Here is a 143,479-nt window from a genome sequence, read left to right as displayed (position 1 = left end):
GGCCATCCACACTGGTCAGCTACATGCCAGTCTGATTCCCAGGTCTATCTCCCTCTGACCAGGGCTGTGCCCCTCCCATTATGTCCATCCCCTACTTTCTTGCTACCCAAATGCCAACCATTCTTCTCCTTTCTAGGCTCTCCTCATGCTCTGCTTCCTCCAGGAAGCCTTCTCTGATCACCAGCTCAGCCTGAATTACCTTTTCTCTGAGCACTTGCAGTGTTTGGCTCTCTCTGTCCATGTTACGTCATTGGGTGCGATAGAGTAAACCCTCCACGTACGCTCCCCAGACTGCTGACTGGTCTCATGCTTGTGCTTGCAGAGGTTTGCCTACAAGGAATAGTGCTGTGATCGGCTTCATAACTGTGTGATCTTGGGTAACATCTTAACTCAACATCTCTGAGTCTCAACTTAGTCATCAAGAAAAACGGAAATAACATGAACTTCTGGGGATGCTATGGAGATTAAATGAGAAAACATGTCAAATACCCAGCAGGGTTTCTAGAATCTCATAGGCAATCACCATGGTAAGGGGCTTCTTCCCTTTGTCACAAAAACCTACCATGTCCGAACATGTCCAAGCATGTTCACTAGACTGCACTGATTCCTTAGACAAATCCTAAGATATCTAGTGTCCACAAAACTGCCTCCTTTTACAGAAAGTCTAACTTTCAGAAATGTCAGTGGGGACATGAGTTCTGCCACCACCACAGCCCTCCATAAGAGACACTCTTCTCTGCCGAGGCTGAATCCGGCCTCAGAATCTCACCTAACACATTCCTCAAAGTAGCCACTACTGACTAATAAGAGTTGGCAAAAGAGAACAGAAGTGTTTGTCCTCTGTGAGTTAACACTTTCATCTGAAAAGCAGTTACTGCAGGCCTGGTGTGGGCCAGTCTGTGTGCCAGACCATGAACTATGGTGGAGACAAGAGGAAGGAGAGGGAAGACCTGTGATCCTGTCCACAGGTGCTCAGGTGTGGTAACAACCCAGGATGAGGAAGCTCCAAGTGCTGAGCGGGCACTCCAGGTCTCCGCCAGGTGGAGGAGGCTCTGAGACCTAAGGAATGAGCAGGAGCAGCTGTGAGTCTGTGCACCTTCCCCAAGTCCTTGATGCCTCCTGGGGCCCACCCCAAACAGTGGTGGATGCCACCTGGTAGAAGGCACCTTGCCTTTCAGGGAACAATCCTTGGAAGTGTCCCCATTGCCCACAGTGGTGACCTTGAAGTCCTACCTTATATTGTTCTTGCCTCCTTTCCTGTTGCCTACTGCCCCGTTTCCTCTCTCCCACTTCCTTTGGGATCACCTCCCAAGTAAAACCCCTCCACCCAAGTGGGCACAGCAGCACTGTGCTCCATGGCATGGCCGGAATGGTCTGGGACTCTCCTGGGCCTCCATGTGTGGGCATCTGGGGGGAGGAATAAGAGTGAGTGGTCTGTGGGGTGGCCCTCCCGGGACAAGGGGATCCTGGGTGAGGGGAGGTAAGCATGGGCTCCTCTGCGCCAACAAAGGGGTTCTGAAGACCCTCCAGGGCAGAGTGTTGGGTAGGGCCACAAACATGACAGGGGCTGCCTGAGCCCCCTTCAGCACAGAGCGGGGCTGGACAACAGGGCCCCGCAGGGGCAGCCTTAGGGAACAGGCTTAGGTGGGAGGCAGAGGGAGGGGTACAAGGAGAGCAGGCCCCAGTGGAAACCACAGCAGCTGCTTGGTCCTGAGAACTCTGACCCCTCTACCCCAGAGGGCTCCAGAGGGAAAGGCCTGGGAGAAGAGACCCTAGTCTCAGCCCTGCGGACGTGCCCGCGCAGGGTTTAGTTGCTGAGGGCGCGGGTGCGGGTGCTAGAGGATAGCTCTGGTCTCTACCCCCAGAGGGGGCTACGGTTGTGTCTCCCCAGGCCCACGCTCCCCAACGGTAGGCTCCTTCTGGGCCGTGGCTCTCTAGATGCCCGGAGCCACAGGGGGCTTGGCAGGTACTTCGGAAGGGGCCACGACCGGAGCGCCCGGAGACCACCACTGTCCACGTGCGCAAAGGGACGCCCCAGTATCTTCACGCGTGGGCTGCAGCCTCTCGTCCCACGCGGCCCTGAACGAGTCCCGGGGACCCCACGCGGGCGTCCAGCAGCGCTCCCGCCTGGAAGAGGGGCCGTGCCCACCCTCCTGTCTGGCCCTCATCCTCAGGGTCAGCCTTCTCCCCTCCGCGGCCCCATGGGAATTCCATCTGGGCCGCCTCTACCCCTGCACCTTGTAGCTTGCAATGGATGGGTCTTTCTTGGGCCCAGCCCTTTTGTGGAAGCACATCGTACCCTTGTGGGATGGCAGTTCCTACGGAGGCTCAGCTCTACAGCGCCCTTGTGGCGGATTTAATTCCCCCAAAATGCCATGATAAACAAAATATCAAAATCCTAAGTGAAAACAGAATTGATATTACAGATTTTTCCTTTTCCTTCAGGTTGCAATATCACTGGCACTGATCCTGTCCTTATTTAAATTTTTGATATTTTGCTCACCATGGAAATATCTCATTAACTATTTTTTTCATGTCGCGTTAAAATATTGACCACTGACTATTTTTGGTGCCTTTAAAATGTTTGTCCCCAAGAGAGTGCCTCACTCAACTCACTCTATGCAGCCTGGTCACAGAGCCACGGTGGTGAATGGTTCACCCTCAGATGGAGGGGGGGTCCCACCAAGTCGTTTCCTGCTGTCCCACTGCAGGAGGCATGACAAACCGCCCTGCACCTGAAGTTATTAAGACAGAAGATGAGACCAGGGAAAGAGACAAAGACAAGAAAAGAAACCGAGGAAAACTGAAGGACAAAGGCAGAAAGAAGTGGAGAGCAAACACCGCATGTTCTCACTCATAGGTGGGAACTGAACAATGAGATCACTTGGACTCGGGAAGGGGAACATCACACACCGGGGCCTATCATGGGGAGGGGGGAGGGGGGAGGGATTGCATTGGGAGTTATACCTGATGTAAATGACGAGTTGATGGGTGCAGCACAGCAACATGGCACAAGTATACATATGTAACAAACCTGCACATTATGCACATGTACCCTAGAACTTAAAGTCTAATAATAATAATAAATAAAAATTAAAAAATTAAAAAATTTTAAAAAAGAACTCTTTTAGAACTTGTGTAGCAGGTTTTCTGGTTTCTACTGGAAGTTTCTTACCCCATCTCGCCCCCTTTCAAGGCTTCCCTTCAAAGAACTAATATTTCTAATCTGCCAGACACAGTGGCAGTGTTATAGAACCAAACTGGGGGTCACTCTCTCTGCACAATAAAACCAGATACCCATCCCAAGCTTTCTGCCGTGGTAGCAAGGAGGGTGCTTACCGCGAAGAGATACCAGGCAGCTAACTGCTCAAGACCGGCCTCCCGGATGGCTCGCAGGCCAGGGTTTTTAAAGGCAGGGGTAAGTTTCAGGAAAACAGAAGCTACAGGCAAGATCCTAAACGAATACACAGAGGTTACACATTGGTGCCAGCTTAAAAGGATGGGACATCTTGAATGGGGGCTCACAGGTCATGGGTGGATTCAAAGATCTGATTTGCAATTAGTTAAGTAAGAGAAGCTTTGTTTAAAAATTAGCGGGTCAGCAGCAATACCCAAAGGATTATAAATCGTTCTACTATAAAGACCCGTGCTACTATAAAAACAAGGTGAACATCACACACACCGGGGCCTGTTGGGGGCAAGTGGAGGGAGAGCATTAGGACAAATACCTAATGCATGTGGGGCTTAAAACCTAGATGATGGGTTGATGGGTGCAGCAAACCACCATGACACATGTATACCTGTGTAACAAACCTGCACACTCTGCACATGTATCCCAGAACTTAAAGTAAATTTAAAAAAAAAAAAAAAAAAAAAAAAAAAACTAGGGAGTCAGTAGAAAAATGTTAACTTGCTAGGGAGAGTGACTTTCTCGAAGACCCTCACGAAGAAACTTAGAACAAAGGACAATAGTTGAACCGTAGTTTATTTCTCCCTCATCTGCAGTCTCTATGCCAGCTGGTCCATTCAGTGGGAGTCCTCAGGGGGGTCCAAGGTTCTGAAAGGCAACTCTGGGACATATGTTAAGACATTATCTTTAGTTTCTATGGGGAAAACAAATATCTCTGGAGCTTTAAGTCCCTTGGCTATTATTCTGAAGCTGCTATTGTTGTTTAACAAGTTACTCAGTTACCTCTGGGTCTACCTAGATGCCTGTAATTTCTCTTAAAGGAACTTTAGGATTTTCCTTATTTCCATGCCTGCAGGTTGGTAGGCCCCTAAAAGGGAGGGGGGGGACTGTTCCATCTCAGCAGTACTAAAGTGTGTAATTCAGTAGCTTCTAAAAACCAATTCACTGTTCATCTTGGATTATCTGAGGAGTTGAAATAATCTCCGTGAGGACCAAAAGCACGTATTCCTTTACAAGCACATTTGACATCATCTTCGGGATGCATGGCAACCCTGCTCACCTCCACCCAGGTGATGACCTATAAGCAAAGGCCAAGGTGTAGAGGAAGATGGTGCTCCCTACAGAGGAGGACTCTCCCTACAGAGGGTGACTTTCTGTGTGATTATGAAGTACATACCCTGGCAGTCTCAAAACTGGCCCAGTTTGAACAGTAACCTGTGTGATCACCACACATGATGGCTGAATGAGTTATTTGAGCCCCAGAGAAATCCATTGGGGGCAGGCAGAACACGTAAGATTGTGTGTCTTTTATAGATGAAGAAACTGAGAGTCAGAGAGGTTCCAATCCTGCCCAAGGTTGTAGAACTACTAAATGGAAGAGCCAGGGTTTAAAGATTGATCTACCATGCCATGCAACTGCTATCCAGGTTCAAGGAACCATGGAAAGCCAGTAGGCTTCAAACCAGGTCACACTCTCGCCTGGGTCAACCCACACATCCACCCTAAGGCACCAACCACACATACAGGCAGGAGCTTTGCAAACCAGAAAAGGGAGGTAACTGGCAGCTAAAGGAGCCAGCTCAGGTTGTCAAAACCCAGTGATATTAGTGGGGTCCCTCTGCTTTTCAGGTGGTAGATTTGTGATAAGAAACCAGAACAAACTTTCTCTTCTACTGAAGTCTGTGTCCCACAGGCTGGTGCTAAATAATCCCCTTTCTGGCCAAGTCCATTTTCCACTATTGAACTAGAGTCAGAGCAGAGAATGAGACAAGATAAGGCAGGAGAGGTGGGCAAGGATCAGATCACATAAGGTTTTGGCCCTGTTAAATATCCCAACAGCAATGGACAGCTGTTGAAGAAATGTTAAGTAGAGGGGTGATATATGAAGAGCCAAGTGTTTGGAAGATGGCGAGGGTGAAAATGGAACAAGAGTGTATGCATTCTGGCAGTAGAGGAGAAACTGACCAGATTTAGTTAAGATTGGCTCTGGGAGGGAAGAGAAGGAAGAAGGGGATCAGAATGCCTTAGGCAGCCGGATCCGGTGGCTCACACCTGTAATCCCAGCACTTTGGGAGGCCGAGGCGAGCGGATCACCTGAGATCAGGAGTTCAAGACCAGCTTGACCAACATGGAGCAACCCCGTCTCTACTAAAAATACAAACATTAGCCAGGCGTGGTGGTGCATGCCTGTAATCCCAGCTGCTTAGGAGGCTGAGGCAGGAGAATCGCTTGAACCCGGGAGGAGGTGGCAGTGAGCCGAGATTGCGCCATTGCACTCCAGCCTGGGTAACAAGAGGGGAACTCAATTTCAAATAAAAAAGAATGCCTTAGGCTTCTGCATGGAAAATGATACCTTTCATTTAAGGAGGCCTCAAGCCTTGCATTTTGTGTTGGATAGTGGGCCAGACTGGAGGCACCTTTGCGAAATTCATGTTAGTTCCTGTGTAAGCAGCTATACACTGAGGTTTAAAGCTCAGAGGAGGAGTCTGGGCTGGAGATGAAAAGAAATGGTGAATCATCTGAATAAACATGGTCACTGCATTTTAAAACAGCTTCTAGGTGTAGGTTCATTCAAGGCTATGGCCTTCAGCAGAGGTTGGGAGCATTGAGGAGGATAAAGCTTGGCTCATTTCTTTGCACAAAATACAGCCGACCCAGGGAACTGCAATATCGCTTGGAAGTTAAAGGATTTACCCAACAAAATAATGTCTTCATATACTCTATTCCCTTCTCCGTGCTCAGACCAAGTGGGTTCTTACAGTTGTACTGCCCACCACCTTACCCACCATCCCGGCTGTCCAGACCTGTTCACCCCAGTTAATCTCCTCTTGGAAATTCCTCCGGTGGCTTTTGTTTTCAAAGGGCCTGCACAGTGAACCTGAGAGCCAAAGGAAGCTCTGGAGGTGTGATACACCCAGCATCTCTCTGAAATGGACACACCTCCATCAGTGGCTACTCAGGACCCAGCCTGAGGCTGCTGTGGGGTTGACAACACCAGTTCATTTAATCCTTACTGTCTCCTGGGAGACCAGGGTTATCGCCATCTGAGAGACAGGAAGTCCAGGAGCCCTTGTTTGTGACACAGTAGAATCCGGCGTCTATGAAGGGAGATGGCACGAGTGAGTCACCGGGGAAATGGGCCAGCACGGCCCGTCTGCAGTGAAATATGAAATGCTCAAATTTACATCTTCGGCCTTGGCTCTGCTTTCAAAAGGAATGTTTTTGCTCTCATTTTCAAAGGGAATTGTTTTAGAATTCTTTGCTGCAAAGCTTGTAAGCACTTTACCCAGGAATACAGGGCCCTTGTTACCCAAAGATGCTGGCACCAAAAAAATAGTCCACTAAAGGTAAATCTGTTTAAAGCAGGAACTGTAATCCATAGGCAACAGTGGGGAGAAAAGCTTATATTTAGACTTTATTTTGAAAAATAAAATAAAAAATTATGAATGCATTTCATCTTATGTTCAATAAAACCTGGTTTATAATTATAATGATCCTTTACTTCTGTTTGGGGATCTCTTCCTTTTTACTATGAAAAACTTCAAGCAGAACAGAAAAGAGAATGAACCTAGATTTCATAGTTGCTAACATTTTTCTCCATTTACTTCTTTTGGCTAAAGTATTTTAAGGTAAATTACAGGTTACTATGACTTTTCAATATGAATCATTTCAAAAAAATGACATTTACCTACATAAACACAGAGCCATTATCATACATAAGAGAATCAACAAAAAAAAATCCCTAATATCATCTAATACTCAAATCGCATTTACATTTCCCCCAGTTAGTCCCCAAAATGTCATATAGTTGGTTTGTTCAAACATAGAACCAATCAAGAACCACTCATTGCATGGAGTTGCTATGACTTCCAGGCAATTTTTTTTTTTTTAGATGGAGAGTCACGCTCTTGTTGCCCAGGCTGGAGTGCAGTGGCATGATCTCGGCTTACTGCAACCTTCACCTCCCGGGTTCAAATTGTTCTCCTGCCTCAGCCTTCCTAGTAGCTGGGATTACAGGCGTCCGCCACCATGCCCAGCTAATTTTTGTATTTTAGTAGAGATGGAATTTCGCCATATTGGCCGGGCTGGTCTTGAACTCCTGACCTCAGGTAATCCACCCGCCTTGGCCTCTCAAGGTGCTGAAATTACAGGCTTGAGCCACCAGGCCCAGCCTAGGCCTTTTTAATATACATAATCAACTTCCCAACATGGTAGACGCTTCCCACATGCCACCGTCTAAAGTCATTGATAATCAATAAATAATAAATAAATAGCATTTAAAATGCAGCTCCTCAGACTCATAGCCACACTTCCAGTGCTTACTGGCAGCACTTATATGATAGAGTATTTCTGTAGCCACAGAAAATTTTACTGGACTGTGCTGATCTGGAACATTCCCCTGGCCCTAGGGGCTACTACGTAGGGTTCTACATAACATTGACCTGGTGAAGACATCAGGCCAGTTGTTATGTAGAATGCCCCACCTTCTGGATTTTGTCCGATTCTTTCTTCACGATGTCATTTAATTTGTTCCTCTACTCTGTATTTCCTTTCAACTCCAAGTTAGAGCTCATGAGTTGATTAACTTTAACTCTTAGAATGAACAGGGAGTCAAGATACGATTTTTTCTACAAAGTATGTGCAGACAGTATTGAGTGTGACCAAGTGTTCCTGGCTTCATGTTCAATTTGTCCAGTGCACTCATACCCTATCCCAGGTCTCATGGTTTTGATATTCAAATTGTTCTTCTTTTTTTTTTTTTAGTTGAGATAGAGTCTCACTCTGTCACCCAGGCTGCAGTGCAGTGGCGTAATCTCGGCTCACTGCAACCTCCATCTCCCGGGTTCAAGCAATTCTCCTGCCTCACCCTCCTGAATAGCTGAGACAACAGGCACACACCACCATACCAGGCTAATTTTTGTAATTTTAGTAGAGATAGGGTTTTGCCATGTTGGCCAGGCTGGTCTCAAACTCCTGACCTCAAGTGATCCTCCCATCCCGGCCTCCCAAAGTGCTGGGATTACAGGCATAAGCCACAGTACCTGGCCCAAATTGTTCCATTCTGATGTGCCTATTGCACAGAGGATTTCACCAAAGTCACATTTAACTGCTTCAGAAAACTGCGCCTTCTACAAGACCCTAATTTGGGCCAGGCGCAGTGGCTCACACCTGTAATCACAGCACTTTGGGAGGCTGAGGCAGGTGGATCACTAGGTCAGGAGATCGAGACCATCCTGGCTAACATGGTAAAACTCCGTCTCTACTAAAAATAATTGTGGGAGAATGGCATGAATCCGGGAGGCAGAGCTGGCAGTGAGCCAAGATGGCGCCACTGCACTCCAGCTGGGGAGACAGAGTGAGACTCAAAAAAAGAAAAAAAAAAAAAAGACCCTAATTTGGCTCGGCAGTATATTTGCACCATGTGAGATTATCAGCGCACTGCGGGGCATGTAACTGGTGGCCAGGGAACACTCCACACAGCAGGGAGTGGCTTGAGAGGGCCTGGGGTCATACGTGAAGAGCCCGCAGGGAGCATTCTCATCTGATGGCAACTGCAGTTGCCTCCTGCACGCTCGTAACTGTGGGCTCTCAGAATTTTTTAAAATGCCTCATTTAAGGACTTCTGATAAAAAAAAAAAAAAAAAGTTAAATTAAAAAAAATAAACTGTGGGAGGAATTTTTATTATTTACTTGAGTTCTTCATTTTAAAAATTATTTAAATGACTCAAATGGTAAGAAAAATAGTCTCGATAAAGGTTTAAAACAGTACACAGGACTGACTGATGAAATAAACTATCCTTCAGCCACACAATGGAATATGGAGCAGCTGTAATTAGGAATGAGAAGTGTCTCTGTATACTGATACGGGGAAAAATAAATAAAGGAAAGAAGCAAACAGAGTAATATAATATGGTAATTTTTAGGCAAGTGATGGGGAAGTAGATGACAGAGAGGTAGCTAGATGGTAGAGCATTAGTGAGCTGGGACTACCACAACAAAACACCATACACTGGGTGACTTAAACAATAGGAATTTATTTCTCACAGTCCAGGAAGCTGAAAGTCCAAGATCAAGCTGCCGGTGGATTCTCTCCCTGGCTTGCAGACAGCTGCCTTCTCACTGTGCTGTCGCAGGTGAAGAGAGAGAGTAAGCAGGCTCTCTGGTTTCTCTTCTTATAAGGACACTAATCCCAACATGAGGGGCCCACCCTCATGACCTCATCTAACCCCAATCACCTCCTGAAGGCCCCACCTCCTAATACCATCACACTGGGGCTTAGCACTCCAACATATGAATTTTGGGGAAATACCGTTTTTGGGGAAATTCAGTTCACAGTGGATAGATAGATACTAATTGATATTATCAAAAGGAACCATGGGCAGATAAACCCCAAACCAAAATGTTTTAATGGTTATCTATTGGGAGGAAAAAGAAACAGGGTGAAAGGGAAGTTATAGAAGCAAGATTTCTGTGACTGTAACTGGATAAATAGAGAGTTTGGGAGGACTATAAATGTTTTATGTGATTTTTAAAAATTAAAGTAAACAAATGAATGAGCCTTCCTGCATATAAAGTGACTGGCGTAACCACATAAAGGAAACAATTACTTAAAGTGGCTTTAAAACACAGCGTTTTGACTATACATTCCAAGTGAGAGATATGCTACGGACAATAAAAAAAAGAAAAGAAAAGAGGAAATAAATCATAAACAGCATTCAGTAGCCATATATTAGTATTGACATTTTTATTAAATTACTATGTTTCCATCATTAGGAACCATAATTTTCAGCATAAAAATGACATAGTATAAAATCGAGGAAGTTTAAGTAAAAATCTTGTAATCTTAAAAGTGAATTGGAAATTGCAGTGTGAACTCACATTGTGTTTTATTCTTTAAAAAATACGTGTTTTCTAGTTCCGTCCACTGAAAAGACCCAGAAGCAATGAAAACCCGTAACAACGAGCGCACTTACACGGCTGAACTCTCTAGATAACACTTAACAATGAAATTGGCTGATTCTAAATCTAGGGCCAAAAATGTACAAAATGAGACTGGATACAAGTCTCTTATTGTACCAGAAAGTGACAGAAATCAAAGACTAATGAGGTCACGTTAAAGTGATACAGGACGGCACGGGGCCCGCCTGCAGCAGCTGGTCAGTAATGAAGGGATTAATCGATGACGGCAAGACTCGTGGGGAGGAGGGAGTGGGGACTGCAGGGAGGGTCCCAATAAAAGCAGGGTGGGCCTCAATAAGCACAACATGGAGGGTGCGATTTAAATCCCAGAGCTTGTGGGCAGAGCCCTGTGTGCAGAGACAGGAGTGAGGATGCCAGTACCTAGTTATCCCTCAACGTCCCACGCTCTCCCAGGAGGCGGCGGCAGGAAGCGCAGTCTACAGCAAGGGACAGCAGCCGGAGCTGGAGACAGGCTCTGAGAAGAGCAGGTAAAAGCCCACGAGGAGCGGGGACCCTGACTAGCAGACTCAACTTGCAGGAGCATCAAGTGTAGGTGTGGTTCAAGAACCGGGGCCGCTTGCTCTGCGGTAGCAACGTCAAATAACCGCAGCGACGACCAGGGCAGCCAAGCCAGCAGCCGGGACCCCGGGATGTTCGTGGCCCATGAGCCGATGCCCTGCCTTGGCGGGTCCTGTACTTCCGCGGGGTCCGGGGTTGTGCAGCCCCTCCCCAACCAGCCCTTGGGAATCTTCGCAGCAGCAGAACCCGCTGCTTCCAGCTCCGACCAGACCTGCAGAGGGAGAGAGTCCCTGCACACGGCGGCCAGCAGGGCTACCCAGCTGCCCCAGGGCCTCGGGACCCCTGGGCCTGGGACCCACGCCAGACCCTGCCTTATTCGGTGACCTCCCACCCCAAGACCCTTTCAGGGACCCTTTCTCTAATCCACGACACGGGAGACAGGGGCGGGCCTTTTGCATAGGAAGAGCTCCCCCAGCAGGACGTTTGTTGAATCTACAGGGAGTCGCCCTGCAGATACCCTGCGGAAGCCGGAGGGGACCCAGGTGCGCCCCACTGGCGAGCTGCGCCCGCAGGTGCCGGCAGCGGTGTCCGGGCCATCCTCACGGCAGTGACTCCTCCGCAGCGCCAACGCACCCCATTTTTCGGCCACCCTGCCGGTGGCGGGCGTTTGCATGTTCTCACTGTGCAGCCACTGCCAGTGGCGCCGCTGCGAAGGTCCCCGCCTCGCCATCCGGGTCCTGCGTGAGCATCCTTATTGGTGCTCAGGACTGGGCGTGCATTGCTGCTAGAGGCGCGCGAAGGTTTAGCGTGGGTGGACGCTGCCCGGGGCTTGAGTGGATTTTAGAGGTCTTGAGTGGCTCACTCTCCAATCCGCGCGTTCTTGAGAGAGCGTGGTCAGCGTACTCGCTTACTTTCAGGATTGCGAGATGTCTTTAACCCTTGCCGATTGGCTGACGCTGCAGCTTCCTGTGGCTTCATGCTCATTTCCCGGAAGATAGCACTGATAGGGTATTGGAAATCCTTATGTAAAGTGTGCACTGTTTTTGCCCATTTTCTTGATTTGTTTGAACTGATTCTTCTATTCTCTTGACAATCTGTTGCAATTTTCACATCTATGTTGCTTTTTCATTAGTAGCATTTCTCAGTTCTTCGATTTCTTGAACTTCATGTTGTCCATTTCGGTGTGTCTTAAATTATCTGTGACGGTGGACCAGTTTTGGTTTCTTTGTTTGTTTTATTTCAATCAATGGCACACTGAAATGCTCAAACATTAAATTGTTGAAAAAAATTAATGGCATTCGCAATCTAAGCCCACCCTCTCCCGCTTTTTTTTTTTTTTTTTTAACGGAGTCACTCTGTCGTCCAGACTGGAGAGCAGTGGCACAATCTCAGCTCACTGCAACCTCTGCCTCCCGGGTGCAAGTGATTCACCTGCCTCGGCCTCCCGAGTAGCTGGGACTACAGGCGCGGCATCACCATGCCCAGTTAACTTTTGTATTTTTAGTAGAGACGGGGTTTCACCATGTTGGCCAGGTTGGTCTCGAACTCCTGGCCTCAAGTGATCCGCCTGCCTCAGTCTCCCAAAGTGCTGGGATTACAGCCATGAGCCACTGCCCCCAGGCTAAGCCTCATTTTTTTAATCAGTAGATTAAGCAGACATAAAATATATTGAGGCAGGCAGGGAGGCAAGTAGGAAGGGAAGGAAAATACACTGTCAAATTGACATAAAAGTTTCTAAAAGTTGAGTTTTCGATGCATTTACTTGCCCAGTCATGAACTGAAAACAGAGTGTGCAGATGGCACTGGTCTCAGGTCTCTCAATACTACTTTTAAAATACCTCAATTTATCTTATTTCCCCCCTCTAGAGTTAATGCTAGTTTTTATCTTTCTTGTTTAAGAAATATTTCACTATTAAAAGATAGCAAAAACACAGAATATCAAAGATATTAAAAGATACCAAAGATATTCTGCTTTTTCCCTAAAATCTTTAGCTTTACCTTCCATATTAAAGCCTTTAATACATCTAGAAGAGATTATGACATGAGTTGGGATTCCAGTTTTTTCCCATGGGTTTCTAATTGTCAATTTATTGAGGAGCTTCTAATTTACAAGATCATAAACCAGAGGTCTCTTAATGTGCGGGTCTGTATCAAAAGCCTATATTTTGAGTCAATCATCTATATTTCTATGCTCAAAAACATGCTGCTTAATTACTATAGCTTTAAAATAGATCTTGATGTGTCGTGATTCAATTCTCCCACCTTATTCTTTTAAAATGTGGCTCGGCTTGGCCCTTTGCATTTCCATATACATTTTTGAATGCATATATGTAAACACACACACAGACATACACATACTACACACAGACACACACACACACAAGTCAATTTGAAAGGGCTCCCACTGCCCTAAGATGGGATCATTTGAGCACCAAAAAGTCAAGTGATTGAAATGGAATGAAGCATAACAAATATATAAAACTCCCTGAGTTATAATAGCATTTCTAAAACTCTTTGGTCATCCCTGGAATTTGTTAGGACATTAACACATTACTCTGAAAATTGGTGAAGTGACAAAAATCAAGCATTCATTCTGTCCTCCTCTTCAAAATTATATTTTAGAGGGGCCAGAGTTGATAAGGTAAAACTTTTTTTAAGAGACAGAGTCCCACTATGTTGCCCAGGCTGCCCCAGGACTCCTGGGCTCAAGGGATCCTCCCACCTCAACCTCCCAAGTAGCTGGGACTACAGGCACACACCACCACACACAATCAATTAGGTAAATTTGATGAAGAAGTTTGCAATGGGGGGACAGGTGGACCCACACTTGAACCTACTGATCAATCTTATCATCACTAAAAGTAGAACAAATATGATGAGTCTCACTGATGGGACCCACCAGAAAGTGGCAGCGCCACCTATGAAGGGTTCTTGCCTTAAAAAGTGAACCTAAATCTAATCAAGTCTCTGGATCTAATCACCAATTTATAGGAAATATGAGGGACAGCAGAATAAGTATTAAAAGCCCTCTAGGCTGCAATCAGCAAAATCCAGGATAAGGGCCATTCTACAGATCCAGTGGACCAGTTTCTCCAGTGAACCAGTGGCATCTGCAAATAATAAACAATAAAGCAAAAAGAACAAAGGATATTTAAGATATACCAAACAATGTATGGGTCTTGTTTGTATCTTGATTGAGACAAAATAACTCTGAAAGATCTTTTTGAGAATTTGAACATTAATTGTGTTCTAGATGATATTAAGAAACTAATTTAATGTTGATAGCTGTGATAATGTGTGGTGGTCTTGTTTTTAAAATGCTCTAGTTAATTAAAGATACATACTGCGGTATTTACAAGCAAAATGGCATACTGTCTGGGATTTACTTGAAAAGATTCCAGTTTAAAAAGAAAATAATGTGAGAGAAGAGGTAGCTCAAGTAAAGATGACAGAATGTTTATAATTATTGAAATTGGGAAATATGTACATGAGGTTCTTCATTACATTATCCTCTTTTGTGCATGTTTTAAATGTCCCATATTAAAAGTCTTTTATTTTTTTTTAATTTTAAAAATCTGTAATTTCTTTTTTTTTTATTTTACTTTAAGTCCTGGGAAACATGTGCAGAACATGCAGGTTTGTTACATAGGTATACATGTGCCATAGTGGTTTGCTGCACCCATCAACCCGTCATCTAGGTTTTAAGTCCCACATGCATTAGGTATTTGTCCAAATGCTCTCCCTCCCCTTGCCTCCCACCCCCTGACAGGCCCCAGTGTGTGATGTTCCTCTCCCTGTGTCCGTGTGTTCTCATTGTTCAAATCCCATTTATGAGTGAGAACATGCAGTGTTTGATTTTCTGCTCCTGTGTTAGTTTCCTGAGAATGATGTCTTCCAGCTTCATCCATGTCCCGGCAAAGGACATGAACTCATCCTTTTTTATGGCTGCATAGTATTTCATGGTATATATATGCCATATTTTCTTTCTCTAGTCTATCATTGATGGGCATTCGGGTTGGTTCCAAGGCTTTGCTATTGTGAATAGTTGTGCAATAAACATACATGTGCATGTGTCTTTATAGTAGAATGAAAATCTATCATTTCAAAAGGCAAATAAGATACTAGGACAAATATTTGTATTTTATGTGATAATCACAGGTTAATATACATTCTAGATATGGAGTTCTTATGAAAATATTAAGATACAAGTGAACACTGTAAGAGAAAGATGGGTTAAGAACCTGAAAAAACAATTTATCAAATTACAAATCAGTAATAAACTTAAAAAAATTAAAGAGAGTCACTAATTATTAAAGGAATCAAATTAAAGAAGTGACAAAATACTATTTTTAGATCATTGCAGTGTAATGAGAAATAAGCACTCACACATTGCTGGCTGGCTTCTTCACTTTCTGTAAGCTTTTTGATGGATAATTTGGCAGCGTGTATCAAAAACCTTTAAAAAGATGTACTCTGGGCTCCTTGGAGAGATGGCTAGATCTAGAACTGAGGCAAGAAATATGTTTCCTGGAGCATCTTCTAGTGCCAGAAAGTAAAAAAGTACAAATATGATATATATATGATATTGATATATAATATGTGTGTATATGTGTATATACCTCCCACAATATCCCACAATGATGGGGCCCTGGCACAGGACAAAAGAGCCAATTGAAAGAGTTCATTGTGAAAACTGGAACAATTTAAGCAACAAAATAGCACAGATTTATAACTAAGAGTATAAGATCAATAACCCTGGGTCCATTCTGATATAAATGAACAATTGAATACATAAATAAATGAGAGATAACAGAGAAACATCACACAGACACATTCCAAAACGTTTGCGTAATACCTCTCCCTCAAGAAGACGGGACGTAAGTTCCCACCCCATAAGCGTGGGTGTGCGTAGTGACTTCCTTCCAGAGAGCACAGGGTGGAAAGGGCTAGAGAGGGAAAAACTGAACACTATCTCAACCAGGTGACCAAGGTCAACACCAACAGTAAAAAGCCATGTTGACACTATGCACCCTTGATAGGAGGGAAGAAGATGTCACTTTGCCTCAGTGGTCTTCAATCCCAGAACATAAAACCCCAATCTAACAGTGAGAAAAAACACCAAACAAATCCCACTTGAGGAACATTCTATAAAATGACCTGACCCTTCAACACTGTCAAGGTCATGAAAAGCAAGGACCGTCTGAGAATCTGTCACGGCCCAGAGAAGCTAAGGAAAAGTGATGACTAAGCGTAGTGTGGGATCCTGGATGGGGTCCTGGGACAGAAAAAGGGAATTAGGGAAAAACTAAGGAAATCTGAATAAAGTATGGATTTCAGTTAATGATAATGTATCAAAGCCCAGCGCAGTGGCTCACGCCTGTAATTCCAGCACTTTGGGAGGCCAAGGCGGGCGAATTGCTTGGGCCCAGGAGTTCGAGACTGGCCTGGACAATATGGTGAAACCCCATGTCTATAAAAAATATAAAAATTAGCCAGACATGGTGACACAGGCCTGTAGTCCCAGCTACTCAGGAGGCTGAGGTGGGAGAACCACTTGAGCCAAGGAGGCAGAGATTGCAGTGAACCAAGATCACACCACTGCCCTCCAGCCTGGGCCACAGAGCGAGACCTGGTGTCAAATAAATAAATAAATAACATATCCATATAGGCTCATTAATTGTAACAAATGAATCTTACTAATATAAGATGTAAATAAGAGAAGAAACTGGATGCAGGTTATATGGGACTGCTCCCATACCATCTTCATAATTTTCCTACAGATCTAAAAGTGTTCTAAAATAAAATGGTTACATTTTTTAAATGCATGCCCTTTGTTCCAGCAATTCCATTTTGGAAAATTTGTCCTGAGGAAATAAGTAAAGACGTAAACAGAGAATAAGTTACAGATGGACGTTTGTAATAGTTAAAACTGGAAACAGCGCAAGAGTGGACAACAGGAGAGGTGAGATCCACACAGCGCATAGGAGATGATCAGTCTGAAGAGAAGGGTTTCAGACGTGCAATTAAATGATATTCACCATGCTTAATTTTAACTGCAAACTAGCAGGTAAGTATTAATCCATATTTTAAAATATATAGTAAAATATAGATAAATAAGGGCGGAGCAAGATGGCCGAATAGGAACAGCTCCAGTCTCCAACTCCCAGCGCGAGCGACACAGAAGACTGGTGATTTCTGCATTTTCAACTGAGGTACTGGGTTCATCTCACTGGGGAGTGCTGGACAATCGGTGCTGGTCAGCTGCTGCAGCCCGACCAGCGAGAGCTGAAGCAGGGCGAGGCATTGCCTCACCTGGGAAGCGCAAGGGGGAAGGGAATCCCTTTTCCTAGCCAGGGGAACTGAGACACACAACACCTGGAAAATCGGGTAACTCCCACCCCAATACTGCGCTTTAAGCAAACAGGCACACCAGGAGATCATATCCCACACCTGGCCGGGAGGGTCCCACACCCACGGAGCCTCCCTCATTGCTAGCACAGCAGTCTGTGATCTACCGGCAAGGCAGCAGCGAGGCTGGGGGAGGGGCGCCCGCCATTGCTGAGGCTTAAGTAGGTAAACAAAGCTGCTGGGAAGCTCGAACTGGGTGGAGCTCACAGCAGCTCAAGGAAACCTGCCTGTCTCTGTAGACTCCACCTCTGGGGACAGGGCAATAACAAACACAGCCGAAACCTCTGCAGACGCAAACGACTCTGTCTGACAGCTTTGAAGAGAGCAGTGGATCTCCCAACACGGAGGTTGAGATCTGAGAAGGGACAGACTCCCTGCTCAAGTGGGTCCCTGACCCCTGAGTAGCCTAACTGGGAGACATCCCCCACTAGGGGCAGTCTGACACCCCACACCTCACAGGGTGGAGTACACCCCTGAGAGGAAGCTTCCAAAGCAAGAATCAGACAGGTACACTCGCTGTTCAGCAATATTCTATCTTCTGCAGCCTCTGCTGCTGATACCCAGGCAAACAGGGTCTGGAGTGGACCTCAAGCAATCTCCAACAGACCTACAGCTGAGGGTCCTGACTATTAGAAGGAAAACTATCAAACAGGAAGGACACCTACACCAAAACCCCATCAGTACATCACCATCATCAAAGACCAGAGGCAGATAAAACCACAAAGATGGGGAAAAAGCAGGGCAGAAAAGCTGGAAATTCAAAAAATAAGAGCGCATCTCCCCCGGCAAAGGAGCGCAGCTCATCGCCAGCAACGGATCAAAGCTGGACGGAGAATGACTTTGACGAGATGAGAGAAGAAGGCTTCAGTCCATCAAATTTCTCAGAGCTAAAGGAGGAATTACGTACCCAGTGCAAAGAAACTAAAAATCTTGAAAAAAAAAAGTGGAAGAATTGATGGCTAGAGTAATTAATGCAGAGAAGGTCATAAACGAAATGAAAGAGATGAAAACCATGACACGAGAAATACGTGACAAATGCACAAGCTTCAGTAACTGACTCGATCAACTGGAAGAAAGAGTATCTGCGATTGAGGATCAAATTAATGAAATGAAGCGAGAAGAGAAACCAAAAGAAAAAAGAAGAAAAAGAAATGAACAAAGCCTGCAAGAAGTATGGGATTATGTAAAAAGACCAAATCTACGTCTGATTGGGGTGCCTGAAAGTGAGGGGGAAAATGGAACCAAGTTGGAAAACACTCTTCAGGATATCATCCAGGAGAACTTCCCCAACCTAGTAGGGCAGGCCAACATTCAAATCCAGGAAATACAGAGAACACCACAAAGATACTCCTCGAGAAGAGCAACTCCAAGACACATAATTGCCAGATTCACCAAAGTTGAAATGAAGGAAAAAATCTTAAGGGCAGCCAGAGAGAAAGGTCGGGTTACCCACAAAGGGAAGCCCATCAGACTAACAGCAGATCTCTCGGCAGAAACTCTCCAAGCCAGAAGAGAGTGGGGGCCAATATTCAACATTCTTAAAGAAAAGAATTTTAAACCCAGAATTTCATATCCAGCCAAACTAAGTTACATAAGTGAAGGAGAAATAAAATCCTTTACAGATAAGCAAATGCTTAGAGATTTTGTCACCACTAGGCCTGCCTTACAAGAGACCCTGAAGGAAGCACTAAACATGGAAAGGAACAACCGGTACCAGCCATTGCAAAAACATGCCAAAATGTAAAGACCATCGAGGCTAGGAAGAAACTGCATCAACTAACGAGCAAAATAACCAGTTAATATCATAATGGCAGGATCAAGTTCACACATAACAATATTAACCTTAAATGTAAATGGACTAAATGCTCCAATTAAAAGACACAGACTGGCAAACTGGATAAAGAGTCAAGACCCATCAGTCTGCTGTATTCAGGAGACCCATCTCACACGCAGAGACATACATAGGCTCAAAATAAAGGGATGGAGGAAGATTTACCAAGCAAATGGAGAACAAAAAAAAGCGGGGGTTGCAATACTAGTCTCTGATAAAACAGACTTTAAACCATCAAAGATCAAAAGAGACAAAGAAGGCCATTACATAATGGTAAAGGAATCAATTCAACAGGAAGAGCTAACTATCCGAAATATATATGCACCCAATACAGGAGCACCCAGATTCATAAAGCAAGTCCTTAGAGACTTACAAAGAGACTTAGACTCCCATACAATAATAATGGGAGACTTCAACACTCCACTGTCAACATTAGACAGATCAACGAGACAGAAAGTTAACAAGGATATCCAGGAATTGAACTCATCTCTGCAGCAAGCAGACCTAATAGACATCTATAGAACTCTCCACCCCAAATCAACAGAATATACATTCTTCTCAGCACCACATCGTACTTACTCCAAAATCGACCACGTAATTGGAAGTAAAGCACTCCTCAGCAAATGTACAAGAACAGAAATTATAACAAACTGTCTCTCAGACCACAGTGCAATCAAACTAGAACTCAGGACTAAGAAACTCAATCAAAACCGCTCAACTACATGGAAACTGAACAACCTGCTCCTGAATGACTACTGGGTACATAACGAAATGAAGGCAGAAATAAAGATGTTCTTTGAAACCAATGAGAACAAAGATACAACATACCAGAATCTCTGGGACACATTTAAAGCAGTGTGTAGAGGGAAATTTATAGCACTAAATGCCCACAAGAGAAAGCAGGAAAGATCTAAAATTGACACTCTAACATCACAATTAAAATAACTAGAGAAGCAAGAGCAAACACATTCGAAAGCTAGCAGAAGGCTAGAAATAACTAAGATCAGAGCAGAACTGAAGGAGATAGAGACACAAAAAACTCTCCAAAAAATCAATGAATCCAGGAGTTGGTTTTTTGAAAAGATCAACAAAATTGACAGACCACTAGCAAGACTAATAAAGAAGAAAAGAGAGAAGAATCAAATCGATGCAATTAAAAATGATAAAGGGGATATCACCACCGACCCCACAGAAATACAAACTACCATCAGAGAATACTATAAACACCTCTGCGCAAATAAACTGGAAAATCTAGAAGAAATGGATAATTTCCTGGACACTTACACTCTTCCAAGACTAAACCAGGAAGAAGTTGAATCCCTGAATAGACCAATAGTAGGCTCTGAAATTGAGGCAATAATTAATAGCCTACCAACCAAAAAAAGGCCAGGACCAGATGGATTCACAGCTGAATTCTACCAGAGGTACAAGGAGGAGCTGGTACCATTCCTTCTGAAACTATTCCAATCAATAGAAAAAGAGGGAATCCTCCCTAACTCATTTTATGAGGCCAACATCATCCTGATACCAAAGCCTGGCAGAGACACAACAAAAAAAGAGAATTTTAGACCAATATCCCTGATGAACATCGATGCAAAAATCCTCAATAAAATACTGGCAAACCGGATTCAGCAACACATCAAAAAGCTTATCCACCATGATCAAGCGGGCTTCATCCCTGGGATGCAAGGCTGGTTCAACATTCGCAAATCAATAAACATAATCCAGCATATAAACAGAACCAAAGACAAGAACCACATGATTATCTCAATAGATGCAGAAAAGGCTTTTGACAAAATTCAACAGCCCTTCATGCTAAAAACGCTCAATAAATTCGGTATTGATGGAACGTACCTCAAAATAATAAGAGCTATTTATGACAAACCACAGCCAATATCATACTGAATGGGCAAAAACTGGAAAAATTCCCTTTGAAAACTGGCACAAGACAGGGATGCCCTCTCTCACCACTCCTATTCAACATAGTGCTGGAAGTTCTGGCTAGGGCAATTAGGCAAGAGAAAGAAATCAAGGGTATTCAGTTAGGAAAAGAAGAAGTCAAACTGTCCCTGTTTGCAGATGACATGATTGTATATTTAGAAAACCCCATTGTCTCAGCCCAAAATCTCCTTAAGCTGATAAGCAACTTCAGCAAAGTCTCAGGATACAAAATTAATGTGCAAAAATCACAAGCATTCTTATACACCAGTAACAGACAAACAGAGAGCCAAATCAGGAATGAACTTCCATTCACAATTGCTTCAAAGAGAATAAAATACCTAGGAATCCAACTTACAAGGGATGTAAAGGACCTCTTCAAGGAGAACTACAAACCACTGCTCAGTGAAATAAAAGAGGACACAAACAAATGGAAGAACATACCATGCTCATGGATAGGAAGAATCAATATCGTGAAAATGGCCATACTGCCCAAGGTAATTTATAGATTCAATGCCATCCCCATCAAGCTACCAATGAGTTTCTTCATAGAACTGGAAAAAACTGCTTTAAAGTTCATATGGAACCAAAAAAGAGCCCGCATCTCCAAGACAATCCTAAGTCAAAAGAACAAAGCTGGAGGCATCACGCTACCTGACTTCAAACTATACTACAAGGCTACAGTAACCAAAACAGCATGGTACTGGTACCAAAACAGAGATATAGACCAATGGAACAGAACAGAGTCCTCAGAAATAATACCACACATCTACAGCCATCTGATCTTTGACAAACCTGAGAGAAACAAGAAATGGGGAAAGGATTCCCTATTTAATAAATGGTGCTGGGAAAATTGGCTAGCCATAAGTAGAAAGCTGAAACTGGATCCTTTCCTTACTCCTTATACGAAAATTAATTCAAGATGGATTAGAGACTTAAATGTTAGACCTAATACCATAAAAATCCTAGAGGAAAACCTAGGTAGTACCATTCAGGACATAGGCATGGGCAAAGACTTCATGTCTAAAACACCAAAAGCAACGGCAGCAAAAGCCAAAATTCACAAATGGGATCTCATTAAATTAAAGAGCTTCTGCACAGCAAAAGAAACTACCATCAGAGTGAACAGGCAACCTACAGAATGGGAGAAAATTTTTGCAATCTACTCATCTGACAAAGGGCTAATATCCAGAACCTACAAAGAACTCAAACAAATTTACAAGAAAAAAACAAACAACCCCATCAAAAAGTGGGCAAAGGATATGAACAGACATTTCTCAAAAGAAGACATTCATACAGGCAACAGACACATGAAAAAATGCTCATCATCACTGGCCATCAGAGAAATGCAAATCAAAACCACAATGAGATACCATCTCACACCAGTTAGAATGGTGATCATTAAAAAGTCAGGAAACAACAGGTGCTGGAGAGGATGTGGAGAAATAGGAACACTTTTACACTGTTGGTGGGATTGTAAACTAGTTCAACCATTATGGAAAACAGTATGGCGATTCCTCAAGGATGTATAACTAGATGTACCATATGAACCAGCCATCCCATTACTGGGTATATACCCAAAGGATTATAAATTATGCTGCTATAAAGACACATGCACACCTATGTTTATTGCAGCACTATTCACAATAGCAAAGACTTGGAATCAACCCAAATGTCCATCAGTGACAGATTGGATTAAGAAAATGTGGCACATATACACCATGGAATACTATGCAGCCATCAAAAAGGATGAGTTTGCGTCCTTTGTAGGGACATGGATGCAGCTGGAAACCATCATTCTTAGCAAACTATCACAAGAACAGAAAACCAAACACCGCATATTCTCACTCATAGGTGGGAACTGAACAATGAGATCACTTGGACTCAGGAAAGGGAACATCACACACAGGGGCCTATCATGGGGAGGGGGTAGGGGGGAGGGATTGCATTGGGAGTTATACCTGATGTAAATGATGAGTTGATGGGTGCAGCACACCAACATGGCACAAGTATACATATGTAACAAACCTGCACGTTATGCACATGTACACTACAACTTAAAGTATAATAATAATAAATAAATTAAAAATATATATATAGATAGATAAATAGACCGCAAAGAATGCAGAGGACGTATTAACCAAGGCTGTCTTCACTTGGGGCATTTTCTGGTTTTCCTGGAAGAAGCAAGCTGAAATTTACAGGAAGGAAATAGACGAGCCGACTTGAGTGAGTGTGGTCACAGCTCACATTGCTTCTCACTGGTCAGCGGTGGAGCTTGATGGTCACTGCCTGTGCTGTTTTGGTTGTTGAGAACTTTTTAAATCACTTCTACAGGAAGAAAAAAAGCATATTCATTTTTTAAAAATCATTATAGTATTTAATTCTGTGCCAACTCCCCCGACACGTTCAAGATTACATTTTATTTGTGAACATTCCAGGCAACCTCACAGAAAAACTGGGGAAATAGAAAAACCAAGTGTACATTCCCACAGGAAGCCGCAAGCCTGCATCCTCAGGCGATGTCCCCCTCCACTATCACCCCTCTCTGCCGCCACTCTCACCAACACTTTTAGTCTCTTTCTCCAGGAAGAAAGAGGTCAACTCGGAGGGGCCAGGGATTCGGGCCACTCTGGACAACACGCCAGAGCCATGGCACCTGCCTGTCTGAAAAAACTTGTTAAGCAGCTTCCACTGCTTCCTAGTTACTGGCCTCTGCTCGGTGACCGATGCACTTCTAACATCCTTGTCCCAGGAAAAAGACTTTGTAATGGAGAAGAAAGATGGCAGGGATCCTTTCCACGGAATTTCGGCTGTTGTCTAGTGGACCTTCCAGGAATTGTCTGATTCTATGTGGCTGCACAACTGTGACTGTTTAGTTGGGCCAATTGGCAACACTGTAGGGACAGAAACTAACTTGTGGAGGGCTGAGGGTGGCAACAGATGTTTTCTGTCTATGGTAACGCAAAAGGTGTTCACAGCAATGCAAATGGGTTGTATCCAATGGAGAAGATAAATATTTGAACGGGCTCTCTTGTTAATTACTAGTTAAACAAAATATTTGACATGTATTCATTCTGTATTTATAGCGGAGTCATGATTCTACCTTTTCGGAAATGACCCTCTAGCAGTTTTACTGGTCCTGTGAGAAACACAGTGGATTCACCGGCCAGAGCCGGATGAGCTGCACAGCTGCCAAAGGGCACTTCCGATGCCACCAGAGCCTCAGCTTTGTCCTCCCTCACTTCCCAGGGTGACTTCCAAGCAGCCACAGAACTTCTATTTTACTCACTCTCTGTTTCTTTAGTTTTATTTTTCTAATCTTTACTGAATGTGTGTTTGTGGTTTTTGGGTTATTCCTGACTGTAAGTTATCCCCTATTCCTGACAGCAGTGATTGAGAATTTGGTTTTGGGTCTGACCCTTTAGTCATCTCTGTAGATGGATGACATAGATCTAGTTCCTTTCTAGTGAGAGAAAACAGGAAATCCAGTTTGTTGGTCCTTTCTTGTTTGTTTATTTTGAGCTCCAGTCAGTTAGAAAATTAGTGCCCGCTGCAAAGCACAGCTCTTTGAGAATTGGGATTGGTAAGAAGGTGTGTTGCTTACTTCTGGCCTTTGGCTGAAGTTGCAAGGCCAAAGCCAAAATCTCTCCGTGTGCCTGTGATCTGGGATCTATGTGTCTGCAAGTCTGCAACTGAGAAAAGCCTTGATCCCTCGATATGTGAGTGTGAAATAAATTAATGAATTCGTTATGTCTCTTAAATCAGAGGAGCTCTGTTCTTATTAGTTTATAGGAAAAGAGGTATTTATATATCATATACATCTCATATTTCTAGCTTCTAGTACTTTCAACGTGTTAGGCTTTTTAAAATATCCTTCATACAGAAACTGCTACCTTATATACATTTTATAAATCCACGTTCCTGTAACTAAGGTAAATCTGTGGCAAGTCAAACTAGCTTAATAATTTTGGTTTTTAAAATACAGATAGGTCTTGTCTTTGATTTACATGTTAAGTATAATTCAATTGTGTATTTGGTCAAATCTCTCATGAAGAATAATCTGGTCTTCTTAAATAGTTTATCAAAAAGATAACATTAGTCTATACAATGTCACTATTATGAAAACTGAATATTGATATTACTCTAAATGGAATCACTATTTAGACACACCTGTTACCTCAACCTATGTTTTGTAGTATAATTTCTCCAATTAAATAAATTTCCAAGATCTTCAGATAACTTAGAACCTGGAATCTTTAGATAACTCAGAACCTGACACTGAATAGAGTTAATAGATAATCATCAGATACCTAGGTAAACTAAGTAAGATGTAACACTAAAGCATGGATTGCTAAGCATAGTTTTAGGCTTATCCACTTTGGCTTCTTATTTGTATATTCTACAGAAAGGCTGGATCTTTTGAGTTGTGTTGACAGACGTATTCATGTTTGCCACTTGAAGCAGTAACCGTGTGGATGTGGAAGCACGTGGCTGTGTGCTCCTGCGCTCTGCTCACCTGCAGAAATGCTCGCGTAGGGCAGCTCTCAATTTTCTGCCACCTCCTCAGCTTTTCCTGTACAAGTTGGTTACTTTGGATGAAAATTATCTTTCATGTAGGTGGTTGATACACGAAGCAATAGTGACAAAGAAATAAAGCTCTCTGTGTGTGCTTTTGTTTTGTCACGCAGTAAAATGTAGTTTTGTTCCGGAATATGAATGAACACAGTGAATGAAGGTCTAAAGAAGTGAATTTTATTTGCCTTGGTTTATCATATCTGAGTCTGAAAAGAGACATGAAGTATTTTAGATCTTAGCAAAGGTTCCTCACTTTTGATGGGCTTGCCGCCTTAGCTTACTGGTCACTGCTTTCATCTACAGCAAGGGTTCCCGATCCCTAGGCTATGGTCTGGCAACAGTCCATGGTCTGTTAGGAACCGGGCCACATAGCAGGAGGTAAGCGGTGGTTACAGCCCTTCCCTGTCACTCACAGTACTGCCTGAGCTCTGCCTTCTGTCACGGTGGCATTAGATTCTCTTAGGAGCATGAACTTTATTGTGAACTCACAAGCGAGGGATCAGGTCACATGCTCCTTATGAGAATCTAATGCCTGATGACCTGTCACCGTCTCCCGTCACCCTAGATGGGACCATCTAGTGGCAGGAAAACAAGCTCAGGCCTCCACTGATTCTATATTACGGTGAGTTGTATAATTATTTCATTATATGTTACAATGTAATAATAATAGAAACAAAGTGTACAATAAATGTAATGTGCCTGAATCATCCAGTAACCATCCCCCCACACTGGTCCGTGGAAAAATTGTCTTCCATGAAACCAGTTCCTGGTGCCAAAAAGGCTGGGGACCACTGACCTGCAGCACGAAGGCTATTCTTCACCTTCCTTGTGGTCTGCCTGACAGCAATAGTGTGTGTCTTGCCAGAAAAATTTATGTGCTTTACGCTGATTTTATTCAGTCCTTGAGTATTTAAAAACAAAACGAATACAAAAACTCACTTGTGAAAGAGATGATTCTTTAAACCCATGTCACCTTCTGTTTACTTTTACATTTGTTTGCATTACTAAAAGAGTAAGCAAGAATTAATTCTTGAGCACCCATGATATGCTCTGAGTCAAGTGCCTACATCTTCTCTGACAACTCTTTTGATTTTTCCTCCCAGAGATCAGATCCTAAAGATAGAAAGAGTAAAAGAAAACTTTTTATCTTGAACTAAAATATTCTTCAAAACTTCTCAGAGGGCCCCTGGAAATTCACAGAGGTTTGTACTTTCACCTTATGAAGCAAGAGCCAGAGAAGCCAGAAGTAATTATCTTTGTTATTCTTTCATCAGCATCCGAAGAGATGCTCAGCCTCCCTAGGTTAAGTTTGTATCAGTAAACTGTCATTAGTATAAATATTTCAGACACTGCACACTTTGTAGGAAGGCCCTGAAGGTGTGCCAGTGCCCTCGTCACCATCCATTGTATGCTTTACCTTTAGTGAGACACTGATCAAAACGCTCATGAAATACTTATTTCCCAATAGAGAATCTTACTTTCCTGCGGTTTTGTTGTATTGGTTGCTGTGATAAATTAACCAACAGTCGACTACCAGTAGTTTTGTATTTACTCTGATGTGCACCTGGGACTCTGCTGTAAGCCACTGGCGAGTGGCTGCATCTTCCACGAGGGGCAGCCTTGGAGGCTCAAAAGGACAGGTGGGGGCTCTGAGTTGAGAACGCTACAGTGAATCGCCTCGCGGGGACAGGCTCCCGAGTGCACCTCACTTACGCCACCTTCAGATCATCCATCAGATGGAGTCATGACTTCTAGGCCTCTAGGCTCAGAGGAGGGGCTCCCTAAAAGTTCTCTCTTGACTGGGATCCAGAGAACAGGAATTATTACTTAGGATTGAATGAGGCAATGTTGTTGTGGTTATTTTTTGGAATATTGCTGATGTTGCTTTGGTGTTCTTTCGTTTCTAGATCTGTGAGGAAGCTCCTTCTCTTCCTTCTTAACCTACAGTTTAATAGACTTTGCTTTTGTCAATTGAAAAGAATCATTTTTTAAATAGTTTCTTATTTTCACTAGCCCTCCAGAATTCAAAAAATGACTTAGTCTTAACTTTTCATGGAAATATAGTTATTTTCATAAATTCAATGGAGAACTTTTCTTCTTTTGCTGGGATAAAATAGCATTACGCAATAAGGGTTATTTTGGGGTTGTCATACTTGGAAGCGATTCTCATTTAATCAGGGGGGATAAGCCACTTTATATACAGAATTGATGCCACAAAGCTATTGCAGGAGAACATGCCAGGCCCTTGAGTCCCAGCCTCACAGGTGGTAGGGAAGGTGGTTTCCTGCACTCCAGGAGCATCAACCAATGTAGGGAACTTTGAGAAGACAGGAAGTCATCCAAAGTTACAGGTACATAGGTGAGATCTGGTGGAGACAGTTCCTGGAACTCGGTTTCCTAGCAGAAAAAAGAAGCTTTTATAAATCCCAGCTAAGATATTCTATGCAGACAGACAGAAGTGAATTCCAGGGCCATGGCAGTTTCTCAATGCTGCACAACACTCTAGATTTGAAAGCTATGGGCCAGGTGCGGTGGCTCATGCCTATAATCCCAACACTTTGGGAGGCCGAAGTGGGCAGATCACTTGAAGCCAGGAGTTCAAGACCAGCCTGGCCAACATGGTGAAACCCCATCTCTACTAAAAGTACAAAAATTGGCTGGGCATGGTGGTACACGCCTGTAATCCCAGCTACTCGGGTGGCTGAGGCAGGAGAATCATGTGAACCCGGGAGGCAGAGGTTGCAGTGAGCCGAGATCACACCATTGCACTCCAGCCTGGGTGACAGAGTGAGACTGTATCTAAAAACATAAGAAAGCCAACCCAAGGAGTTCTGGAAAGTCTAGAACATTCTCACCGCACCTATGTAAATAGGCCAAACTGAGACCCACTGTCTTGTGATCGAGAATCATTTTTGGAGACTGCTGTGATCCTGGGGCAGGGAGACGAAGATTGTTCAGTTGTGATAGGCTTTAAATGAGCAAAAAACTCAGTGTCCCTTTGATGGATTCTGGGCACCGGCTAGGGACCCTCAGAGCTTGTCTGATTCCGTGGGGACACATGCCTTCAATTGTCTGGGCAGGGCTGTTCTGCAGAACAGCATCAGCTTGTGCGGGGCTGCTGAAGACGCTGAAGTTTCCTGTTCCTAGCTTCCTAGCTATGCACATAATTCTGGGCCAAAGCAACGCACGTGCATCTTGTCCAGTAGAGAATATAAAACTCTGTGAATCCAGTTCTGATTTAAACTGCCTGTAACATCTTACTGCTTCCTCGTTAATTAGTTAAATAAAATGTGTAGCTTTTCTCTTTGTATGAGATGTGTGCGTCTATATAAGGATATGTATATGTACAATTTTTTTTAAGATACAGTCTCACTCTGTCAGCCAGGCTGGAGTGCAGTGGCACAATCTCGGCTCACTCCAACCTCCGCCTCCCGGGTTCCAGTGATTCTTGTGCCTCAGTCTCCCGAGTAGCTGGGACTACAGATGCACACCACTGCGCCCAGCTAATTTTTGTATTTTTAGTAAAGATGGGGTTTTGCCATGTAGGCCAGGCTGGTCTCAAACTCCTGGCCTCCAGTGATCCAACCACCTCAGCCTCCCAGAGTGCTGGGATGACAGGTGTGAGCCACTGTGCCCTGCCGAATGAATTTACCTTTTATGAAAATTGTCCTCTAATACTTCTTTTTTTTTTTTTTTTTTTTTTTTTGAGACAGAGTATCTCTCTGTCACCCAGGCTGGAGTGCAGTGGCCGGATCTCAGCTCACTGCAAGCTCTGCCTCCCGGGTTCACACCATTCTCCTGCCTCAGCCTCCCAAGTAGCTGGGACTACAGGCGCCCGCAACCACGCCCAGCTAATTTTTTTGTTGTTGTTTTTTGTATTTTAGTAGAGACAGGGTTTCACCGTGTTTGCCAGGATGGTCTCGATCTCCTGACCTTGTGATCCACCCGTCTCGGCCTCCCAAAGTGCTTCTTACTTCACACAACAACCCTGTGAGTTAAGTATTATGGCCATCATCTTATAGGAAGAAAAACTGCAGTCCAAAGCAATGTCTCACCATAAAGGCAAGATGCTTCCGGCTGGAGAGCCCAGCTCTTGACAACTCAACATCTGCCTCCGAGCTCCTGGACGCAACCCAAATATCTGCCTTTCCATCAGCTCTGTGCCCTTGTATCTTCTGGGATCATCCTCTTCTTTGCTCCCAAATAAAACCGCTCAAGGTACCTTCCTATATATTGTGAGGACTTCAAATCCTGCCCCTCTCCCTCCTAGGACCTTTTCCAGGCAGGGCTGGGGAAGGTGGCATTTCTCCCTTTGCTGGGTCAAACCTTCTCCTCTCCTGTAGCAATTCTCCTCTTGGCTCTGGGTCAGACCTAGCACGGAACTCAGCCAGCTCCTGGAGCCCTTCGAAGGAACACAGACACACTCAGGGGATAGGTTTAAAGGTGGGATGTTCAGCCTAGCACAGAACTAGAAGTAACTTACAACTGAGTAGGAGCTGTGGCTGTCCTACAGACTCACCCGCTGTTTGCTGCCTGAGAGATTTCTCGAAGCTTGGCCCATCTTCAGCCCTGGCGAAAGGCCATCTCCTTGGGCCCCTCTCTCCCTCCACACTCTACCCCTCTTGCTCTTCCTACCCCACCCCTTTTTGGAAGTCCTCCACCCACCTCCCTCATCTGTCCCCGACAGGCGGGGCAAAATTGTCATTCCTTTTTCAGACAGAACAAGTCACCTCTTTGGTTTCTTCCACCCAGCCCATGGGGAGGGTGGATTCGCTTTCAGAACTGATCATGCTCTCTAAGGTCATTTTTTTCCAACCAATGACCTTGTGACTCCATCAGAGGAATGTTTTGCTTCTTTGTACTCCAATCCATTCCAACTTCAACCTGTAGGCAACTTTTCGAACAGAAATTTTCTTATTATTACACAAACATCAAATTCCTTGACAGAAGACCTTACCCCATCAGCATGGAATGTGTCTGAACAACACTGCCGCTCGCCTGAAGATGTATCCTGGCGAGGAAATTCTGGAATTCGCTGCACAGCCACAGCCTTTGTTAGAATAAGGACGCACACACGGCACACTGCCTAGATGCTTGTGCATTTGTGTGGGTGCTTTCTGTTGGCTCAAAAAACTATGGACACACATCTTAAAAATGTGAGATCCCTGCTGTGGGACCTCATGGTCTCTCATAAAATGCTTGTGAACAAAACGGAGAAAGATTAGCAGATTGCAGGACATCAAGAAGACATTAGATTAGCTGGGTGTGGTGGTGTGCACCTGTAGTCCCAGCCACTTAGAAGGCTGAGTAGGGAAGATCACATGAGCCCTGGAGGTTGAAGCTGTAGTGAGTTATGATCACACCACTGCACTCCAACCCAAGTAACAGAGCAAGACCCTATCTGAAATTTAAAAAAAAAAGGATAAAAGTTGAAAAAATCAACATTCTGAAAGAGAATATCTAAGATCGTGAAGGGCAAGAGTCCATGGTGGTGTGCCCCAGGGCTCTGCTGGTAGAGTTTAATGATTTTATTACAGTGCATCATGTTCATCCAAACTCCTCACTTAAAGATGGGGAAGCTGGGCTGAGTGCGGTGGCTCATGCCTATAATCCCAGAGCTTTGGGAGGCCGAGGCAGGCAGATTACTTGAGGTCAGGAGTTCTAGACCAGCGTGGCCAACATGGTGAGACCTCATCTCTACTAAAAATACAAAAATTAGCCGGGCATAGTGGCATGTGCCTGTGATCCTAGCTACTCGGAAGGCTGAGGCAAGAGAATCGCTTGAACCCAGGAGGCAGAGGTTGCAGGGAGCTTGGATCGCACCACTGCACTCCAGCCTGGGCAACAGAGTGAGACTCCCTCTCAAAAAAAAAAAAAAAAAAAAAAGAGGCCAGGCACAGTGGCTCACGCCTATAATCCCAGCACTCTGGGAGGCCAAGGTGGGCAGATCACAAGGTTAGGAGTTCAAGACCAGTCTGGCCAATATGGTGAAACCCCATCTATACTAAAAATACAAAAATTAGCCAGGCGTGGTTGTGGGCACCTATAGTCCCACCTACGCGGGAGGCTGAGACAGGAGAATTGCATGAACCAAGGAGGCAGAGCTTGCAGTGAGCCGAGATTGTGCCACTGCACTCCAGCCTGGGAGACAGAGCAAGGCTCCATCTCAAAAAAAAAAAAAAAAAAAAAGGATGGAGAAGCTGGGTTTGTGGTCTGCAAGTAGGCTCCTGGAGGTTACATAGTGGGTTTGCCTGTCCCTCCATCTGTCCACCCACCTGGGCTCAGGCTGGATGACAGGCTTGGACCACATTAGGATGCAGGCTGCCATGGCCGACTCAGAGCGTGCAGAGAGCCAACAACGCCCAACTGCTGGGTGAACTCTAACCAGGTGAAATGTGACCAAGAGAAACACCAGAGCCTGCTCCTGAGATTTTAAAAGCTTCAATCCACACAGGCAAAAATGAAAAAGATTGCTGGGTTGGGGCGAGGGGATTATGACTCATTTTCTCTGGTTATTAGTGAACAGTGCCCTGTGGCTTCTGCAGTGAGCAGCAGGTGGCCACGTGGCTGGGATCTGAGCAGAGCAAGGCTGAGCATGTCATCCACACGCTGAGCCTGGACCCTGGCCTGGGCCACAGAGCTGCACAGGAGGCAGTGTCCAGGAGGGGTCAGAGAAGTGGGCAGCTCAACTGCAGGTACACGCAGTGTGACCAGTGCCGCGACTGACAGGCGGGCAAACCGGTGCACCTGGAGGAGGCAGGCCCCTCTTGGGCTGGGCCCGTGCACCCTGGAAGGGAGGGGGATTCAGCTGGGAGAGGGAGGGCACCTCCAAGATGCAGGACCACCATGGCGGAGGAAAGGCAGACACTGGGAAGCAGACCTGCAGCTCATCCGGGTCACCAGGACAGGCCATTCAGATGGGGGGTGGTGGAAGATAGGGCTGGAGAGCTGGTCAGGGGCCAGAGCTGGTTATGGGATCTGGGCTTGCATGAGCAATGGAGACTATTGGAGGGTTGAAACACGGGGCGATGAGGCCAGAAAGGAGGTTCAGAAAAACCACCCCAACAGCCACGGTGCCCTCCAGAGACTGGCCTAGAGGAAGACACCGCAGAGGCTGCAGGCCTGACCAGGCCTGAACTACGAGAGGCCAGTGTGGAGGGAGAAACCAACGCAGAACTCTCTGAGAAACCAAATCTGAGGACTTTGGCAGGACACAGCAGCAATCAGGGAGGCTTCGAGCCACAAAACCCCCACAGATGTGATGCCTTTATTTGTTTCACACAGAAACAAGCCAGACGGAGAGCAATGGGGTTGGACTGCACACTCTCTGCAAAGCCATCCCCCACCTTCTCGCTCTGCCATCCTCAGTGAGTGGCTCTTCATCCTCCTGCGTGTGGCCTCAGGGTGCTACGATGGCTGCTGCACCTCCGGCTCTCATTCCAGGCAGAAGGAAGCAAAGGCCTTTTTCTTTTATTTTTTTTCCTTTTATTTTTGGCAGGGGGGCAGTGGGGCAGGACAGAGTCTCGCTCTGTCTCCCAGGCTGGAGTGCAGTGGTGCGATCTCGGCTCACTGCAACCTCCACCTCCCAGGTTCAAGTGATTCTCCTGCCTCAGCCTCCCAAGTAGCTGAGATTACAGGTATGCACCACCATGCCCAGCTAATTTTTGTATTTTTAGTGGAGATGGGGTTTCGCCATGTTGGCCAAGCTGGTTTTGAACTCCTGGCCTCAAGTGCTGTGCCTGCCTCGGCCTCCCAAAGTGCTAGGATTACAGGCATGAGCCACTGCACCTGGCCCAAAGGCCTTTTTCTTAGCAAGGCTTTGATGTTTTCTTTGCAAAGGGATGCCCTCTCCCATCTCGTTGGCCAGGACTATGTCATAAGGCCACCCACAGCTGCGAGGAAGGCTGGGAAAATGACTGACTTTAGTGGACTGCATTGGTACCCTGAACAAAAGCAGAATTCAGCTGGGCAGGCGGAGGGGATGAGTATTGGATGTGCAGCTAGCAGCATCTGCTCCAGGAGGAGGGTGTGGAATGAGTCCAAGGATGGCCCACACTTGACACGTCAGCTTAGGGGCACTTCAAGTTCCAGGTGCATGAGGGAAGATGGACAGTTGGATACCAGGAGGTGAGAACACTGCCCTGAGCCACAGATTCGGGTCCTCAGTTCCTAATGAAGAATGGCCCCAGGAGCTTCCAAGCCATCAGTGACTCTGCTCCATGGAAAGGGCATATCCTCTAGACCTGGCAACTTGCAAGTAGGTGGAGACGCACCAGCTTTTGGGAGACAAAAGCCTGCCGCCTTAGCTCTGAATGGCATCTGTGTACCAACCTTGGCCCACCGCCAGCCTATCCTTTCCTTCAGGGAAGAGTGGTGCCCCCTCTCCGGCCACCCCCTGCAGGTCACACAGGGCAGGCACCTGAGATAAACACCCCGGGCTGATTGACAGGGGCCTTTAAGTCTCTACCCAGCCTGGGATTCGAAGCCTCTCTGTGACAAGCCTGGAGGGCCCTCTGCCCCTGTGGACTGGCCCTGGCTGTCTAGGAAAAGAGGAGCATGCCTTTGCCCTTCTCCCTCCAGCGGGTGGCCGATCCTCGGTGTCATCGGGGGCTGTCAGGAAGACAGCTTCCTCACCCGTTGTTAATTATCCTTTTTAATTGCGTTAAGAAGGGCCTCTCCTCAGTGATTTGCTCTTCTGCATAATCAGGGTGAGGAGTACCGGTGGCAGCAGTCCGCCTGTGTTCCCTGGCTCCCTGTTCAAGAGACTCTCGACTCCTGAGTAGCTGGGATTACAGGAGCCTGCCACCATGCCCAGCTAATTTTTGTATTTTTAGTAGAGACAGGATTTCAGCATGTTGGTGAGGCTGGTCCAAATGCCTGACCTCAGGTGATCCACCACCTCGGCCTCCCGAAGCCAAAGTGCTAGGATTACAGCTTTCCCTCCTCCTTTTTTTTTTTTTTTTTTTTTTTTTTGAGATGGTGTCTCGTTCTGTTACCCAGGCTGGAGTGCAGTGGCTTGATCTCGTCTCATTGCAACCTCTGCCTCCCAGGTTCAAGCAATACTCCTGCCTCAGCCTCCCGAGTAGCTGGGATAACAGGCGTGCATCACCACACCCTGCTAATTTTTGAGGATTTTTTGGTTTTTTTTTTTTTAAGTAGAGACAGGATTTCACCATGTTAGCCAGGCTGGTCTGGAACTCCTGACCTCAGGTGATCCGCCCACCTCAGCCTCAGAAAGTGCTGAGATTACAGGGATAAGCCACTGCCCCGGCCGGCTTCCTGGCTTCCTTCCTTTTAACTGTGGTGGTCACCAGCCGCCCCGGCCCTCCTTCCGCCTCCTCTACAAGCTCTCCCAGTACCTTCGCCTCTTCCCAGCCCATCTCCCTCCTGAGCTCCAGGCCTCCCCAGCTCAACCAACCTGGTGTCCACTTGCCTGTTCAACTGGCTGCCCCTGCCCAAGGTGGCCTCCCAGGTGCCAGCCCCTCAACCGGGGCACCTACCCTGTGCGAAGACAGGTGGCGGCTCCACTTCTGTCCCGGGAACCTCAGATGCACCACCCAAAGGCACCGCTGTGGCCACTGCTGCTCTGCCTCCCCCAGGCTGTGCGCATCTCAGGGGTAGGAACCACATTTTATTATTTTATTTTCTCTTTTTCAACTTTTCTTTTAGAATCGGGGGCACGTGCAGGTTTGTTACCCAGGTGTATTGCATGATGCTGAGGTTTGGGGTATGGTTGATCCCATCGCCCAAGTCGTGAGCGTTGAACCCAACGGGGAGCTTTTCAGCCCCGCTGCCTCCCTCTCTCTCGTCTAGCAGTCCCGAGTCCACTGAGCAATGCATTTTAATCTTCTCTGTAACTCAGTGCCTGCCTGGGAAACGGCCAGTGAATGGATACCGGAGTGACTGAATGACCATTCAGGACACTGAAGCTGCAGATGCAGCACATCCCCAGCGCACAAGCCTCCGAACAGCCCAGCCCAGGAGGGGCTCATCCGTCTACGCTGTCTCCAGCGGAGGAGCTTCTGAGACCAGGAGCAGGGGGCCGTCGGGTGAGCATTCCCCTGGCACAAGAAGGAGCAAAGCTGCCCAGCTGCACTCCGCCCTCACACTGCCCCAGGCCAGCCATAGCCTGGATAAAGCAAGGGTCTCAGAAAAGTCCCACATGCACTCGCCCATTCACACTCACCCATTCTCATGCACACTCGCCATTCACTCAGCCATTCACACGTGCACACATTCGCACATACATCTGTGCACACATTCACACACAGCCATTCACATACGTTTACACACAGACGCACACTCGCACTCACTGACCCATTCACACTCACATTTACACTCACCGTTTCACACGTATTCACACTCACACATTCACACCTATTCACACGCACACACACTCGCACACACATTCACCTCACCATTCACACACATTCACACTCACATTCTCTGACCCATTCACACATTCACACCCACACCTTCACACTCACACATCCACACACATTCACTCACACATTCACATGCACATTCACACCTATTCTCATGCACACACACACATTCACCTCACTATTCACAGTTCACACTCACACCCACACCTTCACACTCACACATTCACACACATTCACACTCATTCATACACATTCACATTCACACCCACACCTTCACACTCACACATCCACACACATTCACTCACACATTCACATGCACATTCACACCTATTCTCATGCACACACACACATTCACCTCACTATTCACAGTTCACACTCACACCCACACCTTCACACTCACACATTCACACACATTCACACTCATTCACACACATTCACATTCACACCCACACCTTCACACTCACACATCCACACACATTCACACTTGCACATTCACATGCACACTCACACCTATTCACATGCATGCACACTCACACACACATTCACCTCACCATTCACACACATTCACACTCACATTCTCTGACCCAGTCACACATTCACACCCACACCTTCACACACACATTCATACACCCACACCCTCACACACATTCACACACATTCACATTCATTCACACATTCACACACCCACACCTTCACACTCACACATTCACACACATTCACACGCACATTCACACCTGTTCTCACACGCACATTCACACCTGTTCTTATGCACACACACTAATACACACATTCACACCGTTCACATGAACATTCACACTCAGTCTCTGACCCATTCACACATTCACACCCACTCTCATGCACACACACTTGTACACACATTCACGCAATTCACATGCCCATTCACACTCACATTCCTCTGACCCATTCACACATTCACACCCACACTTTCACACTCACACCTTCACACTAACACATTCACACACTTTCACATTCATTCACACATTCACTCACACCCTCACCTTCACCCACATCCACACACATTCACACTCATTCACACACATTCACAATCACACCCACACCTTCACACTCACACATTCATACACCCACACCTTCACCCACATCCACACACATTCACACTCATTCACACACATTCACAATCACACCCACACCTTCACATTCACACATTCACACACATTCACACTCACGTTCTCTGACCCATTCACACATTCACACCCAAACCTTCACACACATTCACACACATTCACTCACACATTCACACACATTCACACTCACACCCACACCTTCACACTCACACATTCCCACACATTCACACTCACACATCCACACACTTTCACACTCACACATTCACACGCACATTTACACCTACTTTCATGCGCACACACATTCACACCATTCACATGCATATTCACACTCACATTCTCTGACCCATTCACACATTCACACCCACACCTTCACACTCACACATTCACACACATTCACACTCACACATCCACACACATTCACACACATTCACATGCACATTCACACCTGTTCTCACATGCACATTCACACCTGTTCTCATGCACACACATTAACACACACATTCACACCGTTCACATGAACATTCACACTCAGTCTCTGACCCATTCACACATTCACACCCACACTTTCACACTCACATTCACACTCACACCTTCACACTCATTCACACACTTCACACTCACACCTTCACACGCATTCACACACCTTCACACTCACACATCCACACACATTCACACTCACACATTCACATGTGCATTCACACCTACTCTCATGCACACACACACATTCACACCATTCACATGTACATTCACACATTCTGACCCATTCACGCATTCACACCCACACCTTCACACTCACACATTCACACACATTCACACTCATTCACATTCACAGTTACACCCACACCTTCACACTCACATTCACACACATTCACACTCATATTTTTCTGACTCATTCACACATTCACATCCACACCTTCACACTCACACATTCACACACCCACGCCTTCACACACATTCACACACATTCACATTCACACACATTCACACTCACACCCACACTTTCAGATTCACACATTCACACACATTCGCACACATTCACACTCACACCCACAACTTCACATTCACACTTTCACACGCATTCACACACATTCACACTCACTCACACCTTTACACTCACACATTCACACATATGCACATTCACACCCACACCTTCACACACACATTCACACTCACATTCACACACATTAACACTCACACCCACACTTTCACAGTCACATTCACACACATTCACACTCACATTCACACACATTCACACTCACATCCACACTTTCACACTCACATTCACACTAATTCACACACATTCACTCACATCCCCACCTTCACTCACACATGCACACATTCACACTCACACATTCACACACATTCACACTCACACCCATACCTTCACACTCACACAGTCACACACATTCACATGCACATTCACACCTATTCTCATGCACACTCACATACACATTCACACTCACCATTCATGCACATTCACTCTCACATTATCTGGCCCATTCACACACTTTCACACTCACACATTCACACATTTACTCACATACACACATTCACATTTGCCCATTCACACACACATTCACACTCCCACATTTACACACATATATTCACACATTTATACTCATATACACTCATACATTCACATTCACCCATTCACTCACACATTTACACTAACACATTCACACATTCACACTCAGTTACACATTTACATTTTTAGTCATGAACACATTCACACATTCACACTTATCCACATTTACATTCACATTCACACACACACACATACACGTTCACACATCTCCTCTCAGTTCCCATACAGGCAAGCTCCCTAGTCTCCGGGCCCTTTCTGGAAGCCACCATGGAGTGCACATTCCCAGATCTGAGCTCCTAGAATCTGTCTTCTCTTCTCCTCAGAAGCCTCACCCCGATTTTCATTCAGGTGTTCACCCCTCCCTCACCCAGTTCAGCCCACCTCCAGCTCCAGACCCTATTTGTCTTGAGCCAATCTACAAGTGCCATCCCAGGCCACAGCAACTGGTTCAGGATTCAATGATGAAAAAAAAAAATAATTTCCGGGGTGCTTCTCAGAAGGAAGTATGCAGGTATCAAACTCAGAACTACTCAGCCCCAAGATGAAGCTGCTGCCCAGAGGCCAAGGGGGCCAAGAGCATCTCAGAGGGCCTGAGCTACAGCCACCCAGCACCCAGTGCACCAGGCACAGCAGCTGAGCAGAGGGACCCAGTGTTTGGCCACCCCTCATGACATGCCTGTATGCAGCCTGGTGTTGGGGTGACTGAGGCCAGGGGTATGGGTACTTAAATTCCCAGAGGCAGGGCCAAGGATCTTCAGGCCACCAAAACTGAGAGAAACACCAACACGATTACCATATCCAATCAAGGACAAGGGCCGAGAGGCCGGGCCAGCAGCAAGGCCAATGTTGGGGCCGCGGTGGAAGACCGGCGAACTGGCAGGAGAGTGGGGAGCAGGGTCGCTGCCTGCGCCAGTACGGATGCTTCTGAGAGACTCTGACAGCGGAGCTGGTGCGGGGCCTGAGGCCTCGGGGCCATTTGCACTGATAAGGTGTGTGTGGGATCATTTTAGCTTCCAAGTTCCATGACTCAAAATCCTGCTCCTGCCAGCAAACGAGTTTGTAACATAGAGTAATAAATAAGTAAATTGATTTTCTGAAGATTTCCATGGGGTTTCAAAAGTGGCCACACCTTCCAGGAAGCCTCCATGCAGGGCCCGGCCCTCCCTCAGGCACCTGGGGTGCTGCAGCCCACCCCACAGCCCCCACACGAGGGGCGGCCTTCCTAGACCTCACTCCCCAGTCCTGGCTCCAAACCCCCACTGTCGCGCCCGCCACGCGCTGGCTCCGGGAGGCTGGTGGGGAGCCACACAGAGGGCTGCCCGCGGTGGAACTCTTCCCAGGCTCACACTCGGCCCTCCCAGGGTGTGGGGTCTGCAAGGCCTCAGATGAGTCCCAGAAGCCACAGCCCTGGCCTGCCTGCTCTGAGTCAGGAGCCCTGCCCAGGGTCTGGGCCTCCGTGGCCACCTGTCAGCCCAAATCAAGCCAGAATGCCAAGCCCTCCGGGACATTACATGTCCAGCTGCCAGGCACGGAGAGCAGCCCGCACCTCTCCCGGCCTCCACCATGGCTCACCTTCACTCCGCCTGTTGCTATTTCCTCCATCCCATCCTGGCCTGGGCCTTCTGCTCTGCCCAGCCCTTCAGCTCGCTGGCCTGTTCGTTCATGCTGCCTGGCTCTGAATGTCCCTTGCACTGCCATGAACCTAGTGACACTCCGGCTCCCAGACACACATCTCAGTTCAGACTTTGGGCCGCTGCCCCTCCCCAGCAGCGTGGGAACCTCACACCTGGCCTCCCTCCCTCTGGAGCCACAGGCTCCCCATCCCCGATCCTGGCCCTGCTCCCTCTGGCAAGAAGCCCCCTGCAGGCACTGACCATGTGGTACAGAGCAGGGCTGCTCCCTACCCCAGTGGCGAGGGCTGGGGGTAAAGCCGAAAGCTGCCATGGGACACTTCTTGGAATCTTATATTGTCATAAAACCTGATCTAAATGCTTTCTCCCGGAGAATGTGTTTTAGATGAAGTTTGTTTTTATTTTGTTTTGGTTTTTAATTTTCAGGTTGAAATAAAAGCAACGACTCCCCGTGATGGCACTGTGGCTGCACACCTCACAAAGCCCAGGGCATGTGCACCCAAGCTCAGAAGTGGGCTGGGCTCCAAGCTGGCTCCACCCACAATGAGCCGTGGACCTTAGGCAGGGAAATGAGGCTCCACCCACAATGAGCCGTGGACCTTGGGCAGGGAAATGAGGCTCCACCCACAATGAGCTGTGGACCTTGGGCAGGGAAATGAGGCTCCACCCACAATGAGCCGTGGACCTTGGGCAGGGAAATGAGGCTCCACCCACAATGAGCCGTGGACCTTGGGCAGGGAAATGAGGCTGCCAGGGAAGAAGCGATGAAGGAGGGAGTGAAGGCAGGCAGGAAAGGTGGGAGCTCTCCAAGCAGGGGCAACCAGAAAGGGACTCTGTCCCAGCTGCTGCGACTTCCACTGCTCCTGGAAGCCACGGATGGCAAAGCCAACACTATCTGCCCCCCACAGGACCAGGCAGGGCCACAGCAATGACAATCCTGCCACCTAAAGCAAAGCCCAGGGGCTTTACCCTGGAATAAAGCTCCTACTGTGACAGTTACCTCACTCACTGGCTGTAACTAGTACTAAAGGGAGCCATGAGCTCCTTCTACCTGGGAGTGCAGGCTGCTCCCTGGGCCCATGAGCACAGCCCCCGCAGCTCCTGGGAAGCTGGTGCTCCACTGCTGTTTGTCGCGGCTGCTCAGACCTGTCGGAGTCTGCCGATGGAACTGAAGCGCCCAGGGCGGGGTCGGCAGGGGTCATGAGATGAGGCACAAGCCAGGCCAGCATGCCTGCCCCCGACCCAGGCCCTTCAGGTCCCACCAGACACAAGCATTGCCCTTGGTCTGGGGTCAAGTGCTCAGACCCACAGCCCCGTGCCACCACTCACCTGCCGGTAACTGGACCTCCGTGGGCCTCAGCTTCCTCATCTGTGAAAGGGAGTCCTGGTATCTGACCCACAGGTTCTCACGCGTTTATTAGAAATAAGGTCACCGGCATGGTGGCTCACACTTGTAATCCCAGCACTTTGGGAGTCCGAGGCAGGTGGATCACCTGAGATCAGGAGTTCGAGACCAGCCTGGCCAACATGGTGAAACCCCATCTCTACTAAAAATACAAAATTAGCCCAGTGTGGTGGCTCACACCTATAATCCCAGCTACTCAGGAGGCTGAGGCAGGAGAATTGCTTGAACCCAAGAGCGAAAGGTTGCAGTGAGCCGCGGTCTCACCATTGCACTCCAGCCTGGGTGACAAGAGCAAAACTCTGTCCCAAAACAATAAAATAAAAAAGGTCACTTAGGACAGCATTCAACGGACTTCTCGGGCACAGATGGCTCACCAAAGCCCCTCACCCAAGCCCGCAGTCCCTGACCTCCAGCTGACCACTCCTAAAAATCCCAGGGGCCAGGGGCTGAAGCCCTGGGGTGCACCAGCCCAGAGCAGCGGGCCTTGGGGAGCAGACCATTTTGGTAAGAAAGCCACAGATAATATGGCTCCATCCACACTCACGGACAAGAAGAGGGAGAACAAATACACAAGCGTTTTCTGAGTGTTTTTATCGGTTTTTTTGGTTTCATTTTGTTTTGAACACTAAGATTTATTTTCAAACAGCACACAGACCATCTGCGGGGCAGGGCCAGGCTACGCTGGTGTCTGGGCCCCACCCACAGCAGCTGCCAGGAAAAGAGGACCCTTGCCCGGGTGGCACGGCCAAAGCTTCAGGCAAGCATGGTGGCTCGGCAGCCCCCAGCCCCGCCCTGCGGCCAGGCACACATGCGGGCACGGGCAGGGGCGCCAGGAACTGAACTAGGGGACACAGCAGCTTCAGGAACACTGGTGAATTCCGCCGGACTTGCCGGGACGCGGCTCTTTGGAAAACGACCTAATCTTTGGGAGAACGCCCCTCTGCCTGGGGGTCTCCTCTTGATTTCCCTTTGCTCTTCAAAAGATTAAAAACAAAAACAAAACAGAAAAAAAGAACCACACATTTTTCGGGAGGAGGTGTTCTTCACACGCCCAGAGGCTGCCTGGGCCCCGCCGTCACGGGACCCTCTCGGTGAAGTTCTCGGGGAAGACCCCGCGGCACTTCTCCAGCTCCTTGTGCTGGTTCCAGTCGCTCTCCTTCACGCCCATGAGCCAGCCTTCATCCTGAGGGGCAGAGCACCGGGTCGCACAGGCATGAGCAAGGGGCTCCAACCCACAGGGCACGCATCCCACTCCAACCTACTGGGAAGACGGCCCCTCCTCCTGCTGTTCTTGGCCCCTTAGCCTGCCAAGCCCACCTTGAGAACACCTCCCCCAGGCAGCCCTCCCCGATGCTGCTGGCTGAGGCTCCTGCCCACAGGCACCACAGGAGCTGGCCTGTCGTCTGCCGGTGGCTGGTTTTGGTGAGTCCCACTGCTCTCTGGTCTGACTGTCTAAACAACTCCTTCAATACCGGTCAAGAGGCTCCCCACCCCTGGGTGCACGCAGAGCACATCAGCCCTTCCAAGCTTCCAGGCTTCTCAAACCACCCCAGAGTGTTTTGGGAGTGACAAGTTACAAGTTCTAGAGGGACTCAGGGCCACCCCACCAGTCCCTCCAATTTCGACTTGCCCTTTGCTTCAATCCTGACCCCCGCAGGGCTTCTCCAGGCCCCAGGCGGGTGACGGGGAGCTGCGTGGCCATCCACACCTGACAGTGGCTGGTCCGAGGCTGTCCCTGCAGCTGGGCTGTGCCTGGGGCCTACCTGGGTCTTTGTTATTTCCCTCTGCCATTGTCAACCTCGTCACAGACCTTACTCGAGCCCTATCTGAGCCCCTTCCAGCACCCCAGGGCAACTCCCACTGTGGGCTCTGGGTAGGAGTTGGCTTGAAATCCTACCCAGCCAGGGCTGGCCCACTGGGAGGTCCGTGAAGATCTGGGGGCGTAGGAGAAAGAGCCGAATCAGTGCCAGGCCCAGGAGGTCCTCAGCCCTCGGGCCTCCTGCCCCAGACCTCAGTAAGTACCCGGTACCCCTGCATCCCAGCCCAGGACTCCCAGTAGGGTCGACCTCATCCAAGACCCAGCCAGACCCACTGTCACCCTCAGCCGCTCTGATAACCCATTCCTACAGATGCACTGACGGCTAAACATGTTCTCTGGAAGCAGGAAGAGGCCGGCCCGGCCCTCTGTGCACAGCCCGAGGTGCTCAGGGGCTGAGCCATGGAGGGAGCCGGATGCCCACATGCACCACCAACCCCCCCCCCGCCATAAGCAAAGCTGGCGCTACACAGCAGGGAGGCTCCTGCCAAGAGTCCACGGCCCCCTGGGTGGGGCAACTGACCCAGATCCAGGAGGGTTCCAGACCCAGAAGGGACACACTTAGCACCCGCCCAGGCTCAGCAGGAGCCCTCACTTCCAGGAGATTAACACGAAGCCACGGCAGGAGGAGAAGGGTCTGGAAGGCATCTCGGGTGAGCCTCAGCTGGGGACACAGCTGGGAGACCCATGGCCCTGCGTGGACAGGGCAGGCCCGCCTCGAGGGGCGGCATACGGGGCTTCATGAGCCCAACCAGTGCTCCAGCCACCGCGGGGTGGGCACCTTGTGGGCGGGGCAGGAGGAGTCAAGCATCCTGCCTCTGGAGGAAGGCAGGCCTCAGGCACGCCGCCAGGAGAGAAGGCGAGAGACAGAGGCAGAGCTGAGAGCGCCTGAGCAAAGCGGGACGTGGGGAGAAGAAAGCAGAGGCTACAGGAAGAAGGGGGTATGGTGACAGGGAGAGAGAGGCCTAACAGGAGAGGGGCGGAGGAAAGGGAGAAGAGAGGAAAAGGCCAGACGTGGAGGGCGGGGAGGAGCAGTCGGCGCAGGAGGCCTGGTGCTCGCGAGCCTCTGCTGCCCCCTGCTGGCCTGTCCCTGCCGCGGCGGTGCCAGCCGAAGCCAGGTTGCCTGCGGTGCCCCTGAGCTCTGGCGGCCCCGCCCAGCCCTCACCTGCTCCTCAGGGTTTTGGAAGGGGATCACCAGCACCACGTCGCCAGCCTTGAGCTGCAGCTCGTCTGTGTCGGTGGCCGTGTAGTCGTGCTGGGCCTGTACCTGCAGAGGATGCGGACGTCGAGTCAGACCTTCCGTCCCACCTCCAGCCCTGCACAGAGCAAGGGCCTCGCGTATGGGAGGTGCGGGTGGCGATCTGGAGACCAGGAGTGCTCAAAAGCAGCAGGCCGGGATGGGGCTCAGATGCCACCTCGCCAGCTGGGAGTGACCTAGTAGCGCCCGCACGACTTTGGGCAAACCACAGAGCCTCCTGAGGCTCAGGGTCTTCATCTGCCCACAGGGCACTGAGAGACTGCAGTAGTCGGAGGCTCTGGGCTCACCTTGAACATGAAACCCGGGGGCAGGTCCAGGCGCCCGGCCCCACTGCCGCCCTCCACGGTGCCATTCACAGTTGCTGGGAAGGTCTCCACCACGACAGCAGGAAGAGAGCTCTGGTGGCAGAGGTTCGGGTCAGCTGGGCAGGGAGGTGGTCCAGGGACAGCCAGGGCCACCGAGAAGAGGGGCGGGGAGGGGAGAAAGGTGTCTGTGCCTGGTGCCAGACCAGCCCGCCTCCAGCTTCCTCAACAGGAGCCAGGCCTGGACCAGCACCAGCAGGGGCCACAGGGGAGCCCCGGGCAGGCAGGCGGGCGGCAGGGAGGAAAAGGCAGGGATTCGTCCCTGCTGTCTTACGGAGGCTGCTTCACTTGCCGCCGTCTCCCCTGGCTCCTGGGCTCCAGCCGCAGGTTGGGTCCCACCCGCCACCTCCGAGGCCTCTGCTGGCTGCAACATAAATGCCGGCTTGGGGTCAGACACACGACAGGACACAATCAGGACACAGGAAACAGGCCACAGGAGGGCAGCACCCAAGTGAGAGGGCTGGGGGCATCGCCGGGCTGGCAGCAGGGTCTAGAGCCGCCCAGTGTCTCGAAGAATCCAGGGAGCCCCTGCTGGACAGGTCAGGCCCTGGGCCCGGGAAGCAGCTGAAGAGTAGGTGCTGGCAGGCCCAGGGATGTGAGTGGCATGCTGTGAAGAAGCCCAGTGCAAGCCCCGGAGTGCCACCCCCAACCCCGCCTCACAGGCCCTTCCCTCTCGGCACCAAGACCTCACCCAACCACAGCCACCGCCCGCCCACCCTGCTTGGCCTGGCAGGTGGCAGGAGCTTTCTGAACCTATAGATGGTCCATGGCAGGGGACAGCAGCACACATCTGTCCCAGCCTGAGCACAACCAAGCACTGCCTGTGCGGTGCAGCCTGTGTGCAGCCCAAACCCAAGAAGGGTGTGGCACAGCACAGGCACCATGGCAGGCCCTGCAGGGGCCCCAGAGCTGGGCTGACCTGGGCCAACACTCAGACTTGGCCACTTCTGAGTGCTGGAACCAAGTGACTCAACCCTTCTAGTCCCCCATCTCCTCATCTGTCAAAGGAGGAAGTGTCTGGTTGGCAAGGTGACGATGGAGATTAAACGAGAAGATTCTGGAAAGTGCCTGGCATAAACCAGTAGGTGCTCTAAACGCTCCTCCTCCTACTCTGGGAGGCCTGAGCTGGGAGGCTGCGCTGGGAGGCTGGTCTGGGAGGCCTGAGCTGGGAGGCCGCACTGGGAGGCTGTGCTGGGAGGCTGGGCTGGGGTGGGCGAGCAGGAGGGGCTGATGTGCCCAGCCGTGCTCACTCACCCCTGGCAGCCTTGGTGACAAGCCCATGCTGGGGCAGCCTAGCTCAGGACACTGTCCTCACACTCACATCCATGGTGGCCTGGTCCCTCCTGCAACCCTTCCTCGGGGCTCTCCTTCCATGCTGCAGCCCCAGAGACTGGGGACAAGCCAGACAGGGGCTGGAGGTGGGCACTTACTTGGGCAGGCCCCGGCTCGGCCGTCTGGCTGGGCCAGGACACAGCAAAGGTGCCCTCGGCAGCGCTGGGCTCCCCGGAAGGCAGGCTGCCGGCTGGACTCTCTGTGGGCTGGTAACAGGCCACGAGGAGAGAACAGGGAGGGGGTGGGGAGGCCGGGATGGAAGGACAATGGGCAGGATCACAAGACAAGAGAAGATGTCACCAGCGGCTGGGGTTGGTGGGGCAGGGTGGGTACCAGCAGAGCCCGGCCGGCCACCCGCCTCCCACGTCCTCTCTCCTGTCACTGCCAAAGGGACAGGCAGTGTGTCTGCTGCCCAAGCTCAGCACCTACCAAAACCCACTTGTCAAAATGGTCCTACAGCCCACACCAGGCCGGCTTTTTCTGGCTTCCTCCACAGGGAGATCCTGCCATGGAGCCTCCAGAGCTCCCAGGAGCCTGGGCTGCCAGCGGGTGCCCCAAGAGCACCTGCACACCCACCTGCCCCTCCCAGCGTCTCTGCTTTTATCAGGGAGTCTCAGGGACACAGCCCAGGAGACCCTGTTGGAATTCTGGCTCTACCATGACCAGTTCTTGGGCAAGTACCGAGCCCTCCCTGAGCCTCTGTGTCCTGAGCTATCAGGTGACAGCGACACGGGTCCTGTGTGAGCTCGCCTTGCACCTGCCTGCAGGCCCTGCTCTCAGAAGGCACCCAGCCATACCCTGTCTTCCCTGACGCTCTCAAACCATCCATTCCTCCCCTCTCCCCCTCCTCCCAAATAGCTCCCCACTGCCAAACAGCTCAGAGGGCAAGACTCTTCCACCCGAGGCCCTCCTGCCCCACACCCTGTGGACGCTCGTCCATCCTGGGTCACCGGCCCGCTTCTGTCCGGAGGCAGACACTCACAGGCTGTGAAAACGACACCAGATTTCAGGGGACCCCTGTCTCAAACTAAACTGAGGATCCCCTTTTCCAAGGGCCTGCCAGAGGGAGCAGCAGCAGAATGGCTGGTGATGGACGGCCTCACCAGCTCCCTGTGCTTGAGCACATGCCTGTGTGTGCTGCGTGTGGGGTGTGTGTGGGGTGCGTGCACCTGTGAACAGGCAAGGAGGAGGCCAAGGCATGTGGGCCCGGACGCATACGAAGAGTGGCTCCCACAGGGGCTGGACACAGAGCAGATACACAGCTTACCTCCCAGAGATCCCACGGAATTGACTGAGCGCAGCAGTGAGGGCGAGAAGGACAGTTAGCACAGAGGTTAGAGACAGGGTGGTAAGCAGTCCCCGGGGAACCTACCCCCGCTCGCCCCAGGCCCTCCAGCCCAGCAGGCGCAGGAGTGGCTCAGAGTCAGCTAGACTCCAAGGTTTGCAGGTGACTGAGCTCCTGACACCTCCCAGGGAGCTTCAAGACCCCAGGCCAGGATGCAAGATGAGCACAGAGATGCCGGGTGGTGCTCAGTGACCTCCTACTGAGAGTTCTCCCAGCTGATAAGGGGCTGCTCCCCGCCCTACGACCAGCAGGTGATGAGGGCCGAAGTCTGGGGTGCCAGGGGAAGGGCAGTGACCCAGGCCTAGATGGGGTCACATGGCCAATGGGCAACATGAGCCCAGGGTTGGGCACCTGGAGGCTGGTGGGCCCTTGGGCAATGGTGGGCACAACCAACCTGACCGGAGGGCGTGGGTGCCTTCACAGGGCTCGTCACGGGCGGGAGGGGGTCAAAGTCCAGGTCCAGCAGACTGGCCTGCTCCGAGAAAGGCCCCGGGGCCTCAAACTTGGCAGCAGCAGCAGAGGAGGAAGCAGTTAGTGTTAAGCTGGGAGCCCTCACCCCAGGCAGACACTGCAGGCGCAGGCACACGCATAGACACAGACACACACACACACACGCGACACACATGCACAGAACAAGCGCACATACATGCACACACGCTGGCACACAGCCCAGGCACCAGCCCATCCACCTCACACCCAGGAACACTGCCCAAAGCCACGCGCCCCTGCACAGGCTCCCGCCCATACCAGGAGGACCCCAGTGCCTGCCTCAAACTCCCAGTCATAGGCCTACCCGTGGCCACCACCCCACAGGGCCAGTGCCAAGCCCCAGCTCTCTCCCGCCTCCATCCACAGGCTGGTGCCCCCCACCCCCCGCCCGCCCCGTGCCTGCACCTCCGCTCCACTCCCCGCCCAAGAGTAGCTGATTCTGCTACTCCCCAGTGGCAAGAGCGGCACCAGGCCACAGCCACCCTCAGTGCTCCCGACTGGGAAAGTTCCAAAGGCAGAGACTTCCCACTGGCTTTTCCTCAACCCCAGACAGGCCGGTCACTCTCTGGCAACACCACCACCGGCCAGCTCCAGGGACGGAGGAAAGGGTGGACCCAGCCCACAAAGCCCAAGAGGCCAAGCTTCAAAGTGGGGGTCTTCAACATGCAGGGGCTTCACAACCACCTGGGGCACCTGGGTTAAAACTGCAGGCCCTTGACCCCTCCCCAGCAGCCACCCCCCAAGATCCCCTTCCAGTGAGCCCAGGAATAGGCATGTGACAGGCATGGCCCCAGGGATGGGACACGGTGGCCCTGGCCACACTGTGACAAGCCTTCCCATAAGCTGGGCCAGACTAGCATGGGAGGAAGGGGCTTCCTTAGAGCCCCCGGCACGGGCAGGAGCAATGACTCCAGTGAGCCCTGGGCAGCGCCCACGCCCACGCCCATGCCCAGGGCACAAGCTGCCTTCTGAGGAGCGGGGAGTGGCTCGGCTCCGGCCTCCATCTTGTACCTGGGGCTTCCCTTTGGGGGCCAGGGATAACTTTGCCCAGGTTTAAAAGGAGAGGGATGTGACTGGGGTGCTCCCCTCCCGGGCCCTCAGGCAGTGCTGGAAAAGCCCCAGCCCCACAGCCCAGGCCAGCAGCTTCCCGGCTCCACACACTCTTCACAGGCACTGGGCACGGACGGGGCGCCCTTCCACGCAGCCTCCACCATGAAGGACGTGAGACCTGGGGCTGTGGGTCGGGCTCCGCAGAGGCACCTCCACAGCTGAGCTGAGGGCCCGTTGGGAGAGACCCGAGGCCCTCAGTCCTAAGAACACCCAGCTGTCCCGCAGCTCAGGGGACGAGGCGTGGAGCAGTCCACATGGCCAACGAGGTGTCAGAGAGCCCAGGCCAAATGGACTCACTTCCTAGAACCAGGGGCCCCAGGCCCCAAGCCCTGCCCTGGGCCCATCCCATCAGCTGACTGCCCTTTAGGTCCAGCCCTGTCTGGGGAAGCCAGGGTGGGGAGGTCACTGCTCTGCCCCATAACCGGCCGTCTCTGAAGAAAGAGCCGTGAGGACGCCTGTGCACAGCTCCTAGGTGCCTCCAACCAGTGGGCGGCCAGCGTCTCTCCCCAGTGGCCCCCACCCTGCCCCAGCAACACCCTTCCCTCCTATCTCAGAGAAGTCAGCCAACCCAGGCAGCCATACCCGTCGTGTGCCGAGGGGAGGGTCACCCGCCAGAGAGCTCACCATCCCTTCGCTGTCCTGCCCTGGCAGGTGGCACCTCGCCATGCAGGCCCGGGACTGTCCCTCCATGCAAGGACATAGGCTATTCACCACCCCACAGCTGGGAAGCCCGTGGGCACCAGCGTCATGGACAAGGGCACGCCCACCGCTGCCCCATGCCCCACCCAAAGGTCATGGCTCCCCCACCCCAGACCAGGAAAACCAGTTGCCTGGAGATGGCACACACGGTGGCCAGGGAGGCAGGTATGGTATAGAGGGACAGGCGCACTCAGAACCTGGGTACGGGTGGTCTCTGGGCCACCTCCTGGCCTGGCACACCTTGTTCTGGCGTGGGCCTGCGGCACAGGCCCTAGGTTCCTTGCCTCACCTGTTAAATGGGGGCATGATGCATAATGGGGGCATAATGGGATATAGGAAGTGGCTGGCACCATTCCCCGCTCAGTATTTGCCAGTGTCCATGCCATCCCATCTCCCTCACCTGCACACACACTGGGCATCCCCAGGGCGGAGGCACGCTCGAGCCAGGGAGGTCCTCAGCCCTGACCCCACACTGCTCTTCCTACATCGCCCTCTGCCACCATCCCACAGAGAGGGGCTCCCAAGCCTGCCAGGTCCCTGACACCTGCGTCACTCACCCAGACACCTGCAGCCAGACACCTGCACCCAGACACCTGCACCCAGACACCTGCACCCAGACACCTGCACCCAGACACCTGCAGCCAGACACCTGCAGCCAGACACCTGCACCCAGACACCTGCACCCAGACACCTGCAGCCAGACACCTGCACCCAGACACCTGCAGCCAGACACCTGCACCCAGACACCTGCACCCAGACACCTGCACCCAGACACCTGCAGCCAGACACCTGCACCCAGACACCTGCACCCAGACACCTGCACCCAGACACCTGCAGCCAGACACCTGCACCCAGACACCTGCAGCCAGACACCTGCACCCAGACACCTGCACCCAGACACCTGCACCCAGACACCTGCAGCCAGACACCTGCACCCAGACACCTGCAGCCAGACACCTGCACCCAGACACCTGCACCCAGACACCTGCAGCCAGACACCTGCACCCAGACACCTGCAGCCAGACACCTGCACCCAGACACCTGCAGCCAGACACCTGCACCCAGACACCTGCAGCCAGACACCTGCACCCAGACACCTGCAGCCAGACACCTGCACCCAGACACCTGCAGCCAGACACCTGCACCCAGACACCTGCAGCCAGACACCTGCAGCCAGACACCTGCACCCAGACACCTGCAGCCAGACACCTGCACCCAGACACCTGCACCCAGACACCTGCACCCAGACACCTGCACCCAGACACCTGCAGCCAGACACCTGCACCCAGACACCTGCACCCAGACACCTGCACCCAGACACCTGCAGCCAGACACCTGCAGCCAGACACCTGCACCCAGACACCTGCACCCAGACACCTGCAGCCAGACACCTGCACCCAGACACCTGCACCCAGACACCTGCACCCAGACACCTGCAGCCAGACACCTGCACCCAGACACCTGCAGCCAGACACCTGCACCCAGACACCTGCAGCCAGACACCTGCACCCAGACACCTGCAGCCTTGGATCTAAAGCTCCTTAGTTCTAGCCCTAGTCTTTGCATAGGGGCTTGAGGCCCACCATCCCCAACCCTTCCTAGCAGCGACCACTGTTCGCAGTTCCCAGCAGCCACTCCCCACACTCACACCCTCCAACCTATCCCCACTAGGCATCTGAGCTGTGTGAAGGGGTTTGCTGGAGGCCACCACAGCCTGGACTGGACAGCCTCCCCTACAGGCGAGGCTCCCCATGTGGGAAGGGCCCTGGCTCACCCACAGGAGGGAGGCCGAGGCCTGGATGGCTGGCCTTGAGGAGGCAGTCAGCTCTGGGGGAGTGCAGGGAAGGCCGGCCACCCCTGGGCAAATCTGACAACACATCAGCCCACTCCAGCACTGGCGAGTGGCGCTTCCAGCAAGACACTCCCGCCAGGCCCCCACCAGGAAGGACGTGAGACCTGGGGCAGTGGGCCGGGCTCCCCAGAGGCACCTGCACAGCTGAGCCGAGGGTCCATTGGGAGAGACCCAAGTCACCCTGGGTGGCTCCCTGCTGCATCTGGGCATTCCACACCTCTCAGGGAGTGTGCACGCAGCAGCTGTGCTCTGAAGCCTGGCCGCTGCCCCCGCCCTCAAGTGACTGACAGCAGCTGTGGGAGCTGAAGTCCAGGTGCTTCAGCCATTCCAGGGCCTTCCAACTCTCCCTGCCCCTGGAAGCCTTCCCTGACACCACAGGTCCTCCACACTCCCCGATCCCCTCTGCCAAGTACCCACTGCACCGCAAGGGCACTGCTGACGTGACTGCTGTGCCGGGAGGGATGGGCACCTTTCCCCGCTGGGGCCCTGAATCCAGCCTTAGTACATGCTCAGAGATGGGTGATGATGATGGAGGATGATGGACAGAGGGAAGGAAGGGTGAGAGAGGGAAACTGACAGTCTCTCTGGCCAGATTCTTGGCTCTTGAGACAGAAGCATAGAGGATGAAGGCCATGCACGCCCTGAGAGGGCAGGAAGAGAGGAGAGCTGGGCCGCGGCGGCCGCGGCTGACCTGGGAGGGGGTGGTCACGCTGATCTCAGGGACAAACGTGTCCTCAAACAGGCTGAGGATCTGCTCCTGCTTGACCTCCTTGGACGGGGTGTGTTTGGGAGGCGGAGGGACTGGTGGGCCTTTCCGGAGCTGTGGGTCGGCGGCGGGTGAGGGGCCGCGCGGGAAGGCACAGCAGAGCACGGGGTTTGGGGGAGACAGACAGAGACGAAGACACGGTTAGTCACACCCCAGGCCACAGCCCCACCCAGGCCACTGAGCAGGGCGCAGCAAATGAAGATTCGCTGCCCTCCCAGCCCCAGGACACAGACATCAAGACCGCAGGCCACCCCCGAGAGGGACACAGAGGCAGGAGGTCCAGAAACGCTGTGTGGAGAGATAAGAGAGAGGTGAGGGGAGAGGAGAGAGGGAGAGCGAAGAAAAGGGAGAGAGGCCCCGGGCTGCCCGCTGGCCAACTGTGGGAGGGTCTGGCTTCCACCCGCCTGGCGAGAAGACTGGAGAAGGAAACAATCGCTGAGAGACAGCCAGGCCCCAGGCTCGCTCTGCCCACCTTGCCCTTCCCGCAGGCACCTCTCTCCACCTCCCCCCACCTCCCAGGGCATAGGGCTGCCCACAGGGAGCCCAGCTCAGACGAGTGTGTCCCAGAGGAAGCCAGCATGGCACCAGGATGGGGCAGAGGCCACACCCCTGCCCGCCAGGTGGGGGACCTCAGGCAGGTCACGCACCCACGAGGCTGGGCTTCCTCATGTGTCGGGTGATGACAGCGTCTGCTTCACAGGGGGTTTGTGGGGACCCAGTGAATGAAAACCCAGAAGGCACTGGCACCACGTCCAGGTCAGGGGAAGTGCTGTTCGGTGCAGGCTCCCACCACGTCCTTAGCCCTGCTATCCTAGTCAGCAGCAGGGCAGGGTGGCGGCAGAAAACTGGGAGCTGCAGGAGGCCCGGCTATGAGAACACCGCCACCTGGTCGGCCAGCGCCTAGGGCCCTGCAGACACCTGGAGAGCCCGCTGGGGACAGGTGGGGTGGAGACGGGGACAGTCCAGAAGCCCAGGACCTGCCCCCTTAGCCACCCCACACTCTCCACTGAGCCCTTCCTCTCTCTGTCCCTTTAAAGGCCCTGCGTGGCCACCTGGCTGGGCTCCTCCCTCGGGCCCCTTTAAGACAGAGAGGCCAGGAAGAGGGACAAGCAGCCCGCTCCGGAGATCTGGATGCTCTGTGGGCTGAGCGCCCAGAGCCTCTGCTAGGGAGGAAAAGAAGATGGAGAAAGAGTCAAGCAGCCAAAAGACCAGGGAGAGGGAAGGGGAGGGCGCTGCAGTAGGGGTGGGCCCTGGGGAGGGGCGAGCAGTCACAGATGCCTCCCGGAAGCACGCCAGGCTGGATGAGGGGAAGGAGACCCAAGTCCAGGCCCAACCCCCACTGGGCAAAGCATCGGGTCCATAGCTGCCCAGGCCAGAAAGAGAACAGAGGAGTGGGAGGATGGGGGACAACAGCAAAGCCAGAGGAGAATGAGGGAGGGCAGTGGATCTGCCACCGAGACATCACTCCTACCTGAGATGGGGACTTGGGGAGGGTGGCTCCGGGCGTGGCCCCGCCGGCTGGCTCTGGCTCGTGGTTGACTCTGATCTCGGGGGTGGCGGCAGGGGAGCCATCTGGAGGTGAAGGGCTCTTGTTCCCTTTTGCAGGCGCGTTGTCACTGTGGGGGCAGGACAAGAAAGGGAGCCCAGTGTTGGGGGACTGAGGCACAGGAGACAGAGGGGCAAATGTGTTGACATCTGTGTGAAGAGGTGTGTGCATATGGAGGTGTGAGGCCGTGTGTGTGTGTGTGTGTGTGAGAGAGAGAGAGAGAGAGAGCGGGAGGGTGGGGGGAGCCAAGGGACCTGGGCTTGGGGGGCTGGAAGTGGGGAGCCTGCCTCAGAGACAGGAACAGCCCAAGGCAGGACTCCAGGCTGGAGGTCTACGGTCCCCAGGAGTGCTGGCAGGCACCTTGGAACCATCTGTCGCAGAGGCCAGACCAACACCACCACAGGCTCCATGGGGTCCACCAGGGCCCATGCTGACAGCCCAAGATCCACAGCAGGAGGAAGCCAGACATCCTAGAGGCACAGTGAGTCTCCCACACCACAGGCAGCAGCCCCTCTGTTCTGGGGGCCGCTCCCCAGCCTGCTGCCCCCAGGCCTCCTCGCTGCCCTCCCTGCCTGTCCATCACAGAACCCTGGTACATGTCTCCAGACCTTGGCTCTCCTGTCCTCTAGGCCATTGGAGGCCAAAAGCGGGGCCTGGACAAACTAAGAGAGGCGTCCTCATCACAGAGGAGTGGGCAGCTGGCGATGGAGGGGACAGGTCCTGAGCCATGGCATTCAGTGCCAGAACGCAAGGGGGAGGTGGTGTGATGCTGTGCACCCCGCACAGGGTCAAGGGTGCAGGGAGAAAATTCTCTACCAGAACCTGCATAGAGAGGCCTAGAAAGGCGCTGCCCAATATGATTGCCACTAGCCACCAAACCTGAGTTTGGCAATGCAAACTCAAATCAGTGAAATTTACGTGTAATTTAAATGAAAAATTCCGCTGCCCAGTCACACTGGCCAGTTTCAAGTGCTCGATAGCCCCATGGGGTAACTGGCATCTGTGCTGGACAGTGCAGATCTAGAAGCATCCAGCAGGAACCAGTGACCGAGTCACCTGAGGGCAAACCGTGGAACAGCCTAAGAGATGTCGCTGACACCATCTTTCCTTTTGGAATCTGTGTTTTATGGGAATGTATTCTCCTTAAAGAATATATATAAGTATATAGTATATATAAGTGTGTGTGTGTATATATATATATAAGTATATAGTATACACACAGAATTTTTTGAAAAACAAAAAACCCCACCGTGCCGCAGTGTCACCTCCCTGGCCCTCCCCAGTTCTCCTTCCCAGCCGCGTCCGCCATTGGTAAGTGCGCTGGTGGCTCGGGCACACCCAGGGCTAGACAACTGAGGGGCGCCCAGAGGAACGTGCTAAATCCAGCCAGCTGCTCAGAGGCCTGCCCGCCCCGCACCGCCTCCGCCTTCCCACCCAACACACACACACACACACACACACACACACGCCAGCCCTGCCGGGCAGCACTGCACACAGAGCCAGGTTACGGGTTAGTGGCGTCTGGGAGCGGGCCGCAAGGCGCATGCACAAGGCCGGCCAGGGCGCGGACCTCTGCGCCCCCCCGCAGCACTCACTGCCGGTACCTGTTCTTCTTTCTGCGCAGCCGCGAAAACAGTTTACTTTTCTTTCTGTGGGGACGGACGGGAGGTGGAGGCCTTCATTCTGGAGAAAGGCCAGGGACAGAACTGGCCCGTCCCCTTCCCTCTTTGCCAACCCCTCTGCTCAGAGGACAAAGGGGCAAAAGCCTCTCCTAAGTGCCAGAGGCCTTGCAGAGGGCCTGGGCCTGCTATCCCAGGGTGCCCGGGCAGGCCCCTGATGTGGCCAGGTGCCCGGGGTGATGCTAACAGGGCCTGGTGAGGGGCAGGATGCTCGGGGCAGGGGAGAGTCACCCTGCCTGTGGTCCCAGTCCCCAGGAGCTCCAGGTGTGCCCAGAGTGCCAGAAAAGGCCCCCAGGCCAGCACAGAGTGCACAAGAGGCCACTCGGCTGGAAGGGAGGCTCCTGGGCCTCCACTGTCCCTCTCTCTTCCCTCCACCTCCTTCCTGAGGGGAGCCATGGTTCTGGCCAGGACGGCCACGCTTACCCCCTGCTGACCCATCCCAGTGTTCCCACCTGTGCCTACAGGCCAGGCAGCTGCCCCTCCCTGCCCGACCTTGGATTCACATTTTGGCCTTTATTCTACAACCCTCCCACACCCCCCCACTGCCACAATGCCTCCCTCCTCACCTCCCCACTCCCAGCCTCAGGTCACCACGGCCCCTCTCTCAGCCACAACTATTTTATGTTCAGGGAAGGAGGGGGCAATCACCACCACCCAATACCCTCATCATCCCAGGCAATACCCCAGGAAGCAGACAGTCGCCCCGTTTTACAGAGTTCCCCGGTGCTCTCCGCGCCCTGCTGTGATGTGCGTGTGTGTATGCACACACTCACACCTGTTGCACACAGTCCCCCTCACACACACACACACACGCAGACACGGCCAGAACGGAGGGGAAGTCCCGGGCTCGCTGCTTCCTCTGATCCACAGCCAGGAGAGCAAGGCGTTTCCCTCCTCCCCCATGGTTCCCCCTCAGGAAACAGAGATCTCCTTGCAGCTGGGCTTCCCAGGCTGAGGACAGGAAGAGGACGCCCGTGCAGGTGAGCAGAATGCTGCCATCCAGGGACATGAGCTTTTCCAGAAGCAGGAGAGAGAAGGGCGGCGCTACCTCCCTGCTCTGAGAGGACTGCACACCCCAGAGTCATTCAGTCCTGTTCACACCCCCCAGTCCCCAAAGCTGAGCAGGCTGCCCACTCCAACCCCGGATGCTCCTGCTCCACAATGATGGGGTCCGCCAGCTCAGGGACCCGTGAACTCCCCAGAGTGCTCCTTCCTCAACGAACACAGCCAGAGGCACAGGGACATTCGAGACAGAGACCTGCCCTCACCTGCTTCCCTGAGCACAGAGAGGCCGAGACAGGAAGGTCCCTAGACCTCCAAGGCCAAACTCACAGGGGACCAGGGAGGGCACCAACAGGGTCACAGGAAGGAGCCCTGCCCCTGCCGTGCACACAGTCACGTGCGCCAGGGCTTTCCCCGCACGCACCTGGGCTGGGCCTTGACCGTGAAGGTGTTGCTCCCGTGCTGCTTCTCCAGGCTGACCAGCACGTCGTTGAGGTTCTGGTTGAGCTGTGGGAGAGACAGTGAGGAGGTGGGGGGCTTCCAGGGCCACCAAACAGCCCCACCTTCCCCAAACACCTCTGCTTCTGCCCACCACCTCCGGCCCCTGGCCAGGAACAAGCTCCTCTTTCCCCATCTGTGAGAGCAAAGAACCAGCACACCAAACCTAGAAAAACCAAGGGGCAACAAAACGGGGCCAGTGGGCTACATCACTAATGCCTGTTGTCTCTGGAAGCTATCTTTTCCCCTCCAACTTATAGGGATATCCTAAAATGCCACACAGAGCATGAACTATTTTTACACTTTTCTCTTAAAAATTGTTTTGGCGGACTGTTGATCTTAATTGTTAAGGTCATTTTGCCAAGATGCTTTCAGACCACACTGCAACTGCTGGATATTTCACTGAAAGCACAGGCATGAGAGAAGGTTTATTCCTCACACATGGTGATTCTCATTACTGAGAATATTCCTCTCTTTGATTTGGCCACGAGGGAGCTCACAGCTGAATTTTCATCCTATTTATAGACAACTATGTCCTGTGGCATATATTTTTACAGATTAATTTTATATAAATGTTTCTTCTCTAAAACACCTCTCTCTGTTTTTTTAAACTTTTCATAAGTTGTCTCAAATCTTCAAAGGGAAAGGGGAAAAGGTAAGAAGGAAAGAGAAAGTCTAAAAGGCAAGAAACCATACTCAGGGGTGTGAGTCAGAAGAGGCCCCAAGCTGCTTTTCCTCCTCCGACCCTGGGCCTGAAATCCACCGTCATCACTTCATCCCTCTGGGCCCGAGACACAAAGTCAGACCCACACTGGGGGCGGGGGTGCCAGCCCTGGGTCTCTCCAACTGCAAAGTTCAACACCTTTGCGTTTTAGTTGCCAGAGAGGTTAAAATGAAAATAACACAACAGAGAAAGGTAGGCTAATCAGTCCAGACCCTGTCGCACAGTGGATTCATGCAGATGAAACAGGCCTATTTAAATGTCTCAAAAACATGCGAGTAAAATTAAAATGGAGAAAATGCTGGTAATTTTTTTCCTACAAATTGAGAAACTGCCACCATTGTCTAACACTGCACTCCCTGGGCCAAGGTTGCTAGAGAACACATTCACAGTTTGAGAGGGCCTGGTCTACATTCTCGGGTGGTCTGCCCGGGCCTGGTCTACATTCTCAGGTGGTCTGCCCAGGCCAGGACCCAGAAAACGCTCACAGCCTCCCGGCATGCCCTGCTGCGCTCCCTGGGCCCAGGCACTCCTGAAGGGGGCTGTTCCACGGGGCATGGAGGGAGCGCTGTGGTCACCAGTGTGTGCTGAACCTGGCAGGGAAGGAGGAGCTCAGGCCGCCCCTCCCACAACTCTGACTCTGACCCTTGGCCAGGGTGGAGCGTGGCCCCTCAGAGGAGTCCCCAGGGCCTACCTTGCTCATCTCCTTGTGGAAGTTTTCCTCTAGGCCCGCGATGCTCTGGAACGTGTTGACGTAGAAACCTACGCGGCTACAGAAGGGCAGAAGGATGGGGGCCAGGTGAACAGGCAGGTCAAGGCAGCAACTCAGAAACACACTCACCCACGAGCAACCACACGTGCACATCAGAGACACAAACCCGAGAGCACCCAGGCACCGCAGCACACAGGCTGGGCACCGCGCCGGGCCTCACCTGTTCCACAGGGAGGGCAGCTCCTCCTGCAGATCCACATTCATCTCCTCAAACACCTTCTGGGCTTTGATGAGCTCCTCCTCGGCCTGGAGAGCAGCACGGGTCATTCCCCTCTGCTGGGTGTCTGTCCCAGCCAGCCCAGCCCCGTGGCCAATCCACCCACCTCCTGCCCACCCCTCCTGGCCAGTGCGCCAGGACCAGGGCTCTGGGCAAGACAGAGGCTGAACTGGATGCGGACACCCACGCTGGCGACCTCCCCCTGCAGCCCTCCGGGACCCTGAGGATGTCTGAGAAAGGGAGGGCTGAGCAGCCAATGCCGAAGAGAGGCCCAGGTGGCCGGGAGGGCAGTGAGCGGCGAGGAGGGCACAAGAGGGGCCAGTCCGGGGCTTGGTGAGCTGGACACAGGACATGCACAGAGGCAGACCCCAGACCCAGCCAAGTGGGGACCCCGCCCACTTCCACATGAACCCCCTCAGGCTGGGCACCAGCCCTGCCGCTGCCTTCTGGCTCTCAAGGCAGCATCTGTCGCCGTCCCCCACCGCCCCTGCCCCTGAGTGCTCCCTCCCCGTTTCTGAGGGCCAGCTCCTGGCAGCCTCAGCCACCATCCTTCACTTCACCTCCCAGGGACAGTCCTTCCCACAAAGCCCTCTGTCTCCTGGGACCTGTCTCCACCAGAGGGAGACCAGAGGCAGCCACTCAGGCACCTCTAGGAACGTCAGGGGGACCCTAGAGGAGGGTGCAGGGCCAGGGAGGAGGCGGCCGGGCAGCTGGGCAGTGCCTGGTCCTACTCCCGGCCCACACCTTCCCCAGGGCAGGCCCTGCGCCCTCCAGGCCACTCACACCCACCAGGCGGTGGCGCTCAGGCCCCATCGCACGGCCACAGAGTGCTGGGGAAGGGACTGCAGACGGCAGGTGAGTCACAGACCCCGCCCGGTGCCCAGCCCACCCGCCCGCCTGGGGAAGGGGCTCTGCTGGCTCACTGCAGGAGGACACTGCCGGGGAGAGTGACTCAGAGGTTCGGGGTGTGAGTCACAGCCCAGGAACGTGTCAGGCCCCGCCTAGGGAAACTCCCCGCCAGCAGCCTCACGTTCTCAGGCCCCGGCTGAGGCACCGGGCTGGGCTGCCTTCTGGCAACGGCAGCCAGATGGCCAGAAGGCCACTTAACCACAAAGCACACGATTGCCCCAAGCCCAGCCAGCCTGGGCCCCATCCAGTCTCAGGCAGCAGGGGTAGCCCAGGTCAGCCCCTAACCCCAGGGACTTGGGTTGGGACTGGAGGAGGGGCCACCACGGCTTCTCACAAGTGACCTCCGGCTACTCGCTAGAGTGGGTGTGGGCTCCTTGCCTGACTTTTTAGAATCTAATAAAAATGTAAAGGCAGATTTGGGGGGCAGGGAGAATGTCTATTCAAACATGCATGCCTCTCTTAGATCCAGGGGCCCTGGGCAACCCACACCAGGCTGGGGTGAGGAATACTGTCCCTCCTGCCTCTCCAGGCTGTGGCTGGGCCATCTCTGCCCTACTCCTCTGGGCATCCCAGGACCTGGAAGGGGGGCTGCCAACCATGGTTCTATGGAACTCATAAAATGAGAGACTCCTAGGGGTACTGTTGTGAGCCGAGCACCATCACACATACTCCCCGCCCTCAACGGCCAAGAGGGGGTCTAAAGTCCCACATTCCACATGAACCTGCCTGAACCGCCCGGCTTCGCTACCCACTAGGACCCCCTCTCCATGAGGATGCAGCCACCACCCCCACAACTGCCCAGATGGCAAGGGTGGGGACAGCAGTGAAGACAGCACTGCAGCTTGTCTAGGGGGCACATCTGCCCCCAGCCATGCCCTCACAGCTCAGCAACGCTACAGAAAGCCAGAGCCCGGACAGTGCCGCTTGAGTTCCTGAAATCAGGACCTGTGTCTTGTATTCCCTCTGGTTGGCATTCCTCATATTCTGGCTCTTTCGGAAGCATGTGGAAGGGGCAGGGAGGAAGGTGAGGGCTGTCTGCCATGTCTGCCGTGAGGAGAGAGTGCCCCCACCCCAGCTCCACTGAAGCTAACAGTGGAGGAGAGCAGAGTCACGTGGGCCCGGGGTCCCGAGGACAGCATTCAGGACGCTAGGGCAGGTGTGGAGAGCAACTCAGAACTGGTCCCAGGTCCTCATGGAGCCAGCCAGCTCCCCTGGTACAGCCTAGAGAGGATGCACTGTCTCCCCAAAGTCAAGTCCCCCAGCAGGGCAGCCCCGGAGTCCCAGCCGTCCCATCTCACAGCCAGCCAGCTGCCCACAGGTCACTCCAAAGGCTCTCCAGCCTCCAGCCAGGTATGAGTGAGGTGGGTACAAGGAGGATGTGCTCAAAGAAAAATGGGACCCAATTGAGACAGCCAGTTTGGCCAAACTGTGAAACATTCACAACACAGCACCCAAAGATGTGATCGCCTGCCTCACCCTCTTGCTGCTCCCCCAGGAGCGTGGGCGTGGGGGCAGGCCCTCCCTCCAGAGTCCCAACCACACCTGTCCCAGGAGCCCAAAAGCACTGGGCAGGCCCCATAGCCTCCTAAGGAGTTCTCCCCTCCACAAAAAAATGTTTCACCTGTTTCAGGGAAAATTATTCAGAAACCCCAGCCCTCAGTCAGTAGTCCCATTTCCCTTCTAGCCCAAGTGCTAAACTGACTGGCAGGGCACACCCACTCCAGCCCCTGGTTCCTCCTCCACCTCCAGAGGCAGATGAAGTCTCAGGCCTATTGAGGGCCCCTAGGCATCACCCCCAGCCCCTGGCTCTCCATGGGCACCCTGATCTCAGGATGAGGCTGTCAGCACTCAGTGCCTCCAAAGTCAGCGCTGGCCTAAAAGAAATCAGGCAGCAGATCAGGTGAGAAATTGGACAGCCAGGCCAGGAGCAGTGGCTCATGTCTGTAATGCCAGCACATTGGGAGGCCGAGGCAGGTGGATCGCTCAGCCCCAGGAGTTCAAGACCAGCCTGGGCAACAGAAGGAGACACAGTCTCTACAAAAAACTTAAAAGATTAGCCAGGCACGGTGATGTGTGCCTGTGGTCCCAGCTACTCGGGAGACTAAGGCAGGAGGATTGCTTGAGTTGGGGAAATCAAGGCTGCAGTAAGTCATGATCGCACCACTGCATTCCAGCCAGGGGAACAGAGTGAGACCCGTTCAAAAAAAAGAAAAAGATATTGAACAGCAAGCCATGCTAAGCCCACCCAGAGCGCTCCATGTCGCAGGCACTCCAGGAAAATGATGAAATCAACAGGCAGCTTTGAAAAAATGGGGCAGCTGCCCAGAGAGAAACCCAACCTCCTGGGCCGGGCCCCTGTCGCTGGCCCCTCGGGAATATGAAGAAGTGTGAGGGCCGCATCCAGGCTGTGACTACGCTGACCCGAAATGTGCCTCAGTTTCACTGGAGAGAAAACCACGTGACCCACCTCTCATAGGGCACTGCATCCAGAGGTCCCTGGCCACACTGTGACCCATTTGGAGGACAAGGGGCTGAGAAGACCATAGCTCTATGGCCAGGATGGTGAGATGGCCCAGTTTTGTAAAAAGAGCCTCCTCCAGGAAGTCCCCCAGGAACACTGTGGTGCTGGTCACTTGCCCTCCATGAATCCCCAAAGGCCGAGGACCCATGCTTCCCCTCCAGGTCTCAGCATCCCAGCCAGACTGGAGGGTCCTCCCAGTAACTCCTCCAGAGTCACCATGGGGACCGCAAGTCCCAGGAAAAGGATGCAGGGACTTCAGTCAGGACAGTCCCAACCCTGCCCCTAACCGTTGGCTCTGAGGCCCCAGGAGGAAGCTGTGATGTGCCTCTCTGGGCAGCTTTGTCTGCTCAGTAAATTCAAGATGATCTCGGAGTTGTCACGAGGCTTGAAGGACAGGTATGGCAGTACAGGGGCCTGAAGATGTCGCCTCCCTCCCCAAAGGAGCCCTCACAGAGGACAAATGGCTCAAAGGCATTCCTGGACCACTAGGATTTCAGAGGAGTCTCCAGGAATGACCACAGACGCAGACACGGAGTGGGCACACCTATGCCCCCACCCAGGTCACACAGAGCCCCTCAGCCAGTTCCTTTGACCCCTACATTTGACTTCAGGTCTCCTCTGAAGCAGGAGCTCTCCCAGGGAAGGCCTTTGAAAAACCCTGCGCCAGCCGGGCTCAGACACCAGCCCTGCATTCCGCCGCAGGGCAAGAGGACAGGACGACAGACCGGAAGGCGCCAGCACGTGCAAGGTTAGAAGCCAGTGTCACCTGATTTCGGAGCAGGTTAGTTTGAGCTACGAGATGAGCCTGCAGTTTGCCTTGGCACCACTGGGGGGCGGCTTTCTCAAGCAGCGAGACAGGCTGGGGTGGGGAGGTCAAGGCAAAGGAAGGTGGAGAGACCAGGGAGGTAGGGAGAGAGAAACAGAGACACACAGATTAAATGCACGTCCACACGCCCCACGCGCGGGGGCCGCCCCAAGCAGATGTGGGCCCTTGAGGCCGACAGAATTAGGGGGAGCCCGAGGGGGCAAGGAGAGGGGGTGAACTCCAACTGCAGAGGCAAAAGGTGCTTGTGGTTAGCAGCACAGGGGGCCAGCAAGCAAGGCCCTGCCCGGAGGAGGGGGCCGCCCCAGCCCCGCATCACAGGATGAGTGGGGCCAGTTCTGCACCTACTGGCTCGCTCCAGCCAGGGACAGGTTGCCTGGGATCGTGTGACGAATTCCACCCGGCTCGCCAGGCAGGGCGGCGCCGTTCCAGGGAAACCCAAGAGGCCCATTCTCAGGCTGGCTGGTGGCCTGGATCAGGGCTGAGGGGCCAGGGTGGCACAGGGGTGGGGGCAGGAATGGGCCTACAGTGGACCTCACCCAGGCACCCACAGGGGCCTCTCACTCACCGGCCTGGGCCCAGCAGCGTCCCCACCCCCAGCTCAGCCACCTGGGGCCAGGCAGGAGGAAGGCTCCACCCTTGGGGTCCTAGACACCCACCCTCTCTCAGCCTCCTGCAGACGCGGCCCCGACCGGCCTCCAGCCCTTACCTTGGCGATTTTGGCTTCATCCTTCTTTTTGGCAGTTTGAAGGGACTCGTAGTGGTGCCGGGCACTGTCGTAGTCCACCAGCTTGCGCCCCCGTTTGGCGATGCGTGACTAGGGCAGACAGAGGAGGGTGCTGAGCGGGGCCTGGCACCCCTGCTGAGGCTTCAGGTCTAGTGGACCCTGGATGGACCCGCAGGGAGGGCAGGAGACCCCAGCTCCACAGGAACCCTCGAGCCCCTGTTGCTGGAACCCTCCTGGTGACAGAGCTCGCCCCCTCCCGGCAGCCCAGTCCCACTGTGTGAAACCAGTTCCTTGCACTGAGCCCATGTGTCTGTGTCCACCAGCTGGTGACGTGTCAGCCAAGTCTTTTCCTTGGCCTGATCCGTAGCTTCTCATCTCCAGAGCCACCAACAATCAGACTCGGGGAGCTTGAGGCATCTGCACCGGGGGCCCCTGAGGCCAGCATGAGCATGACACCCCCATCCTGCCCACCAAGGGGATCTCGTCCAACCCAATGGTCAACCCAGGCTTCCATGTGCACATCACCGGGGACCACTCACCTCGGTGGAGACCAGAGACACTGCCAGCTCCTAGCACTCACCCAGGCCCAGCAGAGACAGCAGGCTTTGTGAATGCAAGCAACCACACAAACACACCCACACATGTAGACCCAGACAACAGGTGACATGCACACATACCCTTCCAAGCACACATGGTATAAACACAGGGGGCCTGCAGGCACACACACGCCTAGGCCCTACTCACCCTTCTACACCTTCCACAATCATAGAGCCAGCCACTCCACAGCAACACACACACGCGCGCGCACACACACACACACACGTGCCGTGAGGCTTCCTCCCATAGCCCTGAGACCCAAAGGGACAGGAAGGTCCCAGTAAGTGGGCCTCTCACCTTGATGTCAGGGAACTGGCCCAGGTACGTGTCCATGGTCAGCAGCGCCTGGTCCACCAGCTTCTGGTGGTAATCCATCCACAGCAGGTCGTTGTTCTGAGACAGGCAAGAGCACGACAGTGCCACCAGGGGTGCTGGGCCACACCCGCCCCAGTGCTCTCCTCGCAGGGACCAGCCCCAGCCCCATCTCTTCACAGCTCGGTGGCTTCTCAGAGCCTCAGTTTCCCCATCTGTAAGGTGGGGTAAAAGTTCCTGCCCTATTGGGGTGACTGTGAGGATCAGATACACTGAGGACTGGGGTCAGCCAGGGAGGTCTTGTGAGTCGTGAGCCATAACACACAAATAAGGACAACCACGACCCACCATCTGCCCCATCTTGGCGTGAGGGCGAGTCAGGAGAAAGGCCCTCGGAGAGGGAGGGCAGCTTGCCCCAGGGCACACAGCACGCGAATGCCTGAGAACCAGAGAGCCTTGTCCCAGAGGGCACGGCAGAGTGGGACAGGAGCTGAGACCAGAGGGCCCTCTGAGAAGGGCAGGGACACCTGTCCCATGCTCACCTCTGCGATCTTGTTTGCCTCATCCCTACCAGGCCAGTCAGGCTCATACACCTCCTGCAGACACTCATTCAGCTTCTTGGAAGCCTCGTGCATGGCTGTGGGGCAGAAAGGAAGTACGTGGGCCTCCCACTGATAGCCCTTGTCCCACCCTCCCCAGCTCTGTACCCACCAGCTCTACATGGGCCAGGTGCGCCCTGCCTGCCTCCTACCTTTGACAGAGGCCAGGTAGGTCCGGAGATCCTTCTGCAGCCGGGTGCCCTCGGTCTGCAAAGAGAAGGTCAAGGCTGAGGTCAGGGACTGATGGCACACCCAGTCCCTGACCCCTCTCCTTCCTACCATCCTCATACAAATGAACCAGGCTGCTCTCCTGACAGCAGCCACTGATCAGCTGACCTCCCAACAGGACAGCAGCTACGGCCACCACTCCTGCCTGAGGAGCCCTGTGTCCACAGGCACCCTTGCCCATGTTTGTGGGCACTTGCCCTCTTCCAGATGCCATTCTCAGCCTGGGAAGGAAGGCAGGAAGACAAAGACCCCCCGCTCCGGGATGATATGCTGGGGTTACGGCTGAATGACACACACACAGCACAGCAGCAGTATGCAGCAGCACCAGTACTCACAGACCTGCCCCCAGACACCTGCAGACAAGTAAGCAACGAGCACAGGAGTATGGACAAGGCAGGTGTGGTGACCGCCAGGCCCCCTGCTGCACAAGCTCAGGTGGTGCCCAAGGACAGAGAGCTCCCACTGCCTCATACTAGGAAAAGAGGGCCCAGTGCAAGCCTGTGCAGGGACAGAAGACCTGAGGAAGAGATGGCATCAGAGCAGGGCGGCAGAATGCAGGGGTCATGGCCAGGACTCACTGGCCCAGCTGAGAGCAGGGACATAGGATGTAGAGGGAAAAGGCTGAGGGGGCAGCGGGCTGGGTGGTGAAGCTCCCTGAGTTGGGAGAGTAGCCTCCAGGGGCTTCCTGAGACAACAAGACCAGCGGAGAGGGTAGAAGCATGGGCCAGGCCTCAAGTCCCTCTGGGACATCAAAACCAGAGCCAGGAAAGCTAAGTGGAGAACGCCAGGTTCCAGGAGGGGTGAACAACAGGTGATGCCAGCCGTGAGGTCTGAGACCATGCTCAGTGAGCTGTGGAAGCTTCCAGAAGCCATGTGCAAAGAGTGGGCTGCACATGGGCTTTGAGGCCATGCAGACCCAGCTGTGTCCTTTACTAGCCACGCAGCCCTAAGTAAGCTAGTGAGCCCCTCTGAACCTCATTCTCCTCGTCTTTCAGTGGAAGGTGAATGATCCCTGCCTGGCTCTCCTCAGATCCAGTGAGACAGGCGAGGCTCTGGATCTTGAAGGAAGGCCTCAGGAGATGGGCTTCGTGCTAAGGACAGGAACGCGAGGCAGAGAGGCGGCTTGGGAGAGCAACAGTGGCTGAGGCTGACCTTCATAGTGGAAGGGTACCCCCCGGCCTCCTCTGCCTGCTGCCAGCCCAAGCCTTAGGGATACCCATGTTCTGGACACCTCCTGCCCTGGAGGAGAGGCAGCTGGCCATGGTCCCAGGAGACCCAGCATGCCTGCAGAGCGCCAGTCTGGCCAGCTGCACGCTTGCGCAAGAGCCGGAAGGTGGGCCCCATCCGTTCAGGTCAATCTCCAGGCGAAGGCCAGCAGGGACCCGGCCACCTCCACAGGCTCACCCCCAGCACCCTCAAACCCCCTTCTGTCTCCCCACTGCAGGTCTTTCCCTGTCCTTAGCTGGGGCCGCTCTTCCTGCCCTGGTGCCTTGGGGACCAGCACCTTCCAGATGGTCTTCTCAACACCACTGCCTCACCTGGCAGCAAAGAAGCGGACAGAGGGTCGGCGACCGGCCCAGTCACACAGAGACTGGGAGAGCCCACGAGACCCTCCGAGCCTGGGCACGCAGCCCGCAGCGTGTTTTGTGGGTAATGGGTAGTGATGCGTCCCTGAGAACCCGCAGATCTGCCTACTATGATGAATGCTTCTGTGTGACAGTAGAGGCATCCACAGGGAGAGCTTCAGAGCAGCACATAGGATATATAATTTAAAGAGAGGACATGTGAAAAAAAAATCTCTACAATTCCTTTAATCCCCCGTAGAGTAGGGTGTAAAACACTGGCTAATCATCATCTTTACGAACATCCCAGTTCAAGGCCCGCTGATGTGAGACGGAGTGAAGAAACAGAAGAGCACTCCACGGACACGGAGACCTCCCTGGAATTCCATTCGGGGGTCGGATGGAGACCCTGCGGGGCCGACGAATGAAGAAGGGTCCACCTCACTCCTGACACAGCCACCCTAAGTCTTCACAATTAAAGGCTTTGTTGGTTGAGAAGAGGATTAGTGTGTTCATGACGGGATGCTATTGTGTCCCCTGATGTCACCAAATCTTCCAGATCCAGCTTCTCTCCCTGCCAAGCTTCCACCATCCCAGCCACACCTCTCAGGCCTCCCCTCACCCACCCCCCGGCAGCAGGAGTCCCCATGGGGTGGGTCATTGTGCTCCCCCGGCCTTGGCCTTCAGGCCGTACCAGGGCTCCTTGTGTTTCCCAAACAACGCTGGGCTGTGCGCCGGCACGTGGCACGCAGATGTGCGAGGGGCCAGCTGGAGCGCTGCCTCCCTGTGCCCACTGCAGCTGGCTTCCTAAGCTCCTCCTCAGTCCCCAGGGTAGACACAGCCCTCCCCGGACGGAGGCCCAGCCAGCTGCCCCCTGCAGAGCAGCGCCCAGGCCAGTACAGAGCAGTGGTGTTTGCTTCCAAACCGGCTCCCTCAGCCCCTAAACAGGGATCTGAGAAAGAATTCTCTGGAGGTCCCAGAGTTCACAGAGCCCAGCTAGGGGAAGATAAGATTTGGGAGCCACTGCCCACCTCGGCCCGTGTCCCAGCTACAGGACTTGGGGGAGTCAGGAAGGGCCTGGAGCAGCTCCAGTGCGGCTAGGCTCAGCCAGCATCCGCAAGCCCTCTCCGGGCCACCCTGGAGATCAGTCCCCACGGGTGGCCTGAGCACCCAAGTCCCTGTGTTCCCAGTGGGTCTAGGGGCAGGGACGGCCCTCCTACATGGACCCCTCTGGCTCCAGCTCTGACTCTCACCCCTCGGCCATCAATTCAGGGGACGACCTTCACGCAATAGCCAGGGATGCCCATTTTGAGCAAAACCTTGGGGAGGCCCTGGGGACAAGAAGGAATCAGACTTGCCCCACCTCAGTGACAGACAAACAGCAATGACAGCCCTGCGGCCTGGAGAGCTACAGACGGCCCCTAGGAAGAAGAGCTGGGATGCCCTGGAGACCCAGGCTGGCTTCCAGAAGGGTCTGTGCTGGCTGTGCGGTACTCTGGGGGAGGGGAAAGCAGGCCCCATGGGCTCTCAGAGCAGTGGCAGAAGGCAGGGGTGCTCCTGTGACCAGCACCCGGTGGGCCCAGGAGGGGCTGTGCACCTGGGTCCTTGTGAGAGCAGGTGACAGCAGTAGGGCCCCCCACCGCCATAGGAAGTGGTGGGAGTTTCGCTTCTTTAAAGACTGAATCACCTGCCATCTTTGTCCCTCCTAGCGCTGGGCCCACTAGGCTTGGGGTTCACAGAATAAGGGACAAAAAAAAGCTCTGCCTCCAGTCTTCCCACGCCCCATTCTCTCTCTCCTTTCCCAGGGCCCCCAAGCCCACTGTAGCCTCCTGAACTCACTCCCACAACAACAGTGACCTTCACCCCATTCCTGCCTGGTCCCCACCCCCACCCCCACACCCTGCCATCCCCACACACCAATCAAATCCAGAACCGGCTGACTGCCTTAGCCCCAGCCTTGAACACGACCTTAAACCCCCACCCCAACTGCCAGCCCTGGCCCCTGAAAAGCCAGCCGCCCCACCAAACCGGAGCCCGAGGGCAGACAGAGGCCCATCTCAGGACTGCTCCACACCCACAGCCCGGCAGCCACCTGGCAGCCTGAAGCACTGGCTATCTTCTAGCCCTGGCCTCTCTGTCTAACCCCTCTGTCCAAGGAGCAGTGAGTGACTGCCTGCCCAGAATCAGAGACCCAGAGAGGGTGACTCTGAGGGACAGTGGACACAGCAACACTGTGGTTTCGGCCCTGGGGCCAGGCCACACAGAGCCTCAGCTCCCAACTGTGCTTCCCTCACTCTGTCAAAGCTCAGCCTGTTTTTTGTTTGTTTGTTTGTTTTGAGACCGGAGGCTCGCTCTGTAGCCTAGGCTGGAGTCCAGTGGCACGATTTCGGCCCACTGCAACCTCTGCCTCCCAGGCTCAAGAGATTCTTCTGCCCCAGCCTCCTGAGTAGCGAGGACTACAGGCGCATGCCACCACGCCTGGCTAATTTTGTATTTTTAGTAGAGGCACCATATTGGCCAGGCTGGTCTTGAACTCCTGACCTCATGATCTGCCCGCCTCGGCCTCCCAAAATGCTGGGATTACAGGCATGAGCCACAGTGCCCGGCCAGTTCAGCCTGTTCTAAGGGGCCCCCACCAACTCCACCCCAACCTGTCTCCCCAGCCTAGCCAGCTGCCCTCAGGACAAGGGATCAGCTCCAGAGAGGAAACTCGAGAGTGAGCCAAAGGCCGCAGAGCTACACACCAGCTACATAGCCTTGGAAGCTGTGCGTAACCTCTCTGAAACTCAAGTGCCTCATCTGCAAAATGAGGAGAATATCAGCCCCCATTTCAAGGATTGCAAAGACGTCTGTCAAACACAGCAGTTCCTGGCCCACGGCCACAGCAACTCCTAAAGGGCCTTCAGAGCAACCCACAACCAGATGAAGCCAGCTGAGTAGGGACATGCCACGGGACTTCCCAGAGACGGAATCAGAACCTAAGACCGGCCGGGCGTGGTGGCTCACGCCTATAATCCCAGCACTTTGGGAGGCCGAGGTGGGCGGATCACAAGGTCAGGAGATCGAGACCATGGTGAAACCCCGTCTCTACTAAAAATAGAAAAAATTAGCCGGGCGCAGGGGCGGGCGCCTGTAGTCCCAGCTACTCGGGAGGCTGAGGCAGGAGAATGGCGGGAACCCGGGAGGCGGAGCTTGCAGTGAGCCGAGATTGCGCCACTGCACTCCAGCCTGGGCGACAGAGCGAGACTCCGTCTCAAAAAAAAAAAAAAAAAAAAAAAAAGAACCTAAGACCATGTTTCTTGTTCAAGCCTCTATTTTGCAGGTGAGGAAACTGAGGCCCAAGGGGCCCTGGGAAGGAATTGTCCAGGGTCACAGAGGCAGTAGATATCCCTGCCACAGGGTTTACCTGGGCCTTGAAACTCCTCCCATAACTGGCCTAAAGGACAAGCAGCCAAGGTGGCTCTCCAGTTCCTGTCCAGGGAAGCCTGTCAGGCTGAGCCCCTCTGGCAAGCCAGGGCCGACTTAGCCCTGGGGCCTCTCCCCACTGCTCCCAGCCCTCTCCCAGAATGCTCCCAGCCCTCCCAGCTGCTCCTGGTCCTCTCCCAGAATGCTCCCCAGCCATCTCCCAGAATGCTCCTGGCCCTCCCAGCTGCTCCCCGGCCCTCTCCCAGAATGCTCCCCAGTCATCTCCCAGAATGCTCCTGGCCCTCCCAGCTGCTCCCCGGCCCTCTCCCAAAATGCTCCCAGCCCTCCCAGCTGCTCCTGGTCCTCTCCCAGAATGCTCCCCAGCTGTCTCCCAGAATGCTCCTGGCTCTCCCAGCTGCTCCCCCGCCCTCTCCCAGAATGCTCCCAGCACTCCCAGTTGCTCCCGGTCCTGTCCCAGAATGCTCCCAGCTCTCCCAGCTGCTCCCCAGCCCTCTCCCAAATGCTCCCGGCCCTCTCCCAGCTGCTCCCGGCCCTCTCCCAGCTGCTCCCAGCCCTCCCAGCTACTCCCGGCCATCTCCCAGAATGCTCCCAGTCCTCTCCCAGAATGCTCCCTGGCCCTCTCCCAGAATGCTCCCAGTCCTCTCCCAGAATGCTCCCTGGCCCTCTCCCAGAATGCTCCCAGGCCCTCCCAGCTGCTCCCCAGCCCTCCCAGCTGCTCTCAGCCCTCTCTCAGAATGCTCCCGGGCCAATTGGAGATGGCTGTGGACGCCTCCCAACAGCCCAGCCTTGAGCCTGCCACAGAGCCAGGCACATGCCATGCTCAGCAGATGCCCAAATCAAATCCAGCCAGCTCTGCCCCCACACTAACTGCTGCAGATGCCATTCTCCTGGCAAGAAGCTTCTACAGCTCCCACTTGCCCCTGACATGCAAAGTTTCCTCGAGTATGGCCACAATCTATTGCCTGCTCCTATCCCACCCTCCCCCTCCCCCAACTACCCTTACTATGCCTCCTACCAAGGACCTAAAGCATATATACCCCAACCCTCTTCTTTCCCAGCATGCATTGCCAGGGCTGCCTCCTCCAGGAAGTCTTACATGATCTTGTCAGCCCAACTGATTATCCTCCTCCAAGCTCTCGTACTCCACAAATTCAGCTTGTGCCATTTTCCACCTGGCAGCCGAATTTTCACAAACTCCCTAAGGCCAAGGGCCACCCACACTCACCAGCTGCTTGTTGAAATTCTGGACGCACTGCTCAAACTGCTCATCCTTGGTCTCATCTGCCTTTCCTAGCTTCTGGAGAACCTGCCGAAGCCAAGAGAGAAGGGGAGAGTGTTACCTTGGAAAGGAGAGTGGCCAAACCAAGAGTGCTCAGTCACCAGCAGCACAGACCGGGTCTGGGAAGCCTCTAGCCACCATTACCCAGCCCAGGGTCCCCACCCAGGGCTGCAATCCCCCAGGGCATGGCTGGGTCCACCAGGTCTTCAGGCCTCCCCACTCCCTACCCAGGGCTGGACAACAGGCCAAAAATGGAGCTCAGGACAGGCTTGACGTAGTGACCACAGCCAGGAGGAGGGAGGCTTCAAAGACAGCAGGAAGGATTGGGCACCCTCCTTGCTGATCTCACACTGTACCCCTGGGTGCTCCGCCCCCACCCTGGCAGGTGAACAGTGAGCCAAGCAGGGGAGGGGCCAAGCAGGGGCAGCCTCACTTCTCTGCATGACTCTATTCCCTGGGTCCAAGACCCATGAACGCCACAGGCAACAGCAGAGCAGGCCCTGAACCGGCAGGAGCCATCCCGGAACAAGGAGGGCAGCGAGGGGTGGCCAGGAACTGCCGGGGGGCCACGCAGAGTCTGCTTCCAATCTGACTGGGTTTTTAGATGTGACCTGCCCCGGGCACTCTGCTCTGCACACCCCACACACAAGGGCACACACATGAGCTCACAGCCACTAGCTCTGCTCCCAACCAAGAATCTCAGAGGTGGACTTTCCACAGCCCCCCATGATGAGTGGCAGCTGTCTTCCTCCTTCAGCTGTGTTGGGAGGGGAAGGGGGAGGTGAAGGAGGTGAAGGATGGGTGGGCAAGGGCAGAGAAGTGGAGCCACACCAGGAGAGGGGAAAGCTCTAGGAAAGGAGGGCGCTGGCCCAGGACCCTGAGAGCATCTGCTGACCACCACGCTCTCCCAGACTTCCCTCTGTGGGCCCTGCTCCTCCAACCCCAGAGCTCCACATGACGGAGAGAGAGGTGGGAGCAGGGAGACAAAATACAGAGGCAAAGAGCGGTGAGGGGGGCATGGTAGGAAAGAGCAGGAGAAGAAAAAGACAGAGCTGAGGCACAGAAAAGGGATGAGGAGTGCCAGATGTGTTTGCAGGAGAGCAGAGAGGAAGACCAGGATGGCGGTGGGACACACCCGTTCGCAGCCCAGGAGGCATCTCCGTCATGGCAGCAGAAAGGCCAACGCTGACGTCTCGGCAGAGGCCTCTCCCAGGCAGTGGGCAAGGCCTCACAAGAACGAGAAGGAAATGGGGGTAGGGGGTGTGAGTGGAAAGTGAAGGGAGAAAAAGGTGGGCCCAGGAGCAGAGGGGAGCCCCAGGAGCAAGAGGCCAGCCCAGCAGCTGCCGAGGCCAGCAGGCCGGCAGACATACCCTCCCTTCCAAGACCCAGAACCAGCCCATGCTGCCAGGAACATCAGCTTTGCCTGCCCAGGGCCCAGGCCAGGATCCCGGACCAAGGGATGCCTGGTACCAGGACAGAGCCAGGACCCTTCCCACCTTGCTGGCCCTTTCAAGGCCTATGCTGCCCGCTGTACCTCCTCTGCCCAGTCCAGGAGCCTTGGCAAGGCCAGCTGCTCTTGGCCATCTCTCACCAAGCACCTGCTCTGTGCCTGGCCTTGGGCACCTTGGCTGGTGCAGCAGAGAGGAATGAGATGTGGGTCTCTGTCTTGACATGAGGGAACACTTAAGGCTGTGGGACCCTGGGGTGGAGATCTCATCTAGCCTGGGCAGTCAGTGGGACTTCCTGGAGTGGGTGGCAGCTCAGACAGAGGGGAGAGGTTGCAACAAAGGAAAGGAGACCACAGAGATGGAGCATCTTACTGGGGAGTTTTGAATTGCTCAAGGTGACCAGAGGTCACAGAGGATGGTGTGGGAAGGTGAGAGTGGCAGCAGGGGGCAGGTGGGCACCGGGAGGCAGCCACCGATGATGCTGTTCTACAGTGGTCAGGACACAGCCCATGGGGCAAGTGCAGTTGGATGCCAAGGGCTAACACTGGGATGAGAGAAAAACCAAAACAAAACCCACATGAGCAAGAAAATGGACACTGCGCAACTCACAGGCTCCCACTGCCGCCCCTCCCTGGCAGCCACATCCAGAAGGGACCGTCTAGAAGGTGGGCTGAGCTGGGGAGGTGCCTCACCCGGCTCAGCACAGAGCTTGGGTGGGCGACTCAGCCCCTCTGCTCAGGCGCCCGCCCCACAGCATCTCCCCATCGAAAGACAGGACTAGACCACCGGATGGAAAAGAACTCCCAGAAGTCTACCAGAGCCACCAGAGAGAGCCAGAAGCTCCCAGAAACAGGGCAGGGGCTGGCCAGCTCCCAAGGCAGGAGCACCAGGCAGGACACCCCTCCACGCCCTGCTGTCCCTCTCCCCAGGAAGACAGACACTCAGCCAGCAAACGTCCCCGGTCTACTCCTCCCACACTGGCCCCCAGGGCTCCCAAGGTGGGCAGAGACAGACACACTCTCGACCCAGTTCCCAAACACTGCTGTGTGCTCTGCACCGACAGCCGGAGAACCGGGGAGATTCTCCAGCCCAGGTGAGACTCCAGCCATCAGTGAGAAGACCCTTGGGAAAAGGGACAGCTACTCTCTGAGCCTCAATCTACAAAATGAAGTGAACACTGGCACCCTCACCAAGGATCACAAAGATTATGTCTATGAAGTGCAGAGCAGTACCTGGCCCATGATATTCAAGAAATGGCAAATCCTTAAAAGGCCTGCAGAGAAGCCTTCACACAGCTGGGGGACGGGCCTGACTGACACCACCAGCCCTCACACCGGGTCCAGGCTGATGGCATCCCAAGATGCGAGACAGAAGTCACAGATGCACACGCTCTACCTGCACATGGCAAACTCCTATGCATCCTTCAAAACCTTACTTCGGTGACATCAGTGTGAACTGTCCCTGATCTCTCCTTCCCTCCAAACACTCTGTAACACTCAGAGCCTGGGACCCTCCTCACTGCTATGTGATGTGCCTGTGCGCCTCGCTCCCTTACCCTAAAGGAAGAGCTTGAGGTCAGGGACAGTCTTCCAGTCATCTCTGTGTCCCTGACACCCACACAGGGCTAAGCACAGGACAGCCACAAGGCTGCTGCTCATCTGAGCTGTGGGCTTTGAGGGCAGAGACACGACCCTAAACAAAACACCCTGCGTCTCAGTCTCAGGCTCCTCCCAGGCAAAATGGAAGGGTAATGTACAGAAAGCCCTCAGCCCTGAGGGCTGGAGGGCGTGACAGCGTGACAGCACAGAAGCCTGAGGCTGAGCCGGTCTCCCCACTCTGCAGGACCTCAGGCTGCTGAAGCTCTCGGTGCTCCAGTGCCCCTACCTTGGAAATGGGAGGAACAACAAGGCCGTAGCATGGCCGAGGCCCAGGGAAGACTGATGGGCGAGGTTGGCCTTGACCACATGCCATCCTCACTGCACATACCCCCATTTCATCCATGAGGGATGTGGCCTGGGGTCCCCATCCTCAAGGAGCTCCTGGTGTGGCTACCACAGGGAAAAACAAGCTGGGCACCCCCTGCCCCAGAACAGGAGCTGGGACAAGGCCATGAGGCTTGGGACACAGATCTCCCACCCCATCCGTTCCACACCTGATTAGTGGGGCCTCCCCTGTGCTGAGCTCACAGGCAGACCACTGAGGGACACAGGGGACTCCAGGCGTCCAGGTGGGGCTGGCCCAGCAGCGACTCAGGAAAGCTGGGCAGGACAGTTGTGCTGGGTTTTGAAGGATGAGCAGGAGTTGGGTGAGGAGGAGTGCCTGGCGGCACAGGCCAGGATTTACACTCTGTCCAGGGTTACTGGCGGAGGGCACCTTAGTCAGTTCCACCTACACTCATCACACACTTATCAGGCACACTCGCTCTGGGATAAACAAAGGGGAGCCTTTGATAACTTGGCAGAGGACAGGACACACAGAGGCCCAGGAAGCAGAGGCAGTCACAGAGCCAACAGCCCCAACAGCCCCAACAGCCTTATCAGTGCCACGCCCAGTCACCTCCTATCAAAGCTTCCTCTCGCCAAGTCCTCAACCCAAGGTCAGATGTGAGTGGAGCTAAAGTGCCTTGGAGGGGACACCCCAGGGCAGGGCGGGGGGGGGGGGGCAGGTGGCAGGAATGACGAAGTGTGGCCCCGTGGCCAGCTCCAGAACCTCCTCCTACAAACATCCACAGGGTTCAGCCTCGCTGAGCCTCGGCTGTGGAAGGCAACCAGCCCAAGACTCCTCCCTAGAAAGGCTGGGAGGTTCACTGAGTTGGCGCCGTGCCTCTGGCGCCAGGGCCCAGAGGGGCTCAGTGGGAGCGTCCCGTGGGCGGGGGCCCCTCCCCAGCCATCCGCCAGGGCCTTTTTCATGGCCCAGTGAGAGGGCAGAAGGCCCTGGCATCAGCCACTCCCTGTGGGTACAGGGAGTCCTGCCACCCTCACAACAGCCCCCGCGTGGCAGGCAAGGCCCTGACCCACAGCGTGAGTCATGGGGCACAGTCAGTGCACGGCCACCGAACCCAGAGGGAGGAAGGGCGCCCAGGCCTGTCTTGTTTGAGCCAGGAGCAGCTCACCACGTACAGCACCCACCCACCATGCACGCACTTCAAGTCACCAGGGCCACCTCCTCAGAAGGGAAGTGTCCTCATCTCCATGTGACAGATGGCAGGTGAGCACAAACAAATCAGGACACAGCCTGACACCGTCCAGGCAGGAGGGGCCAGGAGTTCCAGCCGCCCCAGTGAGGAGGGCCGGGTCTTCGGGCTCACCCGGCTGGGCCCCAGCAGCCCCTCCTGGGGTCTCTGATCCCTCCGTCGGCCCCAGAGACCAGTGGGACCCCGGCACTTGTGGGACGCACACCCACAGTCTGAATGGCATAGCCCAGGGCAGGGGATAAGCACTTCCCTGGGCCGTGAGAAGGACCAGCCCAGGGGCCCAGGAGGAAAGCCCAGGGGAGGAGGGGTGAGGGCCACATTCCCAGCCACTCTGGTCCTGGCCAGGGCCAGGCAGAAAGCTAGGGGCTCCTCCACCAGCCAGCGGCACCCCTTGTCCCTGCTGCGGCTGGAGGCATCTCAGTGGCTGCAGAGTTCCCAACACCCCACCCCAGCCACACACACGGAAGGGGGGCCTCATCCAGCAAATCTCCCTCCCAGGCACCCACCCCCCAGCTGCTGAGACCCCAGAAAATGCATAAGGCCCTCACCTTCCGCATCATCTCCTCCCCACTTGCCTGCACAGGAAGGGCGGGCTGAGTAGTGAGCCCCGTCTCGCCCCTTCCTCCCAGCAGAGCCTGCGGTTAGGGGCCACAGGGACAGGATGCACACCCTGCCGCCCTGGCGTTCTCACACCGAGGCTCCCCAGGCAGGCAGACACAGACAGAGGACGGGAGGGCGGGCAGGGGGAAGGCCACTGTCAGACACCCGGCCAGGCTTTCCCTGGGCCCAGTCCCAAGGGAGACACCCCAAGAGGCGAAAGAGAGGGCCCCTAGAACAGGACAAAGGCGATACTTCCCCCAACCCCCGCCCCCCACCTCTGGGTCCAGGCTCGCTCCCTGATTCCTGGGAGCTGTCCCTCTGTCAATCTCTCCTCGCCCCTCCTCCTCCACCCTCTCCCACACACAGCTCGGGTCAGCCAAGCTGGGGAGCTGTGGCTGATGACACAGGGCTGGTCTTGGGGGTCTTTCTGCCCTGGTGCTCCAGGGGCCCCTGCAGGGGGATACAGAGGGCAGGACGGCCAGCTGAAGGCTTCCCTGGTCACAAGCTCTGAGGTCTTGCAGGGACTCAGCTGGAGATGCCAGGGACATCGTAGGCCAAGTCTGCACCGAGACCAGGGTTGGTATGGGCAGGCCGTGGTGGGCACCCAGGCAGGGGAAGGGATACAAGGCCCTCCACCTCCCCTCTCCTGCCCCGAGAGGCTGCCTGCTGTCTGGCACATCAGGCTGGGGTGGCAGTGGTGAAAGGGGTGCAAGGGGAGTATTAAACTCCCAGGGGCAGAGGGAGCCAGTCTGAGGACAGTCCTGCAGACCCCATAGTCACCTAGTTCCCCAGCACATAACCCTCCTCCAAGCCCATCTCTCAAATGCGAGCTGCCCCTGCATCCAGACACACGGGACCCCGTCTCCCGGCTCTGCTCACACCTCCCCATCCCCACTCTGACAGTGGAGCCGCCTAAGCCTGCTCCACACCTCCAGTTGGAGGGTCTCGGTGGCCTCCAACAATCTAGGCCTCCATGCAGGAGGCCGCAGCAGCCCCAGCGAGAGAGCAGAGGGAGGAAAAGAGGTTCTCAGCCCACCCACTCACCTCCACATCTCATGTGAACCTCCCACCTCCTTATTTGCAAAGTATAAACCTCAAAGAATGTGGAGAGGATACTATAGGGACTATCATCTACCCTTCGCCCAGATTCGCAATCAACTGTTACCACTTGGTCACATTCATTTGCTTTTTTCTTTCTTTCCTTTTTATTTTTTATTTATTTATTTATTTATTTATTTATTTATTTATTTATTTATTTTGCTTTTCTCTTTTCTTGCTATGTTGCCCAAGCTAGAGTACGTGGCTCAATCACGACTCACAGCAGCCTAGACTTCCTGGGTTTAAACGATCCACCCATCTCAGCGTCCCAAGTAGCTGGGACTACAGGCCACTGCGCCTAGCTAGTATTTTTAGTTTTTGTAGAGACGGGACCTCACTATGTTGCCCAGGCTAGTCTCGAACTCCTAGCCTCAAGTGATCCTCCTGCCTCAGCCCCCACAAAGTGCTGGGATTGCAGGTAGGAGCCACCGCGCCCAGTCACTCTTCTCTCATATAAACAGTTCCTGCATTTGTATATTTGCCCAGCCAACAGAAGGTAAGCAGCGGAACGGTCACTGGGATGACCTTCACTCCAGAATACTTCACCCCTAAATACTCCAACAGGTTTCCTAAGAACAAGAACACGCTCTGAAATGCCCATGATACCATGAGCACCCCCAGTACGTCCAATATGTATTTTAAAATACCATCTAACACATGGTCCACATTCAAATATCCTTGGGTGTCCCCCAAATGCTCTTTGTGTCTGGGTCTAGGATCCAACTGTGGCTCACATATTGCTTCTGGTTATCGGGTTTCTCGTTCCTTAAGTCCACAATATTCCCCGTATGCTTATTTATCAATGCTATCCTTTTTCATTTTTTTCTTTCGCGATACTGGTATCTTTTTAAGAGTGCAAACCAATCGCCTAGAGGATACCCCACACTCTGGGTCCACCTGATTGTTTCCTTGTGAGGAAGTTCAGGTTAAACGCTGCTTTGGCAAGAGTCCTGCAGGGGGAGGCTGAGCCTTCCGACCACACTACAGCTGTGTTAAGCTCCACCGCTGGGCCTGAGTCGTGTTTGCCGGGTCTCTTGGAAAGAAAGGTCACTTTTCTCTTAGTCATCTGCAGGGCAATCACGGTCACTGTGGCAAGGCAAAAAGTTGTTGAACTTTTTGCACACCGCCTTTACTATCCATCATTCTTTGCTGTTCAGTGTGAGGTCTGTGGGCAGCTGCATCACAGTCTTCCGAGAGCCTGGGGGAGAGGAAAAACTGCAGACCTGCTGAACCAGAGTGTCCCCTTTAACACGTCCCTCTGGCGCACCATATGCGCGGTGAAGTCTGAGAAGCACTGCAATATCGTCTTGGCTGGAACCCGCTGTTACCCAATCTCCTCCACGTGACCCGGCATTCCACAAAGACGAGCTTCCCCTAGTCTCGCCTTTTTGAGGAGGGCGGTGAGGATATCGTGAGTCCTTCGTTGTGCGTTCATTACTCATTCTGATGCTCATACGTCCCAAGTGCAACCAGTGGGAGGTTTCGGACACGTCCTCATTCGTCTGCGGGCGCTTCCTTACTTTCTGGCACTAGCAGATGCTCCAGCCTCAGCCTGCACTGTCCCTGCCCCAGCCCTGGAATCAGCCATTACTCCAAGGAGCCCCGATTTCCTTTAGTGGAGAGGCGTGCTCATCGCTCTTAGGCATTTCACCTTTCCATCGTGCTCAGAGCCGCAGATTATTACCCCTACTTTAGAGATAAGAAAGGAAAGGCTGAGGCACTAAAGGATTTGGCTCTGCAGCTAAGCAGCAGCAGAGATCAGATTCTGTGGCTTGTGGTGGCGGCGAACAAGCATCATCACTCAGGTCTGTCTGCTTCAAGAAGTGGGAAAGGAGACAGACCCATGTTGTAGCAGCTGCCCTCTGAGTCCACCGCAGTGTTCCTTCGGAGCCCACACTGCCTGTGGGCTGTAGCACCTGCCCCAGGCTGGTGATTGCACAAGGGGCAGCTTCCTGGTCTCAGCCAGCCCAGGGAAACTCTCTCCTTCCTCAGAACCCAGTGAAGTCACATGTACAGAGGTGTCGGCAGCTTTGCCACTTCAGAGCAGCAGTGCTTAACCCAGAAGCTAGCACTCTCCTGGTGACGATTGAGGCCTTGTTCTCCCCACCCGCCCCCCGTCCATCCCTGCCAGAGCTGCTGCTGCACCCTCAGGCTGGGAGGGGAGGGCACCCAGACATGCAGCCAAGGACAGAGGGGCTAGAATGAGGGTCCCAAACTCCCTGAGAAAGCTACAGGCAGCTGGACCCCTTGCAGCAGCCCCAGCTGTGGCTGCAAAGGGGAGAAGTGACCCAGGTTCCTGCTGAGGAGCAGAGCCCAGGGACACTGGGAAGTGAGTCCCAGGAAGCAAGCCCAGAACACACAGCACACTTCGGAGTGGCTAGCCACCCTTCAGGCTATGCCTTCCAACTTCTCAAAGGCACGACTTTATAGATAAGTGCATTCCATTAGGAGGCCAGAATGCTCCCCGGCCCTCAGAGCCCCACACAGCAAAGCAAGCTCGGCCGTGTACACGCAGCAGGCGCCCCAGCGTGAGATGACGCCCACACACGCTCACGCACACCCTCCCTGGCACAGCCACCTGTTCACGGCCCTCCAGTCGCTCCTAGGCACAGTAGGAAGGTGGGGGAACCACGAAGAAGCAAGAGGCAGAGGGAGGCCGGGGAGAGCCCATAATGAGGAAGGAGCCGGAAAGAAAACCAGAGATGGGGAAACCAAGAGCGAGCCCAGGGCAGCAAGACGCACCCCCACCAGGAAGGGCCCAGCACCTCTGGGGGAATGGGGTCCTCCCCCTCAGCTCACACTCTCAGGGCTGCTCCGAAAGGGGGACCTGAGCCAGGCCTCAGCCCCCTTCCCTGGCTCCTCTGTGCCCCCGTACCTGGGGCTTCCACGTCCCCCGGGCTGGATATGAGGTGGTGGCAGGAGGGGCTGGCTTTGGGGACAGGCGTCTGTCAACTTGCCTTCCCTTGAGGGAGATGCTGCCAGCTCGGTTCTCACTCCAGAGAGGACCCCTTCCCCATTCCTTCCCTATGGAGCCCAGTTGAGGGCCCCACATGTGCCCCTCCAGGTAAGCTCCACAAAGCTCGCAGCGTAAAGCATGACCACCAGGTAATCTCTCCTCCAAGAATTCACCTTGGGGCGCCCACCACCCTTGAACCCCCTCCCCGTTGGGCTCATATCCCTAGGCCACCCTGAGGGGGCAACTCTTGGTCCCATTTTATAGATGAAGAAACCGAAGGTCAGGGCGGTCACTCAGCTAATGAACAGTAGAGCCAGGATGCCACACCTGATCAATTCCAAAGCCCAGACTCAACTTTTGACTCCCAAACTGGGGCACACAGACCCTGGGGGGAGGGGGTGGTGTGTCTGGAGCTTGCTGAATTAGATTCACCTCCATCTTGCTTTGATCCAAAGATCGAACTGGTAAAGAAAACACTTTTGTGACATAACAAACACAGACAGTTTGTGGATTAGAATGCAAAGCTGACAAAGATTTTCGCTATGAAATACAAAACCGGGAGGACGTTCCTCCCAGGAAGGCCTGGCCTTGCCCCAACATGTTGATCCATCTTTTTTTTTTAGACAGAGTCTTGCTCTGTTGCCCAGGCTGGAGTGCAGTGGTGCAATCTCGGATCGCCACAACCTCCACCTCCCAGATTCAAGCGATTCTCCTGCCTCGGCCTCCAGAGTAGCTGGGACTACAGGTGCACGTCACCACGCCTGGCTAGTTTTTGTATTTTTAGTAGAGATGGGGGTGTCACCGTGCTGGCCAGGCTGGTTTCGAACTCCTGACCTCGTGATCCGCCCACCTCGACCTCCCAAAGTGCTGGGATTATAGGCATGAGCCACGGCGCCCGGCCAGTGATCCATCTTTTTCACAAGTCCCTGACCCCCAGGAAGCCCCTGGCCTCGCCCCCACGTGGCGATCCACCTTTTTGACAAGCCCCCATGCTCCGTCCCCGACACCCATCCACGAAGACTCATCACGCTTTTCCGTGGTGGCCTGCTCAGAACGGCTGACTGAGGAAGCTGCCTGGCCTCTCTCGGGAGGCTGTCACCCTAAAATCATCATCTCCTTCCTCTTTTTGGTGATTTTCCCTTTCCTTTGTGAAATACTGGTGAGAGCAAAAAGTGGTGCTGGGTGTTCTCTTTTACATCCTTAACTGACAAGAAAAACTTGACCGATTACGTCAGCCCTACAACAATGCCTTGCTGGTCAAAAACGAAAACCCAGAGAGCCCTTCCAGCCCGGCTGGCCCCCTGGAAGTCCTTTCTGCATGAGAGCCGGCAGCCCGGGCCTGCCCCTGAGAAAGATGGGGAGGGGAGGGGAAGTGGCAGGGCCTCCTCCTCCACACTCATCTCTGCAGCTGGAAGCGAAGGCTCTCGCCCCAGAGGAGTGTCCAGTTGACTCCAGGCCAGGAAGGCCCCCTCCCCGTCCTTTCTCTCATCCCTCTCAGGGTGCCTGAAATTCCAGCTGGTTCTGTAGATAAGTCTGTGGACTGCAGCCAGGATGGTGCCACGTGGACCCCAGAGGAAGCCAGGCTGGGCTGCGGTGGCCTGGGGAGCCCAGAGCAGAGCACACAGCACGAGTGGAGGCAGCAGGGGCCAGAGTCAGGTCGGGAGGGGCTGGGGTGAGCACACTCAGAGTGACTAGTGGGGCTGGACCAGCCAAGGGCAGTGCAGGATGGATGGCAGAGCAGGAACCGCTCATCCAAAGACCATGTGTGCTCAAAATTCCACCAGGGGAGGCAGGTGTTTCACAGTGAGGAAACCGAGACTCCCATGTCAGTAAGCAATGAGCTGGAATCCACATGCGGCCCACTGGTCCCAAGCCCATGGCTTTTATCAGCCACCCCACCACCTTCCACTCAGGAGGGCTGGAGGACCCCCTGAATCATGACTGGCTCCCCTCCCCTCGGGACCGTCCACCAAGCTGAGTCCATTCTTAGCCATCAGCAGAACCAGGTGTCCACCAGCAAATACAGGAGTTTCTAGAAGGGTTAGGCCCACCCAGACCACCATCGAGCACCCAGGCCTCCCCCTCCAGCTTCTTCCCCACCCATCCACCAGCCCCTCCACTGTGAGGAGTCCCGCCCCGGAGCTGGGACGTGGCCTCTCGGCTGTGGAGGCTGGTGGCTGCGGTGGTCACACTGTGGGTGAGCTGGCCAGACGCAGGAGGGATCTTCTGACAACTCAGTTCCTTGAGAGCAGGACGGGCGCAGAACCAGGGCCTCCCCTGCCAACTCCCACCCAGAGACGAAGGCGGCTTCCCCTTCTGCGCTCTGACCTCACAACAGGCATTTGGAGACTCAGCAACGTGCCCTGGTGGCCGTGTGCCTGGCCCTGCTCTATGGGGAGCCACACAAGGTCTGTGCCCTGGAGGAGCCAACGCTCTAGGAGGGAGGCAATGTTGAAAGGTGCTGTGAGCCTCCCAACAAAAATGCAGCAGGCGGGAGTGTGGTTCCCGTCTGTAATCCCAGCACTTTGGGAGGCTGAGGGGGCCAGATCGCCTAAGGTCAGGAGTTCCAGATCAGCCTGGGTAACATAGTGAGATCCCACCCCTACCAAAAATAGTTTTTAATTAGCTGAGTGTGATGGTGTGCATCTATAGTCCTAGCTACTGGGGAGGCTAGGGCAGGAGGATGGCTTGAGTTCAGGAGTTCAAAAAATGCAGTGATCCAGGACCACACCATTGCACTCCAGCCGGGATGACAGAGCAAGACCCTATCTCTTAAAAAAAAAAAAAAAAAAAAAAAAAGGCAGCAGAGCACTGAAGGGCTGGGGGTGAGGGGAGAGGGCGGCTGCTGTTAGGAAGGAACTCGGGGAAGTGACAGCTGAGCAGAGACCTGAGGAAGGAGCGAGACACCAGGCTGGAAAGGAAGAAGGAAGAAGGTAGAGCTCACCAGGCCGAGGACGCAGTGAGTGCAAAGGCCCTGAGATGGACGGGGGGAACACCAAAGGACAGCAAAGCCGGCGTGGCTGAGAGTGGCAGGGGGCAGGGAGGACCAGGAGGCCCTGAAGCACCAGGTGCCAGGCTTCATGCTGAGCCCTTGGGCATGATTCCATAGCCTCATGGTGGACCCCTCCACAACCTCATGAAGGAAATACTATTATATGTTCACTTTGCAGGTGAGGAAGCTGAGGCACAGCCTAACCGACTCCCCAGGGCCACGCAGCCAGACCCAGGATCCCAACCACAGGCCTGGGTCCAGTGGTGAGAAGCTTTAACCGCTGCATATGCAGCCTCGGCCGCCAGGACTACGGAGGCCCCTGGAAGACTCTGGCCCTTAAAATCCAGCATGGAACGTGGAACCCTGGAAAGCTCTGAGCCAAGCCTTGATTTTGCAGCCTGCAAAGCTCCCAGGCTGCCACATGTGCAGATTTCAGGAGCACAGTGGGCAGGGCGCCTGTTCAGAAGCTGACTGCACTGACCCAGGTGGGACGCAAGGACACTCTGTGACCTGGGCTATGAGAGGGAAGGGACGGTCATCACCCCAGATGGGGACATGTGTTGGGGTAACAGCTGGGGGTCACAGTGAGTTTGCAGTGCCCAGAGATGTCCAGGAGGAAGGTGGGTACACAATGGCCAGGAACGCTGGGGTGAACTGGACACACCCCACTGTCAGGTTTCTATCACGCCCCGGCCCCACCCACCTGCCCCTCAATCCCTCCCACTGCCCACTCTGGATGACCAGCTCAAGGCGTTTAGTCTGGGCAGCTGGCCAGGGACCCCTTCTGGTAGGAGACGCTGCTGGGGCAAGAGGTGCAGGGAGCAGGCCCGGGCTGTGCAGCCCCGGGCAGGTAAGCTCAACTCCCTGACCTACTGGGTCTCATCACTTAGTCACAGCCAAGAACTCCCTCAAGGGTGTTTAAGGGTGAAGTATGATCAGGTACGAGGGCCCTGCAGAGCCACTGGCACTGGATTCCCCCCATGCCCCCCACCCAGGGCTGAAAGTTCCTGCCGTCTTCCCACCCTAGCCCCCAATGCCCTACTCCCCCCACCCCCAGCCCACACTAGCCTTCCCCGCACCTGCCGCCCGGTGCACCTGCTCCTGCGGCTCACAGTCCACTGCAGCATGGCCAGTTCCTTGGAACAGCACATACCAACCACCCACCTTCCTCTCTCCAGTCAAGCTCCCCTCTGCAGTCTCCTTGCCTGCAGCTCTCTAGGGACCCTGCGAGCCACCCCATTACCCTGGGCCCCTTCAGGAAAAGGGTAAACCAATAAAAGGCCCTATGGAAATCAACCAAACAGCTGAAGATCGTGGCCATCCCAGCAACGCCAGCCTGGTGCAACCCGCTGTGTGGCCACATGAGGAGCCCTGACAGGCCTTGCCACTACTCCACATCCCAGTGCCACCCCCGCAGGCCGGCAGCAAAGGCATGGCCGCAGGGCGTCAGTGACACAGGGCGACCCTCCACCACTTCAGTTGTACTGTGTGGGGCTCGCTGAGGACAGCCTGTCTCCACAGGCACGCACCCCACCCTTGGCCCCAGCCCTCCGCCCACCTGTCCCTCCACACAAGTGTGGGTGCTATTCTCAGCCCGGCTCCAGGACGCTGGCCATAAACACAGGGTGGAATCTGCTTCTCCAGCCCACCCGCCTCCCACCCTCATCACCTGCTTCCTGAGCTCAGTCGGGGAACAGCCTGTGCTGGGGAGGAGCAGAGCACCAGCCCAGCCCCAGCCAGGACACAGCTGTGGGTGGGGGGCGGTGACAGCTCCCAGCAACCAGGGCAGGGGAGGGGGAAGGTCTGGCCAGCACCCACCCGCCTTGGGGCCAAGTGAAGGTCTGAGCTGGGTGGGAGGGCAACCGACCATGGGTCACCACACACCCCCATAGTCTTCATTAGGAAACTCTGCCTCCCTAGCAATGCCAGACTATGCTGGCCCTTCACATCAACTCCTCCAGGCAGCCTTCCCCGACTCCACTCCAGGAACAGGGGCTGACTTATTCTTCTGGATGCCTTCAGGTTCTTACATATCTGTTCCTGTCTGAGAAGCTCAACCTAAACATACAACCAGGCTATTCATTCCTTAATCAAAGTCCTCGGTTTCTACATCTATGACACTGGAACTAGTAAATGCCGCCTACGGGAGATATGTGTTTATCTCAAACACATCATAGGTATTACTTCAAACAGTACTGTTGTCAGTTCTGCTATTCAAAGGAGTGAATGCCCAGAGTCAGCTTTAGATAGCGCCCACCCAGAAGTGCCCACTGAGGCGCCAACAGGCACCCCATGCAACATAGTACTGAGGAGGGCTGCCCTCACCCCAGCCCCAGGGCACTCTCAGGCCTTCCTCTGCTCAGGGCTGTTCTAGGGGCTTCCCTGCCTCAGCCTGGCCTGTCCAGCACGCCCTGCCGCTCCACACAAGTGTGGGTGCTGTTCTCAGCCACAGGGGTTCCCCCTCTTTGCAGATGCAAAAACAAAAGCCAAGGCTGGCAGGTTCTGAGTCCCAGAGAAGAGGAGGATGGACCTACTTCGAGTCCAAGGCTGTTTCCACCATATTTGGCCCCAGAAGTAGGAAGCCAAGGCTGGAGGAAAGTTGGGGAGGAACCAGAAGGGGACGAGGTATTTGATGAACAGGTAATCAGATCAAGAATAAGGGCTGGCTGACCGGGGGTGGTGGTTCATGGCTATCTATAATCCCAGCACTTTGGGAGGCCAAGGTAGGAGGACTGATTGAGGCCAGGAGTTCAAGACCAACCTGGGCAACATAAGGAAACCCCATTTCTACAGAAAAAGAATTTTTTTAAAATTAGCCAGGTGTGATGGCATGCACCTGTGGTCCCAGATACCTAGGAGGCTGAAGCAGGAGAATCGCTTGAGCCTAGGAGTTGGAGGCTGCAGCAAGCTATGATTGTGCCGTTACACTCAGCCTGGGTGACAGAGCAAGATCCCGTCTCAGAAAAACAACAAAAGAGTAGGGGCTGGTGGGTGGGGGGAATGGAACGGGGAGCCAAAGGGAACAAGAACATGTGGAGGGAGTCACGTGGCTACCCCTGCCCTACCCCATGGCCCCTGCCTTTAGCCCTGCCCCCAGCCTTGCCCCTTCCCCAGGCTCTTGGTCCAGCTCTCCGCCTGGCCCCTACCCCCATGCCACCCTCCACCACACCCCTTCCTCCACCCCTACCCCCCGTCCCTGCCCCTGCCCCTGCCCCAGGCCCTGGCAAATGGAATGAACATTCAGGGGAGCAGAGAGGCTCCAGGCTTCCTCCCCCAACCCTGCCCATCCTGTGCTGTGTGGTAAGAAGGAGCAGAATAAGATGAATGTGAAGGGCTAGAGGGACATGGATATGGGGGACAAAGGCACTGCGCCCTCCGCACCCGATGCAGGACGTCAGCGCACAGTGGGACAGAAGTGGACATGGCCCAGCCCCACCCTAATAGGCTGTGTGACTTCAGCAGGTGCCAACCCTCTCTGGGCATAATCCAGGTCCCACTGACCTTAGAGGGAGGTAACAGGAGCAACGGGGCCCAGAGGCGCTGACAGCTGCTCAGCGGGCCGCCCCGTGTGGGAGGCAGCGCTGCTCACTGAAGGCCTGAACACCTGCCCGCAGTTCCTGGCACCACCAGGCTCAGCGCTGAGGCCGGCCACCAGCTCAGGGCCATGCTGCAGGGGGCAGCAAGGGCCTCCCACTGACCCGCAGCCCGGGCAGGTCACCACCCTTCCAGATGATGCGCCCTGCAGTCTCAGTCATCGTCTAGAAAGGTCCCCAGAGTGTGCCCAGGTCCCCTCACTAACACATCCAGGCCTCCTCCAACACAGTGCAGTGCGCTTGGGAAGGGGAGGCAGGGACCCCATGCAGGAGAGAGGACAGAGGTCCCAGAAGCCACAGCCCACGCCTGCACTCCCTGTGCCCGCAGGGAAGAGGAGCTCCTCCCGCACTGTCCCCTCCTCCCCAGGGCCTTCTCCACCAACAGCAGCACAGTTCAACAGTAAGGGGCTGAGCAGACAGACAGAGGGGCCACTCCCTCTAAATAAAAAAGAAAAAAGACCCCAGGAGGGAGCCAAAGGAGTGGGGCACAGCCTGGGGGCCGCCCACAGATGCGAGGTCAGCCCCCAGCCAACCCCACACTAGGGCTGTCCACAGAGAGAGGGGTCAGGGTGGGAGGGCTAAAGGGGAAGTGGGGGGTTACAGTATTACCTGGGGCCTGGCCCCCACAAGGCCCTGTCGGGGCTCAGAACACAGCACCCCATAGTGTGGTGCTGTGGCTGGCCACAGACTCTGAACAGAGGGCACGCAAAAGGCCTCAGAGGCAAGCTCTCCGTGACCTTCTCCCGCCCTTCTGTTTCTCTCCCTCCTTTTCCCTGCCCAGGTGAGTCATCAAAACTGGCATTTTTCTTTCCTAAGGTGAAGCATAAAGACCAAAACCCCTTTTCCCCAAAGCCAGCCATGAAACCCAGAAAGTTCGCTCTCTCCCACTCCCTTCACCCCTGAAGACCCTCATTCCACAGGGGTCCTGCACTCCATGTGGGAGAAAGGCACACAACACAGGCCGGAAAGAAGCCGAGCCGACAGGCCTTGCTGGGTTCCCCTCGGACTGTCACCATGAGGTCACACCCTTTGTCCCATCACATGTCTACACGGCTGTCCATTCCTCACCAACTCATGCCTGAAAACCGACAGTTCTCTCTGGGTCCTTGATCTTCACTGTTGAAGGCTCCCGTGTCATGTAAAATGTTGATTAAGGAAATGTGATGCTTTTCACTTGGAAACCTGTCTTTCATTCTAGTGGTGTCAGCTGTAGCCCTTATGATGGGTGAAAAAGATATTACACATTTCCGCCCCTGCCGCTCTCTCTAAACAATCCCCTCCCCTTCCTTCCTTCCCAAGGCCTCAAGCCCTACCATCTGGATCCTGAGCTAGGCCTGGACTCCCTGGACTCCTCCAGTGCTGGGGGGCCCAGGCCTAGCCTCAGACGGGACGGCCCTAGAGGATACACACGGAGGGCATGGGTGCAGCTGGACACCCCCCACTGGCCTCAGGCTCTGCTCCCCATCCTGGAGCAGGGCTAGTCCACGAGCCGGCACCCCGACCTTCAGGGTCCTCGTGTGTGAAATGGAAACACCTGTTCTCCGTTTAATCCTCATGACAACCCTCCCACGCAGGACATTATCCCACCTCACAAAAGAGGACACTGAAGCTTGGAAGGGGAGTAACTTGTCCAAGGTCAAAGCATTTAGGAAGAGCAGAGCTGGGATTTGAACCCGGGGCTCTGAGACTTGAAAGTCATATTCTTTCCACCTTGCTGCATTGTGTAAGGTGCTTTGCAAAGCCTTATACAAAAGCTTTTATCCTCCAAAGCCTCACACGCCAATTTACTTGGCACTGTGTGCCTACTATGTGCCAGAAGCCAGGAACACAGGCACAATGGGTCCACCCTCCCCCTTCAGGACTGAGTCCAGCAGGCAGGGCTGTTAGCCCATTTTATGGAAGTCAAAAGGAGATGAGTAGGGAGAGCAGGAGCAGGAACCTGGGCGCTCCCGCTCCCTGCTAGCCAGGAGGCCAGTGCAGCGTGGGAGCTCCAGGTCCCTCTCTCCCTGCATGGCTTAGGCACACAGTCTGAGTACTGGAATGGCGCTGAGCCGACTGCAGACTGTGGGGGAGGCCTCCTTAGTCTCTCGCAGCGCAGCGGGCAGGGTGACCCGCAAGTGCAGTGGCACAAAGCCGGACACTGGCATCAGGTTCCGTCCTTGCTGTGAGCAGGGCTCCCACAGTGCTGACTCAGCTCCCCCGGCCCAGCCCTGCAGCCCACACCCATTCCTCAGGGAGGTTTCTGAAGTCGGCCCCAGGCCAGACCAGCCCAGGATCAACAGACCCTGCCCACCCGGGTGGTGTTGCCCCCAATGCCCTCAGGAAAGGACCCCCTCAGATGGGGCCTCCTCCAGGCCCATGGTTCACCAGACCAGGAGGACAGGGTGGGCGGGTCAACTTGGGGAAGGCGGTGACATTCTAGCTCAGCCAGGCTGCCTTCCAGGACAGGCTGCTTCACCGAGTCCTTGCAGGGAGAGGGGGACACAAATAAATAAACTCCTGGCTTGGTTCATATTTCAGAAAAAGAACAATATTTGGGTCCTGTCCCAGGTTCAGCAAATGCATCCAATTAATTGTGGATTCTGTTTCTCAGTTTAGAACAAGAGTCAGCTCATTCTTCGTCCTGGGGTCCCCTCCCAAGCCACTAACATCCCCCAGGATCCCTGCAACTCTTTCTTCATGGGCGTCTCAGGAGCACAGTCAGGCCAGCTTCATTCAAATCTGATCCTCCCAGGTCCGGGGATTCCTGCAGGAACCCAGGTCCCCTGCACCGCGCTTCCCTGGCGGGGTCACTGGTAGATCCCAAAGTGAGGGGCCCGGCTCTGTGGGTTCACCTTCCCTCTGGTGTGCCAGCCTCCTGGAGTCACCCAGGAGCCCCACTCCACCCCCAAGCATATGCCAGGTGTTCCCCAACAAAGGCAGCCCCCGCACTGACTTGCATTTGAAGATAACGAAGACATCTGCACCTTAACAGTCCCTTCCAAGCTCCTCTTACCACCTCCTTCCCACTCCCTGGACTCGGGGATGGGGGTGGCAGCGCCTGGGAACGGCCAACTTGGAGCCAAGTCTGAGGCCCGGGAGGGAGGGAATCCCAGAGTACTGCGCCCACTCCCCACTCTCCAGCCTCTGTTCTCACCTGCCAGATGGGGCCGTAGTTTGGTCCCACCTACCTCACAGGGCACAGAGAGAAACAAATGGAAAGCGGCGGGTGTGATGGTTCCTAGTAAATTACATAATGCAACAGAGGTGCAACGGCTCTGCCCCCCGAACCTTCCAGACCCAGCCGGACCCAGCAGGAACGCAGCTGCTGCCATTCTCACTTACAGGAGTCAGGAGTTCACCTTGTTTTGCTGAGAGAGGAGTATCCCACGTCCCGGTTCAGGTGGGTACACTGAGGCTCAGTGGCCCACCTGGAGCCTGTGGTCTTCCGCTACACAGCAGGTTCCTCCAGTCAGTCAGTGAGTGAGTGAGTGAATGGATAAATGATGGCAGACCCTCACCTCCACCCCAGCTCCGTGCCCCTCATCTGGCCCCCTCCAACCTCGGCCCCACCTGCAATCTTTTGCCCTCTCCTCCCCATTCCATCAGGCTCTAGTCAAAGGACAGCTGACTTCTGTCCCGGAGAGGTGAGACCATCCGCTCCCGATTTAGCTTTTTCAGCCTCTGCAGGTGGTGGGGAGAGAATGGCGGGGAAGCTCACGGAAGTTCACTTTCAAGACACCTGTCCTAAGCACAGACAACAAGCTCAAAACACAAAAGCCAGAACGACACCTGTGGGCTGTCATGAGCTGCTCCCTGGGAAAGAGCGTTTGCATCACCCACCAGGGAGGGCAGAGCTCTGTGCTTCCCCCACACCCAGACCCTCCACCAAGCCGTGGGCAAGTGACTTGCCCAGCGCCACAGCAGGGGAGCGGACCCAAGGGGATGAATTCCTTCCTCCCTACATCCTAACTTTCCTCTTCCCCTTTCTCTCATTCAGCGTCTCCCCTCCCTTTGCCCATCTGCCCGTGGTCCCAGGCAGGGTCCAGCTCCGAGCTCCATCCACCTCATCACCTGCATCTGGCCCCTGACACGTAATTAGACAGCTCAGGCCACTTCAGGTCAGAGAAAAAAGGGGAGCTGCCATGGGCCAGAAGGATAGGAGGCCAAAGACCCCAGGCCTCTCTGTGCCAGAAGGGCCCCAGCTTGCCCTGGACTCAGTCATCTTGGCCGCAGCCCCAGGGAGACGGCGAGCTGAGCAAAGGTCCCAAGAAAGTAGCAGCAGCTGTTGGAAAAAAGGGCTGGGCTGGCAAAGGCTCTCCTGGCACCCACTCCTGCCAGCCCTGCGGTTCCAACAAAGCGTCTCCAGCCACGGGCCTGGTGGAAACCCCTCGCTGCCAGTCACTGCCCCCATCTCCATCCACACAACGGAGACGGCGGCGTCATTCACGTTACTGCGCCCACTCCCCACTCGGGGGTCTATCCTGGAGCCAGGGCTCCCCACAGCTGGCAGGACCACTCCCCTAAGGCCCCTTCCTAGCTCTGACCCAGCTCTGGAAGCCAAAGGACCCCCATGGCCATCCCAGTCAATGGCCTGGCCACACAGGGCCGTGCATACAGGGGTGCCCTAAAAAGGGTGAGCGGATCCACTGATGGACCTCCCAGCCGCCAGCCCTCCTGGTGTCACCCTGGGCTGTGCAGCAGGTAGAGAAGCAGGTACGCACGAGACAGGGCAGGTACAGGATGTTTTCTACCTGCCCCTCCAGCGACAGGTGTCACCTGGCCCCTGTGTCCCCAGCCCTAACAGGGGTGGACTCCGGGCCCAACCCCTGCCCCAGACTCTGGGCACAACTGGATTCTAATCTGGCCCAGGCCACTCCTTCTGGAGACTCCAGGCTCATCCCCTCACCCGCAACCCAGGACAATTAAGACACAGTCCTTTGCTGAGGCCAGACTAGGAGATAGAAGAACAGTTCAGGCAACATGAGGAGGGAAGCTGAAGAGCCCAGGGCAGAGGCTGCCTCTCCCAGGGGCCCCAGACTATGGCCCAGGCCCAGCCTCTGCCCATCTTCTCAGACTCAGGCCCTGAATGGGCCCTGACAAGCACCGTTCCCACTGCCATCCGAGCATCTCTCCCCACGTTACCACCTGCCTCCTTTGCCCTCCGAACTTGGCTCAGTTCCACCTCCTCCGAGGAGCCTTCCCTGACTGCCAAGGCCTGATGGAAAGCTCCTCAGGCTCCAGTGCCCTTCCCAACCCACAGTCCCGGGATGGGTGCTGTGTGCAAGGCTGGGAGCTCCTGAGAGCAGGGACCCACAGTGGGCAGGCCACAGACAACAGAATGACGAAGGGTATAAATCCGAAGCCATCGCAGCCTCTACCCCAGTGATCTGAGGCTCCTCGGGGGACTTCATTCAGAGTAAGAAGTTGACCCACAAAACAAGGACCGTATTTCAGGAGCCAGCGGGGATGCCCCAGGGTCTCTGAGGATGGGAAGGCCTGCAGGGAACGGAAGGCCTGAGCTCCATGGACCCCGGTAGTGATAAATCCTTTCCCCGCCCCCAACCCAGGCCTGTGGCGGTTGCTGCAGCCGCCCACTCGCTCCTCGTAACAATCCAGGCTCGGCACCCAACACTGCGGCCCTCACACTGCAGAGGGGAGATGTCTGCAGGTTGGAGGCAGCAGTAGGGGCTGGGCATAGTATGGGGTCATAAATGCCCTCTCCCAGGGGCACCACAGGACAGTCCTCAGTGCCCCAAGGCCACTGTGCCCCTGGGCTCCCAGGCCCAACCGCCCCACCCCCACGCCCCATGCTGTTCCTGTGACCCCAATCCCACCCCACCTGCTGTTGCACTTGGGATCTGGGTCATGACTGGGGCTGAAGGTGCAGGCCCAGGAAGCAAACGGAAGAGGCTTTGCAAAAAGCCAGCAAAATGTATCCAAGGGCAGCAGCTCTCACAGTGACGTCTGGGTCCAGCAAATCACACTGAACCGCCAGTCAGCACTGCCCAGTGCTGCTGTCACCTGAAAGCTTTCTCTTATAGGACAGCCCCCTGCAGAGGACCGAGGCCAAGCCCTACTTGGCATCTGGCCTAAAATCAGGCAGGACTCCTCGGCTGGGCCCGGGCCAATCACAAGAACCCCATTCCTGGGCACCAAGTGCTACAGCCACTGGCTCGGGTTAGGCCCCACCACAGCCCTGAGCAGCTGACCACGGCTGTTTTACCACAGGACAGTGTGATGAGAAGCGATCCTGGGTCCCTCCGGGGCGGGGTGGGATCTGCACCCACTAGCCTAGCCCCAACCTAAATCCTGCAGACACAGCATCCCTCCCCCTCCCACCCCGCACCCTCAAACCCAGGGAGCCTCCAGGACCTCTGCCAGCCATCCGCGCTGTCTCCCCACTGCCTGAAGAATCCATGCAGCCACACGTGCAACAAGTATGCACCTACTGAGAGCCAAGTTGAGGGGATGAGATGCCTTGGTGACCACAGGAGCCAGAAACACATGGGCCTGCCTGGGTCAGGAAGTAAAGCAAAGTGCCCAGAGCATGGGATTCCCCCCAGCAAATCTTTCCAGGGTGCGTGTGTGTGTGGTGGGGGGCAGGGTCAGCAGCATGGTTCTTTCCTCTCCAGGAACATTAAGAAACAAGGAGTATGACCATCATCTCATTAAAGAAATACTGTAGCAATAACAGAAACAAAATTAGAGGGATGTAAGCTTTATTTTTACTTACTTATTTATTTATTTTTTGAGACAGAGTCTCACTCTGTCGCCAGGCTAGAGTGCAGTGGCGGGCGCAGTCTCGGCTCACTGCAACCTCCGCCTCCCAGGTTCAAGCAATTCTCCTGCCTCAGCCTCCCAAGTAGCTGGGATTACAGGCAAGCACGCCACTACACCCAGCTAATTTCTGTATTTTTAGTAGAGACGGGGGTTCACCATGTTGGCCAGGATGGTCTCGATCTGTTGACCTCGTGATCCGCCCGCCTTAACCTCCAAAAGTGCTGGGATTATAGGCACGAGCCACCACATCCGGCCTTTTTTTTTTTTTTTTTTGAGACTGAGGTCTCGCTTTGTTACCCAGGTTGGAGTGCAGCAGCACGATCTCGGCTCATTGCAACCTCTGCCTCGTGGGTTCAAGCGATTCTACTGCCTCAGTCTCCTGAGTAGCTGGGATAACAAGCGCCGCCACCACGCCCGGCTAATTTTTGTTTTGTATTTTTAGTAGAGACGGGGTTTCACCATGTTGGCCAGCGCTGGTCTAGAACTGCTGACCTCAGGGGATCCACCTGTCTTGGCCTCCCAAAGTGCTGGGATTACAGACATGAGCCACCGCGCCCAGCCAAGGGTGTTCTTTTAGACTGGAATAAACTGGAGACAGCTTTTACTACGTGGGAAAAAGCACACGGCGCAGGGTCCCGTCTGTCCTCATTTGCGTGCATGAACCCCCATCTCTGGACTTGTACCTAGAAACCCCAGGTGTTCCCATCACCCCAGAGTCTACCACACACTCCAAAGTGTAAGCCTAGACCCCAGGTGGAGCTGGGGGGCTGCAGGGGCCCCAAATCTTGTTAAACAGGGGATGGTCTTGGGGACCAAAGTCCGTCACAATGACGCCCCTTCCCTGCATTACGCAGGGAGCTCGCTGGACGCCTCCATCTCCTTTGTTTGTCTCCAAGGCCTTGCCCCAGGCCAGACTCCACTACTGATCCTACTGACCACAAGGGAGGAGGACGCCCCGACGGCCCACTGGAGAGTCACACAACCACTCCAGCCTCAGTTTCTTCCCGTGTGGATGGGACGGATAACACTCTCACCCGTCCAAAGTGATGACGGCATGCAGCCGGCATGCAGGAAACAATGCCATTATGTTTAAGTTAATATTTGACAAAAGCTTCCCTGGAGCAGGAAGAGCCTGCCCTTCTCTCCTCGGCTCCCCAACCCTGACCCCTGTCAGCCCTTGGCAGGTCCACAATCCTGCGGCCTCTTGAGGAGGTGGCGGCCTCTCAGAAGCCCGGGTGCTGGCCTCTCCCACAGCACAAACACAGCCGTAGGCCGAGTCCCTCCAGCGGTCTCGGTCTCCGCAGGAGCAGAACCTGGAGCCCCACCTTCCATTTCACTTTCACCACAGTCCCAGTGGCGGAGATCATGACCCCTGTTTCAGATGAGGAAACTGGGATTCCAAGAATTCAGTGAGACTTGCCCAAGGGTAGGAATGTGCGGGGAAAGACTCAAACTCAGCTGTCTAGAGCCAGCGTGCTTTCTACCGCACCCACAGTTGCCGCCTGGCATGAGAATCTTCCAAGTGGCCCTCCGCAGCAAACGCCATCTTTGACGCCCTCCTCCTGTCCTTGAGCAGCCCCTCCTGCCTCCCCCATCCTCCATCCTGGGCAGGAGCCCCTGCCCACCTGCCCTGCACAAACACCCAGCGAGGTTGCACATCCGCACTCTTAATCCTAAAAGGAGGCTTGCCAAAGAGGCAGCTTTAGGAAAACACAACAAACCAAGGTGGCATCCCACAGGAAGCCGTCCTCCCGTGGGTGCCCCTCACCTGAGACGGGAGCTGCCCACCTGCCTCTCTCCACCCAATCTTCCTGCTGTGTGAGCGCCCACAGTCATGTCCACACCTGAATCCTCAGCCCAGCACAGGCTTCCCACACGGGACACACGTAGGAAGTCCTGAGGGCAGGTAAGTCCCTGCCTCACCGCCCCTCTACGCACCCGCCACCATACTTGGTGGTTTCTTCACCATCTCCCCTGGTGAGAATGTCAGCTCCAGGAGGACAGGGGCTTGGTTCTGTTGACCCCTGGGTCCCCACTCCCTAGAACAGTGCCCAGTACATGGTGGTGCTCAATATTTGTTTCATGAATAAAGGAATGAATACACAAACTTCATCATATGCCAATGGTGAAAAGTTAAGCCCAGAGACAGGAAAAAGAACTTACAGTTTATGGTGGGAGTAGTCAAGATTCACTCTAACGCTCTCTGATTCCCAAGCCCAAACCCTCCCCGCCGTACACACCACCCACACACACGCGTGCACGTACACACTCACTGCCCCGGCTTTGTGGGCATCATAAGCCTGATCAGCTCCAGGCTCAGGAGGGATTAGCTGTCTATAGAGGCCTGTAATGGACACTCCGGGGACCGGGGCTGGGAAGTGGGGCCATGCGGGGAGAGGGCGCCTCATGTGGACTCAAGGTGCTGCTCTGCCACACAGCTGGCATTCAACAAGCACTTGCTATGCCCCAAGCACCTGCCTAGGGCTTTACTTTCCACAACACATGTGTGAAGAGGAACCATTCTTATCCCCTATTTGATACACGAAGAAACAGGGCTCAGGAAGGGTCCGCAGCACGTCAGGGAAGCCGAGAGCCCGTGCACGCTCTGCTGTTCCTTATAGAGACAGGAGGACAGAGGGCCTACCTCCAAGGGTAGGACTCGGGGATTCTGGAAGCTCAGGGACAGTCACACAGTTTGTCAGGGACCAGCTGGGCCAGACGCTGAGTTCAGGGGCAAGGACCTGGTCAGAGGCCCGTGAGAAGGGAGCTCCGATGTGGTGATCTTGAAGAAGGGGCAGAGAGTTCAAACCTCAGCTTCTCTGAGAATCCTTGGGATCCATAGAGCTTCCTGGCCTTCACAACTTCATGAAATCTGGAGGGAATCTACCACCCAGGCACCCCTTCTCTTCAGAGAGCTGGCATCCTCAATGCCCTCACCCCTTTCTCCACACCTTGGACCATGCCTGCGCCTCCTGGAATGCCTTCTCCTTCCCCATGCCCCATGCAGCCTACCGAGCTCCCTTCTCTGTCTTCCTGGACAAGTAGCCTGTGCCCGACTTGGTCCCTGCATGAGCCAGAAGGCTGTACTCAGGCCATCCACGGCCCCTGGGGGATTGGGGAAGTCTAGAAGCCATGCTTCCAACCTCCCACGCCCAAACACCTTTACCGAATACCCAAGAGCCCCCACACACCCTGGCCCACCCACAGAAGATGCCCAGCTCAGAAGCCTTCCCTGCAGGGTGAGATGAACCATCTACGTAAGTAACGCGGGTCCAGGGGAAGCTGAGACTGGAGAGATGCAGGAAGGGCCTGAGCAAGTTCAGAGGAAAGAGGCCTGGAGCAGGGAGGTACAGACAGACAGAGAAAAAGGCAGGACAGCAGCTGGCAGGGAAGAACCTCAGACATTCAAGGACAGAAGGTCAGAGATGGGCCCCAAGATGGACAGAGATGGGAATGTGGGTAGAGGGGGGCAGCTTTGTGCTAGGGCCTGGGAAGGGGGCGGGACCCCTGCAAAGTCAGTGGCCAAGGTGGGGAAGCCAGGGCTTCTGGGTGGGCTCCCAGTGCCGTCACTGGGGGCCTGGGTGACTTGGGCAGGTGGCTGGGCCTGCCTATGTCCCCATTGTCCTTTCTGTTACAGGGACCATGCACCCACTCTGAGGTGTAGCATTGCTGCTTCTAAGGTTGCTGCAAAGATAAGGCTTGGTGTACAGGCCTGGCTCCTCCGGAGGAGGCTAAGGTGGCTACTGCATGAGGAGACCTTAACCACGCAGCTGAGCATAGTGCAATCCGTGGCCATGCATCGAGGCTGTAGGAATCGCCACCACTGCACCTTCCTTTAGTGAGCCTCTTCTCATCTTGTCAGCGCTGGGCTGTGCACTGACAACCCTGGGCCCTCCCTCCTCCCCGCTGGCCCTCCCCACTGTCCAGCCTGCACCCCTCCAGCATGCTCAGGGCCTGCAGGGAGGGAGGGACAGCATGCACACTCCCACCCTGCCAGAGCCTTCCTCCTGTGCTCACTGTCAGCCCGGCGCGGCCAGAGCAAGGCCCAGCTCCGTCAGGCCCGATCCATGAGGACTCCCAAGCCATGCGCCTTCAGGGGCCAGCAGGCCAGATCCCCACCCCCTCGGCTGTCCTTCTCCGCAGCCGCCCCATCCCCCGAGGGGCCCAGCCTGCCAACCTCTAATCCTCACCGTCATCTGACCCAGGCTCCACCCTACATTGGCTTTGCCTAGCCACCCTTCTGAGGCCCAAAAATGGACACAATCATTTATAGAGGGTTCGACAAGCCAAACGCAATGGGAAGATGACCTCACGGTGCCCACAGGCTCGAGATCCCAGCACACACAGTGCACCCCAGGCATTCCGGGGGCAGTGGCTGGGGGGCCAGGAGCAATGGTGCCATGCTGGCAGGTCCGGGCAACCCTTCCAATTTATTCTCATGCCCTCCTCACACCAAGGCCACAGGCCATGGGACCTTCAAGAAAAAGCTCCAGGCAGGCCAGAGCCACATGCACCCTGCCTGAGACAGCATCGGGGGCTCAGCCCAGGACGAGGCACCGGGCCTGTGTCCAGGCAGGATTTGATGAATGAGTGACGGCAGAGAACAAACAACACAAATCAATCCACCATCAGCCTGCGTCGGGCCCAAATCCCTTGTTCAAAAACGTTCACTAAGCACCGACTGGGGCCAGTTAACATCCTCAATGCACACACCTGGATGTGTGCCCTGCCCTGCCCTCAGGGAGCAGCCAGACCAGTGGTGGAGGCAAGAGGGTCAACAGGTAACAACAGTCAAAAAAGAGCTGGCTTGGGGACCCTAGGGCCCAGGGTACAAGAGTGCAGGCTGCCCTTGACCACACTGTCACCCTCACAGTCTGGATGTTTGGGCTGGAAGTGGATGCGGGAAGGCTGGGGGAGAAGGGTGGATGAAAGATACGGGGCCTTCTTCCTACACCAGGACGCCAGGACTCGCCCGGCCTCCCAGCACAGCTCCTGCCATCCTTGCTCAGGAAACGCCTTCCTGTGGCCACAGGGAAACGAATTGCCCCATGACCCACTGACTCCACTAAGGCAAGGTAGGTGTAGTGGCGGGGCTGCCTGTAAGAGACTAGGATTCCAGTTGCATTGACAGTGGGAGTTAGATGCCGCACTGATCACCACCCGAAGACACTGAGGATGCCCCTCCCGCCATGGCACAGACTCTCCAGGAAGGCACACAGCAGAGGCTGCTGTGGGTTGAGCAGGGCCTGCATCCCAAAGAGAGGCGAAAGCTACTTTCAGAGACCTGGCCGGGATGCCTGTCGTGATGGTCACACTGCCATGGTTTCTGATGGGGGGGAGGGTCCCTAACTAGTCTCCAGCAGGCAGAGAGCAGCTGGAACACTAAACAACTCCAGTCTCAGGAAGCCCGGTATGGGCAAGGTCAGCTGTTGGCCAAGACCAGCATGCATAACTGACCAACTGTCAGCCAACTGCCCGTGGCCACAGAACAGGGCTCAAGTGAGAGAGATGGTGGCTCAGGGGCTCAGTGATACATCACCACCTCCCTGGAGGAGACACAGCCCATGCCTACTGCCCTGAGAATGACATCAAAGATGCCGCTGCAGAGAAAAGACAACCAGGGCAAAGGGGACACACCAAGAGCCTCGGGGAGCCAGGAAGGAGTGGGACACCAGTGGGATGGGGGCAGGGAACGCATCTCAGCTAACCAAGCTTCCCATTCATCGCCCTGGCCCTTTAGAGAAGGAAGCAGGCTCTGGCCCAGGGCTGCCTGCTCCAGGCACCCAGATGGATTACCCAGTCATGGCAGCGGGGAGCAGGGGTGGCTGCATCTGTGCTGCCACGGCCAACCCCCCCACCCCACAACCTGAAGTCTTCCCAGCCACCAGCCAGCTATTCCTGGGGCTTTAATCCCTCCTCCTCCTCCTCCTCCTCCTCCTCCTCCTCCTGCTCCCCTGGGGTGGGGGGTGGGGGAGCTGGGTCTGGGCAAATCTGGAGCTTAGCTGAGGGCCCTTCCTTCAATGAACACCCACCCACCTCCCTAGCCAGGAAACACAGGGATGAGCAGTAGGACTCTGAGGGAAGTATAGGGAAGCTCTAGGCGCCCCCCTCTCCCCCCTCCCCCAGCAATCACGTGGTTGCATCCTTAGGGAGCCCGCGGGTCTCAGAAGCAAAAGTCATTGTTTATAAACAGCCACCAGGCCTGGCAGGGGAAGGCCGGCCTGTCCCTGCGCCTCCACCCGGCAGCGGTCGCGCGACGGGTGGGAGAGGTGGCAGGCCCGGCCGCGGGGCACTGGGGGGCCACCCTGGCAGAAACCCAGATTCTGCAATCTCAGATTTCGGAGTCGGAGTCGGCAGGGGAAGTGGCGTCAGCTGCTGGCGTGATCCAATTCAATAAACCAGAGGTGGCTTACGATAGACAGCTGACCGGGTGCCGACCCCCACCTCTCAATCCCTGCATTTCCTGCACGCTCTGGGCACCCTGGGAGGCCCCGGCTCCATCCCCCACTCCAGCTCTCCGCGAGGAGGGGTCGGGTTTCCTGTGGCGCCTTCCACGCCCCTCCTCTAGGCCAGCTCCCCACCCGGCGGTGGGCTCCCAAAGCCAGTGCCCCCACCCGCTCCCCGGCCGCCGGAAACGCTAAGCCCCTGCTGGGGCGAGGGCACCTCCTTGCGGGGTGCACAGCCCTGGGCTCCCGGTGGGGCCAGGCTGGGCGGGAGCTTCCAGGCCGCAGGCACCTCTCGGGAAAGGAAACCCCATCCCTCCTTCGGCCCGCGGAGAACGAAAGTGGAGAAGCAGTGGGAAAGAGGGAACTGCGGGTGCCGGTTCGAAAAGCAGCCTTGGGAGTCCGGGGGAACAGTGGCCCCGCGGGTGGAGAGACATACTCCCTCTCGCCCCAGCGCCGGCCCCGCCTGGGTTGCCTGCATGGGCCTGGAGGGCGGGGGGTCACCACCTGGCCTCCCAGCCTCCCGGCCCTTGGCCTCCAAAGCGGGTTAGCCTGGAGCGCGCGCCTGAGAAAAATCCTGGAGCAGGGCCGGCCACTGCTGTGCAGCCGAGCCACGAAGGTGCAAAGCGAGGCCCTGTCCTGCCCTGGCCGGGTGTGGGGAGACAGGACGCAAACCGAAGAGGGCACCCAGAGCGCCGGGAGACGCAACCTGGGGACCCCGAAGCCCCTCGAAAGCGCTCCTCTGGAGGTGACAGCGTCAGATCCCCGCGGAGGACCAGGCCCCAGGGTCGGAGGGTAGGGGGACAGGTGGCCGGGACTGTGCGGCGGCTGGGACTCCGCGGCGGCTGGGGATCCGGCTCTCTCACCTTCTCCTGCGCGCGGGTGAGCTTCTTCTGCACATTGCTGGCGATCTTTCCCGCCGTCACCCCTTTACTGCCCATCTCTGCCATCGCGGCGCAGGCCTCGCCCGGTGGCAGGGGCCGATCTCGCGCGGGGAGATCTTGCGCGCCGCGCTCCCAGCCCCCAGCCCCGGCCGCGCGTCCAGACCAGCTGCCGCTCCACGCCGCGCACCCGACAGCGGAGCCAACTGACGGAGGCGGAGCGTGCGCCGGGCAGGCGAGCGAGCCAGCGAGCCAGCGAGCGACGCGGGGACAGAAGGAGGGAGAGGGGAGGGGCCGGGCCTCGGGCCGCGGTCGGCGCCCCCCGCCCGCCCCCTCCGGACAAGAAGCTGCCTTTTTAAAGGGCCACTCCGGGCGCCGGCACCGCCAGGTCCGCGAGGAGGGAGGGGCGCGCGCGGCGCTGGGGCTGCGGCGAGCGGGACTCCCCTGACGCTCCAGCGACACCGCCCCGGGGCGGGGACTAATCCGCGGGCCTGGCGTCTCGGTCTCCCCCGCAAGCAGTAACCTCCTGCAACCCAGGAAAGGAGACTAGGTGGAGGAGAGGAGTGCTTTGGAAATCAAAGAGAAAGTGCGGCCAAGGGGGTGCGGCCCTGAACAGAGGAGCCGCGGCTGCTAGGAGAGCGCGCCCGGAGCCCCCTCCCTTTCCACGGGCTCACCGCCCGCCGGGTGCTCGACGCTCCGCCTCCTCCCGGCCTTAGCCGCTCGGGTTTTCGCCCGGATCCCCTAGGCGCCTCCGGGACATCTCCACGTCTTTGCCTCCGGCGCCTAGCCCAGTACCAACCGGTGCTCGGTCTTCCCGTTCGCTAACAATTTATTATAATAACAACCACCTAGCATTACTGAGCGCTTACTGTGTACTAAGGGACTTGACAGGCGTTGTTTCATTCGGTCTCCGTGGCCTTAGAGGTAGGTGCTATTACTGTTCCCACTTTACAACTAAGGCGCCGGGATCAGGGAACGAGATCTCTGCCTCTACCACCCAATCGTTCCACCACTACACGCCGAGTCGTCTCCTCCGCCCAGCAGGAAGGAATGATTAATGATCATTGTTCCTGGAGAAGATAAGGTTATTGCTAGCCAGCTTTGCCAGTAGACCAGTGACACTTGTTTTAAGTGAATAAATACGTGTTGAGTCTGCTGATACCCACCTCCCATTCAGCCCTAAAACATGTCAGGGGCTACAGCACTTTGCTGCCCCTGGAAATTTCTCAGGAACTGTTGGTTGAGTTGAGCAGAGAGACTGGTCCCGCTGAAGAGGCCTAGACGTGCCTGGTGCACACACAGGAGCCAGGGCTAGGGCCTGCAGGACCCCCAGCGGTCAGAGGAGCAGAGCTGGCCAGGGTCGGAGGTCCCTGAGCGGCTTCCTGGAGGAACAGGAAGGGCTCTTGCAGACCAAAAACCAAGCACTTTGTACAAATGGAAAACCGAGTCCCAGGAATGAGAGGTTCAGCCTGGGTTCACACAGGCCATTCCTTCTTTCCTGGAAGGCCCTCCTGCTCTTTCTCTGGCCACTGGGGGTTCTTCCACCACAGCTCAGTGCTGCCCCATGACCCACCCAGTATGTTCATCTGTCCTCCTCTGGGCCTATTATCATGATATCCCTCGTTATCCCCCAGGGGACTGGTTCCAGCACATCCGTGGATGCTAAAATCCAGGGATGCTCAAGTCCCTCATATGAATTGACACAGTATCTGCATATAGCCTACACAAATCCTCCAAAATACCTTAAATTGTCTCTAGATTCTTGTAGTGGCTAATACAATTTAAATGTTATGTAAATAGTTGTTAACGCTTTTTTGTTTGCTTGTTTGTTTGTTTTGAGATGGAGTGTCTCTCTGTCACCAGGCTGGAGTGCAGTGGTTCGATCTGGGCTCCCTGCAACCTCCGCCTCCCGGGTTCAAGTGATTCTCCTGCCTCAGCCTTCCAAGTAGCTGGGACTACAGGCAGGCGCCACCACGCTCAGCTAATTTTTGTCTTTTTAGTAGAGACGAGGTTTCATCATGTTGGCCAAGATGGTCTCCATCTCCTGATCTCGTGATCCACCAGCCTCGGCCTCTCAAAGTGTTGGGATTACAAGCGTGAGCCACCGTGCCCGGTCTTGTTTTTTATTTATGTTATTTTATTGTTGTATTCTTACTTTTTATTGTATTTTTCCAAATATTTTCAATCCACAGTGGGTTGGATCCATGGATGCCCGACCCGCAGATATAAAGGGCTGACTGTATTCCTATTCTGCAGGAAGACAGACTGAGGCGCCGCTGATGTAGGTCACACAGACAGCAAATGATAAGCAGAGATTCTGCATCAAGACTTCCTGAGCCAAAACCCTCAAAAGCACCAAGCGCTGCATGAGTGAAAAGCATCTGTCAAAATTATTGTGAACTCATGCCCGATTCGTGAGTCACAAAAGCAAAACCTACACAGTCTGGGCTTCTAAAGCAGCTTCCTCCTAAAAGCTCAACATGCTTTCAGCTCATGATCTCCTTCCTCCTCATTTTCTGTTGGTCGTTTTTCTAACCATTCTCTAAAAGCGCTTTCTTCCAACACTCCTCTGAGGAAAGGAGGAAATGAGCAAAGTCAAATTGTGTTACAGTCAGCCCCCAGGGAACAGCGGGAGCTTCTGCTTCACTGGACTCTGGTGTTTCAAAATATCGCTTGACCGAAAAATTGGAAGCAACGGAAGTGTTCATCAGTGGGATGGGGTCAGCTGTGACAGCACAGCCACAAGAGGGGCCGTTAGGGAATCATTTAAAACAACTGTTACCGAGACTATGTAGCAACAAGAAAATAATGCTTAGGGCATAATTATGAAGGAAAGGAAAAGATAGGAAATTGTACTTGCAACCACATTAAAATAAATTAAAATACATTAAAAGCTCATGATCAATGTCTTGAAAGAACAATGCGTAAAGGAAGTAGATGTGTTACGGTCCAGGCATTAAGGCTGACTTCTTTCCCCCTTAATTTCCTAAATATTCTATAATATGACATAATGCCTTGCCTGTAATCCCAGCACTTTGGAAGGCCAAGGCAGGCGGATCACTTGAGGTTGGGAGTTCGAGACCAGCCTAACCAACACGGAGAAACCCCATCTCTACTAAAAATACAAAATTAGCCAGGCGTTGTGGCGCATGCCTGTAATCCCAGCTACTTGGAAGGCTGAGGCAGGAGAATCGCTTGAACCCGGGAGGCAGAGGTTGCAGTGAGCCAAGATCATGCCATCACACTCCAGCCTGGGCAACAAAAGCAAAACTCTGTCTCAAAAAAAAAAAAAAATCACAGCTCTGTTTTTTTAGAAGTGGTTCTTTATCAGATCGCTAGATTAGAAAGACATTTCTAAACACAAAAGCAGTGGAGAATATATTGAAATTTTTAAATGCTTGCTTTGAGATACATAAAAATTAAAATTCTTGAACTTCAAAAAATACCATAAAAACATAGGATAAAAGTTTGGGAGGAAATGATCTAAAAATGTTAGTATAAGTTCAAGGGGTAGAATGTAGAAGCTTTTTACTTTTTTCTGTATAATTTTCTATAGTGTGTTTTTTTTCTTTTTTTTACCATGAGAGCCTGTTATTTTAATTACCAGGAAAAGGGTTATTCCCATTATGAAAATAAGTTTGACGTAAAAATTAAACTGTAAGAAACTAGGGAAAAATTTTTTGACAATAAAATAGAACTCTTACAAATGTATAAGAAAAACATTAAGACCCCAATATATAATGGACAATTTATAAAATTGGATATTCAAATAATTAATAAATGAGTTTTCAAAGATCAGACTTACCAGGAAAAAAAGAAAGGTTCATTAAATCAATGAAATACCATTTCTGATTTCACTTTCATCAAATCAATAAATTATTTTTTAAATTATGTTACTTAATAAAACCATAGAAACAGAAACTCCCACATTCTACTTCTGAGAGTATAAACAGGTAACAGAATGTCTAGAAAGCAGTCTTGTAATAGAATAAGAATAACCAAAATATCCATATTCTTCCACCCTATAATTCCAAGCCTGTGATATAATTCAAAAATTTGGCAAAGCTTTCTCCACACAGATGTTCATCCTATTATTTATAACAATGCAAAACTGAACACATCTAAATATTACCACCCGAATGCCGAATGATGAACTAAACTATGGTATGGCCACGTATGAAATGTTTACCAAAAGAATATGTTCTTGAAATTTTTCATCATAGGAAATGTGATGTTCACAGGATAATACAGTTTATTAAATAGTATAAACAGTATCGTACCAGCCACTATCCAAAACGTGATTGGTATCTCCGGATGGAGCAATTCCGGGTGGGTTTTTTTTTTTCTCCTACTTCTTTTTCTTTTTCTTTTTCCAAACTTTGTACGTGTACTCTTTTTGTCATCAGAAAGAAGTGCTATTAAAAATACAAATTGAAATGAGGACAATGTCCCCTGGGGCAATAGTTGGGAAGCCTCAGTGTGGCAGAATAGAAAGATAAAGCACAGAGGCAGAGGGTGTGTGCTGTGCATCTAAATGGTGAGAGCTGGAGAAGCCATGTTTCTGTGTTTGTTTGCTTGTTTGTTTTAAATAGACTTTATTTTTTATGTATGTATGTATGTATGTATGTATTGAGATGGCGTCTCGCTCCAGTCCCCCAGGCTGGAGTGCAATGGCTTGATCTCGGCTCACTGCAACCTCTGCCTCCCGGGTTCACGCCATTCTCCTGCCTCAGCCACCTGAGTAGCTGGGCCTACAGGCGCCCACCACCACACCCAGCTAATTTTTGTATTTTTAATAGAGATGGGGTTTCACCATGTTGGCCAGGCTTTTAGAACACTTGTAGGTTCACAGCAAAAGTGAACAGAAGGGACAGAGATTTTCCATAACCTTTGCCCGACACATGCACACCCCCCCTCACTATCAACATCCCCAACACAGTGGGACATTTGTTGCGACTGAGGCACCTCCGTTGATGCATCGTCATCCTCTGTAGTTCATGGTTGATGTGAGAACTCACTCTTGGCTTGTACGTTCTGTGGGTCTGGGCAAGTGTACAATGGTACGTGTCTACTATTATAGTATCATATAGAATAGTTTCACTGCCCTAAGAATCCTCTCTGTACTTTGCCTGTTCATCCCTCCCTCCACCCCGCAGCCCCTGGCAACCGCTGATCTTTTTCCTGTCTCCATAGTTTAGCCTTTTCTAGAATGCCGTATCATTGGAACCATACAGTTTGTAGCCGTTTTCGGACTGGCTTCTTTCACTTAGCAATGTGCATCTAAGTTTCCTCCATGTCTCTTCGTGGCTTGATCATTTCCTTTGGCGCAGAGTAACGTTCCATTTTCTGGATGCACCACTCTTTATTTATTCACCTACTGCAGAACATCTTGGTTGCTTCTGAGTTCGGGCCATTATGAATAAAGCTGCTATAAACATCCATGTGCAGGTTTTTGTGTGGACATAAGTATTTGACTCCTTTGGGTAAATATCAAGAAGCATGATGGCTGAATCGTATGGTTAAGAGTGTGTTTAGTTCTGTAAGGAACTGTCAAATTGTCTTTCAAAGTGGCTGGGCCATTTTGCATTCTCACCAGCAATGAATGAGAGTTCCTGTTGCTCCATCCACCTCCTTGCCAGCATTTCATGTTCCGGACTTTGGCCATTCTAGTAGGTGTGTAATATCTTATTCGTTTGGGGAATGATTTTTTTTTTTTAACCATGAAGAACAGAGGCAAGCAAAGGACAGTCCTCCTATCCCTTGGAGAGAAAAGATCACCTGCCCCATTTTCTTCTCCAACTCAAGAATTAAGAGGCTCTGAGCTAGCAATATTACTATCCTCATCATCACTCTATATTACAAAGCAATTTTTGTTTATACTATCTTGGCTCTCATAAAAATCCTGCATTTGATAGACCTTTTGCTGCCCTTGTATAGATGGAAACTTGGAGAAAGTGGGCTTACCTGAAGGCACGCAGCTGGTAGGTCCTATACTGAGATCAGTTAGCACTTGGTCATCTGTGGTGTCTGGAACAGACCAGCTTTGTACCTCCCTCCTGGGACAGAAGACTTCACCTCCTACAGAAACAGGGAGGGGGCTGTCTTGCTCAGGATGCAGAAGATTCTAAGGCAGCACCAATTATTTCAGGGCAGCATAAGTGTGATGTGCTGTTCAGGAAGAGCTCCCTGACTAAAATTGTCCTCCACCTTTCTCACATGTAAAATGTCACCACTCTCAAGTTCCATGATATTTTGGAAAGCGCAGATAGACCTGGGTTCAGAAATCAGCTCCTCGGCTGGGTGCAGTGGCTCATGTCTCTAATCCCAGCATTTTGGGAGGCTGAGGCAGGCAGATTGCTTGAGCTCATGAGTTCAAGACCAGCCTGGGCAACATGATGAAACCCTGTCTCTACCAAAACATTAAAAAATTAGCTGGGCGTGGTGGTGTGCACCTGTAGTCCCAGCTATTTGAGAGGCTGAGGTGTGAGGATTGCTTGAGCCCAAGAAGCTGCAGTGAGCCAAGATTGCACCACTGCACTCCAGCATTAGTGTCAGAGCCAGACTGTGTCTCTCAAAAAAAAAGAAAAAAAGAAAAGTAATCAGCTACTCCATTTACCACTTTTCCATCCTTGGGTATGTTGTTACTTAAGCTGTTCAACCCTCATCTATAATGTGGGGGTAAATTATCCTCTTTAGGTTATGGTAGAAATGACGAACACTATATTTACAGCCCCTGGAGTATCAGAAGTGACTCTGCAGATGATGGCTATCTATAGTGGGTAGCAGATGCTCTAACTGTGGTGTGCCCTGCTCATTGTCCTGCTTTCCTTTGGAACTCCTTCTTCAGTGGATGTGCTTTGATGAGCCTTGTCTCTTACACTGTGATATGCACAGAGCCCAGGCTCAGGGATGACCACGTGAAGTTTGGGCTCTCTTGGGAAGAGCCCAAGAAGACCTTTCCTGGGATGCTCTATACTTGTGGGACCCAGAAGTTCCCCTTTCTGCTGGACTCGTGGAGTTGGAAGGATGTGAGTCTAGAGCTACCAGACACCAGCTTGCCCACCACACGAAAGACCTGCCTAGAAGTTGAGGTCAAGACGAGTGAAGAGATGGAGAGACAGGGACAGAGAGAAACGGAATTAATGACATTTCTTGAGAACCTGGTCCCAGTGATGCCCGAATCCTGTCCACTCCGACCACCAACTATCAGCCATAGGAACCAAGACAATTTTTCCTTGCTAAAGCCAATTTGAGGCCACTTGCAATCAAGAATCATGACTAATATACTATTATCTTTTTGTTGTTGTTTTGTTTTGTTTTGTTTGAGATGGAGTCTTACTCTGTCACCCAGGCTGCAGTGCAGTGACGCTAACCCAGTTCACTGCAACCTCTGCCTCCCAGGTTCAAATGATTCTCCCACCTCAGCCTCCCGAGCAGCTGGGATTACAGGCTCCCACCACCATGTCCGGCTAATTTTTGTATTTTTAGTGGAGATGGGGTTTTACCATGTTGACCAGGTTTGTCCTGAATTCCTGACCACAGGTGATCTGCTCGCAGAGTGCTGGGATTATAGGCGTGAGCTGCGACGCCCGGCCAATATACCATTATCTTAATAAAGACCTTTGCCAGGCATGGTGGCTCATGCCTGTAATACCAGCACTTTGGGAGGCTGAGGCAGGCGGATCACAAGATCAAGAGATCGAGACCATCCTGGCCAACCATCATGGTGAAACTCCTTCTCTACTAAAAAAAAAAAAAAATATGAAAAAATTAGCCAGGCATAGTGGTGCACACCTGTAGTCCCAGCTACTTGAGAGGCTGAGGCAGGAGAAGCACTTGAACCTGGGAGGTGGAGGTTGCAGTGAGCTGAGATCGCACCACTGCACTCCAGCCCCGGCGGCAGAGCGAGACTCCATCTCAAAAACTAAAAATAAAATAAAAAATAAAGACCTTCAGAGAGCCAATTCTAACTCATTTGTTATGCTATAGGTATCATCAAACTGGTCTCCCCTGACTGCCTGCACCTGACCCATCTGTATTAATATGGAGTGTCCAAACTGGGACAATTTTGAGTGAAAGGGGAAAAAAATAATAATTACACCTGGGTAGCAGGTGTAAGCCAGACCTGTCCTGGGCAAATGGATGTGTGAGTAGCTGGGTTAAGAGGTAGGAGTTCAGAATGAAGGTTGGCAAAGAGGCTGAGGATATGGTATACTGTGCTCGGGTTGGCACGGAACACTGAGGCCTGTGCAGCCTCCCCAGCCCGTCCAGCTTTCCTTGAGGCGATCGTTGCAGAGACAAAAAGACAGCTCCCCACAGAACCATCTGGAAAGCCCTGTCCCTGGGTTTCTAAGGGACCCAGATATTTAGATCCAATTCCACCAGGCCGTGTAGGAGAGACCTGTGGAGTGAGCCAGTGAGTGGACCCCCAACTAACTCCAGGATATTAGCAAGGCCTCCAGCAATGAGTTACTTCCTTTTGCCACCAGCAAGTGAAGTCTCCAAGAGCAAAACCTTTTTCAAGATGATCAGCTTAGCCGGGCACGGTTGCTCAAGCCTGTAATCTCCAGCACTCTGGGAGGCCGAGGAGGGTGGATCACCTGAGATCAGGAGTTCAAGACCAGCCTGGCCAACATGGTGAAACCCGGTCTCTACTAAAAATACAAAAATTAGCTGGGTGTGGTGGTGCGCACCTGTAATCCTAGCTATTTGGGTGGCTGAGGCAGTAGAATCACTGGAACCTGGAAGGCAGAGGTTGTAGTGAGCCGAGATTGCACCACTACGTTCTAGCGGGGGAGACAGAGCAAGACGCCGTCTCAAAAGTAATAATAATAATAATAATCAGCTTGCTTGTGTTTGTCCTGCATGTCTTTAAACCTGCGTGGTCTATGCAGTGGCTAAAAGGTAGTAGACTGAGATGCTGACAATGACAACACAGGCTTTAGGCCAGAGGCTGGCTCCATCGGTATGAGTCTTGTGGCCCTGGGCCAATCACTGCCTGCTTCTTTTAAGTGGGGCCATCATACTCACCAGGAAAGGCTGCCGATGAGGATTAGGGATCCCAGGCAGTCCCTGGTAAGGGCCGATTGAGCTTGGTGAAGCATAGTTGCTGTTATGACACCCAGTCCCTTAGTTAATCTAGTCTGTGCCCGCATTGCTGGTGAGACACGGGGCAGACCTCTGTTGGTTCTCCAGGTGGTCAGATAAAGGTGCAGAAAAGCAAACAGCCCTTTGCCCAGCACTTCTTCTTTAATAAATCACTGCTTAGTTCCTGTAGAAGATTCCAGACTTTGGAAACACTCACTGGAAATTTATCCTAATTATCTATTTAAAAATGGCTTTCTAAACAGGGTGCTGAGATAAGATTGCACACCTACGTGTTTAAGCATTTCTAAGGTCTCGTTTTTTTATCAACACACCGACAAGCTATGAGGCTACTAAGATGAATGACTGGTTCCTTGAAACTGGGCTTCATTTACAAGTTACTAGGTGCCCTTTAGGAGGGCAATTTCACGTGTTTAACCAAAGCCTTACAAACATACGCGTCTGAGATTCTATCCTTAGAATATAGTCACGAGTGCAGTGATGTCCTCACAATGAGTCAAACTGTGAAAAGTTGGACACAATCTAAATGTCCAAGCATGGATTGTTAAATTTGCTAATTTTAAAATTTGGTTTATCCGTACAGTTGATCCTTAAATAACATGAGTTTGACCTGCATGGATCCACATAACGTGAATTTCCCTCCGCCTCTACCACTCCTGAGACAGCGAGACAAACCTCTGCTCTTCCTCTTCCTCTTCCTCTTCCTCCTCAGCCTACTCTACGTGAAGATGATGAAGACCTTTATGATGATCCATGCCCACTTAATGAATAGTAAATACATGTTCTGTTCCTTACGATTTTCTTAATAACATTCTCTTTCCTCTAGCTGACTCTAGTGTAAGAATACAGTGTATAATACGTATACAGAATGTGTATGAATCCACTGTTTATGTTATCAGGAAGGCTTCTGATGAACAATAGGCTATTAGTAGTTAAGTTTTGTGGGGGCCAAAAGTCGTGCACAGATTTTCAGCTGTGTGAGGGGTCAGTGCCCCCAACCGCCGCACTGACCAAGGGTCAATTGTATTTTTAATGTTAAGCTACCATTAAAAATTGATAAACGAGACTTGAAAATTTTTAAAGCCTGCGCTTCCAAAGACACCATTATGAAAATGAAGAGGTAATCCACTCAGATAAAACTTTTCATGGTACAGATATCTCACGAAGGACTTGTATCCAAGAACAAATTAAGAATTGTCATAACGCAATAAGGAAAACAATCTATTTTTTTTTTTTTTTTTTTTTTTTTTTTTTTTTGAGACGGAGTCTCGCTGTGTCACCCAGGCTAGAGTGCAGTGGCGCGATCTCGGCTCACTGCAAGCTCCGCCTCCCGGGTTTACACCATTCTCCTGCCTCAGCCTCCGAGTAGCTGGGACTACAGGCGCCCGCCACCTCGCCCGGCTAGTTTTTTGTATTTTTAGTAGAGACGGGGTTTCACCATGTTAGCCAGGATGGTCTCGATCTCCTGACCTCGTGATCCACCCGCCTCGGCCTCCCAAAGTACTGGGATTACAGGCTTGAGCCACCGCGCCCGGCCAACAATCCATTTTTTTTAAAAAAGACAAATGATTTGAAAAAAGGACTCACCACAGCAGATATACAAATGGCAGTAAGCATGGGAGAACATGCTTGACTTTAGGAGTCTTTAGGGAAATACAAATTGAAACCTCAATGAGTTAATGCCATACACTCACAAAAATGGTTAAATTTAAAAGGTTGACAACACCCAGCGCTGGTGGGAGTGGGAGCAACTGGAGCTCTACTCAAGCCACTGTCCCTTCAACCAGGGCCCTCCTTCGGTCATGATGAATTTCCGCTTTTCTTTTTTCCTCCTGCGCCATCTCCTACCCCAGTTAATCGTGCGTATCTGAAATCTGATTGTGGGCCCAGCTGCTGTTTTACCCCCATGAGAGTCCCTGTGACCACAAATAAATACCTGGATGGAGGGGGCTCCCCAACTCCAGAGACGACATGGCCACCTCAGCCTTGCCCAGACAGCCCCCAACACCTATGAGGCTTTGCATGTGTCCTTCCTAAACACATGGGCATACACATCTGACTTCCCCAACTCTCCTCCCCAGGCAACTTGGTAACCCGCCTCACCTTTACAGACACGCACAGGTGTCACCTCCTCCAGGGAGATCTCTTTGACTCGTCTCAGTGGGGCTAAGCGGCCCTCGTCTATCCTCCCCCGGAGTCCTGGGCTTCGCTTTCTCACACACCCAGCACCCCTCCAAAACAGTCATTCTGCAGTAGTGGGGGAAGGTGCCCTGGGACCCAATTCTTAACTCTGGCAGTGAACGAGGGTACATCCACTGGGATTCCCTTTGCCTGCTGAGGATCAGAGTTGGGGGAGGAGGTTATGAAACCGCTTCCTGCTCAGAGGCTGTGTTGAGAAGTGACAACACCTTGTACGGAATGTGGGCTGCCCTTCAGTAGACGTGATGCTCAGAACCACGGCCTCCAACTGTGGCTCCTGGGGGCAGGGCTGGGTCTGCTTAGCTGTGACCCCCGTGCCCTCCCTGAGGCTGGCCGCAGATCAGGCACCCAACAAATGTATGGGTGTGGTCCACCCAACCTCAGGGAAGGGGCTCAGCACCAGGAGGGTGGCGCCCACCCTGAGCTGGGGACTCATCGTCCAAAGTCACCTACTTATCTGTCTTTTTGTTTATGTCTGCTCTATCACCTTGTCTCTCTCTGTTACTGACATTTGGCATGGGGATGACCTTAGGGTTTTGTAAGTCACTGGACATATTTAACTAACTTTTTCCCTGCTGACCTGTATTGCTTCCAAAGCTGGCTTCTATCTACCCACCACCTCATTACTGTGTTCTGGGCACAGGAGGAAGCGCAGGACCCAGCGAGCCTGACTGGGGGGACCTCGGGTGGCAGCGTGGCAGGACAGACAGAGATGAACATTCACCAGGGCGCAGGTGGTCCACGTCACTCTTGCAGTGAAATCATGTTTCTCGCGTTTTAGATTTTACAGAGGAGGACACAGAACATAATCACTGTTTTTGTTCATTCTAAGTAAACATCTGACAATGCTCAATTCAATGGGTTCTGTCCCCCAACACAACAATGCTGCCTTAAATAAAAAATGCCTGAAAATATGTGCCTCTCCACCCACAATCCTGGCTGTGCAAGAAACACTTGACTTCCTCGACTCTTCTCTTTCAAGTCCTTCTTTCACCCTAGGTCACTTCTGTCCCCTGCCTCCATTCTTAGAAAGCGCTGGTCCTCCTGTCTGTCCCCCAGCCGACGCTCCATGCACGGCCTGTTGGGGTGTCCCTTCCCTCCTCCGCCCTGCCTGAAGCTCAAGTGTCACCTGTACAGCTGAACCCCAGGTCTGTTTCGGGGCACGGGGAAACAGTCTACATCCCTCAGGACTTAGGATGCTCAAATCTGGTAGGTGTCTCAGGTAGGTGGACAGACAGACATAAGGAGTCATTTTGCTTCTCCTTCCAGGTGGGGGTCGGGGACAACACTTCGAGGCTTCCTGAAGCCTCCTGCCCGGACTGGGGCAGATGTTTGTCCTGCCCTCTGTAGGACTGCTGGGGACAGCTCCAGGCAAGGTCTTCTCTGCTCTCAGATTCTCCTCATCCTGGCTGGGATTTCTGTCGCCCTCTCCCCATGCCTGGAGATTGGTGTTGGGTCTAGGGTCTCTCCTGGGAACCCAGAAATATCCAAGTTTCTTTTTTTTTTTTTTGAGACAGAGTCTGGCTCTGTCACCCGGGCTGGAGTGCAGTGGCCAGATCTCAGCTCACTGCAAACTCCGCCTCCCGGGTTTACGCCATTCTCCTGCCTCAGCCTCCCGAGTAGCTGGGACTACAGGCGCCCGCCACCTCGCCCGGCTAGTTTTTTGTATTTTTTTAGTAGAGACGGGGTTTCACCGTGTTCGCCAGGATGGTCTCCATCTCCTGACCTCGTGATCCGCCCGTCTCGGCCTCCCAAAGTGCTGGGATTACAGGCTTGAGCCACCGCGCCCAGCCAAAACATCCAAGTTTCTTCACTTCCTCTCTGATTCTTCAAGATCTTGCCCTGAGGATGCTGTTCTGGTCAGGCAGGAGGAAACCTTCCTCTGGGATAGCTCATCAGGCGTTGTCCCCAGTCTGCCGGTTTATAAAGAGGGCCGGGCTTTTAGAAGTCAAAAGCCAAGATTTTGATCCATTCGTCAAGGTCATGAAGGCAGAGAGCTCATTGGCTTGAACAAGGAGGGTGGAGGTAACAGGAAACGCAGAGCGGAGACCACTTGTTGGCTAGCATTCCAAATACTATTCTGCGTACAGCTATATTTACATATGATCATTTATGCCAACTCCACTGTAAACTCGAAGATGAACGTGTTTTTTTGCAGTCTAGTTAGGACCTAGTGCAGGCTGCCCCTAAATGCAGAAACAGCTGTTTGATGTGAATTCTGCCTCCTAGGCAGTAAAATCTCCCCAGTCAGCATTCACTGAGCCCTGAGCAAGCCCGGACACTGGGGACATACACAAAAGAGAATCCATTAAGTCCCTGCCCACATACAGCCCACAGTCTGGAAGGAGACAGATGATCATCATTAACAGAATAAAGTGCTGCCTGTTGCCAAAATTCCTACAAGTAGGAGAGCACCCTGAGCAGGGGTAGACATCTAAAATTGGCACATAAACTTAGCATCTTTGGAGGAAAGCAACTGCCTTGTGTGAGACCTCTCCGGGGCCTCACTCACGGCAGCTGAAATTGTCTCGGGGTGGGGAGGTCCCTGCAGCCAACGCTGTGACTTACCATTCTAAAAGGCTGGCCCTCATGCAGGCCATCTGCAGGAACTAAGGCATTCCCAAGCAGTGAGCCTGCTCTTGGCGGAGCATCTTGGAGAGCTACGAGGCAGCCCAGGCCTAGGCCCACCCTGCCCCAGGGCCCAGGTGGGGTCACTTTGGCAGCCTGGAGGGAGCTGGGTTCCAGGATTCTTGGAGGAGGCCTGGCTGGGGCACTTAACTCCCACGGTGCTCTGTAATGCACTCACCATTAGAGCTGCATGTGGCTACACCGCCCTCCAAGACAACCTTCCTAAGCTCTGCTTATGCCCGTAGCCTGCCCTCCTTCAGGCCTCCCCACCTCCCGCCTGCATTGCTGTCTTGCTTGGACCCTGGCCTTCCCCCTCCAACCCACCCTTTCCTCTGCCCAGAGGAGATTTTTCTAAAATGTCCATCTGATCATGCAACTCTCCGGCCCTTCACTGCCTCCCCAAGGAGATTTTAAGATAAATTCCTAACATCTCAGATTAGTACACAGCCCTTCCTCCCACACGCCCACCCCCAACCCCATCCTCTGCCCAGCTCCCTCCTATCTTTGCCCCTCCCTCTCCCTGCACATTCTTGCCTGCCAGCCCTCACCTGCAGGCGTTGGCACAAGCTGCACTTTGCCTCACTGGTTCCCGCTCATCTTTCTTGACCCAGTTCAAGATCCTTGCCATCCCGGAAGCCTTTCAGCTTCACCAGCTGGGCCAGCACCACTGTCATGAGGTCTCACAGCACTTGTTCCACCCTATTAGCCCCTGTCTCTCCCAACAAGGAGATGCCTTTATTTTTCACTGATCTCCATCTGGCGTGTGTGCACTCAAATGTGCATCCTGGGAGAAGCAGAGGAGGAGAGCTGGAGGGAGGGGGAAGGAAGGTTGTGCTGCTTGCACCTTCTCCGACTGGATGAAGCCCTTCTCTGGGGAGGGTACTGCTCATTTCCCCAGTGCACCCTCAACAGCAACCAGACAGCGGGCCCTGGAGGCAGACGGAGATGCACAGGAAGGCCCATAGGCTCTATTACGGTTTTTTTTCTGAAGAAGTCTTTATTTCATTTAATTATTTTTGAGATGGAGTCTTGCTCTGTTGCCCAGGCTGGAGTGCAGTGGCACGATCTAGACTCACTGCAACCTCCGCCTCCCGGGTTCAAGTGATTCTTCTGCCTCAGCCTCCTGAGTAGTTGGGACTACAGGTGCGGCGCCACCACGCCTGGCTAATTTTTGTGTTTTTAGTAGAGACAGGGTTTCACCATGTTGGCCAGGTTGGTCTCGAACTCCTGACCTCAGGTGATCCACCCACTTCAACTTCCCAAAGTGCTGGGATAACAGGTGTGAGCCACCATGCCAGGTCAAGAAGTCTTTATTTTGCACTTTTTTTTTTTTTTTACTTTTTATTTTGAAATAATGACAAATTCACAGAAAGTTGCAAGATAGTATAGAGAGATCCCATGTACCCTTCACCTAGTGTCCCCCAACGGTGATGCCTTGCATAACTACAGTAACACATAAAACCTAGGGATTTGGCGTTGCTGCAATATATGTGTATAGGTCTTTGTCATTTTATGAAATGTGTAGATCATAGAGTTCCTGGACCATACTGAAGGTTGGGCTGCAACCTCATGGCCCAATAACGAGATGCAGATGAACTGGGGAGAAAGAGAGTTTTTATTTCTGCAAGTGGGTACAGGGAGAAGGCCTGGAAATTATCGCCAGACCAACACAAAATTACAAAATTTTCCAGAACTTATATCCCTTCTTTTTTTTTTGAGATGGAGTTTCTCTCTTGTCATCCAGGCTGGAGTGCGGTGGCGCGATCTCAGTTTACTGCAACCTCTGCCTCCCAGGTTCAAGCGATTCTCCTGCCTCAGCCTCCTGAGTAGCTGGGACTACAGTCACCCGCCGCCACGCCTGGCTAATTTTTTGTATTTTTAGTAGAGATGGGGTTTCACCATGTTGGCCAGGCTGGTCTAGAACTCGTGACCTTGTGATCCACCCGTCTCGGCCTCCCAAAGTGCTGGGATTACAGGCTTGAGCCACCACGCCCAGCCATAATTTTGTACTTTTAGTACAGACAGGGTTTCACCATGTTGGCCAGGCTGGTCTTGAACTCTTGACCTCAGATGATCTACCCACCTCAGCCTCCCAAAATGCTGGGATTACAGGCATGAGCCACTGTGCCCAGCCTACCTTCTAAGCTATATGTCTATGTGTAAGTTCATTCATCTAAAGACATAAGTGACTAACTTCTTTTAATGTATAACGAAGGTCTGAGTCCTGAAGACCTTCCTCTGGGGCCTCAGTAAATTTACTTCCTCTAAATGGGTCCAGGTGCTGGGGTGTTTACCCTCATCTTGTCTCCTGCTAAATCACAGAGGTGTGGGGAATTCCTTCAGACTCTCAATAAGCTTGTTTGTGGAGGCCTGGGGAGTTTCTTCAGACCCACAATAAAATGTATTTAATCCTAAATGTTAAGAATTCCTTCATTATTTTGTCATGTGTTAAGGCCCAGGAAAGGCCTAAGCAAAACTCTTGGTGGGCTCTTTGTTACATTCCAGCCTTTGCATAAGGACACTGGCTTTTAATGTTTAACTTAACCACTCAGTGCTGAATCAGTTGTTACCGAGGCTTGCATTAGTGAGAACTGGCCTGCCACAATAGTAACCACTGCCACCATGGAAATACCACCTCCCAAGGCGACTGGTGCTACCCCTCAGTCATCCTCCCCTACCACCCTTCACCTGGCAACCACTCACCTGTTTTCCATTTCTAAGATTTTGTCATTTTAAGAATGTTATATGGGCTGGGCATGGTGGCTTATGCCTGCAACCCCAGCACTTTGGGAGGCTAAGTTGGGCAGATCGCCTGAGGTCAGGAGTTCTAGACAAGCCTGGCCAACATGGTGAAACCCCATCTCTACTAAAAATACAAAAATTAGCCAAGCGTGGTGGCACATGCCTGTAATCCCAGCTACTCGGGAGACTGAGGCAGGAGAATCGCTTGAACCTGGGAGGCAGAGGTTTCAGTGAGCCAAGATTGCAGCACTGCACTCCAGCCTGGGCGACAGAGCAACACTCTGTCTCAAAAAAAAAAAGAAAAAGCATGTTGTATGGCCAAGAGCAGTGGCTCATGCCTGTAATCCTAATACTTTGGGAAGCCAAGGCAGGAGAATCACTTGAGCCCAGGAGTTCAAGACCAGCCTGAGCAACATAGTGAGACCCTCACCTCTACAAAAAAGAAAAATTAAAAATTAGCCAAGTATGGTGGCATGCACCTATAGTCTCAGTTACTTGGGAAGCTGAGGTTGGAGGATGCCTTGAGCCCAAGAGTTCAAAGTTACAGTAAGCTATGATCACACCACTGCACTTCAGCCTGGGTAACAGGGCAAGACCCTGTCTCAAAAAGAAAGGAAAGTTGTATAATGGAATCATAGAGTATGTGTTTTCACTGAAAACCACACCTTTGAGAGCCATCCAAGCTCCAGGCTGTTGTATCTGTTAGTAGTTCATTCTTCAGCATTGCTGAGTAGTATTCCATGGTGTAGGTGAATGGATCACAGTTCAACCATTCACCTATTGGGAAACATGTACATTGATTACAGTTTTTGACTATTGCAAGTAAAACTACTTTGAACAATGGTGTACACATCTTTGTGTAAACACAAGTTTTCATTTCTCTAGATAAATACCCAGGAGTACAACTGCCAGATCATATCACAAGTATATGTTTAGTTTTCTACGAAATTGTCAAACTCTTTTTCCAGACTGGCTGCACCATTCTCCATTCCCACCAGCAAAGTATAGGAGATCCAGTTTCTCTGTATCCTCACCAGCATTGGGTGATTTGATGTTGTCACTGTTTTCCATTTTAGCTGTTCTAATAAGCATATAGTGATATCTCATCATGGTCTTAATTTGCATTTTCCTAATGGCTGATGATGCTGAACATCTTTTCATGTGCTTGTTTGCCATCTGTATCTCCTCTTCAGTGAAATGTCTCTTTATGGCTTCTGCCTAATTTCTAATTGGATTGCTTCTTTTTTTCACTGTTGAGTTTTTCTAGATTCTAGATAATAGTCCTTTGTAGAATATGTGGTTTGCAAGTATTTTCTCACAGTCCATAGCTTGTGTTTTCATCCATCTAAGAGGGTCTTTTGAAGAGCAAAATTTTTTAATTTTGATGAAATTCAATTGATCCATTTTTTTTTCTTTCAAGGATTGCACTTTTGATGTCATATTTAAGAACTCTTCACCAAGCCTTAGGTTCAAAAGATTTTTCCGTATATTGCCTTCTAAAAGGTTTCTAGTTTTATAACTTACATTTAATCTATGATCCATTTTGAGTCAGCTTTTGCAACAGATGTGAAGTTTAGAGCAAGGTTTATTTTTTTGCCTCTCAATACCCAATTGCTCCAGCACCGTTCATTGAAATGACTATCATCCTTCCATTGATAACCTTTGCACCTTTGTCAAAAATCAGTTGGCAACACTTCTGAGGGGCTATTTCCGGATTCTCTTTTTTGGGAGTGGTTCTCTATGTTGTTCCTCTAGCTATGTGTCTGTTCCTTTGCTGATCCCATGTAGAGCTAATTACTGTACCTATGTGAAAGCAGGTAGAGAGGTTTTTCCCCAATTTATTCTTCCTTTTTGAAGTTGCTCTAGCTATTGTATAATAAAGAATTTGATTGGCTTTTGTCCCTGATTCCTGGGAAGGAGACTAACTCCTCAGAATTTTCCAAGGACGGGGAATGTCTGTTATTCACAAGCGCCTTGGATCCCACCTGGGTTTATGAAGAGAGATGAAAGGATTCAGGATAGGGCTAGTCACCAGAAAGGCCAACCATGTGGTTAGAGGGTCCAGGCTTTGAGCCAGCTCAACCTCCACAGAAAGGAAGGGGCTGGAGAATGCATTCAATCAGATGATCCATGTTCAATCAGTCATGCCTTTGTGATGAAACTCCCAAAGAACGTCTGGACACAGAAGCTCGGTGGAGCCTCCAGATTGGTTAACACATCGGTGTACCAGGAGCATGATGCATCCTGATTCCACACGGAGAGGACACAGAAGCTCCACATCCAGGACCTCCCAGGCCTCTCCGCATGTGTCTCTTCATGTGGCTTTTCCTGATTTGTATCCCTTATTTTAAAAAACGGCAATCATAAATATAGTGCTTTCCTGAGTTCTGAGTGCCATTTTAGTGAATTCTTGAATCTGAGGAGGTCATGGGAAACCCCCAGGTTTGTAGCCAGTTGGTCAGAAGTGCAGGTGTTCCGGGAACCCCACTGTGGCTGGTGTCTGGAAGAAAGCAGTCTTGTTGAGGTCCATGCCCTTTAATTTGTGAGGTCTGTGCTAACTCTGGATAGCTTCTACCAGAATTGTCCTGCAGTATACCTCACTGGTGTCAGAATAGTTTGGGTTGGTTGAATGGAATAACTGTTCCAGGCCCTTTGCCTTTCCATATAAATTTTAGGATAATCCTGTCCGTATTTACAAAATTTCCAGCTGGGATTTTGATAGGAATTGCATTGTATATCAGTCTGGGCAGAACTGACGTCTTTTCAGGGTTGAATCTTCCAACCCATGAACACTACATATCTTCCATTTATTTAGATCTTCTTTGACTACTTTCATTAGAGTTCTCTATTAGATAATCAAGTCATTTACAGATAGGAATAGTTTTATTTCTACCTTTCTTCTCTGTATGCCTTTAATTTCCTTTTCTTGACTTACCGCCCTGGCTAAAGCCTCCAGTACTATGTTGAATAGCAGTGGTAAGAGTGGGCATCCTTGCCTTGTTCCCAATGTTAAGAGAAAGCACCAGTCTTTCACCAAGTATATTAGCTGTAGGTTCCTTGTAGATGTTCTTTGTCAACTTGAGGGAGTTCTCCTAAATTTCTAGTTTTCTGAAAGTTATCATCATAAACAAATGTTGAATTTTGCCAAGTGCTTTTTCTAGATCAGTTGATAGGATCATATGATTGAATATTAAACCAGCCTTGCTGGAATAAATCCCACTTGGTCATCATGTATAACCGTTGTATATACTGCTGAACCTATTTGCTAATATTTTCATTAAGAATTTTTGCATCCATATTCATGCCATATATTATCATCTAAACATTTAACATCAGTATTTTCTGAGTGAATCATTTGAGAATATCTTTTTTGTAAGTTAAGTCAATGAACACTGGATTACACACTCACGAGTTTATTTTTCCCACATAATAATAAGTCTGCAGAAAGGTAGCCTTGGGCAGATGCAACTGTGCAAGGGTGCCACCAAGGACAGAGGTTCCTTCCGTTTTCCAACTCAGTCTCTCTGATAACAGTTTGTGAGAGATTTGTCCTCACAGCTGCAGGACAGCTGCTGTGCCTCCTGCATTAATTAGGGAGAGGGGAGGGGCAAAAAGTAAAGAGTCAAAGCGACAGCCCCCCAAGGGTGTCCGTTGTACAGATATCCAGAAGCCCCATCCAATGAGTGCCTTTTGCTTTCATCCTGTTGGCCAGACCTGGGTCACACACCATGCTTAGCAACAAGGAGATTTGGGAAAGTGAGTATTAAAGCAGACACCGCACTCTGACCACCCTGCTGAGAGTGTAGAGGGAGGCAAAGTAGGTAATTGGTGCAGGCGCCCTGGATTACCTGCCTGACCACATGACAGCAAGGTCTTGTTGGCCACATCTGCGTGGAATTTCAGTTTCTGTTTGAGATCGCACTGGCACCAACCAGAATTCTGTGTCTCAAGGTAAATATAAGAGAACAGGACAGATTTCATAATGTCAAAGTTGGCGTCAAGTCAAGAGAAGGCCGAACAACTTCATAATGCCCCATTAAAAAGGCTTCACAATAGTTTGGGTAAAGTAGTTGGAGAATTGAGTCTTCTCCTGACAGCAAGTTCTACGGGCATGCCAGCTACAGCCTGTGCCTCTGCAAAGAGGATAATAAAGCAATATCCTTCATCACATTCAATTTATGTTGTTATTTTTATTTTATGGGTTTTACCGATTTTTTTCTAACTTTTCCTAATGGAAAATCTGAAAGTAAATAAATGGAAAAAATAACACAACAAACACTCATACACCCATGACCTCCATGCAACAGTTGTGACCACTTTGTCACACATATCTGTGGTGAAAAAGTATACATTTATTATCAATAGATATACAAACCATTTGAAAGTTCATTGCAGGTGACACTTCACTCCTAAAGATTTCAGTGTGGGCCAGGCATAGTGGCTCACGCCTGTCATCCCAGCACTTTGGGAGGCCCAGGCCGGTGGATCACCTGAGGTCAGGAGATCAAACCCCGCCTGGCCAACATGGCAAAACCCCATCTCTGTTAAAAAATACAAAAATTAGCCGGATAGGGTGGCGTGCGCCTGTAATCCCAGCTACACAGGAGGCTGAGGCGAGAATCGCTTGAACCTGGGTGGTGGAGGTTGCAGTGAGCCAAGATCGCACCACTGCACTCCAGCCTGGGCAACAAAGGGAGACTCCGTTTCAAAATAAATAAATAAATACATAAATAAAGATTTCAGTGTGCATCACCTAAGAGTTTCTACATAAACACACTGCCATTATCATGCCTTAGAAATTTAACAATAATATGTCTATTATCTAATATCTAATCCACATTAAATTTAATTTAACTTTACCAGTTGTCACACTGGTGTCTTAAAAACAGGATTCAGTTAAGGTTCACACATTGGATTTGTTGCTGGGATATTTTAGGCTGTTTTGAACAGCCCCCACCAGCTTCTGAGACGGTATGATACTACCTGTTTGAGGAAACCAGGTCAGTTTTCTTAAAGAATGTTCCATATTCTGCATGTTCTTTCCTTGGCCTTTGGTTTAACTTGCTCCCCTGGACTTATCACAAACTGGAAGTCAGCTCTGGATCCTTTCCAGCAGACACACTTCACACTGCATCACAACAGGAGGTGCCTAATGTCAGCTGGTCCCGTTGTTAATGAGACTCGGGTTGATCACTTGGCAGAGTTGGTGACAACCTGCTCCTTCCGTCGTCAAGGTTTATTTTCGTCTTGCAATTAGCAGATGAGCTGTGGGATGGTCATGTGGCACCATGCGAGTATCCTGACCCCCAGCATGCTCTAACCAGTGGCTTACCCATCTCTGGAGGATCGATTTCCAAATGAGTTATTTCACCAGGGTTTGCCAAGTGGTTATTTTCTAATTCTGTCAATCTTTCTAAAATGCAGCCTTGCTAAAAAGATAGTATAAATGCTTCATTCCTTCTCTTTATTTCCAGAATAAGGAATTGATAGAATAGTCATCGATGGGGGCAAACGAGATGGGTTTCCCCTCTTTCTTTCTCTCTCTTTCTTTTTAAACTTGCTATGGACTCATGGGTTTCTATTTATTCTATGTTTCCAAGCAATTCAGTCCTTATTCTTTTTGATGCTCATATTATCTCAAATCTGGCCAGCGGGAATCCCTTCTAGCTGGTTCCTTGTCCCTTTGGTATGTCCCTATTAGTCTTTGAAAGTGATTTAGTGAGGGTTCCCTAGAGAAACAGAACCCAAAGGAGGGGTGTGTGTGTGTGTGTGTGTGTGTGTGTGTGTGTGAGAGAGAGAGAGAGAGAGATACACGTACATATATACATATATATACACACATATGTGTTTTTTTTAAGGACTTGCTTCACACATTTGTGGAGGGAGGCAAGTCTGAAACCTGTAGGGCAGGCCAGCAGGCTGGACATGCAGGCAGGGTTTCTATGCTACAATCAGGCAGAATGGCTTCTACTCCAGGAAACCCCAGTTTTTGCTCTTGAGGCCTTCAACTGATAGGATGAGGCCCCCTCACACTATCAAGGGTAAACTCCTTTACTTAAAGCCAATGGATTATAGCTGTTACTCACATCTACAAAACACCTTCATGGCAACATCTAGACTCCTATTTGACAAAACGACTGGGCACCATAGTCTAAGGTGACACACGAAATTTTCCAACACAGAACGTTCCCTTTTTTCCTGACATACTTCAGGTTCATTGATATAGATTAAATCTTTGTGTCCCCTGACAAAATTCATATGTTGGAATCCTATCCCCCCATGGAGAGGATCTGTAGATGGAGTCTTTAGGAGGTGATTAGGTCATCGGATTAGTGCCCATACAAAACAGACCTCAGAGAGCTCCCTTCTGCCTTCTGCCATCTGTGAAGGCACAGAGAGAAAACGGCCATCTAGGAACAAGAAAGTGGGCCCTCACCAGACACCAAACCTGCTGGTGCCTCGATCTTGGACTTCCCAGCCTCCAGAACTGTAAGAAGTAAATATCTGCTGTTTATGAGTCACCCAGTCCAGGTAGTTTGCAGAAAGTTGACATTTAAAAAGCCATGTTAATATTTCCAATTCAGCTTTCATATTATAGAGTTTCTTCCCCTTTAACTTTTTTTAAATTTTATCTTCATATCTCTTTTCCCTCAAGCTGAAAAATCTTAGTTTCGGTTAGTATTTTTACTTATTTACTTTCACCTACAACATGCATCAAATAGTTTCAAAATGACAACACTGATATTACTTGGAGGACTAAAACTAGCAAGTGACGTTTAAGACTTGTTTTTCGCTTTTTGACCTTGGAATACGTCAGAATACTAAACCTGCTGAACAAAGACAAAAACAAAACAATAAAAGAAAGCCTTATGCCTGCTAGTGATATTATAAATTGTTCACTTTCAATTAAAACATTATCAGCCCTCATGTTAAATTCATGTTGTTCTTTTGTATTTTATTGGTGTTGTATAATTGTTTATACATGATTTCTAAATTTGCTTTGGTTTTATAGTATTGTAAGAGCTATCAGTGTAAGAAGTTTATGCTTAATTTTATATTTATATACCTTTAAAAGACATAATAAAACCATTTAGGCCATAGTTTCAAGTAAACATGTCACAGTGAAGTTTGTTGTAGTCTTCTTTCCTGAACAGCAAGAAAATGTACAAAGTTAGTTTTTAACAATTTATAAATTTAGTTTTTTAATATTTTTATAAACGAGTTCTTTATAATGAACCTGTATCATTCTCACAAATTAAAAATAATAATATTTTAACAAGCCATTTTTAAATATAATTTAAGCCCACACTTCCACATTTGGAATAAGTGGTAAGTTTTTCCTCTAAAAGATGACAAATACAACCACAGGCCCAGACTTGGCTTTTGTGAGTCAACTAGTAACTGCAAGTGACCTGAAGGTGAGCGGTATTTAAACGTATGATGAGGTTAAGATTTGATTTATTTTACATATATATCTTCTGTTGTGTGTGAGGTGTTTTTTTTTTTTTTTCAATTTTGAATAATACGTGTCCAAATTGAGAAAGAGCAGAAAACACAGACAAGCTGAGTAAAGAACAAATGTTCTGATTCAGGACTAATAATAAATCAGTGCCTCCCTAGAAAGAAAAGGCAGAGAGGAAGGAGCCCCGATGCCCCGACGCATTCCCAAGACAGAGTGAACTGTTTGCCCATGCTGCCCTGTGCCCCTCAAAACCCTGGTCCAGCCATGGCTGCTACAGCCATTCTGAGCCTGAAAGCCACATTAGGGGTGCTGAGCGCTGCTGCTCAGGCCACACACATAACCACAGCCTGCTCACTTCCATCTGGTTGACCCAGCACGGGGGATGCTTCAATCTAACATTTCGGTTCCTGCTGCCTACAAATATATCTCTGTCGACGCATATATCCTCAGACACATGCGTATTTTTTCTCTTTGTCCTTCACTCTGTTCTTTCCCTCTGGCCTCCGCACAGGACCTCGCGAAGCCAGACCATAAGATCTACAGGGGCTCTCAGACGCCACCGCATCCAACAGCTCGGTACGGAGACAAAAGCCAAGGTCCAGGGAGGGAACTAGCTGAGGGTCACACCTCCGATAACACCAACCTCCTGCCCCAGGCCCACATTCTGCACTTGGCCTTCCTCTGTCGTGTACTGTATTCCAGGCACATTCCTGACAAGCCCCCAGAATGCCTCTACCGCACAGTCCCATCAGAAAGAGGAGGGCAGGAGGACCTAAGGCAGACTGCAGGTAGGAAAGTGAGGATTTCAGCCCCTGTCCCTTGCCACCTCCCCTAAAGAGCCTGGGAAAGGCAGAGACTTGCTTTGCTAGCTTCTCCTGCAGCGGAGTGGACATTTGACACAGCTCTGGGAAATGAGACTTGAGTGAAAATCTTCCAGGATTGGGAAAGGTTTGTTTTTTCTTCCCTTTTTTTTTTTTTTCAGAGGCAGGGTCTTACCCTGTGACCCAGGCTGCAATGCAGTGGCACAATCATGGCTGATTGCAGCCTCAACCTCCCAGGCTTCAGCAATCCTCCTACCTCAGCCTCCTAAGTAGCTGAGACCACAGGTGCATGCCACCACACCCAGCTAATGTTTTTATTTTTTGTAGAGATGGGGGGAGGGGCTCACTAAGCTGTCCAGGCTGGTCTTGAACTCCTGGCCTCAAGTGATTCTCCCGCCTTGGCCTCCCAAAGTGCTGGGATTACAAGTATGAGCCACCACACCTGGCCTGCTTTGCTTGATTAAAGGGAAATATGCAGCTGGTACCTTCTCTTCCCCCTCCCTGCTGCCTTGAACACAAATACAATGTCTGGAGCTGCAGCAGGTCTTTTGCAATCAGGAGGCAACGAGCAAGAGCAAAGGCCTGCAGACAAGGCCACACGGACATCAGGGCTTGACGGACCAGTGTAGCCAGTTCCCTGACTGGGCGCTCCTGTTCCATGACTAGGCCTCTAGCAAAAGGATTTTCTGTTTCTTGTAGCAAAAACACTCTTCACGGATGCTTACACCCACCACTCACAAACAAATCCACTTAACAGGTAATTACTGAACGCTGATGTGAACCTGGCTCTAAGGATACAGACGTGAATGCATTGGGGCTAGGAGTAAATGTGTGTTCGTCAGACAATTCTGTAAAATAAATATTCTTGTCTCGGGCAACCGATGCATGAGCAGGCCAGCACCAGACATGAGTTATGATGGCGCTCAGCCCGAATGGTAAGACGTGTCTGCAGACCTCTTCCCTCAGGCTCCTTTCTTCTTTAAATGAGAAGCTCAAAGAAAAACAGCTGGTTGGCAAGGGACACTGAAGTGGAAGGTGAGAAGTGGAGGCACCCTGGAGTGAGAGAACACAGTGCTGGGGGACAGAGATGGACAGAGAGAGAGAGACTGGGAGAGAGAGACAGACAGAGAGAGAGAGAGAGAGAAAAGGAGAGAGTATGGGAGTGAGCAGCACACACAGGCAGGAGTGCAGCAGGTCCCAGGGCCCCTACCCCTGCCCGATAGCCCCCATGAAACCGTAACAGGCAAGAAGAGACCCAGAGGTGCTCAGACCCAGAGTGGAGCCACTGGGGACCCACAGTGACCCCCTCCTCGGTCTGTGAGGATGTGGGCCACTCACTGTTCCCTGAAACAAACCAAGTCCCTCTGGTTGCAAACAACAGAAACTGAGGGCGACTCCAGCAGCAAGGGAACAGTCTGCCATGGGTGCAGATGGAATCGAGGGGCCTCCTGGCCCCGTACTCACCTAATTGCCCCCCAACTGCAGTGCCTCATCCCCCAGAGCACCCTCCGAGCAGACACACTTGGAGGGGCAAAGGCTTCTGGGTGCAAGGGACCCCCCACCCCCAGCCCCTGAGCCCTACTAAGACAACTTCTTTTATTCCCTACGTGTAGCCGGTGACTTACGCTGACTTTTCTGGAAACTGGGACTTTAAATAGGATTTTTTAAAAAGGAAATAAATCTCTGTTCTGCTTCTTAAAAATACCCTTTTCCCCTTTTTACTTTCAGAAGAAGGAACCAGAGAAGACTAGAAACAGGATGGAATGGGAAGGTGGAGGGAGAGGCGAAGGGGAAGTCGCGATGCTGACTGCAAGGCCCCCTCGTCCTCAGGCGTCCAGCTTGCAGGGACTGCCCCTGCCTTGGGAGAGTCCTCACAGGCCACACCTGCCACTGGGCCAGGCCACAGCAGACACTCATGACAGACGATAAGAATGACAGCTGCCCGCGCTTGAGCAGGCACTCTAGGTGACTGTTGTGCTCAGTGCTTTTCAAGCATAATCTGCCCTAACCTTCACACCAGCCCTGTGGAGTAGGTGAATCCCACCCCATCTTACAGAGGTGGACACTGGGGTTTGGAGTGGTTGAGTGACTCGCTGTCAGACAAGCTGAAATCTGACTGCAATGCCTGTGTTTGGATCCCATGCCAGAGGTTGCAAGCTGACCCCAGGCCGATTCAGCCCGTACACAGGTTTCGCTTGATTCACACACGTGAGGCCTCCTCACTGTTTTAAATTTTATTCGTTGTCAACATTTAGCAATCAGAAGAGTTAACATTAAACCTCACATTTCTGAATTCTCTAGAAAAATTAGGACATCAGGCCTCACTGGGCCTCTGTTTCCTCCTGGGAATAACTGGCTGAGCTGGGTAGCAGCCGACGCCTTTACATCAGACTCTTCTGCCTCGTTTGCCCCAGTCCTCACCACTCCCTATTGTACCTCCAACACCAAAGACAAGAATCAAAGGCCACTTTTCACCCTCTTCCTGGTCCACTCCACTCACTCATGGTATCCACGTAGCCCTGTGAACAGTGACTCTGCACTGAGCGATGCGGCTTCATGGATGGATGGATGGATGGATGGATGGATGGATGGATGGATGAGGGGAGGGAGAGACGGAAGGATGGGAAGGGCTGGGGAGATTTCAGCTGCCTGCTCAGGAAGTACCTAGAGACAATGCCTAGCATTCTACAGCCAGCTCGCCAACCCCTAACTATGCTGCAGGACTGCAGGACGTCTGTCTTGACAAGTTGGTCTGCTCATCCTCTTCCCTGAAACCCAGGCCCTGAGAGTCCCAAGCATCATGGAGGCCTCACCGTTCACGCAGCGATCCCTGTCAGACGCCGCCTAGGGCACAGCAGACCCGCCACTGATGCAGAAGAAATACGATGAGGCGGGCAAGTGCCTGCCAGTGCCCAGTGCAAGGTGGGAAGTCAGGGAATTGTGGGCATCCGAGAGGCCATGTGAGCAGTTGCCACGCTGGCCCCTGATGCTGGGATGGGAGGGCCCCCGGCATCCAGAAGCAGAGAAGGGCATGGGGTGGGAGACGGGGAAAGATGGAGAGAGGAGGCATCCTGGGATGGGATGCACGTACAGGAGGACGGGGTGGGGAGGAATGAGGAAGGAAGAGCGAAGGCCTGAAAGGGGCCATGCAGGAAGCTGGAGTCTGCTGACCCCATCTCCACACCCAAGATGGAACAGATAGGGCTGGGGTGACCAAGGGACTCACAGGAAGGTCTAGTGTCCATTTCCGGCCATAGGGGAAGGAAAGTTTGGAAGTCTGCCCAAAGATTAATGCTGGAACCTCATCTTAGCCATGTAACAGGAGATCCAGGGGTGCAGGAGGGGCGTTAGCCCCATGGGGAGGGAAGAGAAACAGGAGAGGAAGGACATTGCTTGGTCAGTGTGGATGGGGTGTGGGGAGCTGAGAGATCTCATCTCTGGCCTGACTAACTCCCAGGATGAACCTGGGAGACACTGGAGCAGTCCTGGTCTGAAAGCCAGGGCAGCATCGTGGGCAGCCTCTGAGAGCCTCAGACCTGCCTGTCCCCAGTGCCTAGGTCACCAGCAAGGCCTAATTTGCAGTGGAGGCTGGTCATGGGGCTTGTGGCAATTTTCCCTTCAGCCTTTGAAGTCCCTGACATACTAATAATCTCCTGCAGAACTGGGCTGCAGCTGCTTTTCTTGCAGAAAGACAGGAGGCAGTTTGAGGAGGAACCTGCCCCTGCAGGCAAGGGCCAAAGCACCCTCCTCCTTCAGAGCCCCTGCAGCACCGTGGCCCAAGCCCACAGAGGGGTGCTGGGAGAGCAGAAGAAGATGGACTGGCCTGAGAGTGGGCAGCATGCTCTGTGGAGGGCTCACCCTGGCAAGCTCACAGGGCCCCTGATGTCAATCAGTCCCAGGGGACAGGCCTGGGGGCTCATCACAGACGCAAGCACCAGCCAGACACCAGCGCATGAACTGACAGAGAGAATGTTGCTGCTGGGGGCCTGTCCCACTCTCTGCAGCTGCTGCGTCCTCTCGCAGCAGGGGCATTGCCACAGGAAGCCAGATGACCACTCGGAAGTTCTGGGTGACACCAACTCAGTGCAAAGGGTAATGGTTGGCCAAACTCCACGGCCCTTGTCCTGGAGCTACATCCAGGTCCTGACGCTCCCTCTCAGGGTTTCTTCACACGCTTCCTTCAGCTCCATTCCTCACATTCACCTAGATGGCAGGGTGTGACAAGGACCGTGTCTGCGGACTGAGCCTGCCACTCATGGCGTGTCTGTCACATCAGCTTTTTTGGGGGCAACCCATTCCTTGAGGCCACCTCCCGGAGAGCCACTCACACGCGTGGAGGAGTGGGCATGGCCTGCCCTGCCGGCCACGGGACAGAGGCCCACCTGGCAGTGCTGGGCACATCTCCTCAGCCGCACTCGCAGATGGCTGTCTTCCAAGTTCAGGGCGGGACGCAGGTCACTGGTCACCACCACTCACCCAGCAGGCAGGCTGAGCCCAGTTAGGCTGCAGCACCAGCCGATGAGGAGGAACACCTTTGAGAACATCCTGTCATGAACCCTCGCCCAAATGGACTTCAAGCACTAGGGCATTCGGCCTCACAGCAACAGGACGCCAGGGGTGGGGGCAGGGGTGGAGGTGGGGGTGGGGGCGGGGGTGGGGGTGGGGGCGGCGGGGTGGGGACACAATCCCAGGGGTTTGCACATCTTTCTGCTCTGCCTTTCTCACTGTCAGCTTCTGGGGCTGCCCACTGGCCTTTTAAGCAGACGTCCCACCCCCACCTCCACCCCTCACCCCATAGTGGCCCTGCGGGCACCAGAGATTGACAGCCACTGGCTTAGGCATTAGCCCTTCTGCTGGGATGCACCCTCCCTTCCTCGGACTCTGCCCTGCGCTCAGTCATGCACTTCGGGCAAGCCGAGGTCTGGAGGGACTGCTGGCCACAGCCACCTTTCCCACTGCCCGACAGCAGGGTCCCATGACTGTGGCTGCATGCCCTCTTGACTTTCCTCCGGGGGCCTCCCAGACCCCCCACTCTGGGTACCAGCACTTAGACCTGCCTAAAACAGCAACTCTTCCGGGGCGAGGGAGACTCAAGGCAGAACCAAGGTCTCCACAGCCCCTGGCTGTATCCGCTCTGAACCCCTTCCCTCCTCCCTGGTTCCACCCTGGGCTAGGCTCTCCCATCTGCCCTGGCCACTCCAGAGACAGACGTTCAAGCTGAGGCATCAGGAGATTCCAGACGGCTTTTCTGGAAAGCTTCATTTTGAAAGAGCAGCCTGCTCAAGAAAATAAATCCCTAATAGCGTACTGTGGCAGTGGCGGTGGCATTTTCAACTTGATTATTGCTGGAACATAGGAGAGGCCTACGTTAGCTTGTTGCTATTGTAACTTGGCCAGCATGCTAAATTCCTTCATTAATTTTAATCATTAGCCAAATAATGTTTTTGGGTTATCCAGGTAGAAGGTTGTACCATCTGCTAATAAAACAGTTCTCTTCCTTTCCAGTACCTATGCATTTTGTGTCCTTTTTGAGTCAAAGGAATATCTATTTTAAGAGGTACCAATGGGCATAGAGTAGAAGAACAGTCTCTTCTTCTCATCCCCCAATCACCCAGATTCTTTCCCTGGGAGTAGGCACTGTGACCAGTTTCCTGTGAGTCCATCTGAAACCAAAAAAGAGCCCATATAGCCAAGACAATCCTAAGCAAAAAGAACAAAGCGGGAGGCATTATGCTACCTGACTTCAAACTATACTATAAGGCTATAGTAAACAAAACAGCATGGTGCGCTTTTCTCCCAATACTTTGATGTAAGGTTGTTAGCTGAATAAAAGTTCATAATTGTTATATCATTATGAAATACTTTCTTTTTTCCTTTTAATTTTGTTTTGCCTTGAATCCATTTTTACGACATTATTAGACTTGTTACCTTTTTTTTAGCATATATTTGATGTATCTTTTTTCCATCCTTTCATTTTCAATTTTTCTGTCATTTTTTTCTTTGTATCTCAGAAATAGCATGTAGCTGCATTTTAAGGATTTCTTTTCCTCCTGATTTGTTGTTTTTCATGGGACAATTCAAACCATTCCCATTTATTGTGATTACTGACATGTCAAAGCTTGTTTCTGCCATATTGTTTTATATTAATATATGTACCATGCTTTCTATTTTTCCCCATGGTTTTCCTTTTTTATCAATTGGCTCTTCTTCATTTAATTTCTGATTAAGTGCTTACCTTTAAATTTTAACTCCAACATCTGACCATTATTTCATTTTCCCTTCATAGCCTATGTGAGTATAGTGCCCCTTGTCATTATGCTCAGCAAAGTACAAACTGTGGCCCACTTGGACTTCCATCCTCTCCTTCTCCTCCCCACCTGTAATGTTAATGCCATTTGAACTTTTAGTTCCAGTTCCATTATTACTTATTTAGACTTAGCAGCAAATTCTACTAATTCCTTTACTTACCACTGCTTCTCGAATCTGTAGCTTTCTCTTGGATTTATTTTCATTGTGTTGAAGTGCATCCTCCTACAGGTAAGATGGAAGGTGACTCATTTTCTCATCTGTGGATGTCTGAAATTGCATGTGCATATTTTACCTTCACACTTGAATGATAGCTTTAGCTGATTCAAACATGTGTCCCTTAGATCTCTAAAAATATTTCCCCTGGGTCTCTGAAGATCTTCCAACACGCAGTATTGTAGCTAAATCTAATATTAGTCTGCTTTCTCTTATGAGTAATCTGTTTTCCTTTTCTCCGTCCTTCATGTTCTAAGTTTCAGCCCAGCTGGTCTATCATTTTCTGTTCTGCTTGTCATGAAGTGGGTCCCTTCAGGAGGAGGACTTTTGCCTTCTGCAGACTTGAGAAATTTCCTTCTCTATTAATCTTAGCGTTCCCCACATCCAACCTCTCTAGTCCCTCTTTCTGGAGCTTCTGTTTAAAAGGTATTAACATTTCTGAATCTATTCTTCATGTATCTTCACTTTTATTTTCTGTTTTCTATCTCTTCTTTCTGCGGGACATTCTAGATGAAGTCCTCAATTCGATTTTCCAATTCACCTAATATGCTATTATTGACCTACGTCCAGTCTGATCATGCTCCAGAAGCCCCCTTTTGAGTATCCTTTTGAGCATCCCATGTTTTATTTCTAAGGCCTCACACGGTGTCCTCGCACAGCTCTCTGAGATTAACTGTGCTTCGTCCGTGTGCTCTGCTTGCTGTTTCTCTGGGTGTCAGTCCGTTTCCTGTGCTCTGCGTCCCGGTCATGGCAGTGCTCTCCTCAGTGTTCAGCGGCTCTGGTGTGTGCTTGTCTTGTGTTTGAGGTTCTTCCTTACCCAGTCTATGGATGATGCCTCCAGCCACAGTGTGGGAAAGAGGACCGTGGGTGGGAGACAAGCTGGTGGACGTGGCGTGCCCGCGTCAGAGGTCTATTTGTCCAGAGTGTCGCCTTGCCTCCCTAGGCTGGGCACCCGCACTGGCATGAGGGAGACAGACATCCCTGCTGCCTGCTGTTTGACTAAGCGGGAAAGGTGTGGTGGGAGGAGGAGGTAGCTGACTGGCTTGTGGTTCCTACTGCAACATCCTGACCCATGACCTGTCAGTCCCCACCACCCCGTTCACCATCTTCAAGCTTGAAGTCCCTTCCAAACCGCCTATGACAGCAGGTCTCCCTGTACATATTTTGGGCAGTGGTTTCTTCCTTTCAACCCCACCAATTTTCTTCTTTCAAGAATTCCTCACAACTTTAAATCCACCGAGGCCCCTTCTTATCTCCTAGAACATTTTTGGACGATATGTATTTACCTTTTCTGGTATTTCTAAGGGTTTGGGATAGGAAAAAGTGGCTGGGATTCAGTCTGCCATTTTTAGCTAATTTCTAAAGAGATTTAGCTAATTTCTAAAGAGCAACCCTCTGAGTTAGGTATTAGTAATAACTCTCACTTTACAGATAAGGAGACAAGCTTAGACAAAAAAATACAGAATTTTCTCGAGATTTCACCGCCGGCAAAGAGCAGCACTAGGTCCCGAACTCAACTCTGTTCAACGCTAAGCCCACTGCCGTCTCATGCAGATGAGTCAAATGCAAAGCTCTGCCCTGTGATTTTTCCAAAGCATCCAGAAAAAGCCTTACAACCTCCCAGGCTTCCGCCTCTGGAACACATTGGAGGACCACTGCAGCAGGCCATGTCTCCAAAACTCTCCCACCCATCACAGCTGCTAACTCCATTCACTCATGCACGCACTCATTAATGTAGTGTACACAGAGCATAGCCTGTGCTACAGACACTGCCGGAACAAAATAGACATGGTCCCAGCTCTCGCGGAACTTCCTGTCTGCTAACAACCCCTCATATTACAGATGAAGACTCCAAAACCGGAAAGGAAAGGACTTGCTCAGGATCACACAGTCAGTTAGAGGCAGAGCTGCTGTCAGAATGCAGGATTTCCTTACTCCCAGCCCAGTACCCCCCTTATCTTTTTATTTCTTATTAATATTTTATTTATAACTAATACATAATAGCCATACATGTTTTGGGGCACAGTGTGATGTTTCAGTGCATATATACATTGTATCATGATCAAGTCAGGATAATTACCATATCCATCACTTTAAACACTCATCCCCTGTCTTTTTAAAACAAGTAGTACGTGAATGTTATTGAAAAAATTAGAAAATACATGTGAACAATAAAGGAAGGGGTAAAAAATCACCCATAGTCCCATCTTGCAGAGGTCCAGGATTAACATTTTAGCATTTATCCTTCTAGACATTTTTCTATGCATACATGTATTTTTTTTTCCTAACAATATTTTTGAGGTCTTACATTTGTTTTGTCTTACAAAAATACAATAATATTATATATATGATTTCTCCTTAAGATATACTGGGCAATGTATACATATTTCAATGAAATATTTCTTTCATTCTCATTTATATAAAATCTATCCCCTGCAACATATTTTCCTTGATTAAATGACTCACACAGAAAGTTTATGAATTTCAACTACATTAATAAAGATGAATGACACCATTTTCATAAAGAAGAAATAAATGGCATATGAAATAAGATAATTTACTGAGTTTTACAAGCAGACCCACAACGAGATGTTTTCTACAGCAAAAACTACATGGTTTAGGAAACTGGTCACCGGAGTTTAGAATATATCCCCACTTTGACCTGAGTCCCTGTACCTATATTATTAATAAGCGCGTGTCTATCTTTTTTAAAAGCATACTGTGAAAAATGTTCCCATGTCAACAAATACTGCTGCACCATTCTTAATCGCTGTACAATACCCCACTGTGTGGTTGTATTACACATCAATACCCTGTTGTTGGAAATCAAGGCTGATTTCCAATTTTTCACATTTACAAATCAACCCTTCAGTTACTATTCTCATATCTCATAATACTAATCTTCAGCTGGCTTTGTCACCTGCATGCTCTTTACCTCTTTATGTCTCAGAGTCCCCATCTGCAGAACAGGATTAAGTGGTCCAGACTGAATGCTGTGTTTGTCATTATTAAAGGAGAAAGGCCTGGTGAGGCTGCTGGTTCCAGCTGCTGTGTGACGGTGATAATGATGAGTTACCACTACGTCCTAGGAGTCCTAACCTAGCATAAAAGAGAAAAACACGAGGGCCTCTGGTCCACCTCAAACATTCCCCAAAGGATTAGCTTGAGTCTAGCACGAAGGGGGTGACACACACAGAGCCATCTCCAGTGTAAGTGGACTTCAGGGTCACCAGCTATCCACCGCCACCATCCTTCTGCTCTTCCAAAGGTCCTCTCACCCCTGCAGAGCACCTGTAGACTGGAGGATTTCCAGGAGTGAGAAGTCAAGGGTAGTGGAAAGAGGGTCAGTTGGACCCTCAGCTCTGGAATGAAGAGGAGTGGCCAGAACCAGGATCTTACAGGAATGAGTTCTCCTGCTTCTGAAGCCTTGCTATCCAGGAATTCTACACAGCACACACAGCACAGCCTGTTGGCTGCTCTCAAAGAACCCAAATCCAGACCAATTCACAGGCCGGACATGGTGGCCCACGCCTGTAATCCCAGCACTGGGAGGCTGAGGTGGAGGATTGCTTGAGCCCAGGAGTTTGAGATCAGCCTGGGGAACATAGTGAGACCCTGTCTCTACAAAAATAAAATTAGCCAGGTATCGTGGCACCACCTGTAGCCCTAACTACTCAGGAGGCTTGGATGGAAGGATTACTTGAGCCTGGGAGGTTGAGGCTACAGTGAGCCATGATCATTCCAACCTGGGTCCCAGAGTAAGACTCTGTCTCAAAAAGAGAGAAGAATTCACAGAGGAGCTAAACATCAGAGCACAACCCCAATTTAAAGGAAAAGGTGCTTTTCTTTTCCCGCTTTTATTGCTTTCACTTCCTGTTCCTCTTTAGTGCGGAAACCAGGAAGGGTAGGAGAGAAAGTTCAGAGGGAGACAGGGACACTCAGGGAAAGCACAGACAGACGGATCACAGCCTTCTCACGGCGGGCGGAGGAGAGATGCGGCCGACCCACAAGTGTCTCTTACTGAGAGCTCGATGTTGTCATTTCCATTTTAGAGAGCAGAAAGTCATTCTAAGACATCAGCCACTAATATTAATAGCTAGTGTTTAAGGAACGCTCTGTACCAGGAAGCTGTTAGACACACACAGGTCATTCTCGCTATGAGAACAGAGACGGGTGTTATTCCTGTTTTGCAGGTGATTTAACTGAGACACAGAGGGAGACTTTGGAGTCAGGTCTGTGGCCCCTTGACCACTGAATCATACTCTCTTCCAAACCAGGCTTTGAAAGCAAAGGGCTACTGATTTCCTGGGCCTGCCTGCCCCGCCCTCTCTCCTGGGCCGTCTGCCCCAGGGCCTTCCTGGCTCCTGATGCAGAGGAAACTTTCAAGGCTGGAGCTTCAGGGACCAACGCCTTCTTCTCCAACGACTTTGAAGAAAAACTGGAAAGTGTGACAACCCTAAAAATTCATTTATTCATCCATTTGTTTATTCATTCACTTATTCAGCTCAGACGCATTGAGCATCTCCTCGGGCTGAGCCAAGCCCTGGGGCAGTGCTGGCAGCATGCAGATGAGGCAGGTACCGCCCCCTGATGAGCAGTCCTTCAAGTGGCAAACCTCCGTCCCTCGGAACACTGAAGGCATTGTTCCATTGCCTCCTATTGGCCATTGTTGCCATCTGATGTTACTTAACTATGAAATTTTAAAAATTCTTTCAAAGTATGTGTATGACTTTTTCAAACAACTACTAAATTGTTGTTTGGACCTAACTACTTAAATGGAACTATGAGGTGCTTCTTTTGGCCTAGGAAAAGCCATGGAAACATTTCTGAACTGTTTTCAGAACAGGTTTCAGAACAGAACTAAAGGCACCAAGAACCAGGAAAGCTTGGGAAACTCTGCTCTGAGATAAATTCCTATCATTGTGTTTGCTGCCGCAGACGCAGGTTCGTCTGTTTGTATATATACGTGGATCCAATGGTCTTCCAGAAGAATTAAATCTAAATGTATAATGTAACAATCAGCCAGAGAGAAAGGTTAAAAGTGACGTTGACGTAGAGCCTCCAAATAACTGATTTCTTTCCTCTAGCAGATTTTCTTGTCACAAAGAAGCCAAAGACTTTCTCGGAATTACCATTTATTTCCATATATGCAAATTACGCATTTTTATTTTTCAAAATCTATGGACTTTTAGGGGGTTTTCTGAAAAGCACTGGGAGGGTTTTTTGATACGTATGCATCCACCTGCCAACAATTGTTTCTCTCTCGATAAGGGATTTCCAGCAATTTTTCCTTTTTTCTGTAGACCTTTCTGTATTACCTGAATTTTTACAATGTTCACAGTCAACCTTTTTATTCAGAAGAACGAAAAACCCATCTTGAAAGGAAAAAAAGAACTGAATATATTGGATTAAATTTGTACTCAACTTCCATTAATGAGAGCTTAGGACACGGTACTAAAATATCCACCTCCTGTCATCCTCCTTTTGAGAAATGAAACCCCTGGTCATAAAAATAGCCTTTGCTTGCAGCTAGAAGGGAGAGGATTAGAAGGAAAAAAAAAAAAAAAGGAAAAGCAGAAGGAAAACTGCCTGTTAGCAAATCTAAATTCAGATGAATGTCTGAGGGGCTGAGAGATGGTGCTAGGCCAGACCCAGCTTCCCCAAGGTCCCAGGCCCTCTGTGGGGCCAAGAGGGGCTGGGGACTTCACGTAAGGTGCTGATTTCAGAGGCGGCTGTGATTAATTTTAGAAGGCCCTGACATTCTAACTGAGTCATCCTGAGGTGGCCTGATTGGAACTAATCGGGTGAGCCCTTTTCAAGCTGGCTGTCTTCTCAAGTGTCCCAACCCTCTAGGGTTCTGCCAGCTCCTGGCATTGGAAGGTCTTGTTCCTGTCAGCAAGTGCCATCTTACCAACAAGGAGGGCCAGGGTCTCCCGCCCAGAGTGACAGGACCACCTCAAAACATGCAAAGAGGGTCCTGGCAGCTCGGTGTCCACAGGCAACTCAAAGACAGCCAGGATGATCACTCCTGGAAAGCCGACTCCAGCCTTTCCCATTACAGCAGCAACTATAAAGCACCTGCTGTATACAAACACCATGCAGCCACCATTCTCAAACCTAATTATTCATAGTCCCTACGGAGCTTATTAAAAATATAAATGCCTGGGACCAGGCCTGGGCAGGGGTCCCCGGGGGTTTGTCTGGTAGGCCAGGTCTGGGAGCCACTATTGTACCGCACCCAGAGCTGAGCAGCGTGCAGACCCTGTCCTCGAGGTGCTGGCAGTCTGCTGCGAGCCGGGGCTGTGGTCACAGGAAAGGGACTGTGCTGGCTGATGGTTTGGGCCACGTGTTCCACTCCTAGGCCCCATACCGCTGCCAACAGGGTGGTCTCCAGAGGAAACTGGGGCTGTTGTTATGGCAAAGAGGATGCTACACAGGCACAAGTAGTGACTGTCGTCCTCAGCCTGATGTCCCAGGAGTTTAACATCCCGAACAGCTTCCAGGGCACAGAATCAGGGAAGCACCAGGCACCAATACCGTCGCCGCTGCACCCAGCCCCACTCGCACTCCTCTACCAGACGTCCCTCTTGCTAGGGTTTGCACCTCCCCTCCGCCGGGTAGTCTGACTCGCCTCCTGAGCTCAGCAATTGGTTCAGAGGAGAGCACCTGACTCAGGTAGAGCCAATCAGAGCCCTTCCCAGGGATTTTCCAAAGCAGGAGCCAGGAGGAAGCCCGTTAGGCGTCCAATACAAGAGGAGGCAAAGCAGCTTCTACAATCATTCCCTTGGCTGTATAGAAAAGCCCAGTGTGCCATGGAAGAGAAGGCAACATCCAGGCCACAGGGGAGATGGCGTGCTGGTAGCACTGAGTTCCTGGTTCTATCACCCTGGCTCCTACCCAGGTTTGGTTTGGGTTTCTGTCACTTGCAACCAAAGAGTTGTAACTAATACCTGTGTGTACATCAGGTTATACAAAAAAAGGATGGGTAGGCTGGAGAGGAAATGCTGGGGCCAGAGCCCTTCCTCACAGCCCAACAAACCTGCTTCAAAGGGCACTGACGGGTTCATCAGCCTAATTCAGGTTTAGTCATTCAAAAAATTCAACCAGGGAGGTTTGATTAAATCAAGGCATGTTTCCTGGAGGAGGGGAATTTAAGGCTGGATTTTGAAGGGAGAGACCACAAGCCACTCCCAAGCAGTACTGCAGGTGGAGGAGCTCTATTCCAGGAAAGGCTGTAAATACTCCTGACTCGCAGGAAGATCTTCAGAGACACACATACTGTACTCTCGCTATTCTTAGCGGCATGCCATGCAGGAAGGGCCCAGGATCGCTGTGGCTGCACGTCCTGGGGGAAAGATGAGCTGGCCCCTCAGCTGTGCTGCCCTGCCTAGTTCCTGAGCTTAGCAAGTGAGCCCGGCTCACATTGCAGCTGCGGATTAAAGCCGAGGGGCTCCAGGAAGCCTCTCTTCTGAGAGTGCCAGAGATGGAAGTGTGTCCAGCCGACAGGCCTCTTTAATTCCAAGGGTCTGGGCTGAGGCATCCTGACAGCTTGGGTGACCCCGGCCCCCACGGGCTGCATAGCGGTAGAAAGTTTACCCTCATCTTGGTAACTTCGCCTGGGACTTCCGGATTCACCTCTGTTCCAGCATGGGACATGCAGATTGACAGGGGCATTCACAGGGTCAGGGTTTCCTGGAGTTTCAAGTTTTCTCCTAAAGATATTCACATGTGTTGTTTAACAGCTTTATTAAGACATCATTCCCATACCACACAATTCATCCATTTAAAGTGTACAATTCAATGACTTTTAGTATATTCACACAATTGTGCAACCATCACCACAATCAATTTTATAACATTTTCATTACTCCAAAAAGAAACCACCTCCAATCGCTCCATCCCCAATACCCCTCCCAATCGCTCCATCCCCTTGTAGCTCCAGATCTATTTTGTGTCTCTATAGATGGCACTATTCTGGATATTTCATATTCATTGAACCACGTAGGATAGCTAGATTTTTTTTTTTTTTTTTTTTTTAGACGGAGTTTCACTCTTGTTGTCCAGGCTGGAGTGCAATGGTGTGATCTCGGCTCCCTGCAACCTCCGCCTCCTGGGTTTAAGCAATTATCCTGCCTCAGCCTCCCGAGTACCTGGGATTACAGGCATGCACCACCACGCCCAGCTAATTTTGTATTTTTAGTAGAGACAGGGTTTCTCCATGTTGCTCAGGCTGGTCTCAAACTCCCGACCTCAGGTGATCCACCTGCCTCAGCCTCTCAAAGTGCTGGGATTACAAGCGTGAGCCACTACACCTGTCCTGATAACTAGACTTTAAAAAGAAGGTAATAACAAGTGTTGATGAGGATGTGGAGAAATTGAAGTCCTCTTACACTGTGGGTGGAAACATAAAATGGTGCAGCCACTTTAGAATGGGCTGGTAGTTTCTCAAGAAATTAGTTATTTTACCCAGCAATTTCACTCTTAGGCTTGTCCCCAATTGAAATGAAAGCATGCCCAGACAAAAACCTTTACATCAATATTCATAGTACCGTTATTTATATTAGTCAAGAGTTGATACCAACCCAACATCCATCAACTGATGAATGAATAAACAAAATGCGGTGTATTCATACAAGGAATGTTATTTAGCCATAAAAATGCACTGATTTGTACAACAACATGGATGAACCTTGAAAACATTATGTATTTATTATTTTTGTTATAATTTCTTTCTTCCTTCTCCTTGCTTTCGGTTTGGTTTGCTCTTCTTTTTCCAGTGTCTTATGATGGAAGATTAGGTTATTGATTTGAGATCTTTCATGTTTTTTTAACATAGGTGTTTACAGCTATAAATTTCTTCCTAAGCACTGCTTTATCTGCTTCCCATAAGTTTTGGTATAGTGTATCTTTATTTAATTTATCTCAAGACATTTCTAATTTATCTTGTAATTACTTCTCTGAACCACTGATTAAATAATCAATGTCTCTATAGATTACACTTACTTCTTATTGCTTATTTGAGCATATATGGTTAATTTCTACATATTTATGAATTTCTCAAATTCATTTGTTATTGATTTTAATTTTATTTTGTTTGAGGGAGAGAATATACTTTGCATTATTTAAAAGTATTTCTACATAGATTTCTAATTATTGCTTTTTGCAGTTGTCTTTCAGATGAGATAGGGAAAAAAGAATTACTAGCAATATACACTTACACTGTCTTTTATATTTACCTATGTAGTTACTTTTACCAATGCTCCTTATTTCTTCACATAGATTCAAGTTACTGTCTAGTGTTTCTTTTATTTTAGCCTGAGAGACTCCCATTAATATCTTTTGCAGGGCAGCTCTCCCAGTGATGAATTCCCTGTGTTTATCTGGGAATATCTTCATCTCCTCTCATTTTTAAGGAATAGTTTTGCTGAATATATAATTCTTGTTTAACAGGGTTTTTGGTTTTACCATTTTGCATATATCATCCCATTGCTTCCTGGTTTCCATGGTTTCTTATGAGAAATTGGCTTTAAATTTTATGAGAATCCCTTGCACATGATGAGTCATTTCTCTCTCACCATTTTCAAGATTTTTTTCCCTTTGTTTTTTAACAATTTGGTTGTGATTTGTTTAGCTGTGGTTCACTCTGAATTTTTTCTAATATTGGTTGAGCACTTGGAGGTATACACAATTATTCATCAAATGTTGGAATTTTTCACCCAATATTTCTTCAGATATTTTTCCTGCCCTTTTCCCTCTATCCCATTATGCATTCATTGGTGTGTTTAATGGTGCCCATCAGTCTTGGTCTCTGGGGCTCTGTTCCTTTTTCTTTTTT

The 143,479-nt window shown here is 52.0% G+C and overlaps 1 protein-coding gene and 2 long non-coding RNA genes across 52 annotated transcripts; 2 read left to right on the top strand and 1 right to left on the bottom strand.

Annotated features, from left to right (window-relative positions):
* Nucleotides 1-42,328: 42,328 nt before the first annotated feature.
* Nucleotides 42,329-102,373, bottom strand: BIN1 (bridging integrator 1). 50 transcript variants are annotated; one of them, XM_045366893.2, is made up of 20 exons: nucleotides 102,151-102,373; nucleotides 72,146-72,226; nucleotides 65,857-65,911; nucleotides 65,648-65,742; nucleotides 65,091-65,186; nucleotides 64,179-64,286; nucleotides 63,413-63,505; nucleotides 59,160-59,245; nucleotides 58,922-58,997; nucleotides 57,433-57,515; nucleotides 55,932-55,976; nucleotides 54,253-54,397; nucleotides 52,707-52,835; nucleotides 48,260-48,367; nucleotides 47,788-47,811; nucleotides 46,619-46,726; nucleotides 45,463-45,552; nucleotides 45,114-45,224; nucleotides 44,734-44,835; nucleotides 42,329-42,935 (listed from the first exon to the last, which is right to left on the bottom strand). In XM_045366893.2, the coding sequence occupies exons 1-20, from the start codon at nucleotides 102,232-102,234 to the stop codon at nucleotides 42,828-42,830; spliced, it is 1,827 nt and encodes a 608-aa protein (XP_045222828.1). In that variant the 5' UTR covers nucleotides 102,235-102,373; the 3' UTR covers nucleotides 42,329-42,827. The 50 variants fall into 50 exon arrangements, with proteins under 50 accessions (XP_045222828.1, XP_045222829.1, XP_065381425.1 ...); XM_045366894.2 differs by lacking the exon at nucleotides 102,151-102,373 and adding an exon at nucleotides 98,859-98,958; XM_065525353.1 differs by lacking the exon at nucleotides 102,151-102,373 and adding an exon at nucleotides 98,831-98,927.
* On the top strand, nucleotides 101,472-105,066 carry LOC141408164 (uncharacterized). The gene is made up of 2 exons (XR_012421047.1): nucleotides 101,472-103,089; nucleotides 104,006-105,066. It is a non-coding gene; the product is annotated as an uncharacterized lncRNA (long non-coding RNA).
* A 9,374-nt stretch (nucleotides 105,067-114,440) lies between these two features.
* Nucleotides 114,441-129,804, top strand: LOC135966507 (uncharacterized). Its single transcript, XR_010579832.2, has 3 exons — nucleotides 114,441-114,678; nucleotides 126,813-126,877; nucleotides 128,851-129,804. It is a non-coding gene; the product is annotated as an uncharacterized lncRNA (long non-coding RNA).
* Nucleotides 129,805-143,479: the final 13,675 nt, after the last annotated feature.

The sequence above is a fragment of the Macaca fascicularis genome, chromosome 12, assembly GCF_037993035.2.
Source record: "Macaca fascicularis isolate 582-1 chromosome 12, T2T-MFA8v1.1".
In the NCBI taxonomy this organism is placed as follows: Eukaryota; Metazoa; Chordata; class Mammalia; order Primates; family Cercopithecidae; genus Macaca; species Macaca fascicularis.
Note: the sequence above shows the minus strand (reverse complement) of the source record. Positions and strands in the feature narration are given on the sequence as shown.

Excerpts from the sequence above, each read along its gene's own strand:
- BIN1 (XM_045366893.2), bottom strand. The coding sequence starts at position 102,234 with ATGGCAGAGATGGGCAGTAAAGGGGTGACGGCGGGAAAGATCGCCAGC. Across the intron at positions 45,225-45,462 it reads CGGCAAGTGAAGCAGCCTCC|AGCTCTCTTCCTGCTGTCGT; the intron begins GTAAGACAGCAG and ends CTCTGCCACCAG. Across the intron at positions 42,936-44,733 it reads TCCAAAACCCTGAGGAGCAG|GATGAAGGCTGGCTCATGGG; the intron begins GTGAGGGCTGGG and ends TCTGCCCCTCAG.